Source organism: Odontesthes bonariensis, chromosome 20 (assembly GCF_027942865.1).
Source record: "Odontesthes bonariensis isolate fOdoBon6 chromosome 20, fOdoBon6.hap1, whole genome shotgun sequence".
Taxonomy (NCBI): domain Eukaryota; kingdom Metazoa; phylum Chordata; class Actinopteri; order Atheriniformes; family Atherinopsidae; genus Odontesthes; species Odontesthes bonariensis.
In genome coordinates this window covers 4326445-4470255 of record NC_134525.1, presented here as the reverse complement: position 1 = coordinate 4470255, position 143811 = coordinate 4326445, and the positions used below count along the sequence as shown (strand labels likewise).

General features: G+C 45.2%; 5 protein-coding genes across 5 annotated transcripts; all 5 read right to left on the bottom strand.

The window, feature by feature from the left end:
- Nucleotides 1-40324: 40324 nt before the first annotated feature.
- LOC142370477 (GTPase IMAP family member 7-like) lies at nt 40325-49314 on the bottom strand. Its single transcript, XM_075453053.1, has 2 exons — nt 49182-49314; nt 40325-41022 (listed from the first exon to the last, which is right to left on the bottom strand). The coding sequence occupies exons 1-2, from the start codon at nt 49312-49314 to the stop codon at nt 40325-40327; spliced, it is 831 nt and encodes a 276-aa protein (XP_075309168.1).
- Nucleotides 49315-58161: 8847 nt separating this feature from the next.
- LOC142370476 (GTPase IMAP family member 7-like) lies at nt 58162-69981 on the bottom strand. The gene is made up of 2 exons (XM_075453052.1): nt 69849-69981; nt 58162-58859 (listed from the first exon to the last, which is right to left on the bottom strand). Exons 1-2 carry the CDS (start codon nt 69979-69981, stop codon nt 58162-58164), a joined length of 831 nt encoding a protein of 276 aa, XP_075309167.1.
- An 8847-nt stretch (nt 69982-78828) lies between these two features.
- LOC142370475 (GTPase IMAP family member 7-like) lies at nt 78829-90648 on the bottom strand. Its single transcript, XM_075453051.1, has 2 exons — nt 90516-90648; nt 78829-79526 (listed from the first exon to the last, which is right to left on the bottom strand). Exons 1-2 carry the CDS (start codon nt 90646-90648, stop codon nt 78829-78831), a joined length of 831 nt encoding a protein of 276 aa, XP_075309166.1.
- Nucleotides 90649-99498: 8850 nt separating this feature from the next.
- LOC142370473 (GTPase IMAP family member 7-like) lies at nt 99499-115517 on the bottom strand. Its single transcript, XM_075453050.1, has 2 exons — nt 115385-115517; nt 99499-100196 (listed from the first exon to the last, which is right to left on the bottom strand). The coding sequence occupies exons 1-2, from the start codon at nt 115515-115517 to the stop codon at nt 99499-99501; spliced, it is 831 nt and encodes a 276-aa protein (XP_075309165.1).
- Nucleotides 115518-124376: 8859 nt separating this feature from the next.
- On the bottom strand, nt 124377-138730 carry LOC142370472 (GTPase IMAP family member 7-like). Its single transcript, XM_075453049.1, has 2 exons — nt 138598-138730; nt 124377-125074 (listed from the first exon to the last, which is right to left on the bottom strand). The coding sequence occupies exons 1-2, from the start codon at nt 138728-138730 to the stop codon at nt 124377-124379; spliced, it is 831 nt and encodes a 276-aa protein (XP_075309164.1).
- Nucleotides 138731-143811: the final 5081 nt, after the last annotated feature.

Below are 143811 nucleotides of genomic sequence, written 5' to 3'. Positions count from 1 at the left end.
TCACTAGTTCCATTGGCAGATTTATTTTGCTTATTTCAAGCAAAAACGTCTTTTATTTGCTGTTTTTTAACTTATTTTTGGAGGGGCATTTTTTCCAGTGTATGAGGAGCTTCATTTTCTTTGAGATTCTCAGCAGATTCAAAGGACAGAAAACCTTTGGGATTACGCTTTTCTTGCATCACAATAACAATCAGAAAATTCTCTGCATGATTGAACTCTTGTTGGACTGCTATAGAATCTCTAAATTACAGATACGTATTTAAGAAAGTACAAAGGGAAACCCAGAAGTGGATCTGGTCTGTTTGAAGGATTTGAAGTGATTACGGTTATTATAAACCTCTGCTGAAGCAGTCTTTAGGAACACCAACTCTCAGTACTGCAGGCAGCAAACAATTCAAATGGACATCTGTATACTGAGAGACTTCACACTGATTTCATATAATATTTTAGAGTTTAACATTTTTCTTTAGATTATGACAGGAGTATATAATAAAAGCTTCAATGCTCAGCTCTTTCCATGGGTTTTTTCTTAATAATCCAAATGGTTCTGGACTGAGCTGCCGAGTAGAATAGTTGAAAGTCTGGTGAGATTTAGCCCTGCTTCTGGGGATGTTTATGCTACAACAGAAATATACCTTTGGATGGAGAGTGCATTTTTTCTTAGAAGTCTGTGTGTGTGTGTGTTTGTTACCTTTTGCAGATCAGCAAAGAGCATCAGAGGAAAGCTCTTATTGGTGGGTCATCGGTCTGGTGGCTGCACTGCTGGTTCTACCTCTGGCAGGAATGCTGACCTACCTAAAGCTGAGAGGTAAAAGATGTTGAGAGAAAAGATTTTCAATTGCACAGTTGCAACATACATGTATAAGTCACACTGTTTGTTTCTGGTCCCCCTTGTTTTCTGGCTGATTTCTACTTAAGGCTGGCATTTAATGAAAAGGTTCAATCACAATCTCAATCTCTCTCCATCTGCAGGAAGAACCTCGAAGCCCAGAAACGACCCAGAAGAGGTGACGGAGCTGAACCTGGTCAAAGGTTGGTCATCAAAACTAAACATCACATGCGCTGATAAAAACAGACACTAGATGGAGCCAGAGGTTCACTTCCGCTAGCTCCTGATAAACTGTTTACAAGCCCAACCGTTGAAAACAGAGAAAACAAATAACAGAAAGGCTTTTATCATATGACTGTTGAATTATAGTTTGTTTAAACTGCACTGGAAAAAATGCCCCTCCAAAAATAAGTAAAAAAACCAACAAATACAAGACGTTTTTGCTTGAAATAAGCAAAAAAATCTGCAAATGGAACTAGTGAAAATCGGCTTGTAAAGATTTCTTGAAATAAGATGTGATATTTGGGACTTTTGGGATAAAAAGTGATCTTGAAATTAGCTTAAAAACCTCTTCAAATGTCAAAAAAAGCTTGTTTTATTTATTTTTATTGACATTTTACGCAGCATCCCAATCTTTTTGGAATGGGGTTGTTAAAAGGTCTTATTTCATTCATTTTCCTGTTGAACTTTATGGCCTCTGTGTCTCATCCTCTAATGCTAAACATGTTCGCCGTGTTTCAGATGCAGCAGCAGGACAGTAACCTGCACGAGAGCACATGTTTGACCGTCTGCAGCACCGATGGACGCTCATTCCTCCTCACTGGCACTCGATCACACTGAGCACTATCAGGCACAACAACCTGAAACACCTTAACTAACAAGGCACTAACAAAACACACTTATGAGGAACTGCACGTTTCTGAGAAACAGAAAAGTCTCATTAGGATTTCATTTTTATTTTTTTCGTAAAAGGATCACAGCTTTGCCTTAAAATGACTGATTTCAGAATGGGCATTCTTTGGATTTTGGAGGAAACCCAGAGGAGCGGCTGTATTTCAGACTCGTCACGCTAACACTGGAACGCAAACTCACAAAGTATAAATGGCTCTCAACATCTTCATGAGGGGTTTCTGAACCCCGACAGTGCCTCTGATCATCTGTAGGTATTTCAGAAACTCTGGGGAATATTTCCTTGTAAAGATCCCAGCGGATGAATCTACATTTCACAGGGACGAACCAGCGCTGGAATTCTCCTGCAAAATCAGTTTCTGGCCTTAAAAGGTTGCTGCTCTTCTAAAAAAAAAAAACAGAGATGAACTGCCTGAAATAAATCATGTTCCTGCTCAAAATGTGGTGGATGACTTTAAGGACTGGTAATATAGGACAGTCATAAAGCCAAATTGATCTGCATTTATGTTTAATGCTGTATATTTGAGCCAACAGGAAGTGGTGAGTAACACATCCTTCGAGGTGGATTAGTCAGTACTAGTCTGTCTGTTTTCCCTGATTTTTCTCCTCCCAATGGTGAATCTTTTCAACATGTAAAAACCTCTTTGGCTCGCTCTTAAAATTGTCTGTAGTTTCCAGGGAGAGACGCAACAAGTTGCACCATAAAGCCTATAACAAGGAGTTGGTGTGGTTATTGTTACCAATGCTTGAAAACTGGTTGTTGTTGTTTTTTTCTCTCAATGTCAAGAAGCTTTGCATGGACATCACTACTGTGTGTCCTTGAATACGACACCAAGGATAGTTTAGGTAAGAGTGACTTCCTGTACTGTCCACCATTAACATAAATGAACTTTTCCAGGATTTTCCATGAGGTCAAACGTTGCCTGGGCATTTATTCCTGGATCATAAAGATAATTTGATCAGTAAATCATTGTTTGATGTGGAGAGCTTATTGTTTTATAAGACAAAGCACAGAATTTCTACTCATCTGGGCAGCCTGTTTCATGATGTCAAGTGTCATAATTAAATAAATGCTATTAAAAACGACTAAGAATCCAACTTACTGAGTCTTTTTCTGTGAACTCTCAGTCTGTAGGTGATTGCTCTCTTTAGCTAATGTTTAAACTTCATCAGTCTGTAGGTGATTGCTCTCTTTAGCTAATGTTTAAACTTCACTGTGGGAGCTGTTACAAATATAAGGACTGATATATTAGGACTATTAGAAATGAAGTTTGAATTCATTTAGATCGGCCAGTGTTAGCTGCAACATGCACCAGCACCATAGTAACCCTGAATTTGATCAAGTGTGTGGGCAGATGGACAGATGAGAGAGTTTGTTGTTTATACTGATCACTTTCAAATGTGCAGCGGCAACTTTGCATTATATTACATATATTACAAAATATTACATTATTGTTTATAAAGAATGTTTATGAAATAGTTGTTTGCCGATAGTAAATTGTAAACATCAAAACAATAAACCGTTTGCGACACAAAAATCTTATTAATTCAATTGTACTTCAAGATGATGTCATACCTTTGGCACTTTTAGGTTAAGATTGTTTGTATTTGTTTTATGATAGTTTGCTTGTGTTATTACGATTATTATTATTATTTAATAATAATCAGATTAATAATGGAGATGCTTTTCTAAATAACAAAATCACCTGCTGAGATTTTTTCTGCCTTTTTCATGTCAATGTTTTGTTAGCCAGTAGATGGCAGCAGTGGCTTTGATATTTCAATAATAAGGGTTTTCAAACAGAACAAACAAAAGCCACAGAAAGGTTTGATTCCCAGCTCGGACCTTTCTGTGTGGAGTTTGCATGTTCTCCCCGTGTAAGCGTGGGTTCTCTGGCTTCCTGGGAGTGAGTGTGAGTGTGACCCTGGACTGGCAGCCAGATCTTTTTTTTGAGTGTGTAGATGATATTGTGAAAGACAATGATACATAAAACAATTAAATTTATGAGAGATCTTTTTTAAATAATGCTCTTAAGATTTAATTCAAAATATATTATTAATAAATACCCATAAAGTAAAGCATAACTGTGTTTATGTCAAAGTTCTCTAAACAAAACAGTTAATTGATTCATGATGTTCAACTGATTTCTCTGATGAACAAGTGCAATGATGTGTCTTATTGCAAATAAAGAAAATGAAGTAGGAGAGCTGAATATTCACTCACATTTATTTCGTTTAAAGGTAAAGAACAAGCAGGTAAATCAGACATGACTTTAATAATCACAGAATCATGAGTACAACAAAATAAACATGTTTCTCAGCTAAAACAACCAAATCAGTTTAATCCCACTGTGCTGTGTATATGTGCATGCAAGTGCGTTCATAAAATACTCTCTGTAGTTTATCATGCAATATTTAAAAAAACTTATTTTATCTTATTGATCTTTAAAAGGTCTTTTAAATTGAAGGATTTTCAAATGCAATGCTAAGCACAAATCTTCTCCTCTAAGTTGGTTGGATGAAGCTCAGTAATGTGAGGTGGATAAATCACTATGGAGGAGACACTTCTGGTCGCTTCCTTCCCGGTGAAAGTTTGTGACGTCTGCCACAGCATTCGCTAACTTTTTTAAAAAAGGATCATTATTTAAATTGCTCAGAGCCAACGTATTAAAAAGGCTGCTAGCTTAGACATCACTTGCATCTACATATTACACACGTGTAGTTTTACAGTTACTCTTATTGCTGAATGGATGATAAAATTACAACATATGGGAAAAGAAAGACAGTTAGATCAAATCTAATTGCTTTTGTGACTTTGTCAGTTCAATTTAATAACAAGAAACATTAATAGTAAATACTTTTCTATCACCATCATCATGTATTACTTTGTAAGGAATACATTCTATCAATAAGTCATTTTCTACACCACAAAGCTAAATCCTAACATATTGAATACCACGATTATAAAATACCAGAAACCGCCATGATTATTGGCTTCTTATCAAATTAACATTATATCTACCAGAACTAAACTATGTTTTATTATCAGCATATCACACTCTCAGTATAATAGAAACCACATATTTCCCCCATAACAATCAACAGCTTAAGGTTTCCTCAATTTTGACTAATAAATTATTTGAAGCAATGCTGTACTCCCCCTCTGTCTACACAGTGTGTTCTAACTTTGCCGAACCTCCTCTGTTTGCTTACAAAGGTAGCAAACAAAATCTTTCTAGGTCTTGATTATGAGTCTAGACAATCCACCGTGGTCATTTATTCTCTTGCAAGAATCAAATGAAAAAGTAAGATGCGTTGGATCAGAGCCATCATGAATTCTTCATCCATGTCACCTCGCCCCATTTTCTGAGCTAACTCTACCTCTTTATACATTGCATCTGTGTAATGTGTCCCCCCGTTTGCTGCCACCACGTTGTCGACCATCTCCAGAAGTTGCGTTACCTGTTTTCTGTCCTTGCTCATGTTGTCAAAGACTAGGAACCTTCCGCCACAACGTTGGATAACTCGTTGAAGCCCCGGGTCACCTTCACGTACATATTCCTGTATGGTCATGGTTCCAAGATCACCAGCACGGGTAAACAGCACAATCATGAACTGGTTGGCTTTTGGAGCAAACAGCTCCTGTAGTGCTTCCACAGAGTTCTTCTCTTCTTTGGTGAATCGGCCAACTTGGATCACCAGCAGGAAGACATGTGGACCAGGACAGGAGACTTTGACACATTTCACTATTTCTCTTTTTATGAAATCTGCCGTTTTGGAAGTGTCCGGGATCCCTGGCGTGTCAACCACACTAACTACTCTGTTACCCCAGAGAGCGACTCCTTTTTCACAGGCTTCTGTCACTGAACTTGCAGCGGGACTAGATTTGAATTTCGTTTCTCCAAGAATGGTGTTTCCAACTGCACTTTTGCCCACAGCAGTTTTTCCAATCATCACAATTCTCAAATCAAGAGCTGCAAGACAATGGACAAACTCAGTTTAAATTCTCTTACAGTGTGACTTGGTTGTTGTATAAATACCTGACTGAATGTTAGTTCATTATTTTAAAATGCAAATGACTTGTACAGATGGGGGGAAAATCTTACCTTACTTAATTCAATTGTAAAGAAGAGAAGAAGAGACTACATTTCCCATCATGCCTGTGTGTGGCAGAGGAAAAGCCGAAGGAGGTGAAGCAGCGGCAGCAGCAGCAGCAGCAGCCCCAGCGAGGACTTCCCAGCCAGCCGGGGCAGAGCTGTTGTGTGTGAATGAAAAAGGCAGTTTGAAGCCTTTTCCCGCTCTGCTGGCGCAACCGTGAGTCAGAGGGGCGCGAGCTCAGAGGGACATAAATAGAGCGAGCGGCTGGCGAAGACCCTGCCGCACGCGCGGGGGCGTGTCCCTTCGCGGGATGTAGCGTAATGTGCCTCCACTTCGTCTCGGCAAATCGCTACATCTCGCTCCGAATCTCTTTCTTTCTTCCTCCTCCTCTCCCTCTTTTTTTCTCCTCTTTCTCTTTCTCGCTCTCCCCCTCTTTTTTTTCTCCTCTCCTCCTCCTCTTCTTCCTCCTCTCCTCTCCTCTCCTCTCCTCTCCTTTCTCCCCCTCTCCTTTCTCTCCCCCCCCCCTCTCCTTTCTCTCCCTCTCCCTCTCTTTCTCTCCCTCTCCCTCTCCCTCCAAGCTCAAACAGCTGGTGTTTCTCAACGCTCTTTGAGTGGCTTAACACAGTCAGTTCTTCCTCTCGAGTGGTTGACATGTTTTTTATCCTTCAGAGTTTCATACTTTCATTAATAGCGCCGTATTGGATCACTGTATGGTGCCCCCCCCCCCCCCTCTTTTTTTTGGTGATGAAGCTGCTTTGATACTGTTTCGTGTTGTGGTGGCTGTTGGTATTTCTAACTGTTGAACTGATCTGAAGTTGTTTTTGTGGAAGTGGTGCTATTTTGTGATCATTGAACTGGTTGTAATAAAACTTTGATTTATAAAGCATTGTCATGCAGCATTTTTACTCATCATAAGGGCTTAACAATGTCAATAATGAAACAAAACGTTATAAAATGAGGTTTAAGCTATTAATTAATTGATCATGTAAATATATATGGGACCGGTTAGGGTTAGGGTTAAGGCTGGGGTTAAGGCTGGGGTTAGGGTTAGGGTTAGGGTTAGGGTTAGAGTTAGGGTTAGAGTTAGAGTTAGGGTTAGGGTTAAGGCTGGGGTTAGAGTTAGGGTTAGGGTTAAGGCTGGGGTTAGGGTTAGAGTTAGGGGCCTGCCAGGTGAGTGTTTAAACTTGCAAACTATGCAACAAGCTTTTTATGTATTAACATTATATTTCGATTTACATGACATTATTTGAAATTTGAAATTTCAAATTGAGTTTGAACTTGTTTTGACTGAAGGAATTCCTTTTATAGCAAAAATCCGTATTTCGTCTTAACTCCGCAAAAGAAGGCTATTCCTGTGTTTCTTTCTCCAAAAAGGTCATTTAAAGGGCTTTGTGCGTGGAACCTACTTCGAATGGATACATATGAAGGACAAAGGACTTTGAACTTGTTTTGACTGAAGGAATTCCTTTTATAGCAAAAATCCGTATTTCGTCTTAACTCCGCAAAAGAAGGCTATTCCTGTGTTTCTTTCTCCAAAAAGGTCATTTAAAGGGCTTTATGCGTGGAACCTACTTCGAATGGATACATATGAAGGACAAAGGACTTTGAACTTGTTTTGACTGAAGGAATTCCTTTTATAGCAAAAATCCGTATTTCGTCTTAACTCCGCAAAAGAAGGCTATTCCTATGTTTCTTTCTCCAAAAAGGTCATTTAAAGGGCTTTATGCGTGGAACCTACTTCGAAAGGATACATATGAAGGACAAAGGAGTTTGAACTACAGAAGAGACGTGTCTAAGTGTGCGTTTGTGTGTGTGCACGTGCGTATGCGTGTGTGTGTGTGTGTGTGTGTTTGTGCATGTGCATGTGTAAATGTGCACGTGCACACACATGTGACAGACTCCTCCCCCTGATACAGAGACTCCTCCCCCTGATACAGAGACTCCTCCCCTAAAACAGAGACTCCTCCCCTTGATACATAGACTCCTCCCCCTAAGACAGAGACTCCTCCCCTAAGACAGAGACTCCTCCCCCTTTTACATAGACTCCTCCCCCTGATACAGAGACTCCTCCCCTAAGACAGAGACTCCTCCCCCTGATACAGAGACTCCTCCCCCTGATACAGAGACTCCTCCCCCTGATACATAGACTCCTCCCCCTGATACAGAGACTCCTCCCCTAAGACAAAGACTCCTCCCCCTGATACAGAGACTCCTCCCCTAAAACAGAGACCCCTCCCCCTGATACAGAGACTCCTCCCCCTTATACATAGACTCCTCCCCCTAAGACAGAGACTCCTCCCCTAAGACATAGACTCCTCCCCCTGATACAGAGACTCCTCCCCTAAAACAGAGACTCCTCCCCCTGATACAGAGACTCCTCCCCCTGATACAGAGACTCCTCCCCCTTATACATAGACTCCTCCCCCTAAGACAGAGACTCCTCCCCTAAGACATAGACTCCTCCCCCTGATACAGAGACTCCTCCCCTAAAACAGAGACTCCTCCCCCTGATACAGAGACTCCTCCCCATTTTCAGAGACTCCACCCCTTGATAAAGAGACTCCTGCCCCTGATACAGAGACTCCTCCCCTAAGACAGAGACTCCTCCCCTGATACATACACTCCTCCCCCTTATACAAAGACTCCTCCCCTAAGACAGAGACTCCTCCCCCTTATACAGAGACTCCTCCCCCTTATACAAAGACTCCTCCCCCTGATACATACACTCCTCCCCCTTATACAAAGACTCCTCCCCTAAGACAGAGACTCCTCCCCCTTATACAGAGACTCCTCCCTCCTTAGGCAGAGACTCCTCCCCCTAAGACTCCTCCCCCAAGACAGAGACTCCTCCCCCTAAGACAGAGACTCCTCCCCCTTATACATAGACTCCTCCCCTAAGACAGAGACCCCTCCCCCTAAAACAGAGACTCCTCCCCCTAAGACAGAGACTCCACCCCTTGATACATAGACTCCTCCTCCTAAAACAGAGACTCCTCCCCCTGATACAGAGACCCCTCCCCCTAAAACAGAGACTCCTCCCCTTGATACAGAGACTCCTCCTTCCTTAGGCATAGACTCCTCGTGTATGTGTGAACGTGCTAGTGCATGTGTGTGCACGTGGTAGTGCATGTGTGTGCACGTGCTAGTGCACGTGTGTGTGCACGTGCGTGTGCATGTGTGTGCATGTGTGTGTGTGTGCACGTGCGTGTGCATGTTTGTGTGTGCACTTGCTAGTGCGCGTGTGTTTGTGCACGTGCGTATGTGTGTGCTCGTGCATTTGTGTGTGTGCACGTGCTAGTGCACGTGTGTGTGTGCATGTGTGTGCACGTGGTAGTGCACGTGCGTGTGCATGTGTGTGTGCACATGCTAGTGCATGTGTGTGTGCACATGCTAGTGCACGTCTGTGCATGTGCGTGTGCACGTGTGTGTGCATGTGTTTGTGTGCACGTGCGCGTGTGTGTGCACGTGCTAGTGTACGTGTGTGCACGTGCGTATGTGTATGCGTGTTTATCTATGTGCACGTGCTAGTATACGTGTGTGTGCACGTGCTTGTTTATTTGTGTGTGTGCATTTGTTTGTGTGCACGTGTGTGCACATGTGTGTGCACGTGCGTGTGCATGTGTGTATGTGCACAGGCGCTTGTGTGTGCACGTGCTAGTGTACGTGTGTGTGCACGTGTGTGTGCACGTGCCAGTGCATTTGTGTGTGTGCATGTGCGTGTGCACGTCTGTGTGTGCATGTGCGTGTGCACGTGTGTGTGTGCATGTGTGTGTGCACGTGCGCGTGTGTGTGCACGTGCTAGTGTACGTGTGTGTGCACGTGCTTGTGCATTTGTGTGTGTGCACGTGCGTGTGCACGTGCGTGCAAGTGCGTGTGCATGTGTGTAATCACGTTCGTGTGCACGTGCGTGTGCATGTGTGTGCACGTGCGTGTGCATGTGTGTGGACGTGCTAGTGCACGTGCGTGTTCATGTGTGTGCATGTATGTGTGCACGTGCTAGTGCACATGTGTTTGTGTGCGTGTGCATGTGTGTGTGTGCATGTGCATGTGTGTGCACGTGGTAGTGCACGAGCGTGTGCATGTGTGTGTGCAAATGCTAGTGCACGTCTGTGCTTGTGCGTGTGCATGTGTGTGTGTGCACGTGCGCGTGTGTGTGCACGTGCTAGTGTTTGTGCACGTGCGTGTGCATGTGTGTGTGTGCACGTGCCAGTGCGCGTGTGTTTGTGCACGTGCGTATGTGTGTGCTAGTGCATTTGTGTGTGTGCACGTGCTAGTGCACGTGTGTGTGTGTGCGTGTGCATGTGTGTGTGCACGTGGTAGTGCACGTGCGTGTGCATGTTTGTGCACATGCTAGTGCACGTGCCTGTTCATTTGTGTGCGTGTGCATGTGTGTGTGCACGTGCTAGTGCACGTGTGTTTGTGTGCGTGTGTGCACGTGCTAGTGTACGTGTGTTTGTGTGCGTGTGCATGTTTGTGTGTGCATGTGCATGTGTGTGCACGTGGTAGTGCACGAGCGTGTGCATGTGTGTGTGCAAATGCTAGTGCACGTCTGTGCTTGTACGTGTGCATGTGTGTGTGTGTGCATGTGTGTGTGTGCACGTGCGCGTGTGTGTGCACGTGCTAGTGTACGTGTGTGTGTGCACGTGCGTGTGTGCACGTGTGTGTGCACGTGCGTGTGCACGTGTGCATGTGTGTGTGCACGTGCTAGTGCACGTGTGCATGTGTGTGTGCACGTGCGTGTGCACGTGCGTTTGCATGTGTGTGCACGTGCGTGTGCACGTGCGTTTGCATGTGTGTGCACGTGCGTGTGCATGTGTGTGGACGTGCTAGTGCACGTGCGTGTTCATGTGTGTGCGTGTTCATGTGTGTGTGCACGTGCTAGTGCATTTGTGTGTGTGCACGTGCTAGTGCATGTGTGTTTGTGCACGTGCGTGTGCACGTGCGTGTGCACGTGTGTGTGCACGTGCGTGCAAGTGCGTGTGCATTTGTGTAAGCACGTTCGTGTGCACGTGCTAGTGCATGTGTGTGTGCACGTGCGTGTGCATGTGTGTGCACGTGCGTGTGCATGTGTGTGGATGTGCTAGTGCACATGCGTGTTCATGTGTGTGCGTGTGCATGTGTGTGTGTGCATGTGCATGTGTGTGCACGTGGTAGTGCACGAGCGTGTGCATGTGTGTGTGCACATGCTAGTGCACGTCTGTGCTTGTGCGTGTGCGTGTGTGTGTGCACGTGCGTGTGCACGTGCTAGTGTACGTGTGTGTGCACTTGTGCGCGCGCGTGCGTGTGCATGTGTGTGTGCACATGCGTGTGCATGTGTGTGTGCGTGCGTGTGCATGTGTGTGGACGTGCTAGTGCACGTGCGTGTTCATATGTGTGCGTGTGCATGTGTGTGCACGTGCTGGTGCACGTGTGTTTGTGTGCGTGCGTCTGTGTGTGCACGTGCTAGTGCACGTGTGTTTGTGCACGTGCGTGTGTGTACGTGCTAGTGCATTTGTTTGTGTGCACGTGCTAGTGCATGTGTGTGTGCACGTGCGTGTGCATGTGTGTGCACGTGCGTGTGCATGTGTGTGGACGTGCTAGTGCCCGTGCGTGTTCATGTGTGTGCGTGTGCATGTGTGTGTGCACGTGCTAGTGCACGTGTGTTTGTGTGCGTGTGCATGTGCATGTGTGTGCACGTGGTAGTGCACGAGCGTGTGCATGTGTGTGTGCACATGCTAGTGCACGTCTGTGCTTGTGCGTGTGCGTGTGTGTGCACGTGCGTGTGCACGTGCTAGTGCACGTGTGTTTGTGCACGTGCATGTGTGTGTACGTGCTAGTGCATTTGTGTGTGTGCACGTGCTAGTGCATGTGTGTTTGTGCACGTGCGTGTGCACGTGTGTGTGCACTTGCGTGCAAGTGCGTGTGCATGTGTGTAAGCACGTTCGTGTGCACGTGCTAGTGCACGTGTGTTTGTGCACGTGCATGTGTGTGTACGTGCTAGTGCATTTGTGTGTGTGCACGTGCTAGTGCATGTGTGTTTGTGCACGTGCGTGTGCACGTGTGTGTGCACTTGCGTGCAAGTGCGTGTGCATGTGTGTAAGCACGTTCGTGTGCACGTGCTAGTGCATGTGTGTGTGCACGTGCGTGTGCATGTGTGTGCACGTGCGTGTGCATGTGTGTGCACGTGCTAGTGCACGTGTGTTTGTGTGCGTGCGTCTGTGTGTGCACGTGCTAGTGCACGTGTGTTTGTGCACGTGCGTGTGTGTGTACGTGCTAGTGCATTTGTTTGTGTGCACGTGCGTGTGCACGTGTGTGTGCACGTGCGTGCAAGTGCGTGTGCATGTGTGTTTGTGCACGTGCGTGTGCACGTGTGTGTGCACGTGCGTGCAATTGCGTGTGCATGTGTGTAAGCACGTTCGTGTGCACGTGCTAGTGCATGTTTGTGCACGTGCGTGTGCATGTGTGTGCACGTGTGTGGACGTGCTAGTGCACGTGCGTGTTCATGTGTGTGCGTGTGCATGTGTGTGTGCACGTGCTAGTGCACGTGTGTTTGTGTGCGTGTGCATGTGCATGTGCATGTGTGTGCACGTGGTAGTGCACGAGCGTGTGCATGTGTGTGTGCACATGCTAGTGCACGTCTGTGCGTGTGCACGTGTGTGTGTGTGTGTGCATGTGTGTGTGTGCACGTGCGCGTGTGTGTGCACGTGCTAGTGTACGTGTGTGTGTGTGCACGTGTGTGTGTGCACGTGCGTGTGCACGTGTGTGCGCGCGTGCGTGTGCATGTGTGTGTGCACGTGCGTGTGCATGTGTGTGCACGTGCTAGTTCATGTTTGTGTGCACGTACGTGTGCATGTGTGTTTGAACGTGCACGTGTTTTTGTGCACGTGCTAGTGCATTTGTGTTTGTGCACGTGCATATGTGTGCACGTGTGTGTGCATGTGCGTGTGCACGTGTGTGTGCAAATATCTGTAAATGTGCATAATTATTTTCTAATGCCAAAAAAATGTGACAAAGACAATTATATTACTCGTGAAATGTTTATTTACGAAATATTTATTTTTTAAAAATTGAAACTTGATCAAATTAGGCTTCATCAAAGCAACAACACACTCATATAAACCAGACAGGTTACAAAATCAAATATTATGCAAAGGAAACTCAGAACGCATAAATTCAGCACAGAGAACTGCCAATGCAATGAAGCTGCACTGCCCATGAACTATAAATGATAAAAGTAACATTTCAGTAATCAGCATTGAAACGTGCTATTGTAAATATTTTTGCCTACTTCCAATTAGTGAGATACATGTGCCTGTCGGGGCGCGCAGGTTTCTTTAATCCTCGGTGGCACTGAGGACAGGGCCACTCGCAAGTCCTGTTCAACCGAGAGCCGCGACCTCCTGTTGTTCTTCATGTGAACTAGAGAGGAGAACGCCAACTCACACAGGCAGGTAGTGGGGAAAAGAAGCCGTTGCTCAATGGCGTGGTTGGACAAGCTCCGATGCAGAAGCCAACCAAAACTGATCCAGAGGGAGCTCACTACATTTGAGTTTCAGTGTGGGGTCCACACGGAGCTCTGCGCACTCCTCTCTCTCTCTTTCATAGTGAGCTTTTCTGTTGAGGATTCCTGGTTGAATGGGTCTCGGATCCAGTCATAGTCCTCGATGTCAGCCACACGTGGAAAATAGCGCTCAAACCTGTCTTTTAAGGTCTTAAGGTGTTCGGCACATACAGCGCGCTCCATAGCTGCCTGTGGCGCAGCTGATGCCAGCGGGAACATCTCCATGGAGCCCTGTCCCAAAGAATCATTTTGCCCATAAACCCCTCACAGAATCTTGTCTGTGGATGATAAAATATTTTCATTCCTGCCCTGAAGCTTGACGTTCAACTCGTTCAGACGTCCAAATATGTCCGCAAGGTGAGCCAGCCTGGCGCACCGCCTCTCATCCGCGAGCTTGTCCGTATGTGGGACAGCGTGTTCAGGTGAACATTCAAAAAGCTCTTCCCGAAGCTCATAAAGACGGGATAGGACTTTCCCCCGTGACAGCCAGCGCACCTCTGTGTGGAGGATCAGGCTTTGGTGGCCGGCTCCCATCTCGGCGCACAGCTGGGAGAAGAGGCGAGATTTCAGTGTAATTCACCCGCCTCTGCACAGCCTGATTCAGCACCTCGGTCAACTCCGGGGGCATGGTTTTTGCAACTAATGCCTCTCGGTGCAAAATGCAGTGGTTTGTCACAATATGTGGATTTTGTGCTTTCACCTGAGCAATAAATCCTTTCACTCTCCCCGTCATGCCTGCCGCACCATCTGCGCAAAGACTGACGCACATATTCCAGCTCAGATTGTTCTCTTCTAAATACTTATCGGTAACCCTGAATATTTCTTCTCCCGTTGTATGGCTTTCCATTTCTTTCCAGAAAAAAAAAGTCTCTTTGATAGAGTCACCATCAACATATCTGACGTTTGCCAGAAGTCGGGCTGCGGCCCCACTTATGGCAGCAGATGCGTGCAGTTGTAGGGACAATCTGCCGCTCGCCTGTGGTTTCTCTGTCAAATGTTGCTCAATGTCTCCTGACATGTCGTCGATCCTTCTTTTCATTGTGTTATCAGACGACGGCACTTTGGATAGCTCATCTGGACCCAGCATGACACCTACAATTTTTTTGCAAGCGGGGAGGGTGAGTGTCTCCGCTATTGTGTGAGGTTTCTTCTGCTTTGCAATGAGCTCCGCTAGCATGTAACTAGCCTCCATTGCCTTTTCAGACACTTTCACACAATCCAACAAACGGCCTCTGGTTCAGATCCCGCGCTCTTTTGAAGAAGGCCAAGTTTCTCTCAACGTGGAAGATGTACAAAAGGTTGTCTCTGTGTGTTTCTTTCTGTTAATAATTGCTGCGCATGTGAATTCCCACCCTGCCAAGGTCCTTGAATGCACCACAAAGACGCAGATCGGTTCAGCGCAAAACATCGGCTGAACGATCTCTGTGGTGTGTGCGTCCATTAAGCCGTGAGTTATGTTGATTTACTTATGTGTTACACTATGTTGATGTTTGTGTTTATCCGTGAGTCTACTTTGATGACTTAGCAGTAGTTTTGCCATCGGTTTGTATAATATGGGGAACATTTAGCCACAAATGAGTAACGTGGGGCTAGCCGCTAACTAGCTATAGCCTGAAACGTGTATGTAGCTGTATTGCTCATCTCTTTGGTTTATACATTGCATACTGTATGTTAATTGATCAGTCACAGTGCATGCCCCTCTTTTGTTGCATCTAAGCATAGATTTATTCTCATTCAAGTTTAATTGATTCATGCTGACTTTACATTCCAAACTAATCTTGAGCTGTATTTCAGTTGTTATTTGGTTAGATATATGTAGCTCAGGTGTATTCTTATGTTTAAGTTGTACTTCATTTCCAATCATTCTGTATTATTGTGCTTGTATTGCAGCAACCACACACCCACACCTTGCATAGCATTAGCTAACTTCTCCCGACAGAGGACGCGCTCAGGCTGAGGGCGGTTAGCATCCCCGGCGGTCCAAGTGAAACCATGAGACAGGTAGCTTTCATTATACTGCCTGCTGACAGTTTCCTTCTTTTGTTTTCCTGTGGTGGTGGTGGTGGGCTTTCGGCAGTCTCTGGACTGGTGGCTGGTCGTTTGCTCCGCACAAGAAAGCGCTCCATTTTCTCGCTAGAGTGTTTCTCTGTCTTAATGTTGTTCTTCAGCCTTTGATGTGTCACGCTCCTTTATATTTTTAAAATAATTGTTTTTAGTATAGAATTTCCCTCTGTATTATGAAATGAGTGCATACAAAGTACTGATATAGTAAATTAAAAAAATATTGTTTTTGTGTAGTTGTATATTGCAATAATGATATATGGCTGTCAAAATCCCACGGCACACCGTTTGGGAACCACTGAGCTAGCTAACCTGTAGTGTACTGTCGTTAGCTAGCTAACCTGTACTGTACTGTCGTTAGCTAGCTAACCTGTACTGTACTGTCGTTAGCTAGCTAACCTGTACTGTACTGTCGTTTGCTAGCTAACCTGTACTGTACTGTCGTTAGCTAGCTAACCTGTACTGTACTGTCGTTAGCTAGCTAAGCGTCACTGTTGTTAGCTAGCTACGTGTGTGTGTGTGTGTGTGTGTGTGTGTGTGTGTGCGCGCGCGCACGTGCCAGTGCACGTGGAATGAAGGTTTTGACATGCATCATCTTGCAGTTTTTCATTTTGAGAATGGTAAATCATATCCAGTAACACTAACAAATACGAGAATCTTTCCTAAAACAGGCTTTCCTAATTATCGTCCACTTGTTTGAAAGATTTTTTTTTTTCTGTCTTAATTCTTAACGTCATACTAATGTAAAAATGTTTGTTGTACCAGAATGAATCATATTTATCTAACCTCATTAATTGGTCATGTTTGGCAGCTGGCCATGTAAAATATGTAGAATAAATGTAAAATACATGTAAAATAAACATTTTCTCTCCTCTTTCTTTCCTTATTCATTTTCAGCTGTTGGGAGTTTAATGAGAACCCCATCCCTGACAGACTCATCAACTGGCCCATCATCGTACCTGAAAGAAAACGTCAAATACGAAAAGATTGGTGAATGCACAAATTCTCTTAAATCACTGGTACGGACGATTTAAGAACAAATCTGTGCGTACGAACGCTTCTTGCATGAGGCCCATTCTTTGTCCCCTAGTGGTGTACAGCCCACATGGAAACATCAACAAAAATAAAGTGTGACTTTTTCTAATGACGGGGTCTCTTTAGGAAAAGTCATAAAATTTCAAGGTGGAAAAAGATAGTTGAAGGTATTTTTTCTACAGCTAAACATGGTAGTGGCTCACTTTTGACCCGCGAGACAACGGGAGGGTTATTTGTTTCTGTCTCAGAAATGAAAATGAATGAAAATAAGAAAGAATTTGCATTCACTTTTTCCAATTTTCTGAAGGGTTTGATGAACCTGCATCACTGCAAAAAATATTCAGACTTTTTCGTCCCTGGTTTTGTTTCTTAGGCAGCTTTATTAGGTAGATCCATGCAAATTTGTTATAAAAATGTAATAGTGTAGTTTTATTGCTAATGCAGTCCAGTAAAAGAACTCCTCATTCATATGTGCTGAATATGCTGCTACCTTTGCTCCCTGGCAGAAATAAGAGGAACTCAAGGGAAAGATCTGACCATCCCCTGCAGTGCTCCTACTTACCTGAACAATCCCTCCCTCCAGTGGACCTTCTCCAACGGCGAGGAGTTTTCCCGCATCATCCCCTACGACAGCCGGTCGGGGCGCAGCATCTCCACGCCGCCATGGGACAACCACATGGAGCTGGACAACTTCAGGGTCCCGTTTGGAGACGGCGCCCTACGACTGATGGACCCCAAACACTTGGAGCACACGGGCAGCTACACCTGCGAGTTCTCCGTGCCGTACAGCTCACACACCGAACGCAGTGAAGTGACCATCCACGGTCCTGAAGGTGAGGTCATGAACCCAACAGCGCAAACATGTTGAAGGATTCGCTCTGTTTTTACTGCTGTGGTGTCCAGAGTCCCCTTTTTTCAGCTGTACATGTGAAACTATGATCTGAGTGGCTGCTGCTGATCCCGTAAAGACTTTGAGAGGTCAGGAAAACCCTGTGTTTGAGACTGATCTGAACAAATTTTAACCCCAGCTATCAGTAGAACATCTGAGAACTTTCACAGCGCCCAGATTCAGACTCCGTCCCTCTTCAGTTGTTGCACACTGGAAAAAAATCAAAGTCTTAATATTTGTCTCATTTCTAGTCAAAATATCTCATTACACTTAATATAAGACACAACTGCCTAACAAGTGCTATTTCAGCCAGATATAGGGACTTGTTTGAAGACAATACATCTGGAATATCTTGTTAAATGAAAAAGTCTTGAAAACAAATAGTTTTGAGTCACATATCATATGAAACAAGCTTTTTTTTTTTACATTTGAAGAGGTTTTTAAGCTCATTTCAAGATCACTTTTATCTCAAAAGTCTTAAATTTCACATCTTATTTCAAGAAATCTTCACAAGCCGATTTTCACTAGTTCCATTGGCAGATTTATTTTGCTTATTTCAAGCAAAAACGTCTTTTATTTGCTGTTTTTTAACTTATTTTTGGAGGGGCATTTTTTCCAGTGTATGAGGAGCTTCATTTTCTTTGAGATTCTCAGCAGATTCAAAGGACAGAAAACCTTTGGGATTACGCTTTTCTTGCATCACAATAACAATCAGAAAATTCTCTGCATGATTGAACTCTTGTTGGACTGCTATAGAATCTCTAAATTACAGATACGTATTTAAGAAAGTACAAAGGGAAACCCAGAAGTGGATCTGGTCTGTTTGAAGGATTTGAAGTGATTACGGTTATTATAAACCTCTGCTGAAGCAGTCTTTAGGAACACCAACTCTCAGTACTGCAGGCAGCAAACAATTCAAATGGACATCTGTATACTGAGAGACTTCACACTGATTTCATATAATATTTTAGAGTTTAACATTTTTCTTTAGATTATGACAGGAGTATATAATAAAAGCTTCAATGCTCAGCTCTTTCCATGGGTTTTTTCTTAATAATCCAAATGGTTCTGGACTGAGCTGCCGAGTAGAATAGTTGAAAGTCTGGTGAGATTTAGCCCTGCTTCTGGGGATGTTTATGCTACAACAGAAATATACCTTTGGATGGAGAGTGCATTTTTTCTTAGAAGTCTGTGTGTGTGTGTGTTTGTTACCTTTTGCAGATCAGCAAAGAGCATCAGAGGAAAGCTCTTATTGGTGGGTCATCGGTCTGGTGGCTGCACTGCTGGTTCTACCTCTGGCAGGAATGCTGACCTACCTAAAGCTGAGAGGTAAAAGATGTTGAGAGAAAAGATTTTCAATTGCACAGTTGCAACATACATGTATAAGTCACACTGTTTGTTTCTGGTCCCCCTTGTTTTCTGGCTGATTTCTACTTAAGGCTGGCATTTAATGAAAAGGTTCAATCACAATCTCAATCTCTCTCCATCTGCAGGAAGAACCTCGAAGCCCAGAAACGACCCAGAAGAGGTGACGGAGCTGAACCTGGTCAAAGGTTGGTCATCAAAACTAAACATCACATGCGCTGATAAAAACAGACACTAGATGGAGCCAGAGGTTCACTTCCGCTAGCTCCTGATAAACTGTTTACAAGCCCAACCGTTGAAAACAGAGAAAACAAATAACAGAAAGGCTTTTATCATATGACTGTTGAATTATAGTTTGTTTAAACTGCACTGGAAAAAATGCCCCTCCAAAAATAAGTAAAAAAACCAACAAATACAAGACGTTTTTGCTTGAAATAAGCAAAAAAATCTGCAAATGGAACTAGTGAAAATCGGCTTGTAAAGATTTCTTGAAATAAGATGTGATATTTGGGACTTTTGGGATAAAAAGTGATCTTGAAATTAGCTTAAAAACCTCTTCAAATGTCAAAAAAAGCTTGTTTTATTTATTTTTATTGACATTTTACGCAGCATCCCAATCTTTTTGGAATGGGGTTGTTAAAAGGTCTTATTTCATTCATTTTCCTGTTGAACTTTATGGCCTCTGTGTCTCATCCTCTAATGCTAAACATGTTCGCCGTGTTTCAGATGCAGCAGCAGGACAGTAACCTGCACGAGAGCACATGTTTGACCGTCTGCAGCACCGATGGACGCTCATTCCTCCTCACTGGCACTCGATCACACTGAGCACTATCAGGCACAACAACCTGAAACACCTTAACTAACAAGGCACTAACAAAACACACTTATGAGGAACTGCACGTTTCTGAGAAACAGAAAAGTCTCATTAGGATTTCATTTTTATTTTTTTCGTAAAAGGATCACAGCTTTGCCTTAAAATGACTGATTTCAGAATGGGCATTCTTTGGATTTTGGAGGAAACCCAGAGGAGCGGCTGTATTTCAGACTCGTCACGCTAACACTGGAACGCAAACTCACAAAGTATAAATGGCTCTCAACATCTTCATGAGGGGTTTCTGAACCCCGACAGTGCCTCTGATCATCTGTAGGTATTTCAGAAACTCTGGGGAATATTTCCTTGTAAAGATCCCAGCGGATGAATCTACATTTCACAGGGACGAACCAGCGCTGGAATTCTCCTGCAAAATCAGTTTCTGGCCTTAAAAGGTTGCTGCTCTTCTAAAAAAAAAAAACAGAGATGAACTGCCTGAAATAAATCATGTTCCTGCTCAAAATGTGGTGGATGACTTTAAGGACTGGTAATATAGGACAGTCATAAAGCCAAATTGATCTGCATTTATGTTTAATGCTGTATATTTGAGCCAACAGGAAGTGGTGAGTAACACATCCTTCGAGGTGGATTAGTCAGTACTAGTCTGTCTGTTTTCCCTGATTTTTCTCCTCCCAATGGTGAATCTTTTCAACATGTAAAAACCTCTTTGGCTCGCTCTTAAAATTGTCTGTAGTTTCCAGGGAGAGACGCAACAAGTTGCACCATAAAGCCTATAACAAGGAGTTGGTGTGGTTATTGTTACCAATGCTTGAAAACTGGTTGTTGTTGTTTTTTTCTCTCAATGTCAAGAAGCTTTGCATGGACATCACTACTGTGTGTCCTTGAATACGACACCAAGGATAGTTTAGGTAAGAGTGACTTCCTGTACTGTCCACCATTAACATAAATGAACTTTTCCAGGATTTTCCATGAGGTCAAACGTTGCCTGGGCATTTATTCCTGGATCATAAAGATAATTTGATCAGTAAATCATTGTTTGATGTGGAGAGCTTATTGTTTTATAAGACAAAGCACAGAATTTCTACTCATCTGGGCAGCCTGTTTCATGATGTCAAGTGTCATAATTAAATAAATGCTATTAAAAACGACTAAGAATCCAACTTACTGAGTCTTTTTCTGTGAACTCTCAGTCTGTAGGTGATTGCTCTCTTTAGCTAATGTTTAAACTTCACTGTGGGAGCTGTTACAAATATAAGGACTGATATATTAGGACTATTAGAAATGAAGTTTGAATTCATTTAGATCGGCCAGTGTTAGCTGCAACATGCACCAGCACCATAGTAACCCTGAATTTGATCAAGTGTGTGGGCAGATGGACAGATGAGAGAGTTTGTTGTTTATACTGATCACTTTCAAATGTGCAGCGGCAACTTTGCATTATATTACATATATTACAAAATATTACATTATTGTTTATAAAGAATGTTTATGAAATAGTTGTTTGCCGATAGTAAATTGTAAACATCAAAACAATAAACCGTTTGCGACACAAAAATCTTATTAATTCAATTGTACTTCAAGATGATGTCATACCTTTGGCACTTTTAGGTTAAGATTGTTTGTATTTGTTTTATGATAGTTTGCTTGTGTTATTACGATTATTATTATTATTTAATAATAATCAGATTAATAATGGAGATGCTTTTCTAAATAACAAAATCACCTGCTGAGATTTTTTCTGCCTTTTTCATGTCAATGTTTTGTTAGCCAGTAGATGGCAGCAGTGGCTTTGATATTTCAATAATAAGGGTTTTCAAACAGAACAAACAAAAGCCACAGAAAGGTTTGATTCCCAGCTCGGACCTTTCTGTGTGGAGTTTGCATGTTCTCCCCGTGTAAGCGTGGGTTCTCTGGCTTCCTGGGAGTGAGTGTGAGTGTGACCCTGGACTGGCAGCCAGATCTTTTTTTTGAGTGTGTAGATGATATTGTGAAAGACAATGATACATAAAACAATTAAATTTATGAGAGATCTTTTTTAAATAATGCTCTTAAGATTTAATTCAAAATATATTATTAATAAATACCCATAAAGTAAAGCATAACTGTGTTTATGTCAAAGTTCTCTAAACAAAACAGTTAATTGATTCATGATGTTCAACTGATTTCTCTGATGAACAAGTGCAATGATGTGTCTTATTGCAAATAAAGAAAATGAAGTAGGAGAGCTGAATATTCACTCACATTTATTTCGTTTAAAGGTAAAGAACAAGCAGGTAAATCAGACATGACTTTAATAATCACAGAATCATGAGTACAACAAAATAAACATGTTTCTCAGCTAAAACAACCAAATCAGTTTAATCCCACTGTGCTGTGTATATGTGCATGCAAGTGCGTTCATAAAATACTCTCTGTAGTTTATCATGCAATATTTAAAAAAACTTATTTTATCTTATTGATCTTTAAAAGGTCTTTTAAATTGAAGGATTTTCAAATGCAATGCTAAGCACAAATCTTCTCCTCTAAGTTGGTTGGATGAAGCTCAGTAATGTGAGGTGGATAAATCACTATGGAGGAGACACTTCTGGTCGCTTCCTTCCCGGTGAAAGTTTGTGACGTCTGCCACAGCATTCGCTAACTTTTTTAAAAAAGGATCATTATTTAAATTGCTCAGAGCCAACGTATTAAAAAGGCTGCTAGCTTAGACATCACTTGCATCTACATATTACACACGTGTAGTTTTACAGTTACTCTTATTGCTGAATGGATGATAAAATTACAACATATGGGAAAAGAAAGACAGTTAGATCAAATCTAATTGCTTTTGTGACTTTGTCAGTTCAATTTAATAACAAGAAACATTAATAGTAAATACTTTTCTATCACCATCATCATGTATTACTTTGTAAGGAATACATTCTATCAATAAGTCATTTTCTACACCACAAAGCTAAATCCTAACATATTGAATACCACGATTATAAAATACCAGAAACCGCCATGATTATTGGCTTCTTATCAAATTAACATTATATCTACCAGAACTAAACTATGTTTTATTATCAGCATATCACACTCTCAGTATAATAGAAACCACATATTTCCCCCATAACAATCAACAGCTTAAGGTTTCCTCAATTTTGACTAATAAATTATTTGAAGCAATGCTGTACTCCCCCTCTGTCTACACAGTGTGTTCTAACTTTGCCGAACCTCCTCTGTTTGCTTACAAAGGTAGCAAACAAAATCTTTCTAGGTCTTGATTATGAGTCTAGACAATCCACCGTGGTCATTTATTCTCTTGCAAGAATCAAATGAAAAAGTAAGATGCGTTGGATCAGAGCCATCATGAATTCTTCATCCATGTCACCTCGCCCCATTTTCTGAGCTAACTCTACCTCTTTATACATTGCATCTGTGTAATGTGTCCCCCCGTTTGCTGCCACCACGTTGTCGACCATCTCCAGAAGTTGCGTTACCTGTTTTCTGTCCTTGCTCATGTTGTCAAAGACTAGGAACCTTCCGCCACAACGTTGGATAACTCGTTGAAGCCCCGGGTCACCTTCACGTACATATTCCTGTATGGTCATGGTTCCAAGATCACCAGCACGGGTAAACAGCACAATCATGAACTGGTTGGCTTTTGGAGCAAACAGCTCCTGTAGTGCTTCCACAGAGTTCTTCTCTTCTTTGGTGAATCGGCCAACTTGGATCACCAGCAGGAAGACATGTGGACCAGGACAGGAGACTTTGACACATTTCACTATTTCTCTTTTTATGAAATCTGCCGTTTTGGAAGTGTCCGGGATCCCTGGCGTGTCAACCACACTAACTACTCTGTTACCCCAGAGAGCGACTCCTTTTTCACAGGCTTCTGTCACTGAACTTGCAGCGGGACTAGATTTGAATTTCGTTTCTCCAAGAATGGTGTTTCCAACTGCACTTTTGCCCACAGCAGTTTTTCCAATCATCACAATTCTCAAATCAAGAGCTGCAAGACAATGGACAAACTCAGTTTAAATTCTCTTACAGTGTGACTTGGTTGTTGTATAAATACCTGACTGAATGTTAGTTCATTATTTTAAAATGCAAATGACTTGTACAGATGGGGGGAAAATCTTACCTTACTTAATTCAATTGTAAAGAAGAGAAGAAGAGACTACATTTCCCATCATGCCTGTGTGTGGCAGAGGAAAAGCCGAAGGAGGTGAAGCAGCGGCAGCAGCAGCAGCAGCAGCCCCAGCGAGGACTTCCCAGCCAGCCGGGGCAGAGCTGTTGTGTGTGAATGAAAAAGGCAGTTTGAAGCCTTTTCCCGCTCTGCTGGCGCAACCGTGAGTCAGAGGGGCGCGAGCTCAGAGGGACATAAATAGAGCGAGCGGCTGGCGAAGACCCTGCCGCACGCGCGGGGGCGTGTCCCTTCGCGGGATGTAGCGTAATGTGCCTCCACTTCGTCTCGGCAAATCGCTACATCTCGCTCCGAATCTCTTTCTTTCTTCCTCCTCCTCTCCCTCTTTTTTTCTCCTCTTTCTCTTTCTCGCTCTCCCCCTCTTTTTTTTCTCCTCTCCTCCTCCTCTTCTTCCTCCTCTCCTCTCCTCTCCTCTCCTCTCCTTTCTCCCCCTCTCCTTTCTCTCCCCCCCCCCTCTCCTTTCTCTCCCTCTCCCTCTCTTTCTCTCCCTCTCCCTCTCCCTCCAAGCTCAAACAGCTGGTGTTTCTCAACGCTCTTTGAGTGGCTTAACACAGTCAGTTCTTCCTCTCGAGTGGTTGACATGTTTTTTATCCTTCAGAGTTTCATACTTTCATTAATAGCGCCGTATTGGATCACTGTATGGTGCCCCCCCCCCCCCCTCTTTTTTTTGGTGATGAAGCTGCTTTGATACTGTTTCGTGTTGTGGTGGCTGTTGGTATTTCTAACTGTTGAACTGATCTGAAGTTGTTTTTGTGGAAGTGGTGCTATTTTGTGATCATTGAACTGGTTGTAATAAAACTTTGATTTATAAAGCATTGTCATGCAGCATTTTTACTCATCATAAGGGCTTAACAATGTCAATAATGAAACAAAACGTTATAAAATGAGGTTTAAGCTATTAATTAATTGATCATGTAAATATATATGGGACCGGTTAGGGTTAGGGTTAAGGCTGGGGTTAAGGCTGGGGTTAGGGTTAGGGTTAGGGTTAGGGTTAGAGTTAGGGTTAGAGTTAGAGTTAGGGTTAGGGTTAAGGCTGGGGTTAGAGTTAGGGTTAGGGTTAAGGCTGGGGTTAGGGTTAGAGTTAGGGGCCTGCCAGGTGAGTGTTTAAACTTGCAAACTATGCAACAAGCTTTTTATGTATTAACATTATATTTCGATTTACATGACATTATTTGAAATTTGAAATTTCAAATTGAGTTTGAACTTGTTTTGACTGAAGGAATTCCTTTTATAGCAAAAATCCGTATTTCGTCTTAACTCCGCAAAAGAAGGCTATTCCTGTGTTTCTTTCTCCAAAAAGGTCATTTAAAGGGCTTTGTGCGTGGAACCTACTTCGAATGGATACATATGAAGGACAAAGGACTTTGAACTTGTTTTGACTGAAGGAATTCCTTTTATAGCAAAAATCCGTATTTCGTCTTAACTCCGCAAAAGAAGGCTATTCCTGTGTTTCTTTCTCCAAAAAGGTCATTTAAAGGGCTTTATGCGTGGAACCTACTTCGAATGGATACATATGAAGGACAAAGGACTTTGAACTTGTTTTGACTGAAGGAATTCCTTTTATAGCAAAAATCCGTATTTCGTCTTAACTCCGCAAAAGAAGGCTATTCCTATGTTTCTTTCTCCAAAAAGGTCATTTAAAGGGCTTTATGCGTGGAACCTACTTCGAAAGGATACATATGAAGGACAAAGGAGTTTGAACTACAGAAGAGACGTGTCTAAGTGTGCGTTTGTGTGTGTGCACGTGCGTATGCGTGTGTGTGTGTGTGTGTGTGTTTGTGCATGTGCATGTGTAAATGTGCACGTGCACACACATGTGACAGACTCCTCCCCCTGATACAGAGACTCCTCCCCCTGATACAGAGACTCCTCCCCTAAAACAGAGACTCCTCCCCTTGATACATAGACTCCTCCCCCTAAGACAGAGACTCCTCCCCTAAGACAGAGACTCCTCCCCCTTTTACATAGACTCCTCCCCCTGATACAGAGACTCCTCCCCTAAGACAGAGACTCCTCCCCCTGATACAGAGACTCCTCCCCCTGATACAGAGACTCCTCCCCCTGATACATAGACTCCTCCCCCTGATACAGAGACTCCTCCCCTAAGACAAAGACTCCTCCCCCTGATACAGAGACTCCTCCCCTAAAACAGAGACCCCTCCCCCTGATACAGAGACTCCTCCCCCTTATACATAGACTCCTCCCCCTAAGACAGAGACTCCTCCCCTAAGACATAGACTCCTCCCCCTGATACAGAGACTCCTCCCCTAAAACAGAGACTCCTCCCCCTGATACAGAGACTCCTCCCCCTGATACAGAGACTCCTCCCCCTTATACATAGACTCCTCCCCCTAAGACAGAGACTCCTCCCCTAAGACATAGACTCCTCCCCCTGATACAGAGACTCCTCCCCTAAAACAGAGACTCCTCCCCCTGATACAGAGACTCCTCCCCATTTTCAGAGACTCCACCCCTTGATAAAGAGACTCCTGCCCCTGATACAGAGACTCCTCCCCTAAGACAGAGACTCCTCCCCTGATACATACACTCCTCCCCCTTATACAAAGACTCCTCCCCTAAGACAGAGACTCCTCCCCCTTATACAGAGACTCCTCCCCCTTATACAAAGACTCCTCCCCCTGATACATACACTCCTCCCCCTTATACAAAGACTCCTCCCCTAAGACAGAGACTCCTCCCCCTTATACAGAGACTCCTCCCTCCTTAGGCAGAGACTCCTCCCCCTAAGACTCCTCCCCCAAGACAGAGACTCCTCCCCCTAAGACAGAGACTCCTCCCCCTTATACATAGACTCCTCCCCTAAGACAGAGACCCCTCCCCCTAAAACAGAGACTCCTCCCCCTAAGACAGAGACTCCACCCCTTGATACATAGACTCCTCCTCCTAAAACAGAGACTCCTCCCCCTGATACAGAGACCCCTCCCCCTAAAACAGAGACTCCTCCCCTTGATACAGAGACTCCTCCTTCCTTAGGCATAGACTCCTCGTGTATGTGTGAACGTGCTAGTGCATGTGTGTGCACGTGGTAGTGCATGTGTGTGCACGTGCTAGTGCACGTGTGTGTGCACGTGCGTGTGCATGTGTGTGCATGTGTGTGTGTGTGCACGTGCGTGTGCATGTTTGTGTGTGCACTTGCTAGTGCGCGTGTGTTTGTGCACGTGCGTATGTGTGTGCTCGTGCATTTGTGTGTGTGCACGTGCTAGTGCACGTGTGTGTGTGCATGTGTGTGCACGTGGTAGTGCACGTGCGTGTGCATGTGTGTGTGCACATGCTAGTGCATGTGTGTGTGCACATGCTAGTGCACGTCTGTGCATGTGCGTGTGCACGTGTGTGTGCATGTGTTTGTGTGCACGTGCGCGTGTGTGTGCACGTGCTAGTGTACGTGTGTGCACGTGCGTATGTGTATGCGTGTTTATCTATGTGCACGTGCTAGTATACGTGTGTGTGCACGTGCTTGTTTATTTGTGTGTGTGCATTTGTTTGTGTGCACGTGTGTGCACATGTGTGTGCACGTGCGTGTGCATGTGTGTATGTGCACAGGCGCTTGTGTGTGCACGTGCTAGTGTACGTGTGTGTGCACGTGTGTGTGCACGTGCCAGTGCATTTGTGTGTGTGCATGTGCGTGTGCACGTCTGTGTGTGCATGTGCGTGTGCACGTGTGTGTGTGCATGTGTGTGTGCACGTGCGCGTGTGTGTGCACGTGCTAGTGTACGTGTGTGTGCACGTGCTTGTGCATTTGTGTGTGTGCACGTGCGTGTGCACGTGCGTGCAAGTGCGTGTGCATGTGTGTAATCACGTTCGTGTGCACGTGCGTGTGCATGTGTGTGCACGTGCGTGTGCATGTGTGTGGACGTGCTAGTGCACGTGCGTGTTCATGTGTGTGCATGTATGTGTGCACGTGCTAGTGCACATGTGTTTGTGTGCGTGTGCATGTGTGTGTGTGCATGTGCATGTGTGTGCACGTGGTAGTGCACGAGCGTGTGCATGTGTGTGTGCAAATGCTAGTGCACGTCTGTGCTTGTGCGTGTGCATGTGTGTGTGTGCACGTGCGCGTGTGTGTGCACGTGCTAGTGTTTGTGCACGTGCGTGTGCATGTGTGTGTGTGCACGTGCCAGTGCGCGTGTGTTTGTGCACGTGCGTATGTGTGTGCTAGTGCATTTGTGTGTGTGCACGTGCTAGTGCACGTGTGTGTGTGTGCGTGTGCATGTGTGTGTGCACGTGGTAGTGCACGTGCGTGTGCATGTTTGTGCACATGCTAGTGCACGTGCCTGTTCATTTGTGTGCGTGTGCATGTGTGTGTGCACGTGCTAGTGCACGTGTGTTTGTGTGCGTGTGTGCACGTGCTAGTGTACGTGTGTTTGTGTGCGTGTGCATGTTTGTGTGTGCATGTGCATGTGTGTGCACGTGGTAGTGCACGAGCGTGTGCATGTGTGTGTGCAAATGCTAGTGCACGTCTGTGCTTGTACGTGTGCATGTGTGTGTGTGTGCATGTGTGTGTGTGCACGTGCGTGCAAGTGCGTGTGCATTTGTGTAAGCACGTTCGTGTGCACGTGCTAGTGCATGTGTGTGTGCACGTGCGTGTGCATGTGTGTGCACGTGCGTGTGCATGTGTGTGGATGTGCTAGTGCACATGCGTGTTCATGTGTGTGCGTGTGCATGTGTGTGTGTGCATGTGCATGTGTGTGCACGTGGTAGTGCACGAGCGTGTGCATGTGTGTGTGCACATGCTAGTGCACGTCTGTGCTTGTGCGTGTGCGTGTGTGTGTGCACGTGCGTGTGCACGTGCTAGTGTACGTGTGTGTGCACTTGTGCGCGCGCGTGCGTGTGCATGTGTGTGTGCACATGCGTGTGCATGTGTGTGTGCGTGCGTGTGCATGTGTGTGGACGTGCTAGTGCACGTGCGTGTTCATATGTGTGCGTGTGCATGTGTGTGCACGTGCTGGTGCACGTGTGTTTGTGTGCGTGCGTCTGTGTGTGCACGTGCTAGTGCACGTGTGTTTGTGCACGTGCGTGTGTGTACGTGCTAGTGCATTTGTTTGTGTGCACGTGCTAGTGCATGTGTGTGTGCACGTGCGTGTGCATGTGTGTGCACGTGCGTGTGCATGTGTGTGGACGTGCTAGTGCCCGTGCGTGTTCATGTGTGTGCGTGTGCATGTGTGTGTGCACGTGCTAGTGCACGTGTGTTTGTGTGCGTGTGCATGTGCATGTGTGTGCACGTGGTAGTGCACGAGCGTGTGCATGTGTGTGTGCACATGCTAGTGCACGTCTGTGCTTGTGCGTGTGCGTGTGTGTGCACGTGCGTGTGCACGTGCTAGTGCACGTGTGTTTGTGCACGTGCATGTGTGTGTACGTGCTAGTGCATTTGTGTGTGTGCACGTGCTAGTGCATGTGTGTTTGTGCACGTGCGTGTGCACGTGTGTGTGCACTTGCGTGCAAGTGCGTGTGCATGTGTGTAAGCACGTTCGTGTGCACGTGCTAGTGCACGTGTGTTTGTGCACGTGCATGTGTGTGTACGTGCTAGTGCATTTGTGTGTGTGCACGTGCTAGTGCATGTGTGTTTGTGCACGTGCGTGTGCACGTGTGTGTGCACTTGCGTGCAAGTGCGTGTGCATGTGTGTAAGCACGTTCGTGTGCACGTGCTAGTGCATGTGTGTGTGCACGTGCGTGTGCATGTGTGTGCACGTGCGTGTGCATGTGTGTGCACGTGCTAGTGCACGTGTGTTTGTGTGCGTGCGTCTGTGTGTGCACGTGCTAGTGCACGTGTGTTTGTGCACGTGCGTGTGTGTGTACGTGCTAGTGCATTTGTTTGTGTGCACGTGCGTGTGCACGTGTGTGTGCACGTGCGTGCAAGTGCGTGTGCATGTGTGTTTGTGCACGTGCGTGTGCACGTGTGTGTGCACGTGCGTGCAATTGCGTGTGCATGTGTGTAAGCACGTTCGTGTGCACGTGCTAGTGCATGTTTGTGCACGTGCGTGTGCATGTGTGTGCACGTGTGTGGACGTGCTAGTGCACGTGCGTGTTCATGTGTGTGCGTGTGCATGTGTGTGTGCACGTGCTAGTGCACGTGTGTTTGTGTGCGTGTGCATGTGCATGTGCATGTGTGTGCACGTGGTAGTGCACGAGCGTGTGCATGTGTGTGTGCACATGCTAGTGCACGTCTGTGCGTGTGCACGTGTGTGTGTGTGTGTGCATGTGTGTGTGTGCACGTGCGCGTGTGTGTGCACGTGCTAGTGTACGTGTGTGTGTGTGCACGTGTGTGTGTGCACGTGCGTGTGCACGTGTGTGCGCGCGTGCGTGTGCATGTGTGTGTGCACGTGCGTGTGCATGTGTGTGCACGTGCTAGTTCATGTTTGTGTGCACGTACGTGTGCATGTGTGTTTGAACGTGCACGTGTTTTTGTGCACGTGCTAGTGCATTTGTGTTTGTGCACGTGCATATGTGTGCACGTGTGTGTGCATGTGCGTGTGCACGTGTGTGTGCAAATATCTGTAAATGTGCATAATTATTTTCTAATGCCAAAAAAATGTGACAAAGACAATTATATTACTCGTGAAATGTTTATTTACGAAATATTTATTTTTTAAAAATTGAAACTTGATCAAATTAGGCTTCATCAAAGCAACAACACACTCATATAAACCAGACAGGTTACAAAATCAAATATTATGCAAAGGAAACTCAGAACGCATAAATTCAGCACAGAGAACTGCCAATGCAATGAAGCTGCACTGCCCATGAACTATAAATGATAAAAGTAACATTTCAGTAATCAGCATTGAAACGTGCTATTGTAAATATTTTTGCCTACTTCCAATTAGTGAGATACATGTGCCTGTCGGGGCGCGCAGGTTTCTTTAATCCTCGGTGGCACTGAGGACAGGGCCACTCGCAAGTCCTGTTCAACCGAGAGCCGCGACCTCCTGTTGTTCTTCATGTGAACTAGAGAGGAGAACGCCAACTCACACAGGCAGGTAGTGGGGAAAAGAAGCCGTTGCTCAATGGCGTGGTTGGACAAGCTCCGATGCAGAAGCCAACCAAAACTGATCCAGAGGGAGCTCACTACATTTGAGTTTCAGTGTGGGGTCCACACGGAGCTCTGCGCACTCCTCTCTCTCTCTTTCATAGTGAGCTTTTCTGTTGAGGATTCCTGGTTGAATGGGTCTCGGATCCAGTCATAGTCCTCGATGTCAGCCACACGTGGAAAATAGCGCTCAAACCTGTCTTTTAAGGTCTTAAGGTGTTCGGCACATACAGCGCGCTCCATAGCTGCCTGTGGCGCAGCTGATGCCAGCGGGAACATCTCCATGGAGCCCTGTCCCAAAGAATCATTTTGCCCATAAACCCCTCACAGAATCTTGTCTGTGGATGATAAAATATTTTCATTCCTGCCCTGAAGCTTGACGTTCAACTCGTTCAGACGTCCAAATATGTCCGCAAGGTGAGCCAGCCTGGCGCACCGCCTCTCATCCGCGAGCTTGTCCGTATGTGGGACAGCGTGTTCAGGTGAACATTCAAAAAGCTCTTCCCGAAGCTCATAAAGACGGGATAGGACTTTCCCCCGTGACAGCCAGCGCACCTCTGTGTGGAGGATCAGGCTTTGGTGGCCGGCTCCCATCTCGGCGCACAGCTGGGAGAAGAGGCGAGATTTCAGTGTAATTCACCCGCCTCTGCACAGCCTGATTCAGCACCTCGGTCAACTCCGGGGGCATGGTTTTTGCAACTAATGCCTCTCGGTGCAAAATGCAGTGGTTTGTCACAATATGTGGATTTTGTGCTTTCACCTGAGCAATAAATCCTTTCACTCTCCCCGTCATGCCTGCCGCACCATCTGCGCAAAGACTGACGCACATATTCCAGCTCAGATTGTTCTCTTCTAAATACTTATCGGTAACCCTGAATATTTCTTCTCCCGTTGTATGGCTTTCCATTTCTTTCCAGAAAAAAAAAGTCTCTTTGATAGAGTCACCATCAACATATCTGACGTTTGCCAGAAGTCGGGCTGCGGCCCCACTTATGGCAGCAGATGCGTGCAGTTGTAGGGACAATCTGCCGCTCGCCTGTGGTTTCTCTGTCAAATGTTGCTCAATGTCTCCTGACATGTCGTCGATCCTTCTTTTCATTGTGTTATCAGACGACGGCACTTTGGATAGCTCATCTGGACCCAGCATGACACCTACAATTTTTTTGCAAGCGGGGAGGGTGAGTGTCTCCGCTATTGTGTGAGGTTTCTTCTGCTTTGCAATGAGCTCCGCTAGCATGTAACTAGCCTCCATTGCCTTTTCAGACACTTTCACACAATCCAACAAACGGCCTCTGGTTCAGATCCCGCGCTCTTTTGAAGAAGGCCAAGTTTCTCTCAACGTGGAAGATGTACAAAAGGTTGTCTCTGTGTGTTTCTTTCTGTTAATAATTGCTGCGCATGTGAATTCCCACCCTGCCAAGGTCCTTGAATGCACCACAAAGACGCAGATCGGTTCAGCGCAAAACATCGGCTGAACGATCTCTGTGGTGTGTGCGTCCATTAAGCCGTGAGTTATGTTGATTTACTTATGTGTTACACTATGTTGATGTTTGTGTTTATCCGTGAGTCTACTTTGATGACTTAGCAGTAGTTTTGCCATCGGTTTGTATAATATGGGGAACATTTAGCCACAAATGAGTAACGTGGGGCTAGCCGCTAACTAGCTATAGCCTGAAACGTGTATGTAGCTGTATTGCTCATCTCTTTGGTTTATACATTGCATACTGTATGTTAATTGATCAGTCACAGTGCATGCCCCTCTTTTGTTGCATCTAAGCATAGATTTATTCTCATTCAAGTTTAATTGATTCATGCTGACTTTACATTCCAAACTAATCTTGAGCTGTATTTCAGTTGTTATTTGGTTAGATATATGTAGCTCAGGTGTATTCTTATGTTTAAGTTGTACTTCATTTCCAATCATTCTGTATTATTGTGCTTGTATTGCAGCAACCACACACCCACACCTTGCATAGCATTAGCTAACTTCTCCCGACAGAGGACGCGCTCAGGCTGAGGGCGGTTAGCATCCCCGGCGGTCCAAGTGAAACCATGAGACAGGTAGCTTTCATTATACTGCCTGCTGACAGTTTCCTTCTTTTGTTTTCCTGTGGTGGTGGTGGTGGGCTTTCGGCAGTCTCTGGACTGGTGGCTGGTCGTTTGCTCCGCACAAGAAAGCGCTCCATTTTCTCGCTAGAGTGTTTCTCTGTCTTAATGTTGTTCTTCAGCCTTTGATGTGTCACGCTCCTTTATATTTTTAAAATAATTGTTTTTAGTATAGAATTTCCCTCTGTATTATGAAATGAGTGCATACAAAGTACTGATATAGTAAATTAAAAAAATATTGTTTTTGTGTAGTTGTATATTGCAATAATGATATATGGCTGTCAAAATCCCACGGCACACCGTTTGGGAACCACTGAGCTAGCTAACCTGTAGTGTACTGTCGTTAGCTAGCTAACCTGTACTGTACTGTCGTTAGCTAGCTAACCTGTACTGTACTGTCGTTAGCTAGCTAACCTGTACTGTACTGTCGTTTGCTAGCTAACCTGTACTGTACTGTCGTTAGCTAGCTAACCTGTACTGTACTGTCGTTAGCTAGCTAAGCGTCACTGTTGTTAGCTAGCTACGTGTGTGTGTGTGTGTGTGTGTGTGTGTGTGTGTGCGCGCGCGCACGTGCCAGTGCACGTGGAATGAAGGTTTTGACATGCATCATCTTGCAGTTTTTCATTTTGAGAATGGTAAATCATATCCAGTAACACTAACAAATACGAGAATCTTTCCTAAAACAGGCTTTCCTAATTATCGTCCACTTGTTTGAAAGATTTTTTTTTTTCTGTCTTAATTCTTAACGTCATACTAATGTAAAAATGTTTGTTGTACCAGAATGAATCATATTTATCTAACCTCATTAATTGGTCATGTTTGGCAGCTGGCCATGTAAAATATGTAGAATAAATGTAAAATACATGTAAAATAAACATTTTCTCTCCTCTTTCTTTCCTTATTCATTTTCAGCTGTTGGGAGTTTAATGAGAACCCCATCCCTGACAGACTCATCAACTGGCCCATCATCGTACCTGAAAGAAAACGTCAAATACGAAAAGATTGGTGAATGCACAAATTCTCTTAAATCACTGGTACGGACGATTTAAGAACAAATCTGTGCGTACGAACGCTTCTTGCATGAGGCCCATTCTTTGTCCCCTAGTGGTGTACAGCCCACATGGAAACATCAACAAAAATAAAGTGTGACTTTTTCTAATGACGGGGTCTCTTTAGGAAAAGTCATAAAATTTCAAGGTGGAAAAAGATAGTTGAAGGTATTTTTTCTACAGCTAAACATGGTAGTGGCTCACTTTTGACCCGCGAGACAACGGGAGGGTTATTTGTTTCTGTCTCAGAAATGAAAATGAATGAAAATAAGAAAGAATTTGCATTCACTTTTTCCAATTTTCTGAAGGGTTTGATGAACCTGCATCACTGCAAAAAATATTCAGACTTTTTCGTCCCTGGTTTTGTTTCTTAGGCAGCTTTATTAGGTAGATCCATGCAAATTTGTTATAAAAATGTAATAGTGTAGTTTTATTGCTAATGCAGTCCAGTAAAAGAACTCCTCATTCATATGTGCTGAATATGCTGCTACCTTTGCTCCCTGGCAGAAATAAGAGGAACTCAAGGGAAAGATCTGACCATCCCCTGCAGTGCTCCTACTTACCTGAACAATCCCTCCCTCCAGTGGACCTTCTCCAACGGCGAGGAGTTTTCCCGCATCATCCCCTACGACAGCCGGTCGGGGCGCAGCATCTCCACGCCGCCATGGGACAACCACATGGAGCTGGACAACTTCAGGGTCCCGTTTGGAGACGGCGCCCTACGACTGATGGACCCCAAACACTTGGAGCACACGGGCAGCTACACCTGCGAGTTCTCCGTGCCGTACAGCTCACACACCGAACGCAGTGAAGTGACCATCCACGGTCCTGAAGGTGAGGTCATGAACCCAACAGCGCAAACATGTTGAAGGATTCGCTCTGTTTTTACTGCTGTGGTGTCCAGAGTCCCCTTTTTTCAGCTGTACATGTGAAACTATGATCTGAGTGGCTGCTGCTGATCCCGTAAAGACTTTGAGAGGTCAGGAAAACCCTGTGTTTGAGACTGATCTGAACAAATTTTAACCCCAGCTATCAGTAGAACATCTGAGAACTTTCACAGCGCCCAGATTCAGACTCCGTCCCTCTTCAGTTGTTGCACACTGGAAAAAAATCAAAGTCTTAATATTTGTCTCATTTCTAGTCAAAATATCTCATTACACTTAATATAAGACACAACTGCCTAACAAGTGCTATTTCAGCCAGATATAGGGACTTGTTTGAAGACAATACATCTGGAATATCTTGTTAAATGAAAAAGTCTTGAAAACAAATAGTTTTGAGTCACATATCATATGAAACAAGCTTTTTTTTTTTACATTTGAAGAGGTTTTTAAGCTCATTTCAAGATCACTTTTATCTCAAAAGTCTTAAATTTCACATCTTATTTCAAGAAATCTTCACAAGCCGATTTTCACTAGTTCCATTGGCAGATTTATTTTGCTTATTTCAAGCAAAAACGTCTTTTATTTGCTGTTTTTTAACTTATTTTTGGAGGGGCATTTTTTCCAGTGTATGAGGAGCTTCATTTTCTTTGAGATTCTCAGCAGATTCAAAGGACAGAAAACCTTTGGGATTACGCTTTTCTTGCATCACAATAACAATCAGAAAATTCTCTGCATGATTGAACTCTTGTTGGACTGCTATAGAATCTCTAAATTACAGATACGTATTTAAGAAAGTACAAAGGGAAACCCAGAAGTGGATCTGGTCTGTTTGAAGGATTTGAAGTGATTACGGTTATTATAAACCTCTGCTGAAGCAGTCTTTAGGAACACCAACTCTCAGTACTGCAGGCAGCAAACAATTCAAATGGACATCTGTATACTGAGAGACTTCACACTGATTTCATATAATATTTTAGAGTTTAACATTTTTCTTTAGATTATGACAGGAGTATATAATAAAAGCTTCAATGCTCAGCTCTTTCCATGGGTTTTTTCTTAATAATCCAAATGGTTCTGGACTGAGCTGCCGAGTAGAATAGTTGAAAGTCTGGTGAGATTTAGCCCTGCTTCTGGGGATGTTTATGCTACAACAGAAATATACCTTTGGATGGAGAGTGCATTTTTTCTTAGAAGTCTGTGTGTGTGTGTGTTTGTTACCTTTTGCAGATCAGCAAAGAGCATCAGAGGAAAGCTCTTATTGGTGGGTCATCGGTCTGGTGGCTGCACTGCTGGTTCTACCTCTGGCAGGAATGCTGACCTACCTAAAGCTGAGAGGTAAAAGATGTTGAGAGAAAAGATTTTCAATTGCACAGTTGCAACATACATGTATAAGTCACACTGTTTGTTTCTGGTCCCCCTTGTTTTCTGGCTGATTTCTACTTAAGGCTGGCATTTAATGAAAAGGTTCAATCACAATCTCAATCTCTCTCCATCTGCAGGAAGAACCTCGAAGCCCAGAAACGACCCAGAAGAGGTGACGGAGCTGAACCTGGTCAAAGGTTGGTCATCAAAACTAAACATCACATGCGCTGATAAAAACAGACACTAGATGGAGCCAGAGGTTCACTTCCGCTAGCTCCTGATAAACTGTTTACAAGCCCAACCGTTGAAAACAGAGAAAACAAATAACAGAAAGGCTTTTATCATATGACTGTTGAATTATAGTTTGTTTAAACTGCACTGGAAAAAATGCCCCTCCAAAAATAAGTAAAAAAACCAACAAATACAAGACGTTTTTGCTTGAAATAAGCAAAAAAATCTGCAAATGGAACTAGTGAAAATCGGCTTGTAAAGATTTCTTGAAATAAGATGTGATATTTGGGACTTTTGGGATAAAAAGTGATCTTGAAATTAGCTTAAAAACCTCTTCAAATGTCAAAAAAAGCTTGTTTTATTTATTTTTATTGACATTTTACGCAGCATCCCAATCTTTTTGGAATGGGGTTGTTAAAAGGTCTTATTTCATTCATTTTCCTGTTGAACTTTATGGCCTCTGTGTCTCATCCTCTAATGCTAAACATGTTCGCCGTGTTTCAGATGCAGCAGCAGGACAGTAACCTGCACGAGAGCACATGTTTGACCGTCTGCAGCACCGATGGACGCTCATTCCTCCTCACTGGCACTCGATCACACTGAGCACTATCAGGCACAACAACCTGAAACACCTTAACTAACAAGGCACTAACAAAACACACTTATGAGGAACTGCACGTTTCTGAGAAACAGAAAAGTCTCATTAGGATTTCATTTTTATTTTTTTCGTAAAAGGATCACAGCTTTGCCTTAAAATGACTGATTTCAGAATGGGCATTCTTTGGATTTTGGAGGAAACCCAGAGGAGCGGCTGTATTTCAGACTCGTCACGCTAACACTGGAACGCAAACTCACAAAGTATAAATGGCTCTCAACATCTTCATGAGGGGTTTCTGAACCCCGACAGTGCCTCTGATCATCTGTAGGTATTTCAGAAACTCTGGGGAATATTTCCTTGTAAAGATCCCAGCGGATGAATCTACATTTCACAGGGACGAACCAGCGCTGGAATTCTCCTGCAAAATCAGTTTCTGGCCTTAAAAGGTTGCTGCTCTTCTAAAAAAAAAAAACAGAGATGAACTGCCTGAAATAAATCATGTTCCTGCTCAAAATGTGGTGGATGACTTTAAGGACTGGTAATATAGGACAGTCATAAAGCCAAATTGATCTGCATTTATGTTTAATGCTGTATATTTGAGCCAACAGGAAGTGGTGAGTAACACATCCTTCGAGGTGGATTAGTCAGTACTAGTCTGTCTGTTTTCCCTGATTTTTCTCCTCCCAATGGTGAATCTTTTCAACATGTAAAAACCTCTTTGGCTCGCTCTTAAAATTGTCTGTAGTTTCCAGGGAGAGACGCAACAAGTTGCACCATAAAGCCTATAACAAGGAGTTGGTGTGGTTATTGTTACCAATGCTTGAAAACTGGTTGTTGTTGTTTTTTTCTCTCAATGTCAAGAAGCTTTGCATGGACATCACTACTGTGTGTCCTTGAATACGACACCAAGGATAGTTTAGGTAAGAGTGACTTCCTGTACTGTCCACCATTAACATAAATGAACTTTTCCAGGATTTTCCATGAGGTCAAACGTTGCCTGGGCATTTATTCCTGGATCATAAAGATAATTTGATCAGTAAATCATTGTTTGATGTGGAGAGCTTATTGTTTTATAAGACAAAGCACAGAATTTCTACTCATCTGGGCAGCCTGTTTCATGATGTCAAGTGTCATAATTAAATAAATGCTATTAAAAACGACTAAGAATCCAACTTACTGAGTCTTTTTCTGTGAACTCTCAGTCTGTAGGTGATTGCTCTCTTTAGCTAATGTTTAAACTTCACTGTGGGAGCTGTTACAAATATAAGGACTGATATATTAGGACTATTAGAAATGAAGTTTGAATTCATTTAGATCGGCCAGTGTTAGCTGCAACATGCACCAGCACCATAGTAACCCTGAATTTGATCAAGTGTGTGGGCAGATGGACAGATGAGAGAGTTTGTTGTTTATACTGATCACTTTCAAATGTGCAGCGGCAACTTTGCATTATATTACATATATTACAAAATATTACATTATTGTTTATAAAGAATGTTTATGAAATAGTTGTTTGCCGATAGTAAATTGTAAACATCAAAACAATAAACCGTTTGCGACACAAAAATCTTATTAATTCAATTGTACTTCAAGATGATGTCATACCTTTGGCACTTTTAGGTTAAGATTGTTTGTATTTGTTTTATGATAGTTTGCTTGTGTTATTACGATTATTATTATTATTTAATAATAATCAGATTAATAATGGAGATGCTTTTCTAAATAACAAAATCACCTGCTGAGATTTTTTCTGCCTTTTTCATGTCAATGTTTTGTTAGCCAGTAGATGGCAGCAGTGGCTTTGATATTTCAATAATAAGGGTTTTCAAACAGAACAAACAAAAGCCACAGAAAGGTTTGATTCCCAGCTCGGACCTTTCTGTGTGGAGTTTGCATGTTCTCCCCGTGTAAGCGTGGGTTCTCTGGCTTCCTGGGAGTGAGTGTGAGTGTGACCCTGGACTGGCAGCCAGATCTTTTTTTTGAGTGTGTAGATGATATTGTGAAAGACAATGATACATAAAACAATTAAATTTATGAGAGATCTTTTTTAAATAATGCTCTTAAGATTTAATTCAAAATATATTATTAATAAATACCCATAAAGTAAAGCATAACTGTGTTTATGTCAAAGTTCTCTAAACAAAACAGTTAATTGATTCATGATGTTCAACTGATTTCTCTGATGAACAAGTGCAATGATGTGTCTTATTGCAAATAAAGAAAATGAAGTAGGAGAGCTGAATATTCACTCACATTTATTTCGTTTAAAGGTAAAGAACAAGCAGGTAAATCAGACATGACTTTAATAATCACAGAATCATGAGTACAACAAAATAAACATGTTTCTCAGCTAAAACAACCAAATCAGTTTAATCCCACTGTGCTGTGTATATGTGCATGCAAGTGCGTTCATAAAATACTCTCTGTAGTTTATCATGCAATATTTAAAAAAACTTATTTTATCTTATTGATCTTTAAAAGGTCTTTTAAATTGAAGGATTTTCAAATGCAATGCTAAGCACAAATCTTCTCCTCTAAGTTGGTTGGATGAAGCTCAGTAATGTGAGGTGGATAAATCACTATGGAGGAGACACTTCTGGTCGCTTCCTTCCCGGTGAAAGTTTGTGACGTCTGCCACAGCATTCGCTAACTTTTTTAAAAAAGGATCATTATTTAAATTGCTCAGAGCCAACGTATTAAAAAGGCTGCTAGCTTAGACATCACTTGCATCTACATATTACACACGTGTAGTTTTACAGTTACTCTTATTGCTGAATGGATGATAAAATTACAACATATGGGAAAAGAAAGACAGTTAGATCAAATCTAATTGCTTTTGTGACTTTGTCAGTTCAATTTAATAACAAGAAACATTAATAGTAAATACTTTTCTATCACCATCATCATGTATTACTTTGTAAGGAATACATTCTATCAATAAGTCATTTTCTACACCACAAAGCTAAATCCTAACATATTGAATACCACGATTATAAAATACCAGAAACCGCCATGATTATTGGCTTCTTATCAAATTAACATTATATCTACCAGAACTAAACTATGTTTTATTATCAGCATATCACACTCTCAGTATAATAGAAACCACATATTTCCCCCATAACAATCAACAGCTTAAGGTTTCCTCAATTTTGACTAATAAATTATTTGAAGCAATGCTGTACTCCCCCTCTGTCTACACAGTGTGTTCTAACTTTGCCGAACCTCCTCTGTTTGCTTACAAAGGTAGCAAACAAAATCTTTCTAGGTCTTGATTATGAGTCTAGACAATCCACCGTGGTCATTTATTCTCTTGCAAGAATCAAATGAAAAAGTAAGATGCGTTGGATCAGAGCCATCATGAATTCTTCATCCATGTCACCTCGCCCCATTTTCTGAGCTAACTCTACCTCTTTATACATTGCATCTGTGTAATGTGTCCCCCCGTTTGCTGCCACCACGTTGTCGACCATCTCCAGAAGTTGCGTTACCTGTTTTCTGTCCTTGCTCATGTTGTCAAAGACTAGGAACCTTCCGCCACAACGTTGGATAACTCGTTGAAGCCCCGGGTCACCTTCACGTACATATTCCTGTATGGTCATGGTTCCAAGATCACCAGCACGGGTAAACAGCACAATCATGAACTGGTTGGCTTTTGGAGCAAACAGCTCCTGTAGTGCTTCCACAGAGTTCTTCTCTTCTTTGGTGAATCGGCCAACTTGGATCACCAGCAGGAAGACATGTGGACCAGGACAGGAGACTTTGACACATTTCACTATTTCTCTTTTTATGAAATCTGCCGTTTTGGAAGTGTCCGGGATCCCTGGCGTGTCAACCACACTAACTACTCTGTTACCCCAGAGAGCGACTCCTTTTTCACAGGCTTCTGTCACTGAACTTGCAGCGGGACTAGATTTGAATTTCGTTTCTCCAAGAATGGTGTTTCCAACTGCACTTTTGCCCACAGCAGTTTTTCCAATCATCACAATTCTCAAATCAAGAGCTGCAAGACAATGGACAAACTCAGTTTAAATTCTCTTACAGTGTGACTTGGTTGTTGTATAAATACCTGACTGAATGTTAGTTCATTATTTTAAAATGCAAATGACTTGTACAGATGGGGGGAAAATCTTACCTTACTTAATTCAATTGTAAAGAAGAGAAGAAGAGACTACATTTCCCATCATGCCTGTGTGTGGCAGAGGAAAAGCCGAAGGAGGTGAAGCAGCGGCAGCAGCAGCAGCAGCAGCCCCAGCGAGGACTTCCCAGCCAGCCGGGGCAGAGCTGTTGTGTGTGAATGAAAAAGGCAGTTTGAAGCCTTTTCCCGCTCTGCTGGCGCAACCGTGAGTCAGAGGGGCGCGAGCTCAGAGGGACATAAATAGAGCGAGCGGCTGGCGAAGACCCTGCCGCACGCGCGGGGGCGTGTCCCTTCGCGGGATGTAGCGTAATGTGCCTCCACTTCGTCTCGGCAAATCGCTACATCTCGCTCCGAATCTCTTTCTTTCTTCCTCCTCCTCTCCCTCTTTTTTTCTCCTCTTTCTCTTTCTCGCTCTCCCCCTCTTTTTTTTCTCCTCTCCTCCTCCTCTTCTTCCTCCTCTCCTCTCCTCTCCTCTCCTCTCCTTTCTCCCCCTCTCCTTTCTCTCCCCCCCCCCTCTCCTTTCTCTCCCTCTCCCTCTCTTTCTCTCCCTCTCCCTCTCCCTCCAAGCTCAAACAGCTGGTGTTTCTCAACGCTCTTTGAGTGGCTTAACACAGTCAGTTCTTCCTCTCGAGTGGTTGACATGTTTTTTATCCTTCAGAGTTTCATACTTTCATTAATAGCGCCGTATTGGATCACTGTATGGTGCCCCCCCCCCCCCCTCTTTTTTTTGGTGATGAAGCTGCTTTGATACTGTTTCGTGTTGTGGTGGCTGTTGGTATTTCTAACTGTTGAACTGATCTGAAGTTGTTTTTGTGGAAGTGGTGCTATTTTGTGATCATTGAACTGGTTGTAATAAAACTTTGATTTATAAAGCATTGTCATGCAGCATTTTTACTCATCATAAGGGCTTAACAATGTCAATAATGAAACAAAACGTTATAAAATGAGGTTTAAGCTATTAATTAATTGATCATGTAAATATATATGGGACCGGTTAGGGTTAGGGTTAAGGCTGGGGTTAAGGCTGGGGTTAGGGTTAGGGTTAGGGTTAGGGTTAGAGTTAGGGTTAGAGTTAGAGTTAGGGTTAGGGTTAAGGCTGGGGTTAGAGTTAGGGTTAGGGTTAAGGCTGGGGTTAGGGTTAGAGTTAGGGGCCTGCCAGGTGAGTGTTTAAACTTGCAAACTATGCAACAAGCTTTTTATGTATTAACATTATATTTCGATTTACATGACATTATTTGAAATTTGAAATTTCAAATTGAGTTTGAACTTGTTTTGACTGAAGGAATTCCTTTTATAGCAAAAATCCGTATTTCGTCTTAACTCCGCAAAAGAAGGCTATTCCTGTGTTTCTTTCTCCAAAAAGGTCATTTAAAGGGCTTTGTGCGTGGAACCTACTTCGAATGGATACATATGAAGGACAAAGGACTTTGAACTTGTTTTGACTGAAGGAATTCCTTTTATAGCAAAAATCCGTATTTCGTCTTAACTCCGCAAAAGAAGGCTATTCCTGTGTTTCTTTCTCCAAAAAGGTCATTTAAAGGGCTTTATGCGTGGAACCTACTTCGAATGGATACATATGAAGGACAAAGGACTTTGAACTTGTTTTGACTGAAGGAATTCCTTTTATAGCAAAAATCCGTATTTCGTCTTAACTCCGCAAAAGAAGGCTATTCCTATGTTTCTTTCTCCAAAAAGGTCATTTAAAGGGCTTTATGCGTGGAACCTACTTCGAAAGGATACATATGAAGGACAAAGGAGTTTGAACTACAGAAGAGACGTGTCTAAGTGTGCGTTTGTGTGTGTGCACGTGCGTATGCGTGTGTGTGTGTGTGTGTGTGTTTGTGCATGTGCATGTGTAAATGTGCACGTGCACACACATGTGACAGACTCCTCCCCCTGATACAGAGACTCCTCCCCCTGATACAGAGACTCCTCCCCTAAAACAGAGACTCCTCCCCTTGATACATAGACTCCTCCCCCTAAGACAGAGACTCCTCCCCTAAGACAGAGACTCCTCCCCCTTTTACATAGACTCCTCCCCCTGATACAGAGACTCCTCCCCTAAGACAGAGACTCCTCCCCCTGATACAGAGACTCCTCCCCCTGATACAGAGACTCCTCCCCCTGATACATAGACTCCTCCCCCTGATACAGAGACTCCTCCCCTAAGACAAAGACTCCTCCCCCTGATACAGAGACTCCTCCCCTAAAACAGAGACCCCTCCCCCTGATACAGAGACTCCTCCCCCTTATACATAGACTCCTCCCCCTAAGACAGAGACTCCTCCCCTAAGACATAGACTCCTCCCCCTGATACAGAGACTCCTCCCCTAAAACAGAGACTCCTCCCCCTGATACAGAGACTCCTCCCCCTGATACAGAGACTCCTCCCCCTTATACATAGACTCCTCCCCCTAAGACAGAGACTCCTCCCCTAAGACATAGACTCCTCCCCCTGATACAGAGACTCCTCCCCTAAAACAGAGACTCCTCCCCCTGATACAGAGACTCCTCCCCATTTTCAGAGACTCCACCCCTTGATAAAGAGACTCCTGCCCCTGATACAGAGACTCCTCCCCTAAGACAGAGACTCCTCCCCTGATACATACACTCCTCCCCCTTATACAAAGACTCCTCCCCTAAGACAGAGACTCCTCCCCCTTATACAGAGACTCCTCCCCCTTATACAAAGACTCCTCCCCCTGATACATACACTCCTCCCCCTTATACAAAGACTCCTCCCCTAAGACAGAGACTCCTCCCCCTTATACAGAGACTCCTCCCTCCTTAGGCAGAGACTCCTCCCCCTAAGACTCCTCCCCCAAGACAGAGACTCCTCCCCCTAAGACAGAGACTCCTCCCCCTTATACATAGACTCCTCCCCTAAGACAGAGACCCCTCCCCCTAAAACAGAGACTCCTCCCCCTAAGACAGAGACTCCACCCCTTGATACATAGACTCCTCCTCCTAAAACAGAGACTCCTCCCCCTGATACAGAGACCCCTCCCCCTAAAACAGAGACTCCTCCCCTTGATACAGAGACTCCTCCTTCCTTAGGCATAGACTCCTCGTGTATGTGTGAACGTGCTAGTGCATGTGTGTGCACGTGGTAGTGCATGTGTGTGCACGTGCTAGTGCACGTGTGTGTGCACGTGCGTGTGCATGTGTGTGCATGTGTGTGTGTGTGCACGTGCGTGTGCATGTTTGTGTGTGCACTTGCTAGTGCGCGTGTGTTTGTGCACGTGCGTATGTGTGTGCTCGTGCATTTGTGTGTGTGCACGTGCTAGTGCACGTGTGTGTGTGCATGTGTGTGCACGTGGTAGTGCACGTGCGTGTGCATGTGTGTGTGCACATGCTAGTGCATGTGTGTGTGCACATGCTAGTGCACGTCTGTGCATGTGCGTGTGCACGTGTGTGTGCATGTGTTTGTGTGCACGTGCGCGTGTGTGTGCACGTGCTAGTGTACGTGTGTGCACGTGCGTATGTGTATGCGTGTTTATCTATGTGCACGTGCTAGTATACGTGTGTGTGCACGTGCTTGTTTATTTGTGTGTGTGCATTTGTTTGTGTGCACGTGTGTGCACATGTGTGTGCACGTGCGTGTGCATGTGTGTATGTGCACAGGCGCTTGTGTGTGCACGTGCTAGTGTACGTGTGTGTGCACGTGTGTGTGCACGTGCCAGTGCATTTGTGTGTGTGCATGTGCGTGTGCACGTCTGTGTGTGCATGTGCGTGTGCACGTGTGTGTGTGCATGTGTGTGTGCACGTGCGCGTGTGTGTGCACGTGCTAGTGTACGTGTGTGTGCACGTGCTTGTGCATTTGTGTGTGTGCACGTGCGTGTGCACGTGCGTGCAAGTGCGTGTGCATGTGTGTAATCACGTTCGTGTGCACGTGCGTGTGCATGTGTGTGCACGTGCGTGTGCATGTGTGTGGACGTGCTAGTGCACGTGCGTGTTCATGTGTGTGCATGTATGTGTGCACGTGCTAGTGCACATGTGTTTGTGTGCGTGTGCATGTGTGTGTGTGCATGTGCATGTGTGTGCACGTGGTAGTGCACGAGCGTGTGCATGTGTGTGTGCAAATGCTAGTGCACGTCTGTGCTTGTGCGTGTGCATGTGTGTGTGTGCACGTGCGCGTGTGTGTGCACGTGCTAGTGTTTGTGCACGTGCGTGTGCATGTGTGTGTGTGCACGTGCCAGTGCGCGTGTGTTTGTGCACGTGCGTATGTGTGTGCTAGTGCATTTGTGTGTGTGCACGTGCTAGTGCACGTGTGTGTGTGTGCGTGTGCATGTGTGTGTGCACGTGGTAGTGCACGTGCGTGTGCATGTTTGTGCACATGCTAGTGCACGTGCCTGTTCATTTGTGTGCGTGTGCATGTGTGTGTGCACGTGCTAGTGCACGTGTGTTTGTGTGCGTGTGTGCACGTGCTAGTGTACGTGTGTTTGTGTGCGTGTGCATGTTTGTGTGTGCATGTGCATGTGTGTGCACGTGGTAGTGCACGAGCGTGTGCATGTGTGTGTGCAAATGCTAGTGCACGTCTGTGCTTGTACGTGTGCATGTGTGTGTGTGTGCATGTGTGTGTGTGCACGTGCGCGTGTGTGTGCACGTGCTAGTGTACGTGTGTGTGTGCACGTGCGTGTGTGCACGTGTGTGTGCACGTGCGTGTGCACGTGTGCATGTGTGTGTGCACGTGCTAGTGCACGTGTGCATGTGTGTGTGCACGTGCGTGTGCACGTGCGTTTGCATGTGTGTGCACGTGCGTGTGCACGTGCGTTTGCATGTGTGTGCACGTGCGTGTGCATGTGTGTGGACGTGCTAGTGCACGTGCGTGTTCATGTGTGTGCGTGTTCATGTGTGTGTGCACGTGCTAGTGCATTTGTGTGTGTGCACGTGCTAGTGCATGTGTGTTTGTGCACGTGCGTGTGCACGTGCGTGTGCACGTGTGTGTGCACGTGCGTGCAAGTGCGTGTGCATTTGTGTAAGCACGTTCGTGTGCACGTGCTAGTGCATGTGTGTGTGCACGTGCGTGTGCATGTGTGTGCACGTGCGTGTGCATGTGTGTGGATGTGCTAGTGCACATGCGTGTTCATGTGTGTGCGTGTGCATGTGTGTGTGTGCATGTGCATGTGTGTGCACGTGGTAGTGCACGAGCGTGTGCATGTGTGTGTGCACATGCTAGTGCACGTCTGTGCTTGTGCGTGTGCGTGTGTGTGTGCACGTGCGTGTGCACGTGCTAGTGTACGTGTGTGTGCACTTGTGCGCGCGCGTGCGTGTGCATGTGTGTGTGCACATGCGTGTGCATGTGTGTGTGCGTGCGTGTGCATGTGTGTGGACGTGCTAGTGCACGTGCGTGTTCATATGTGTGCGTGTGCATGTGTGTGCACGTGCTGGTGCACGTGTGTTTGTGTGCGTGCGTCTGTGTGTGCACGTGCTAGTGCACGTGTGTTTGTGCACGTGCGTGTGTGTACGTGCTAGTGCATTTGTTTGTGTGCACGTGCTAGTGCATGTGTGTGTGCACGTGCGTGTGCATGTGTGTGCACGTGCGTGTGCATGTGTGTGGACGTGCTAGTGCCCGTGCGTGTTCATGTGTGTGCGTGTGCATGTGTGTGTGCACGTGCTAGTGCACGTGTGTTTGTGTGCGTGTGCATGTGCATGTGTGTGCACGTGGTAGTGCACGAGCGTGTGCATGTGTGTGTGCACATGCTAGTGCACGTCTGTGCTTGTGCGTGTGCGTGTGTGTGCACGTGCGTGTGCACGTGCTAGTGCACGTGTGTTTGTGCACGTGCATGTGTGTGTACGTGCTAGTGCATTTGTGTGTGTGCACGTGCTAGTGCATGTGTGTTTGTGCACGTGCGTGTGCACGTGTGTGTGCACTTGCGTGCAAGTGCGTGTGCATGTGTGTAAGCACGTTCGTGTGCACGTGCTAGTGCACGTGTGTTTGTGCACGTGCATGTGTGTGTACGTGCTAGTGCATTTGTGTGTGTGCACGTGCTAGTGCATGTGTGTTTGTGCACGTGCGTGTGCACGTGTGTGTGCACTTGCGTGCAAGTGCGTGTGCATGTGTGTAAGCACGTTCGTGTGCACGTGCTAGTGCATGTGTGTGTGCACGTGCGTGTGCATGTGTGTGCACGTGCGTGTGCATGTGTGTGCACGTGCTAGTGCACGTGTGTTTGTGTGCGTGCGTCTGTGTGTGCACGTGCTAGTGCACGTGTGTTTGTGCACGTGCGTGTGTGTGTACGTGCTAGTGCATTTGTTTGTGTGCACGTGCGTGTGCACGTGTGTGTGCACGTGCGTGCAAGTGCGTGTGCATGTGTGTTTGTGCACGTGCGTGTGCACGTGTGTGTGCACGTGCGTGCAATTGCGTGTGCATGTGTGTAAGCACGTTCGTGTGCACGTGCTAGTGCATGTTTGTGCACGTGCGTGTGCATGTGTGTGCACGTGTGTGGACGTGCTAGTGCACGTGCGTGTTCATGTGTGTGCGTGTGCATGTGTGTGTGCACGTGCTAGTGCACGTGTGTTTGTGTGCGTGTGCATGTGCATGTGCATGTGTGTGCACGTGGTAGTGCACGAGCGTGTGCATGTGTGTGTGCACATGCTAGTGCACGTCTGTGCGTGTGCACGTGTGTGTGTGTGTGTGCATGTGTGTGTGTGCACGTGCGCGTGTGTGTGCACGTGCTAGTGTACGTGTGTGTGTGTGCACGTGTGTGTGTGCACGTGCGTGTGCACGTGTGTGCGCGCGTGCGTGTGCATGTGTGTGTGCACGTGCGTGTGCATGTGTGTGCACGTGCTAGTTCATGTTTGTGTGCACGTACGTGTGCATGTGTGTTTGAACGTGCACGTGTTTTTGTGCACGTGCTAGTGCATTTGTGTTTGTGCACGTGCATATGTGTGCACGTGTGTGTGCATGTGCGTGTGCACGTGTGTGTGCAAATATCTGTAAATGTGCATAATTATTTTCTAATGCCAAAAAAATGTGACAAAGACAATTATATTACTCGTGAAATGTTTATTTACGAAATATTTATTTTTTAAAAATTGAAACTTGATCAAATTAGGCTTCATCAAAGCAACAACACACTCATATAAACCAGACAGGTTACAAAATCAAATATTATGCAAAGGAAACTCAGAACGCATAAATTCAGCACAGAGAACTGCCAATGCAATGAAGCTGCACTGCCCATGAACTATAAATGATAAAAGTAACATTTCAGTAATCAGCATTGAAACGTGCTATTGTAAATATTTTTGCCTACTTCCAATTAGTGAGATACATGTGCCTGTCGGGGCGCGCAGGTTTCTTTAATCCTCGGTGGCACTGAGGACAGGGCCACTCGCAAGTCCTGTTCAACCGAGAGCCGCGACCTCCTGTTGTTCTTCATGTGAACTAGAGAGGAGAACGCCAACTCACACAGGCAGGTAGTGGGGAAAAGAAGCCGTTGCTCAATGGCGTGGTTGGACAAGCTCCGATGCAGAAGCCAACCAAAACTGATCCAGAGGGAGCTCACTACATTTGAGTTTCAGTGTGGGGTCCACACGGAGCTCTGCGCACTCCTCTCTCTCTCTTTCATAGTGAGCTTTTCTGTTGAGGATTCCTGGTTGAATGGGTCTCGGATCCAGTCATAGTCCTCGATGTCAGCCACACGTGGAAAATAGCGCTCAAACCTGTCTTTTAAGGTCTTAAGGTGTTCGGCACATACAGCGCGCTCCATAGCTGCCTGTGGCGCAGCTGATGCCAGCGGGAACATCTCCATGGAGCCCTGTCCCAAAGAATCATTTTGCCCATAAACCCCTCACAGAATCTTGTCTGTGGATGATAAAATATTTTCATTCCTGCCCTGAAGCTTGACGTTCAACTCGTTCAGACGTCCAAATATGTCCGCAAGGTGAGCCAGCCTGGCGCACCGCCTCTCATCCGCGAGCTTGTCCGTATGTGGGACAGCGTGTTCAGGTGAACATTCAAAAAGCTCTTCCCGAAGCTCATAAAGACGGGATAGGACTTTCCCCCGTGACAGCCAGCGCACCTCTGTGTGGAGGATCAGGCTTTGGTGGCCGGCTCCCATCTCGGCGCACAGCTGGGAGAAGAGGCGAGATTTCAGTGTAATTCACCCGCCTCTGCACAGCCTGATTCAGCACCTCGGTCAACTCCGGGGGCATGGTTTTTGCAACTAATGCCTCTCGGTGCAAAATGCAGTGGTTTGTCACAATATGTGGATTTTGTGCTTTCACCTGAGCAATAAATCCTTTCACTCTCCCCGTCATGCCTGCCGCACCATCTGCGCAAAGACTGACGCACATATTCCAGCTCAGATTGTTCTCTTCTAAATACTTATCGGTAACCCTGAATATTTCTTCTCCCGTTGTATGGCTTTCCATTTCTTTCCAGAAAAAAAAAGTCTCTTTGATAGAGTCACCATCAACATATCTGACGTTTGCCAGAAGTCGGGCTGCGGCCCCACTTATGGCAGCAGATGCGTGCAGTTGTAGGGACAATCTGCCGCTCGCCTGTGGTTTCTCTGTCAAATGTTGCTCAATGTCTCCTGACATGTCGTCGATCCTTCTTTTCATTGTGTTATCAGACGACGGCACTTTGGATAGCTCATCTGGACCCAGCATGACACCTACAATTTTTTTGCAAGCGGGGAGGGTGAGTGTCTCCGCTATTGTGTGAGGTTTCTTCTGCTTTGCAATGAGCTCCGCTAGCATGTAACTAGCCTCCATTGCCTTTTCAGACACTTTCACACAATCCAACAAACGGCCTCTGGTTCAGATCCCGCGCTCTTTTGAAGAAGGCCAAGTTTCTCTCAACGTGGAAGATGTACAAAAGGTTGTCTCTGTGTGTTTCTTTCTGTTAATAATTGCTGCGCATGTGAATTCCCACCCTGCCAAGGTCCTTGAATGCACCACAAAGACGCAGATCGGTTCAGCGCAAAACATCGGCTGAACGATCTCTGTGGTGTGTGCGTCCATTAAGCCGTGAGTTATGTTGATTTACTTATGTGTTACACTATGTTGATGTTTGTGTTTATCCGTGAGTCTACTTTGATGACTTAGCAGTAGTTTTGCCATCGGTTTGTATAATATGGGGAACATTTAGCCACAAATGAGTAACGTGGGGCTAGCCGCTAACTAGCTATAGCCTGAAACGTGTATGTAGCTGTATTGCTCATCTCTTTGGTTTATACATTGCATACTGTATGTTAATTGATCAGTCACAGTGCATGCCCCTCTTTTGTTGCATCTAAGCATAGATTTATTCTCATTCAAGTTTAATTGATTCATGCTGACTTTACATTCCAAACTAATCTTGAGCTGTATTTCAGTTGTTATTTGGTTAGATATATGTAGCTCAGGTGTATTCTTATGTTTAAGTTGTACTTCATTTCCAATCATTCTGTATTATTGTGCTTGTATTGCAGCAACCACACACCCACACCTTGCATAGCATTAGCTAACTTCTCCCGACAGAGGACGCGCTCAGGCTGAGGGCGGTTAGCATCCCCGGCGGTCCAAGTGAAACCATGAGACAGGTAGCTTTCATTATACTGCCTGCTGACAGTTTCCTTCTTTTGTTTTCCTGTGGTGGTGGTGGTGGGCTTTCGGCAGTCTCTGGACTGGTGGCTGGTCGTTTGCTCCGCACAAGAAAGCGCTCCATTTTCTCGCTAGAGTGTTTCTCTGTCTTAATGTTGTTCTTCAGCCTTTGATGTGTCACGCTCCTTTATATTTTTAAAATAATTGTTTTTAGTATAGAATTTCCCTCTGTATTATGAAATGAGTGCATACAAAGTACTGATATAGTAAATTAAAAAAATATTGTTTTTGTGTAGTTGTATATTGCAATAATGATATATGGCTGTCAAAATCCCACGGCACACCGTTTGGGAACCACTGAGCTAGCTAACCTGTAGTGTACTGTCGTTAGCTAGCTAACCTGTACTGTACTGTCGTTAGCTAGCTAACCTGTACTGTACTGTCGTTAGCTAGCTAACCTGTACTGTACTGTCGTTTGCTAGCTAACCTGTACTGTACTGTCGTTAGCTAGCTAACCTGTACTGTACTGTCGTTAGCTAGCTAAGCGTCACTGTTGTTAGCTAGCTACGTGTGTGTGTGTGTGTGTGTGTGTGTGTGTGTGTGCGCGCGCGCACGTGCCAGTGCACGTGGAATGAAGGTTTTGACATGCATCATCTTGCAGTTTTTCATTTTGAGAATGGTAAATCATATCCAGTAACACTAACAAATACGAGAATCTTTCCTAAAACAGGCTTTCCTAATTATCGTCCACTTGTTTGAAAGATTTTTTTTTTTCTGTCTTAATTCTTAACGTCATACTAATGTAAAAATGTTTGTTGTACCAGAATGAATCATATTTATCTAACCTCATTAATTGGTCATGTTTGGCAGCTGGCCATGTAAAATATGTAGAATAAATGTAAAATACATGTAAAATAAACATTTTCTCTCCTCTTTCTTTCCTTATTCATTTTCAGCTGTTGGGAGTTTAATGAGAACCCCATCCCTGACAGACTCATCAACTGGCCCATCATCGTACCTGAAAGAAAACGTCAAATACGAAAAGATTGGTGAATGCACAAATTCTCTTAAATCACTGGTACGGACGATTTAAGAACAAATCTGTGCGTACGAACGCTTCTTGCATGAGGCCCATTCTTTGTCCCCTAGTGGTGTACAGCCCACATGGAAACATCAACAAAAATAAAGTGTGACTTTTTCTAATGACGGGGTCTCTTTAGGAAAAGTCATAAAATTTCAAGGTGGAAAAAGATAGTTGAAGGTATTTTTTCTACAGCTAAACATGGTAGTGGCTCACTTTTGACCCGCGAGACAACGGGAGGGTTATTTGTTTCTGTCTCAGAAATGAAAATGAATGAAAATAAGAAAGAATTTGCATTCACTTTTTCCAATTTTCTGAAGGGTTTGATGAACCTGCATCACTGCAAAAAATATTCAGACTTTTTCGTCCCTGGTTTTGTTTCTTAGGCAGCTTTATTAGGTAGATCCATGCAAATTTGTTATAAAAATGTAATAGTGTAGTTTTATTGCTAATGCAGTCCAGTAAAAGAACTCCTCATTCATATGTGCTGAATATGCTGCTACCTTTGCTCCCTGGCAGAAATAAGAGGAACTCAAGGGAAAGATCTGACCATCCCCTGCAGTGCTCCTACTTACCTGAACAATCCCTCCCTCCAGTGGACCTTCTCCAACGGCGAGGAGTTTTCCCGCATCATCCCCTACGACAGCCGGTCGGGGCGCAGCATCTCCACGCCGCCATGGGACAACCACATGGAGCTGGACAACTTCAGGGTCCCGTTTGGAGACGGCGCCCTACGACTGATGGACCCCAAACACTTGGAGCACACGGGCAGCTACACCTGCGAGTTCTCCGTGCCGTACAGCTCACACACCGAACGCAGTGAAGTGACCATCCACGGTCCTGAAGGTGAGGTCATGAACCCAACAGCGCAAACATGTTGAAGGATTCGCTCTGTTTTTACTGCTGTGGTGTCCAGAGTCCCCTTTTTTCAGCTGTACATGTGAAACTATGATCTGAGTGGCTGCTGCTGATCCCGTAAAGACTTTGAGAGGTCAGGAAAACCCTGTGTTTGAGACTGATCTGAACAAATTTTAACCCCAGCTATCAGTAGAACATCTGAGAACTTTCACAGCGCCCAGATTCAGACTCCGTCCCTCTTCAGTTGTTGCACACTGGAAAAAAATCAAAGTCTTAATATTTGTCTCATTTCTAGTCAAAATATCTCATTACACTTAATATAAGACACAACTGCCTAACAAGTGCTATTTCAGCCAGATATAGGGACTTGTTTGAAGACAATACATCTGGAATATCTTGTTAAATGAAAAAGTCTTGAAAACAAATAGTTTTGAGTCACATATCATATGAAACAAGCTTTTTTTTTTTACATTTGAAGAGGTTTTTAAGCTCATTTCAAGATCACTTTTATCTCAAAAGTCTTAAATTTCACATCTTATTTCAAGAAATCTTCACAAGCCGATTTTCACTAGTTCCATTGGCAGATTTATTTTGCTTATTTCAAGCAAAAACGTCTTTTATTTGCTGTTTTTTAACTTATTTTTGGAGGGGCATTTTTTCCAGTGTATGAGGAGCTTCATTTTCTTTGAGATTCTCAGCAGATTCAAAGGACAGAAAACCTTTGGGATTACGCTTTTCTTGCATCACAATAACAATCAGAAAATTCTCTGCATGATTGAACTCTTGTTGGACTGCTATAGAATCTCTAAATTACAGATACGTATTTAAGAAAGTACAAAGGGAAACCCAGAAGTGGATCTGGTCTGTTTGAAGGATTTGAAGTGATTACGGTTATTATAAACCTCTGCTGAAGCAGTCTTTAGGAACACCAACTCTCAGTACTGCAGGCAGCAAACAATTCAAATGGACATCTGTATACTGAGAGACTTCACACTGATTTCATATAATATTTTAGAGTTTAACATTTTTCTTTAGATTATGACAGGAGTATATAATAAAAGCTTCAATGCTCAGCTCTTTCCATGGGTTTTTTCTTAATAATCCAAATGGTTCTGGACTGAGCTGCCGAGTAGAATAGTTGAAAGTCTGGTGAGATTTAGCCCTGCTTCTGGGGATGTTTATGCTACAACAGAAATATACCTTTGGATGGAGAGTGCATTTTTTCTTAGAAGTCTGTGTGTGTGTGTGTTTGTTACCTTTTGCAGATCAGCAAAGAGCATCAGAGGAAAGCTCTTATTGGTGGGTCATCGGTCTGGTGGCTGCACTGCTGGTTCTACCTCTGGCAGGAATGCTGACCTACCTAAAGCTGAGAGGTAAAAGATGTTGAGAGAAAAGATTTTCAATTGCACAGTTGCAACATACATGTATAAGTCACACTGTTTGTTTCTGGTCCCCCTTGTTTTCTGGCTGATTTCTACTTAAGGCTGGCATTTAATGAAAAGGTTCAATCACAATCTCAATCTCTCTCCATCTGCAGGAAGAACCTCGAAGCCCAGAAACGACCCAGAAGAGGTGACGGAGCTGAACCTGGTCAAAGGTTGGTCATCAAAACTAAACATCACATGCGCTGATAAAAACAGACACTAGATGGAGCCAGAGGTTCACTTCCGCTAGCTCCTGATAAACTGTTTACAAGCCCAACCGTTGAAAACAGAGAAAACAAATAACAGAAAGGCTTTTATCATATGACTGTTGAATTATAGTTTGTTTAAACTGCACTGGAAAAAATGCCCCTCCAAAAATAAGTAAAAAAACCAACAAATACAAGACGTTTTTGCTTGAAATAAGCAAAAAAATCTGCAAATGGAACTAGTGAAAATCGGCTTGTAAAGATTTCTTGAAATAAGATGTGATATTTGGGACTTTTGGGATAAAAAGTGATCTTGAAATTAGCTTAAAAACCTCTTCAAATGTCAAAAAAAGCTTGTTTTATTTATTTTTATTGACATTTTACGCAGCATCCCAATCTTTTTGGAATGGGGTTGTTAAAAGGTCTTATTTCATTCATTTTCCTGTTGAACTTTATGGCCTCTGTGTCTCATCCTCTAATGCTAAACATGTTCGCCGTGTTTCAGATGCAGCAGCAGGACAGTAACCTGCACGAGAGCACATGTTTGACCGTCTGCAGCACCGATGGACGCTCATTCCTCCTCACTGGCACTCGATCACACTGAGCACTATCAGGCACAACAACCTGAAACACCTTAACTAACAAGGCACTAACAAAACACACTTATGAGGAACTGCACGTTTCTGAGAAACAGAAAAGTCTCATTAGGATTTCATTTTTATTTTTTTCGTAAAAGGATCACAGCTTTGCCTTAAAATGACTGATTTCAGAATGGGCATTCTTTGGATTTTGGAGGAAACCCAGAGGAGCGGCTGTATTTCAGACTCGTCACGCTAACACTGGAACGCAAACTCACAAAGTATAAATGGCTCTCAACATCTTCATGAGGGGTTTCTGAACCCCGACAGTGCCTCTGATCATCTGTAGGTATTTCAGAAACTCTGGGGAATATTTCCTTGTAAAGATCCCAGCGGATGAATCTACATTTCACAGGGACGAACCAGCGCTGGAATTCTCCTGCAAAATCAGTTTCTGGCCTTAAAAGGTTGCTGCTCTTCTAAAAAAAAAAAACAGAGATGAACTGCCTGAAATAAATCATGTTCCTGCTCAAAATGTGGTGGATGACTTTAAGGACTGGTAATATAGGACAGTCATAAAGCCAAATTGATCTGCATTTATGTTTAATGCTGTATATTTGAGCCAACAGGAAGTGGTGAGTAACACATCCTTCGAGGTGGATTAGTCAGTACTAGTCTGTCTGTTTTCCCTGATTTTTCTCCTCCCAATGGTGAATCTTTTCAACATGTAAAAACCTCTTTGGCTCGCTCTTAAAATTGTCTGTAGTTTCCAGGGAGAGACGCAACAAGTTGCACCATAAAGCCTATAACAAGGAGTTGGTGTGGTTATTGTTACCAATGCTTGAAAACTGGTTGTTGTTGTTTTTTTCTCTCAATGTCAAGAAGCTTTGCATGGACATCACTACTGTGTGTCCTTGAATACGACACCAAGGATAGTTTAGGTAAGAGTGACTTCCTGTACTGTCCACCATTAACATAAATGAACTTTTCCAGGATTTTCCATGAGGTCAAACGTTGCCTGGGCATTTATTCCTGGATCATAAAGATAATTTGATCAGTAAATCATTGTTTGATGTGGAGAGCTTATTGTTTTATAAGACAAAGCACAGAATTTCTACTCATCTGGGCAGCCTGTTTCATGATGTCAAGTGTCATAATTAAATAAATGCTATTAAAAACGACTAAGAATCCAACTTACTGAGTCTTTTTCTGTGAACTCTCAGTCTGTAGGTGATTGCTCTCTTTAGCTAATGTTTAAACTTCACTGTGGGAGCTGTTACAAATATAAGGACTGATATATTAGGACTATTAGAAATGAAGTTTGAATTCATTTAGATCGGCCAGTGTTAGCTGCAACATGCACCAGCACCATAGTAACCCTGAATTTGATCAAGTGTGTGGGCAGATGGACAGATGAGAGAGTTTGTTGTTTATACTGATCACTTTCAAATGTGCAGCGGCAACTTTGCATTATATTACATATATTACAAAATATTACATTATTGTTTATAAAGAATGTTTATGAAATAGTTGTTTGCCGATAGTAAATTGTAAACATCAAAACAATAAACCGTTTGCGACACAAAAATCTTATTAATTCAATTGTACTTCAAGATGATGTCATACCTTTGGCACTTTTAGGTTAAGATTGTTTGTATTTGTTTTATGATAGTTTGCTTGTGTTATTACGATTATTATTATTATTTAATAATAATCAGATTAATAATGGAGATGCTTTTCTAAATAACAAAATCACCTGCTGAGATTTTTTCTGCCTTTTTCATGTCAATGTTTTGTTAGCCAGTAGATGGCAGCAGTGGCTTTGATATTTCAATAATAAGGGTTTTCAAACAGAACAAACAAAAGCCACAGAAAGGTTTGATTCCCAGCTCGGACCTTTCTGTGTGGAGTTTGCATGTTCTCCCCGTGTAAGCGTGGGTTCTCTGGCTTCCTGGGAGTGAGTGTGAGTGTGACCCTGGACTGGCAGCCAGATCTTTTTTTTGAGTGTGTAGATGATATTGTGAAAGACAATGATACATAAAACAATTAAATTTATGAGAGATCTTTTTTAAATAATGCTCTTAAGATTTAATTCAAAATATATTATTAATAAATACCCATAAAGTAAAGCATAACTGTGTTTATGTCAAAGTTCTCTAAACAAAACAGTTAATTGATTCATGATGTTCAACTGATTTCTCTGATGAACAAGTGCAATGATGTGTCTTATTGCAAATAAAGAAAATGAAGTAGGAGAGCTGAATATTCACTCACATTTATTTCGTTTAAAGGTAAAGAACAAGCAGGTAAATCAGACATGACTTTAATAATCACAGAATCATGAGTACAACAAAATAAACATGTTTCTCAGCTAAAACAACCAAATCAGTTTAATCCCACTGTGCTGTGTATATGTGCATGCAAGTGCGTTCATAAAATACTCTCTGTAGTTTATCATGCAATATTTAAAAAAACTTATTTTATCTTATTGATCTTTAAAAGGTCTTTTAAATTGAAGGATTTTCAAATGCAATGCTAAGCACAAATCTTCTCCTCTAAGTTGGTTGGATGAAGCTCAGTAATGTGAGGTGGATAAATCACTATGGAGGAGACACTTCTGGTCGCTTCCTTCCCGGTGAAAGTTTGTGACGTCTGCCACAGCATTCGCTAACTTTTTTAAAAAAGGATCATTATTTAAATTGCTCAGAGCCAACGTATTAAAAAGGCTGCTAGCTTAGACATCACTTGCATCTACATATTACACACGTGTAGTTTTACAGTTACTCTTATTGCTGAATGGATGATAAAATTACAACATATGGGAAAAGAAAGACAGTTAGATCAAATCTAATTGCTTTTGTGACTTTGTCAGTTCAATTTAATAACAAGAAACATTAATAGTAAATACTTTTCTATCACCATCATCATGTATTACTTTGTAAGGAATACATTCTATCAATAAGTCATTTTCTACACCACAAAGCTAAATCCTAACATATTGAATACCACGATTATAAAATACCAGAAACCGCCATGATTATTGGCTTCTTATCAAATTAACATTATATCTACCAGAACTAAACTATGTTTTATTATCAGCATATCACACTCTCAGTATAATAGAAACCACATATTTCCCCCATAACAATCAACAGCTTAAGGTTTCCTCAATTTTGACTAATAAATTATTTGAAGCAATGCTGTACTCCCCCTCTGTCTACACAGTGTGTTCTAACTTTGCCGAACCTCCTCTGTTTGCTTACAAAGGTAGCAAACAAAATCTTTCTAGGTCTTGATTATGAGTCTAGACAATCCACCGTGGTCATTTATTCTCTTGCAAGAATCAAATGAAAAAGTAAGATGCGTTGGATCAGAGCCATCATGAATTCTTCATCCATGTCACCTCGCCCCATTTTCTGAGCTAACTCTACCTCTTTATACATTGCATCTGTGTAATGTGTCCCCCCGTTTGCTGCCACCACGTTGTCGACCATCTCCAGAAGTTGCGTTACCTGTTTTCTGTCCTTGCTCATGTTGTCAAAGACTAGGAACCTTCCGCCACAACGTTGGATAACTCGTTGAAGCCCCGGGTCACCTTCACGTACATATTCCTGTATGGTCATGGTTCCAAGATCACCAGCACGGGTAAACAGCACAATCATGAACTGGTTGGCTTTTGGAGCAAACAGCTCCTGTAGTGCTTCCACAGAGTTCTTCTCTTCTTTGGTGAATCGGCCAACTTGGATCACCAGCAGGAAGACATGTGGACCAGGACAGGAGACTTTGACACATTTCACTATTTCTCTTTTTATGAAATCTGCCGTTTTGGAAGTGTCCGGGATCCCTGGCGTGTCAACCACACTAACTACTCTGTTACCCCAGAGAGCGACTCCTTTTTCACAGGCTTCTGTCACTGAACTTGCAGCGGGACTAGATTTGAATTTCGTTTCTCCAAGAATGGTGTTTCCAACTGCACTTTTGCCCACAGCAGTTTTTCCAATCATCACAATTCTCAAATCAAGAGCTGCAAGACAATGGACAAACTCAGTTTAAATTCTCTTACAGTGTGACTTGGTTGTTGTATAAATACCTGACTGAATGTTAGTTCATTATTTTAAAATGCAAATGACTTGTACAGATGGGGGGAAAATCTTACCTTACTTAATTCAATTGTAAAGAAGAGAAGAAGAGACTACATTTCCCATCATGCCTGTGTGTGGCAGAGGAAAAGCCGAAGGAGGTGAAGCAGCGGCAGCAGCAGCAGCAGCAGCCCCAGCGAGGACTTCCCAGCCAGCCGGGGCAGAGCTGTTGTGTGTGAATGAAAAAGGCAGTTTGAAGCCTTTTCCCGCTCTGCTGGCGCAACCGTGAGTCAGAGGGGCGCGAGCTCAGAGGGACATAAATAGAGCGAGCGGCTGGCGAAGACCCTGCCGCACGCGCGGGGGCGTGTCCCTTCGCGGGATGTAGCGTAATGTGCCTCCACTTCGTCTCGGCAAATCGCTACATCTCGCTCCGAATCTCTTTCTTTCTTCCTCCTCCTCTCCCTCTTTTTTTCTCCTCTTTCTCTTTCTCGCTCTCCCCCTCTTTTTTTTCTCCTCTCCTCCTCCTCTTCTTCCTCCTCTCCTCTCCTCTCCTCTCCTCTCCTTTCTCCCCCTCTCCTTTCTCTCCCCCCCCCCTCTCCTTTCTCTCCCTCTCCCTCTCTTTCTCTCCCTCTCCCTCTCCCTCCAAGCTCAAACAGCTGGTGTTTCTCAACGCTCTTTGAGTGGCTTAACACAGTCAGTTCTTCCTCTCGAGTGGTTGACATGTTTTTTATCCTTCAGAGTTTCATACTTTCATTAATAGCGCCGTATTGGATCACTGTATGGTGCCCCCCCCCCCCCCTCTTTTTTTTGGTGATGAAGCTGCTTTGATACTGTTTCGTGTTGTGGTGGCTGTTGGTATTTCTAACTGTTGAACTGATCTGAAGTTGTTTTTGTGGAAGTGGTGCTATTTTGTGATCATTGAACTGGTTGTAATAAAACTTTGATTTATAAAGCATTGTCATGCAGCATTTTTACTCATCATAAGGGCTTAACAATGTCAATAATGAAACAAAACGTTATAAAATGAGGTTTAAGCTATTAATTAATTGATCATGTAAATATATATGGGACCGGTTAGGGTTAGGGTTAAGGCTGGGGTTAAGGCTGGGGTTAGGGTTAGGGTTAGGGTTAGGGTTAGAGTTAGGGTTAGAGTTAGAGTTAGGGTTAGGGTTAAGGCTGGGGTTAGAGTTAGGGTTAGGGTTAAGGCTGGGGTTAGGGTTAGAGTTAGGGGCCTGCCAGGTGAGTGTTTAAACTTGCAAACTATGCAACAAGCTTTTTATGTATTAACATTATATTTCGATTTACATGACATTATTTGAAATTTGAAATTTCAAATTGAGTTTGAACTTGTTTTGACTGAAGGAATTCCTTTTATAGCAAAAATCCGTATTTCGTCTTAACTCCGCAAAAGAAGGCTATTCCTGTGTTTCTTTCTCCAAAAAGGTCATTTAAAGGGCTTTGTGCGTGGAACCTACTTCGAATGGATACATATGAAGGACAAAGGACTTTGAACTTGTTTTGACTGAAGGAATTCCTTTTATAGCAAAAATCCGTATTTCGTCTTAACTCCGCAAAAGAAGGCTATTCCTGTGTTTCTTTCTCCAAAAAGGTCATTTAAAGGGCTTTATGCGTGGAACCTACTTCGAATGGATACATATGAAGGACAAAGGACTTTGAACTTGTTTTGACTGAAGGAATTCCTTTTATAGCAAAAATCCGTATTTCGTCTTAACTCCGCAAAAGAAGGCTATTCCTATGTTTCTTTCTCCAAAAAGGTCATTTAAAGGGCTTTATGCGTGGAACCTACTTCGAAAGGATACATATGAAGGACAAAGGAGTTTGAACTACAGAAGAGACGTGTCTAAGTGTGCGTTTGTGTGTGTGCACGTGCGTATGCGTGTGTGTGTGTGTGTGTGTGTTTGTGCATGTGCATGTGTAAATGTGCACGTGCACACACATGTGACAGACTCCTCCCCCTGATACAGAGACTCCTCCCCCTGATACAGAGACTCCTCCCCTAAAACAGAGACTCCTCCCCTTGATACATAGACTCCTCCCCCTAAGACAGAGACTCCTCCCCTAAGACAGAGACTCCTCCCCCTTTTACATAGACTCCTCCCCCTGATACAGAGACTCCTCCCCTAAGACAGAGACTCCTCCCCCTGATACAGAGACTCCTCCCCCTGATACAGAGACTCCTCCCCCTGATACAGAGACTCCTCCCCCTGATACATAGACTCCTCCCCCTGATACAGAGACTCCTCCCCTAAGACAAAGACTCCTCCCCCTGATACAGAGACTCCTCCCCTAAAACAGAGACCCCTCCCCCTGATACAGAGACTCCTCCCCCTTATACATAGACTCCTCCCCCTAAGACAGAGACTCCTCCCCTAAGACATAGACTCCTCCCCCTGATACAGAGACTCCTCCCCTAAAACAGAGACTCCTCCCCCTGATACAGAGACTCCTCCCCCTGATACAGAGACTCCTCCCCCTTATACATAGACTCCTCCCCCTAAGACAGAGACTCCTCCCCTAAGACATAGACTCCTCCCCCTGATACAGAGACTCCTCCCCTAAAACAGAGACTCCTCCCCCTGATACAGAGACTCCTCCCCATTTTCAGAGACTCCACCCCTTGATAAAGAGACTCCTGCCCCTGATACAGAGACTCCTCCCCTAAGACAGAGACTCCTCCCCTGATACATACACTCCTCCCCCTTATACAAAGACTCCTCCCCTAAGACAGAGACTCCTCCCCCTTATACAGAGACTCCTCCCCCTTATACAAAGACTCCTCCCCCTGATACATACACTCCTCCCCCTTATACAAAGACTCCTCCCCTAAGACAGAGACTCCTCCCCCTTATACAGAGACTCCTCCCTCCTTAGGCAGAGACTCCTCCCCCTAAGACTCCTCCCCCAAGACAGAGACTCCTCCCCCTAAGACAGAGGCTCCACACCTAAAACAGAGACTCCTCCCCATGACAGAGACTCCTCCCCCTGATACAGAGACCCCTCCCCCTAAAACAGAGACTCCTCCCCTAAGACAGAGACTCCACCCCTTGATACATAGACTCCACCCCCTAAGACAGAGACTCCTCCCCCTTATACATAGACTCCTCCCCTAAGACAGAGACTCCTCCCCCTGATACAGAGACCCCTCCCCCTAAAACAGAGACTCCTCCCCTAAGACAGAGACTCCCCCCTTCTGATACATAGACTCCTCCCCCTAAGACAGACTCCTCCCCCGATAAAAAAGACTCCTCCCCTAAAACAGAGACTCCTCCCCCTAAAACAGAGACTCCTCCCCCTGATACATAGACTCCTCCCCTAAGACAGAGACTCCTCCCCCTGATAAAGAGACTCCACCCCATGACAGAGACTCCTCCCCCTGATACAGAGACTCCTCCCCATTTTCAGAGACTCCACCCCTTGATAAAGAGACTCCTCCCCCTGATACAGAGACTCCTCCCCTAAGACAGAGACTCCTCCCCCTGATACAGAGACTCCTCCCCTGATACAGAGACTCCCCCCCTGATACAGAAACTCCTCCCCTAAAACAGAGACTCCACCCCTTGATACATAGACTCCTCCTCCTAAAACAGAGACTCCTCCCCCTGATACATAGACTCCTCCCCCTAAGACAGAGACTCCACCCCTTGATACATAGACTCCTCCCCCTAAGACAGAGACTCCTCCCCCTGATACAGAGACTCCTCCGCCTATGACAGAGACTCCTCCCCCTGATACATAGACTCCTCCCCCTAAGACAGAGACTCCACCCCTAAGACAGAGACTCCTCCCCCTGATACAGAGACTCCTCCCCCTAATACTCCTCCCCCTGATACAGAGACTCCTCCCCCTGATACAGAGACCCCTCCCCCTAAAACAGAGACTCCTCCCCTAAGACAGAGACTCCTCCCCCTGATACATAGACTCCTCCCCCTAAGACAGAGACTCCTCCCCTAAGACAGAGACTCCTCCCCCTTATACATAGACTCCTCCCCCTAAGACAGAGACTCCTCCCCTAAGACATAGACTCCTCCCCCTGATACAGAGACTCCTCCCCTAAAACAGAGACTCCTCCCCCTGATACAGAGACTCCTCCCCCTGATACAGAGACTCCTCCCCCTTATACATAGACTCCTCCCCCTGATACAGAGACTCCTCCCCCTAAGACAGAGACTCCTCCCCTAAGACATAGACTCCTCCCCCTGATACAGAGACTCCTCCCCTAAAACAGACTCCTCCCCCTGATACAGAGACTCCTCCCCATTTTCAGAGACTCCACCCCTTGATAAAGAGACTCCTCCCCCTGATACAGAGACTCCTCCCCTAAGACAGAGACTCCTCCCCTGATACAGAGACTCCCCCCCTGATACAGAGACTCCTCCCCCTAAAACAGAGACTCCTGCCCCTGATACAGAGACTCCCCCCCTGATACAGAGACTCCTCCCCTAAAACAGAGACTCCACCCCTTGATACATAGACTCCTCCTCCTAAAACAGAGACTCCTCCCCCTGATACATAGACTCCTCCCCCTAAGACAGAGACTCCACCCCTTGATACATAGACTCCTCCCCCTAAGACAGAGACTCCTCCCCCTGATACAGAGACTCCTCCCCCTATGACAGAGACTCCTCCCCCTGATACATAGACTCCTCCCCCTAAGACAGAGACTCCACCCCTAAGACAGAGACTCCTCCCCCTGATACAGAGACTCCTCCCCCTAATACTCCTCCCCCTGATACAGAGACTCCTCCCCCTGATACAGAGACCCCTCCCCCTAAAACAGAGACTCCTCCCCTAAGACAGAGACTCCTCCCCCTGATACATAGACTCCTCCCCCTAAGACAGAGACTCCTCCCCTAAGACAGAGACTCCTCCCCCTTATACATAAACTCCTCCCCCGATAAAAAAGACTCCTCCCCCTAAGACAGAGACTCCTCCCCTAAAACAGAGACTCCTCCCCCGATAAAAAGACTCCTCCCCTAAAACAGAGACTCCTCCCCCGATAAAAAGACTCCTCCCCTAAGACAGAGACTCCTCCCCCTGATACAGAGACTCCACCCCATGACAGAGACTCCTCCCCCCTTATACATAGACTCCTCCCCTAAGACAGAGACTCCTCCCCCTGATACAGAGACTCCTCCCCCTGATACATACACTCCTCCCCCTTATACAAAGACTCCTCCCCTAAGACAGAGACTCCTCCCCCTTATACAGAGACTCCTCCCTCCTTAGGCAGAGACTCCTCCCCCTAAGACTCCTCCCCCAAGACAGAGACTCCTCCCCCTAAGACAGAGGCTCCACACCTAAAACAGAGACTCCTCCCCATGACAGAGACTCCTCCCCCTGATACAGAGACCCCTCCCCCTAAAACAGAGACTCCTCCCCTAAGACAGAGACTCCACCCCTTGATACATAGACTCCAACCCCTAAGACAGAGACTCCTCCCCCTTATACATAGACTCCTCCCCTAAGACAGAGACTCCTCCCCCTGATACAGAGACCCCTCCCCCTAAAACAGAGACTCCTCCCCTAAGACAGAGACTCCACCCCTTGATACATAGACTCCACCCCCTAAGACAGAGACTCCTCCCCCTTATACAGAGACTCCTCCCCTAAGACAGAGACTCCTCCCCCTGATACAGAGACCCCTCCCCCTAAAACAGAGACTCCTCCCCTAAAACAGATACTCCTCCCCCTTATACATAGACTCCTCCCCCTGATACATAGACTCCTCCCCCTAAGACAGAGACTCCTCCCCCTTATACATAGACTCCTCCCCTAAGACAGAGACCCCTCCCCCTAAAACAGAGACTCCTCCCCCTAAGACAGAGACTCCACCCCTTGATACATAGACTCCTCCTCCTAAAACAGAGACTCCTCCCCCTGATACAGAGACCCCTCCCCCTAAAACAGAGACTCCTCCCCTTGATACAGAGACTCCTCCTTCCTTAGGCATAGACTCCTCGTGTATGTGTGAACGTGCTAGTGCATGTGTGTGCACGTGGTAGTGCATGTGTGTGCACGTGCTAGTGCACGTGTGTGTGCACGTGCGTGTGCATGTGTGTGCATGTGTGTGTGTGTGCACGTGCGTGTGCATGTTTGTGTGTGCACTTGCTAGTGCGCGTGTGTTTGTGCACGTGCGTATGTGTGTGCTCGTGCATTTGTGTGTGTGCACGTGCTAGTGCACGTGTGTGTGTGCATGTGTGTGCACGTGGTAGTGCACGTGCGTGTGCATGTGTGTGTGCACATGCTAGTGCATGTGTGTGTGCACATGCTAGTGCACGTCTGTGCATGTGCGTGTGCACGTGTGTGTGCATGTGTTTGTGTGCACGTGCGCGTGTGTGTGCACGTGCTAGTGTACGTGTGTGCACGTGCGTATGTGTATGCGTGTTTATCTATGTGCACGTGCTAGTATACGTGTGTGTGCACGTGCTTGTTTATTTGTGTGTGTGCATTTGTTTGTGTGCACGTGTGTGCACATGTGTGTGCACGTGCGTGTGCATGTGTGTATGTGCACAGGCGCTTGTGTGTGCACGTGCTAGTGTACGTGTGTGTGCACGTGTGTGTGCACGTGCCAGTGCATTTGTGTGTGTGCATGTGCGTGTGCACGTCTGTGTGTGCATGTGCGTGTGCACGTGTGTGTGTGCATGTGTGTGTGCACGTGCGCGTGTGTGTGCACGTGCTAGTGTACGTGTGTGTGCACGTGCTTGTGCATTTGTGTGTGTGCACGTGCGTGTGCACGTGCGTGCAAGTGCGTGTGCATGTGTGTAATCACGTTCGTGTGCACGTGCGTGTGCATGTGTGTGCACGTGCGTGTGCATGTGTGTGGACGTGCTAGTGCACGTGCGTGTTCATGTGTGTGCATGTATGTGTGCACGTGCTAGTGCACATGTGTTTGTGTGCGTGTGCATGTGTGTGTGTGCATGTGCATGTGTGTGCACGTGGTAGTGCACGAGCGTGTGCATGTGTGTGTGCAAATGCTAGTGCACGTCTGTGCTTGTGCGTGTGCATGTGTGTGTGTGCACGTGCGCGTGTGTGTGCACGTGCTAGTGTTTGTGCACGTGCGTGTGCATGTGTGTGTGTGCACGTGCCAGTGCGCGTGTGTTTGTGCACGTGCGTATGTGTGTGCTAGTGCATTTGTGTGTGTGCACGTGCTAGTGCACGTGTGTGTGTGTGCGTGTGCATGTGTGTGTGCACGTGGTAGTGCACGTGCGTGTGCATGTTTGTGCACATGCTAGTGCACGTGCCTGTTCATTTGTGTGCGTGTGCATGTGTGTGTGCACGTGCTAGTGCACGTGTGTTTGTGTGCGTGTGTGCACGTGCTAGTGTACGTGTGTTTGTGTGCGTGTGCATGTTTGTGTGTGCATGTGCATGTGTGTGCACGTGGTAGTGCACGAGCGTGTGCATGTGTGTGTGCAAATGCTAGTGCACGTCTGTGCTTGTACGTGTGCATGTGTGTGTGTGTGCATGTGTGTGTGTGCACGTGCGCGTGTGTGTGCACGTGCTAGTGTACGTGTGTGTGTGCACGTGCGTGTGTGCACGTGTGTGTGCACGTGCGTGTGCACGTGTGCATGTGTGTGTGCACGTGCTAGTGCACGTGTGCATGTGTGTGTGCACGTGCGTGTGCACGTGCGTTTGCATGTGTGTGCACGTGCGTGTGCACGTGCGTTTGCATGTGTGTGCACGTGCGTGTGCATGTGTGTGGACGTGCTAGTGCACGTGCGTGTTCATGTGTGTGCGTGTTCATGTGTGTGTGCACGTGCTAGTGCATTTGTGTGTGTGCACGTGCTAGTGCATGTGTGTTTGTGCACGTGCGTGTGCACGTGCGTGTGCACGTGTGTGTGCACGTGCGTGCAAGTGCGTGTGCATTTGTGTAAGCACGTTCGTGTGCACGTGCTAGTGCATGTGTGTGTGCACGTGCGTGTGCATGTGTGTGCACGTGCGTGTGCATGTGTGTGGATGTGCTAGTGCACATGCGTGTTCATGTGTGTGCGTGTGCATGTGTGTGTGTGCATGTGCATGTGTGTGCACGTGGTAGTGCACGAGCGTGTGCATGTGTGTGTGCACATGCTAGTGCACGTCTGTGCTTGTGCGTGTGCGTGTGTGTGTGCACGTGCGTGTGCACGTGCTAGTGTACGTGTGTGTGCACTTGTGCGCGCGCGTGCGTGTGCATGTGTGTGTGCACATGCGTGTGCATGTGTGTGTGCGTGCGTGTGCATGTGTGTGGACGTGCTAGTGCACGTGCGTGTTCATATGTGTGCGTGTGCATGTGTGTGCACGTGCTGGTGCACGTGTGTTTGTGTGCGTGCGTCTGTGTGTGCACGTGCTAGTGCACGTGTGTTTGTGCACGTGCGTGTGTGTACGTGCTAGTGCATTTGTTTGTGTGCACGTGCTAGTGCATGTGTGTGTGCACGTGCGTGTGCATGTGTGTGCACGTGCGTGTGCATGTGTGTGGACGTGCTAGTGCCCGTGCGTGTTCATGTGTGTGCGTGTGCATGTGTGTGTGCACGTGCTAGTGCACGTGTGTTTGTGTGCGTGTGCATGTGCATGTGTGTGCACGTGGTAGTGCACGAGCGTGTGCATGTGTGTGTGCACATGCTAGTGCACGTCTGTGCTTGTGCGTGTGCGTGTGTGTGCACGTGCGTGTGCACGTGCTAGTGCACGTGTGTTTGTGCACGTGCATGTGTGTGTACGTGCTAGTGCATTTGTGTGTGTGCACGTGCTAGTGCATGTGTGTTTGTGCACGTGCGTGTGCACGTGTGTGTGCACTTGCGTGCAAGTGCGTGTGCATGTGTGTAAGCACGTTCGTGTGCACGTGCTAGTGCACGTGTGTTTGTGCACGTGCATGTGTGTGTACGTGCTAGTGCATTTGTGTGTGTGCACGTGCTAGTGCATGTGTGTTTGTGCACGTGCGTGTGCACGTGTGTGTGCACTTGCGTGCAAGTGCGTGTGCATGTGTGTAAGCACGTTCGTGTGCACGTGCTAGTGCATGTGTGTGTGCACGTGCGTGTGCATGTGTGTGCACGTGCGTGTGCATGTGTGTGCACGTGCTAGTGCACGTGTGTTTGTGTGCGTGCGTCTGTGTGTGCACGTGCTAGTGCACGTGTGTTTGTGCACGTGCGTGTGTGTGTACGTGCTAGTGCATTTGTTTGTGTGCACGTGCGTGTGCACGTGTGTGTGCACGTGCGTGCAAGTGCGTGTGCATGTGTGTTTGTGCACGTGCGTGTGCACGTGTGTGTGCACGTGCGTGCAATTGCGTGTGCATGTGTGTAAGCACGTTCGTGTGCACGTGCTAGTGCATGTTTGTGCACGTGCGTGTGCATGTGTGTGCACGTGTGTGGACGTGCTAGTGCACGTGCGTGTTCATGTGTGTGCGTGTGCATGTGTGTGTGCACGTGCTAGTGCACGTGTGTTTGTGTGCGTGTGCATGTGCATGTGCATGTGTGTGCACGTGGTAGTGCACGAGCGTGTGCATGTGTGTGTGCACATGCTAGTGCACGTCTGTGCGTGTGCACGTGTGTGTGTGTGTGTGCATGTGTGTGTGTGCACGTGCGCGTGTGTGTGCACGTGCTAGTGTACGTGTGTGTGTGTGCACGTGTGTGTGTGCACGTGCGTGTGCACGTGTGTGCGCGCGTGCGTGTGCATGTGTGTGTGCACGTGCGTGTGCATGTGTGTGCACGTGCTAGTTCATGTTTGTGTGCACGTACGTGTGCATGTGTGTTTGAACGTGCACGTGTTTTTGTGCACGTGCTAGTGCATTTGTGTTTGTGCACGTGCATATGTGTGCACGTGTGTGTGCATGTGCGTGTGCACGTGTGTGTGCAAATATCTGTAAATGTGCATAATTATTTTCTAATGCCAAAAAAATGTGACAAAGACAATTATATTACTCGTGAAATGTTTATTTACGAAATATTTATTTTTTAAAAATTGAAACTTGATCAAATTAGGCTTCATCAAAGCAACAACACACTCATATAAACCAGACAGGTTACAAAATCAAATATTATGCAAAGGAAACTCAGAACGCATAAATTCAGCACAGAGAACTGCCAATGCAATGAAGCTGCACTGCCCATGAACTATAAATGATAAAAGTAACATTTCAGTAATCAGCATTGAAACGTGCTATTGTAAATATTTTTGCCTACTTCCAATTAGTGAGATACATGTGCCTGTCGGGGCGCGCAGGTTTCTTTAATCCTCGGTGGCACTGAGGACAGGGCCACTCGCAAGTCCTGTTCAACCGAGAGCCGCGACCTCCTGTTGTTCTTCATGTGAACTAGAGAGGAGAACGCCAACTCACACAGGCAGGTAGTGGGGAAAAGAAGCCGTTGCTCAATGGCGTGGTTGGACAAGCTCCGATGCAGAAGCCAACCAAAACTGATCCAGAGGGAGCTCACTACATTTGAGTTTCAGTGTGGGGTCCACACGGAGCTCTGCGCACTCCTCTCTCTCTCTTTCATAGTGAGCTTTTCTGTTGAGGATTCCTGGTTGAATGGGTCTCGGATCCAGTCATAGTCCTCGATGTCAGCCACACGTGGAAAATAGCGCTCAAACCTGTCTTTTAAGGTCTTAAGGTGTTCGGCACATACAGCGCGCTCCATAGCTGCCTGTGGCGCAGCTGATGCCAGCGGGAACATCTCCATGGAGCCCTGTCCCAAAGAATCATTTTGCCCATAAACCCCTCACAGAATCTTGTCTGTGGATGATAAAATATTTTCATTCCTGCCCTGAAGCTTGACGTTCAACTCGTTCAGACGTCCAAATATGTCCGCAAGGTGAGCCAGCCTGGCGCACCGCCTCTCATCCGCGAGCTTGTCCGTATGTGGGACAGCGTGTTCAGGTGAACATTCAAAAAGCTCTTCCCGAAGCTCATAAAGACGGGATAGGACTTTCCCCCGTGACAGCCAGCGCACCTCTGTGTGGAGGATCAGGCTTTGGTGGCCGGCTCCCATCTCGGCGCACAGCTGGGAGAAGAGGCGAGATTTCAGTGTAATTCACCCGCCTCTGCACAGCCTGATTCAGCACCTCGGTCAACTCCGGGGGCATGGTTTTTGCAACTAATGCCTCTCGGTGCAAAATGCAGTGGTTTGTCACAATATGTGGATTTTGTGCTTTCACCTGAGCAATAAATCCTTTCACTCTCCCCGTCATGCCTGCCGCACCATCTGCGCAAAGACTGACGCACATATTCCAGCTCAGATTGTTCTCTTCTAAATACTTATCGGTAACCCTGAATATTTCTTCTCCCGTTGTATGGCTTTCCATTTCTTTCCAGAAAAAAAAAGTCTCTTTGATAGAGTCACCATCAACATATCTGACGTTTGCCAGAAGTCGGGCTGCGGCCCCACTTATGGCAGCAGATGCGTGCAGTTGTAGGGACAATCTGCCGCTCGCCTGTGGTTTCTCTGTCAAATGTTGCTCAATGTCTCCTGACATGTCGTCGATCCTTCTTTTCATTGTGTTATCAGACGACGGCACTTTGGATAGCTCATCTGGACCCAGCATGACACCTACAATTTTTTTGCAAGCGGGGAGGGTGAGTGTCTCCGCTATTGTGTGAGGTTTCTTCTGCTTTGCAATGAGCTCCGCTAGCATGTAACTAGCCTCCATTGCCTTTTCAGACACTTTCACACAATCCAACAAACGGCCTCTGGTTCAGATCCCGCGCTCTTTTGAAGAAGGCCAAGTTTCTCTCAACGTGGAAGATGTACAAAAGGTTGTCTCTGTGTGTTTCTTTCTGTTAATAATTGCTGCGCATGTGAATTCCCACCCTGCCAAGGTCCTTGAATGCACCACAAAGACGCAGATCGGTTCAGCGCAAAACATCGGCTGAACGATCTCTGTGGTGTGTGCGTCCATTAAGCCGTGAGTTATGTTGATTTACTTATGTGTTACACTATGTTGATGTTTGTGTTTATCCGTGAGTCTACTTTGATGACTTAGCAGTAGTTTTGCCATCGGTTTGTATAATATGGGGAACATTTAGCCACAAATGAGTAACGTGGGGCTAGCCGCTAACTAGCTATAGCCTGAAACGTGTATGTAGCTGTATTGCTCATCTCTTTGGTTTATACATTGCATACTGTATGTTAATTGATCAGTCACAGTGCATGCCCCTCTTTTGTTGCATCTAAGCATAGATTTATTCTCATTCAAGTTTAATTGATTCATGCTGACTTTACATTCCAAACTAATCTTGAGCTGTATTTCAGTTGTTATTTGGTTAGATATATGTAGCTCAGGTGTATTCTTATGTTTAAGTTGTACTTCATTTCCAATCATTCTGTATTATTGTGCTTGTATTGCAGCAACCACACACCCACACCTTGCATAGCATTAGCTAACTTCTCCCGACAGAGGACGCGCTCAGGCTGAGGGCGGTTAGCATCCCCGGCGGTCCAAGTGAAACCATGAGACAGGTAGCTTTCATTATACTGCCTGCTGACAGTTTCCTTCTTTTGTTTTCCTGTGGTGGTGGTGGTGGGCTTTCGGCAGTCTCTGGACTGGTGGCTGGTCGTTTGCTCCGCACAAGAAAGCGCTCCATTTTCTCGCTAGAGTGTTTCTCTGTCTTAATGTTGTTCTTCAGCCTTTGATGTGTCACGCTCCTTTATATTTTTAAAATAATTGTTTTTAGTATAGAATTTCCCTCTGTATTATGAAATGAGTGCATACAAAGTACTGATATAGTAAATTAAAAAAATATTGTTTTTGTGTAGTTGTATATTGCAATAATGATATATGGCTGTCAAAATCCCACGGCACACCGTTTGGGAACCACTGAGCTAGCTAACCTGTAGTGTACTGTCGTTAGCTAGCTAACCTGTACTGTACTGTCGTTAGCTAGCTAACCTGTACTGTACTGTCGTTAGCTAGCTAACCTGTACTGTACTGTCGTTTGCTAGCTAACCTGTACTGTACTGTCGTTAGCTAGCTAACCTGTACTGTACTGTCGTTAGCTAGCTAAGCGTCACTGTTGTTAGCTAGCTACGTGTGTGTGTGTGTGTGTGTGTGTGTGTGTGTGTGCGCGCGCGCACGTGCCAGTGCACGTGGAATGAAGGTTTTGACATGCATCATCTTGCAGTTTTTCATTTTGAGAATGGTAAATCATATCCAGTAACACTAACAAATACGAGAATCTTTCCTAAAACAGGCTTTCCTAATTATCGTCCACTTGTTTGAAAGATTTTTTTTTTTCTGTCTTAATTCTTAACGTCATACTAATGTAAAAATGTTTGTTGTACCAGAATGAATCATATTTATCTAACCTCATTAATTGGTCATGTTTGGCAGCTGGCCATGTAAAATATGTAGAATAAATGTAAAATACATGTAAAATAAACATTTTCTCTCCTCTTTCTTTCCTTATTCATTTTCAGCTGTTGGGAGTTTAATGAGAACCCCATCCCTGACAGACTCATCAACTGGCCCATCATCGTACCTGAAAGAAAACGTCAAATACGAAAAGATTGGTGAATGCACAAATTCTCTTAAATCACTGGTACGGACGATTTAAGAACAAATCTGTGCGTACGAACGCTTCTTGCATGAGGCCCATTCTTTGTCCCCTAGTGGTGTACAGCCCACATGGAAACATCAACAAAAATAAAGTGTGACTTTTTCTAATGACGGGGTCTCTTTAGGAAAAGTCATAAAATTTCAAGGTGGAAAAAGATAGTTGAAGGTATTTTTTCTACAGCTAAACATGGTAGTGGCTCACTTTTGACCCGCGAGACAACGGGAGGGTTATTTGTTTCTGTCTCAGAAATGAAAATGAATGAAAATAAGAAAGAATTTGCATTCACTTTTTCCAATTTTCTGAAGGGTTTGATGAACCTGCATCACTGCAAAAAATATTCAGACTTTTTCGTCCCTGGTTTTGTTTCTTAGGCAGCTTTATTAGGTAGATCCATGCAAATTTGTTATAAAAATGTAATAGTGTAGTTTTATTGCTAATGCAGTCCAGTAAAAGAACTCCTCATTCATATGTGCTGAATATGCTGCTACCTTTGCTCCCTGGCAGAAATAAGAGGAACTCAAGGGAAAGATCTGACCATCCCCTGCAGTGCTCCTACTTACCTGAACAATCCCTCCCTCCAGTGGACCTTCTCCAACGGCGAGGAGTTTTCCCGCATCATCCCCTACGACAGCCGGTCGGGGCGCAGCATCTCCACGCCGCCATGGGACAACCACATGGAGCTGGACAACTTCAGGGTCCCGTTTGGAGACGGCGCCCTACGACTGATGGACCCCAAACACTTGGAGCACACGGGCAGCTACACCTGCGAGTTCTCCGTGCCGTACAGCTCACACACCGAACGCAGTGAAGTGACCATCCACGGTCCTGAAGGTGAGGTCATGAACCCAACAGCGCAAACATGTTGAAGGATTCGCTCTGTTTTTACTGCTGTGGTGTCCAGAGTCCCCTTTTTTCAGCTGTACATGTGAAACTATGATCTGAGTGGCTGCTGCTGATCCCGTAAAGACTTTGAGAGGTCAGGAAAACCCTGTGTTTGAGACTGATCTGAACAAATTTTAACCCCAGCTATCAGTAGAACATCTGAGAACTTTCACAGCGCCCAGATTCAGACTCCGTCCCTCTTCAGTTGTTGCACACTGGAAAAAAATCAAAGTCTTAATATTTGTCTCATTTCTAGTCAAAATATCTCATTACACTTAATATAAGACACAACTGCCTAACAAGTGCTATTTCAGCCAGATATAGGGACTTGTTTGAAGACAATACATCTGGAATATCTTGTTAAATGAAAAAGTCTTGAAAACAAATAGTTTTGAGTCACATATCATATGAAACAAGCTTTTTTTTTTTACATTTGAAGAGGTTTTTAAGCTCATTTCAAGATCACTTTTATCTCAAAAGTCTTAAATTTCACATCTTATTTCAAGAAATCTTCACAAGCCGATTTTCACTAGTTCCATTGGCAGATTTATTTTGCTTATTTCAAGCAAAAACGTCTTTTATTTGCTGTTTTTTAACTTATTTTTGGAGGGGCATTTTTTCCAGTGTATGAGGAGCTTCATTTTCTTTGAGATTCTCAGCAGATTCAAAGGACAGAAAACCTTTGGGATTACGCTTTTCTTGCATCACAATAACAATCAGAAAATTCTCTGCATGATTGAACTCTTGTTGGACTGCTATAGAATCTCTAAATTACAGATACGTATTTAAGAAAGTACAAAGGGAAACCCAGAAGTGGATCTGGTCTGTTTGAAGGATTTGAAGTGATTACGGTTATTATAAACCTCTGCTGAAGCAGTCTTTAGGAACACCAACTCTCAGTACTGCAGGCAGCAAACAATTCAAATGGACATCTGTATACTGAGAGACTTCACACTGATTTCATATAATATTTTAGAGTTTAACATTTTTCTTTAGATTATGACAGGAGTATATAATAAAAGCTTCAATGCTCAGCTCTTTCCATGGGTTTTTTCTTAATAATCCAAATGGTTCTGGACTGAGCTGCCGAGTAGAATAGTTGAAAGTCTGGTGAGATTTAGCCCTGCTTCTGGGGATGTTTATGCTACAACAGAAATATACCTTTGGATGGAGAGTGCATTTTTTCTTAGAAGTCTGTGTGTGTGTGTGTTTGTTACCTTTTGCAGATCAGCAAAGAGCATCAGAGGAAAGCTCTTATTGGTGGGTCATCGGTCTGGTGGCTGCACTGCTGGTTCTACCTCTGGCAGGAATGCTGACCTACCTAAAGCTGAGAGGTAAAAGATGTTGAGAGAAAAGATTTTCAATTGCACAGTTGCAACATACATGTATAAGTCACACTGTTTGTTTCTGGTCCCCCTTGTTTTCTGGCTGATTTCTACTTAAGGCTGGCATTTAATGAAAAGGTTCAATCACAATCTCAATCTCTCTCCATCTGCAGGAAGAACCTCGAAGCCCAGAAACGACCCAGAAGAGGTGACGGAGCTGAACCTGGTCAAAGGTTGGTCATCAAAACTAAACATCACATGCGCTGATAAAAACAGACACTAGATGGAGCCAGAGGTTCACTTCCGCTAGCTCCTGATAAACTGTTTACAAGCCCAACCGTTGAAAACAGAGAAAACAAATAACAGAAAGGCTTTTATCATATGACTGTTGAATTATAGTTTGTTTAAACTGCACTGGAAAAAATGCCCCTCCAAAAATAAGTAAAAAAACCAACAAATACAAGACGTTTTTGCTTGAAATAAGCAAAAAAATCTGCAAATGGAACTAGTGAAAATCGGCTTGTAAAGATTTCTTGAAATAAGATGTGATATTTGGGACTTTTGGGATAAAAAGTGATCTTGAAATTAGCTTAAAAACCTCTTCAAATGTCAAAAAAAGCTTGTTTTATTTATTTTTATTGACATTTTACGCAGCATCCCAATCTTTTTGGAATCGGGTTGTTAAAAGGTCTTATTTCATTCATTTTCCTGTTGAACTTTATGGCCTCTGTGTCTCATCCTCTAATGCTAAACATGTTCGCCGTGTTTCAGATGCAGCAGCAGGACAGTAACCTGCACGAGAGCACATGTTTGACCGTCTGCAGCACCGATGGACGCTCATTCCTCCTCACTGGCACTCGATCACACTGAGCACTATCAGGCACAACAACCTGAAACACCTTAACTAACAAGGCACTAACAAAACACACTTATGAGGAACTGCACGTTTCTGAGAAACAGAAAAGTCTCATTAGGATTTCATTTTTATTTTTTTCGTAAAAGGATCACAGCTTTGCCTTAAAATGACTGATTTCAGAATGGGCATTCTTTGGATTTTGGAGGAAACCCAGAGGAGCGGCTGTATTTCAGACTCGTCACGCTAACACTGGAACGCAAACTCACAAAGTATAAATGGCTCTCAACATCTTCATGAGGGGTTTCTGAACCCCGACAGTGCCTCTGATCATCTGTAGGTATTTCAGAAACTCTGGGGAATATTTCCTTGTAAAGATCCCAGCGGATGAATCTACATTTCACAGGGACGAACCAGCGCTGGAATTCTCCTGCAAAATCAGTTTCTGGCCTTAAAAGGTTGCTGCTCTTCTAAAAAAAAAAAACAGAGATGAACTGCCTGAAATAAATCATGTTCCTGCTCAAAATGTGGTGGATGACTTTAAGGACTGGTAATATAGGACAGTCATAAAGCCAAATTGATCTGCATTTATGTTTAATGCTGTATATTTGAGCCAACAGGAAGTGGTGAGTAACACATCCTTCGAGGTGGATTAGTCAGTACTAGTCTGTCTGTTTTCCCTGATTTTTCTCCTCCCAATGGTGAATCTTTTCAACATGTAAAAACCTCTTTGGCTCGCTCTTAAAATTGTCTGTAGTTTCCAGGGAGAGACGCAACAAGTTGCACCATAAAGCCTATAACAAGGAGTTGGTGTGGTTATTGTTACCAATGCTTGAAAACTGGTTGTTGTTGTTTTTTTCTCTCAATGTCAAGAAGCTTTGCATGGACATCACTACTGTGTGTCCTTGAATACGACACCAAGGATAGTTTAGGTAAGAGTGACTTCCTGTACTGTCCACCATTAACATAAATGAACTTTTCCAGGATTTTCCATGAGGTCAAACGTTGCCTGGGCATTTATTCCTGGATCATAAAGATAATTTGATCAGTAAATCATTGTTTGATGTGGAGAGCTTATTGTTTTATAAGACAAAGCACAGAATTTCTACTCATCTGGGCAGCCTGTTTCATGATGTCAAGTGTCATAATTAAATAAATGCTATTAAAAACGACTAAGAATCCAACTTACTGAGTCTTTTTCTGTGAACTCTCAGTCTGTAGGTGATTGCTCTCTTTAGCTAATGTTTAAACTTCACTGTGGGAGCTGTTACAAATATAAGGACTGATATATTAGGACTATTAGAAATGAAGTTTGAATTCATTTAGATCGGCCAGTGTTAGCTGCAACATGCACCAGCACCATAGTAACCCTGAATTTGATCAAGTGTGTGGGCAGATGGACAGATGAGAGAGTTTGTTGTTTATACTGATCACTTTCAAATGTGCAGCGGCAACTTTGCATTATATTACATATATTACAAAATATTACATTATTGTTTATAAAGAATGTTTATGAAATAGTTGTTTGCCGATAGTAAATTGTAAACATCAAAACAATAAACCGTTTGCGACACAAAAATCTTATTAATTCAATTGTACTTCAAGATGATGTCATACCTTTGGCACTTTTAGGTTAAGATTGTTTGTATTTGTTTTATGATAGTTTGCTTGTGTTATTACGATTATTATTATTATTTAATAATAATCAGATTAATAATGGAGATGCTTTTCTAAATAACAAAATCACCTGCTGAGATTTTTTCTGCCTTTTTCATGTCAATGTTTTGTTAGCCAGTAGATGGCAGCAGTGGCTTTGATATTTCAATAATAAGGGTTTTCAAACAGAACAAACAAAAGCCACAGAAAGGTTTGATTCCCAGCTCGGACCTTTCTGTGTGGAGTTTGCATGTTCTCCCCGTGTAAGCGTGGGTTCTCTGGCTTCCTGGGAGTGAGTGTGAGTGTGACCCTGGACTGGCAGCCAGATCTTTTTTTTGAGTGTGTAGATGATATTGTGAAAGACAATGATACATAAAACAATTAAATTTATGAGAGATCTTTTTTAAATAATGCTCTTAAGATTTAATTCAAAATATATTATTAATAAATACCCATAAAGTAAAGCATAACTGTGTTTATGTCAAAGTTCTCTAAACAAAACAGTTAATTGATTCATGATGTTCAACTGATTTCTCTGATGAACAAGTGCAATGATGTGTCTTATTGCAAATAAAGAAAATGAAGTAGGAGAGCTGAATATTCACTCACATTTATTTCGTTTAAAGGTAAAGAACAAGCAGGTAAATCAGACATGACTTTAATAATCACAGAATCATGAGTACAACAAAATAAACATGTTTCTCAGCTAAAACAACCAAATCAGTTTAATCCCACTGTGCTGTGTATATGTGCATGCAAGTGCGTTCATAAAATACTCTCTGTAGTTTATCATGCAATATTTAAAAAAACTTATTTTATCTTATTGATCTTTAAAAGGTCTTTTAAATTGAAGGATTTTCAAATGCAATGCTAAGCACAAATCTTCTCCTCTAAGTTGGTTGGATGAAGCTCAGTAATGTGAGGTGGATAAATCACTATGGAGGAGACACTTCTGGTCGCTTCCTTCCCGGTGAAAGTTTGTGACGTCTGCCACAGCATTCGCTAACTTTTTTAAAAAAGGATCATTATTTAAATTGCTCAGAGCCAACGTATTAAAAAGGCTGCTAGCTTAGACATCACTTGCATCTACATATTACACACGTGTAGTTTTACAGTTACTCTTATTGCTGAATGGATGATAAAATTACAACATATGGGAAAAGAAAGACAGTTAGATCAAATCTAATTGCTTTTGTGACTTTGTCAGTTCAATTTAATAACAAGAAACATTAATAGTAAATACTTTTCTATCACCATCATCATGTATTACTTTGTAAGGAATACATTCTATCAATAAGTCATTTTCTACACCACAAAGCTAAATCCTAACATATTGAATACCACGATTATAAAATACCAGAAACCGCCATGATTATTGGCTTCTTATCAAATTAACATTATATCTACCAGAACTAAACTATGTTTTATTATCAGCATATCACACTCTCAGTATAATAGAAACCACATATTTCCCCCATAACAATCAACAGCTTAAGGTTTCCTCAATTTTGACTAATAAATTATTTGAAGCAATGCTGTACTCCCCCTCTGTCTACACAGTGTGTTCTAACTTTGCCGAACCTCCTCTGTTTGCTTACAAAGGTAGCAAACAAAATCTTTCTAGGTCTTGATTATGAGTCTAGACAATCCACCGTGGTCATTTATTCTCTTGCAAGAATCAAATGAAAAAGTAAGATGCGTTGGATCAGAGCCATCATGAATTCTTCATCCATGTCACCTCGCCCCATTTTCTGAGCTAACTCTACCTCTTTATACATTGCATCTGTGTAATGTGTCCCCCCGTTTGCTGCCACCACGTTGTCGACCATCTCCAGAAGTTGCGTTACCTGTTTTCTGTCCTTGCTCATGTTGTCAAAGACTAGGAACCTTCCGCCACAACGTTGGATAACTCGTTGAAGCCCCGGGTCACCTTCACGTACATATTCCTGTATGGTCATGGTTCCAAGATCACCAGCACGGGTAAACAGCACAATCATGAACTGGTTGGCTTTTGGAGCAAACAGCTCCTGTAGTGCTTCCACAGAGTTCTTCTCTTCTTTGGTGAATCGGCCAACTTGGATCACCAGCAGGAAGACATGTGGACCAGGACAGGAGACTTTGACACATTTCACTATTTCTCTTTTTATGAAATCTGCCGTTTTGGAAGTGTCCGGGATCCCTGGCGTGTCAACCACACTAACTACTCTGTTACCCCAGAGAGCGACTCCTTTTTCACAGGCTTCTGTCACTGAACTTGCAGCGGGACTAGATTTGAATTTCGTTTCTCCAAGAATGGTGTTTCCAACTGCACTTTTGCCCACAGCAGTTTTTCCAATCATCACAATTCTCAAATCAAGAGCTGCAAGACAATGGACAAACTCAGTTTAAATTCTCTTACAGTGTGACTTGGTTGTTGTATAAATACCTGACTGAATGTTAGTTCATTATTTTAAAATGCAAATGACTTGTACAGATGGGGGGAAAATCTTACCTTACTTAATTCAATTGTAAAGAAGAGAAGAAGAGACTACATTTCCCATCATGCCTGTGTGTGGCAGAGGAAAAGCCGAAGGAGGTGAAGCAGCGGCAGCAGCAGCAGCAGCAGCCCCAGCGAGGACTTCCCAGCCAGCCGGGGCAGAGCTGTTGTGTGTGAATGAAAAAGGCAGTTTGAAGCCTTTTCCCGCTCTGCTGGCGCAACCGTGAGTCAGAGGGGCGCGAGCTCAGAGGGACATAAATAGAGCGAGCGGCTGGCGAAGACCCTGCCGCACGCGCGGGGGCGTGTCCCTTCGCGGGATGTAGCGTAATGTGCCTCCACTTCGTCTCGGCAAATCGCTACATCTCGCTCCGAATCTCTTTCTTTCTTCCTCCTCCTCTCCCTCTTTTTTTCTCCTCTTTCTCTTTCTCGCTCTCCCCCTCTTTTTTTTCTCCTCTCCTCCTCCTCTTCTTCCTCCTCTCCTCTCCTCTCCTCTCCTCTCCTTTCTCCCCCTCTCCTTTCTCTCCCCCCCCCCTCTCCTTTCTCTCCCTCTCCCTCTCTTTCTCTCCCTCTCCCTCTCCCTCCAAGCTCAAACAGCTGGTGTTTCTCAACGCTCTTTGAGTGGCTTAACACAGTCAGTTCTTCCTCTCGAGTGGTTGACATGTTTTTTATCCTTCAGAGTTTCATACTTTCATTAATAGCGCCGTATTGGATCACTGTATGGTGCCCCCCCCCCCCCCTCTTTTTTTTGGTGATGAAGCTGCTTTGATACTGTTTCGTGTTGTGGTGGCTGTTGGTATTTCTAACTGTTGAACTGATCTGAAGTTGTTTTTGTGGAAGTGGTGCTATTTTGTGATCATTGAACTGGTTGTAATAAAACTTTGATTTATAAAGCATTGTCATGCAGCATTTTTACTCATCATAAGGGCTTAACAATGTCAATAATGAAACAAAACGTTATAAAATGAGGTTTAAGCTATTAATTAATTGATCATGTAAATATATATGGGACCGGTTAGGGTTAGGGTTAAGGCTGGGGTTAAGGCTGGGGTTAGGGTTAGGGTTAGGGTTAGGGTTAGAGTTAGGGTTAGAGTTAGAGTTAGGGTTAGGGTTAAGGCTGGGGTTAGAGTTAGGGTTAGGGTTAAGGCTGGGGTTAGGGTTAGAGTTAGGGGCCTGCCAGGTGAGTGTTTAAACTTGCAAACTATGCAACAAGCTTTTTATGTATTAACATTATATTTCGATTTACATGACATTATTTGAAATTTGAAATTTCAAATTGAGTTTGAACTTGTTTTGACTGAAGGAATTCCTTTTATAGCAAAAATCCGTATTTCGTCTTAACTCCGCAAAAGAAGGCTATTCCTGTGTTTCTTTCTCCAAAAAGGTCATTTAAAGGGCTTTGTGCGTGGAACCTACTTCGAATGGATACATATGAAGGACAAAGGACTTTGAACTTGTTTTGACTGAAGGAATTCCTTTTATAGCAAAAATCCGTATTTCGTCTTAACTCCGCAAAAGAAGGCTATTCCTGTGTTTCTTTCTCCAAAAAGGTCATTTAAAGGGCTTTATGCGTGGAACCTACTTCGAATGGATACATATGAAGGACAAAGGACTTTGAACTTGTTTTGACTGAAGGAATTCCTTTTATAGCAAAAATCCGTATTTCGTCTTAACTCCGCAAAAGAAGGCTATTCCTATGTTTCTTTCTCCAAAAAGGTCATTTAAAGGGCTTTATGCGTGGAACCTACTTCGAAAGGATACATATGAAGGACAAAGGAGTTTGAACTACAGAAGAGACGTGTCTAAGTGTGCGTTTGTGTGTGTGCACGTGCGTATGCGTGTGTGTGTGTGTGTGTGTGTTTGTGCATGTGCATGTGTAAATGTGCACGTGCACACACATGTGACAGACTCCTCCCCCTGATACAGAGACTCCTCCCCCTGATACAGAGACTCCTCCCCTAAAACAGAGACTCCTCCCCTTGATACATAGACTCCTCCCCCTAAGACAGAGACTCCTCCCCTAAGACAGAGACTCCTCCCCCTTTTACATAGACTCCTCCCCCTGATACAGAGACTCCTCCCCTAAGACAGAGACTCCTCCCCCTGATACAGAGACTCCTCCCCCTGATACAGAGACTCCTCCCCCTGATACAGAGACTCCTCCCCCTGATACATAGACTCCTCCCCCTGATACAGAGACTCCTCCCCTAAGACAAAGACTCCTCCCCCTGATACAGAGACTCCTCCCCTAAAACAGAGACCCCTCCCCCTGATACAGAGACTCCTCCCCCTTATACATAGACTCCTCCCCCTAAGACAGAGACTCCTCCCCTAAGACATAGACTCCTCCCCCTGATACAGAGACTCCTCCCCTAAAACAGAGACTCCTCCCCCTGATACAGAGACTCCTCCCCCTGATACAGAGACTCCTCCCCCTTATACATAGACTCCTCCCCCTAAGACAGAGACTCCTCCCCTAAGACATAGACTCCTCCCCCTGATACAGAGACTCCTCCCCTAAAACAGAGACTCCTCCCCCTGATACAGAGACTCCTCCCCATTTTCAGAGACTCCACCCCTTGATAAAGAGACTCCTGCCCCTGATACAGAGACTCCTCCCCTAAGACAGAGACTCCTCCCCTGATACATACACTCCTCCCCCTTATACAAAGACTCCTCCCCTAAGACAGAGACTCCTCCCCCTTATACAGAGACTCCTCCCCCTTATACAAAGACTCCTCCCCCTGATACATACACTCCTCCCCCTTATACAAAGACTCCTCCCCTAAGACAGAGACTCCTCCCCCTTATACAGAGACTCCTCCCTCCTTAGGCAGAGACTCCTCCCCCTAAGACTCCTCCCCCAAGACAGAGACTCCTCCCCCTAAGACAGAGGCTCCACACCTAAAACAGAGACTCCTCCCCATGACAGAGACTCCTCCCCCTGATACAGAGACCCCTCCCCCTAAAACAGAGACTCCTCCCCTAAGACAGAGACTCCACCCCTTGATACATAGACTCCACCCCCTAAGACAGAGACTCCTCCCCCTTATACATAGACTCCTCCCCTAAGACAGAGACTCCTCCCCCTGATACAGAGACCCCTCCCCCTAAAACAGAGACTCCTCCCCTAAGACAGAGACTCCCCCCTTCTGATACATAGACTCCTCCCCCTAAGACAGACTCCTCCCCCGATAAAAAAGACTCCTCCCCTAAAACAGAGACTCCTCCCCCTAAAACAGAGACTCCTCCCCCTGATACATAGACTCCTCCCCTAAGACAGAGACTCCTCCCCCTGATAAAGAGACTCCACCCCATGACAGAGACTCCTCCCCCTGATACAGAGACTCCTCCCCATTTTCAGAGACTCCACCCCTTGATAAAGAGACTCCTCCCCCTGATACAGAGACTCCTCCCCTAAGACAGAGACTCCTCCCCCTGATACAGAGACTCCTCCCCTGATACAGAGACTCCCCCCCTGATACAGAAACTCCTCCCCTAAAACAGAGACTCCACCCCTTGATACATAGACTCCTCCTCCTAAAACAGAGACTCCTCCCCCTGATACATAGACTCCTCCCCCTAAGACAGAGACTCCACCCCTTGATACATAGACTCCTCCCCCTAAGACAGAGACTCCTCCCCCTGATACAGAGACTCCTCCGCCTATGACAGAGACTCCTCCCCCTGATACATAGACTCCTCCCCCTAAGACAGAGACTCCACCCCTAAGACAGAGACTCCTCCCCCTGATACAGAGACTCCTCCCCCTAATACTCCTCCCCCTGATACAGAGACTCCTCCCCCTGATACAGAGACCCCTCCCCCTAAAACAGAGACTCCTCCCCTAAGACAGAGACTCCTCCCCCTGATACATAGACTCCTCCCCCTAAGACAGAGACTCCTCCCCTAAGACAGAGACTCCTCCCCCTTATACATAGACTCCTCCCCCTAAGACAGAGACTCCTCCCCTAAGACATAGACTCCTCCCCCTGATACAGAGACTCCTCCCCTAAAACAGAGACTCCTCCCCCTGATACAGAGACTCCTCCCCCTGATACAGAGACTCCTCCCCCTTATACATAGACTCCTCCCCCTGATACAGAGACTCCTCCCCCTAAGACAGAGACTCCTCCCCTAAGACATAGACTCCTCCCCCTGATACAGAGACTCCTCCCCTAAAACAGACTCCTCCCCCTGATACAGAGACTCCTCCCCATTTTCAGAGACTCCACCCCTTGATAAAGAGACTCCTCCCCCTGATACAGAGACTCCTCCCCTAAGACAGAGACTCCTCCCCTGATACAGAGACTCCCCCCCTGATACAGAGACTCCTCCCCCTAAAACAGAGACTCCTGCCCCTGATACAGAGACTCCCCCCCTGATACAGAGACTCCTCCCCTAAAACAGAGACTCCACCCCTTGATACATAGACTCCTCCTCCTAAAACAGAGACTCCTCCCCCTGATACATAGACTCCTCCCCCTAAGACAGAGACTCCACCCCTTGATACATAGACTCCTCCCCCTAAGACAGAGACTCCTCCCCCTGATACAGAGACTCCTCCCCCTATGACAGAGACTCCTCCCCCTGATACATAGACTCCTCCCCCTAAGACAGAGACTCCACCCCTAAGACAGAGACTCCTCCCCCTGATACAGAGACTCCTCCCCCTAATACTCCTCCCCCTGATACAGAGACTCCTCCCCCTGATACAGAGACCCCTCCCCCTAAAACAGAGACTCCTCCCCTAAGACAGAGACTCCTCCCCCTGATACATAGACTCCTCCCCCTAAGACAGAGACTCCTCCCCTAAGACAGAGACTCCTCCCCCTTATACATAAACTCCTCCCCCGATAAAAAAGACTCCTCCCCCTAAGACAGAGACTCCTCCCCTAAAACAGAGACTCCTCCCCCGATAAAAAGACTCCTCCCCTAAAACAGAGACTCCTCCCCCGATAAAAAGACTCCTCCCCTAAGACAGAGACTCCTCCCCCTGATACAGAGACTCCACCCCATGACAGAGACTCCTCCCCCCTTATACATAGACTCCTCCCCTAAGACAGAGACTCCTCCCCCTGATACAGAGACTCCTCCCCCTGATACATACACTCCTCCCCCTTATACAAAGACTCCTCCCCTAAGACAGAGACTCCTCCCCCTTATACAGAGACTCCTCCCTCCTTAGGCAGAGACTCCTCCCCCTAAGACTCCTCCCCCAAGACAGAGACTCCTCCCCCTAAGACAGAGGCTCCACACCTAAAACAGAGACTCCTCCCCATGACAGAGACTCCTCCCCCTGATACAGAGACCCCTCCCCCTAAAACAGAGACTCCTCCCCTAAGACAGAGACTCCACCCCTTGATACATAGACTCCAACCCCTAAGACAGAGACTCCTCCCCCTTATACATAGACTCCTCCCCTAAGACAGAGACTCCTCCCCCTGATACAGAGACCCCTCCCCCTAAAACAGAGACTCCTCCCCTAAGACAGAGACTCCACCCCTTGATACATAGACTCCACCCCCTAAGACAGAGACTCCTCCCCCTTATACAGAGACTCCTCCCCTAAGACAGAGACTCCTCCCCCTGATACAGAGACCCCTCCCCCTAAAACAGAGACTCCTCCCCTAAAACAGATACTCCTCCCCCTTATACATAGACTCCTCCCCCTGATACATAGACTCCTCCCCCTAAGACAGAGACTCCTCCCCCTTATACATAGACTCCTCCCCTAAGACAGAGACCCCTCCCCCTAAAACAGAGACTCCTCCCCCTAAGACAGAGACTCCACCCCTTGATACATAGACTCCTCCTCCTAAAACAGAGACTCCTCCCCCTGATACAGAGACCCCTCCCCCTAAAACAGAGACTCCTCCCCTTGATACAGAGACTCCTCCTTCCTTAGGCATAGACTCCTCGTGTATGTGTGAACGTGCTAGTGCATGTGTGTGCACGTGGTAGTGCATGTGTGTGCACGTGCTAGTGCACGTGTGTGTGCACGTGCGTGTGCATGTGTGTGCATGTGTGTGTGTGTGCACGTGCGTGTGCATGTTTGTGTGTGCACTTGCTAGTGCGCGTGTGTTTGTGCACGTGCGTATGTGTGTGCTCGTGCATTTGTGTGTGTGCACGTGCTAGTGCACGTGTGTGTGTGCATGTGTGTGCACGTGGTAGTGCACGTGCGTGTGCATGTGTGTGTGCACATGCTAGTGCATGTGTGTGTGCACATGCTAGTGCACGTCTGTGCATGTGCGTGTGCACGTGTGTGTGCATGTGTTTGTGTGCACGTGCGCGTGTGTGTGCACGTGCTAGTGTACGTGTGTGCACGTGCGTATGTGTATGCGTGTTTATCTATGTGCACGTGCTAGTATACGTGTGTGTGCACGTGCTTGTTTATTTGTGTGTGTGCATTTGTTTGTGTGCACGTGTGTGCACATGTGTGTGCACGTGCGTGTGCATGTGTGTATGTGCACAGGCGCTTGTGTGTGCACGTGCTAGTGTACGTGTGTGTGCACGTGTGTGTGCACGTGCCAGTGCATTTGTGTGTGTGCATGTGCGTGTGCACGTCTGTGTGTGCATGTGCGTGTGCACGTGTGTGTGTGCATGTGTGTGTGCACGTGCGCGTGTGTGTGCACGTGCTAGTGTACGTGTGTGTGCACGTGCTTGTGCATTTGTGTGTGTGCACGTGCGTGTGCACGTGCGTGCAAGTGCGTGTGCATGTGTGTAATCACGTTCGTGTGCACGTGCGTGTGCATGTGTGTGCACGTGCGTGTGCATGTGTGTGGACGTGCTAGTGCACGTGCGTGTTCATGTGTGTGCATGTATGTGTGCACGTGCTAGTGCACATGTGTTTGTGTGCGTGTGCATGTGTGTGTGTGCATGTGCATGTGTGTGCACGTGGTAGTGCACGAGCGTGTGCATGTGTGTGTGCAAATGCTAGTGCACGTCTGTGCTTGTGCGTGTGCATGTGTGTGTGTGCACGTGCGCGTGTGTGTGCACGTGCTAGTGTTTGTGCACGTGCGTGTGCATGTGTGTGTGTGCACGTGCCAGTGCGCGTGTGTTTGTGCACGTGCGTATGTGTGTGCTAGTGCATTTGTGTGTGTGCACGTGCTAGTGCACGTGTGTGTGTGTGCGTGTGCATGTGTGTGTGCACGTGGTAGTGCACGTGCGTGTGCATGTTTGTGCACATGCTAGTGCACGTGCCTGTTCATTTGTGTGCGTGTGCATGTGTGTGTGCACGTGCTAGTGCACGTGTGTTTGTGTGCGTGTGTGCACGTGCTAGTGTACGTGTGTTTGTGTGCGTGTGCATGTTTGTGTGTGCATGTGCATGTGTGTGCACGTGGTAGTGCACGAGCGTGTGCATGTGTGTGTGCAAATGCTAGTGCACGTCTGTGCTTGTACGTGTGCATGTGTGTGTGTGTGCATGTGTGTGTGTGCACGTGCGCGTGTGTGTGCACGTGCTAGTGTACGTGTGTGTGTGCACGTGCGTGTGTGCACGTGTGTGTGCACGTGCGTGTGCACGTGTGCATGTGTGTGTGCACGTGCTAGTGCACGTGTGCATGTGTGTGTGCACGTGCGTGTGCACGTGCGTTTGCATGTGTGTGCACGTGCGTGTGCACGTGCGTTTGCATGTGTGTGCACGTGCGTGTGCATGTGTGTGGACGTGCTAGTGCACGTGCGTGTTCATGTGTGTGCGTGTTCATGTGTGTGTGCACGTGCTAGTGCATTTGTGTGTGTGCACGTGCTAGTGCATGTGTGTTTGTGCACGTGCGTGTGCACGTGCGTGTGCACGTGTGTGTGCACGTGCGTGCAAGTGCGTGTGCATTTGTGTAAGCACGTTCGTGTGCACGTGCTAGTGCATGTGTGTGTGCACGTGCGTGTGCATGTGTGTGCACGTGCGTGTGCATGTGTGTGGATGTGCTAGTGCACATGCGTGTTCATGTGTGTGCGTGTGCATGTGTGTGTGTGCATGTGCATGTGTGTGCACGTGGTAGTGCACGAGCGTGTGCATGTGTGTGTGCACATGCTAGTGCACGTCTGTGCTTGTGCGTGTGCGTGTGTGTGTGCACGTGCGTGTGCACGTGCTAGTGTACGTGTGTGTGCACTTGTGCGCGCGCGTGCGTGTGCATGTGTGTGTGCACATGCGTGTGCATGTGTGTGTGCGTGCGTGTGCATGTGTGTGGACGTGCTAGTGCACGTGCGTGTTCATATGTGTGCGTGTGCATGTGTGTGCACGTGCTGGTGCACGTGTGTTTGTGTGCGTGCGTCTGTGTGTGCACGTGCTAGTGCACGTGTGTTTGTGCACGTGCGTGTGTGTACGTGCTAGTGCATTTGTTTGTGTGCACGTGCTAGTGCATGTGTGTGTGCACGTGCGTGTGCATGTGTGTGCACGTGCGTGTGCATGTGTGTGGACGTGCTAGTGCCCGTGCGTGTTCATGTGTGTGCGTGTGCATGTGTGTGTGCACGTGCTAGTGCACGTGTGTTTGTGTGCGTGTGCATGTGCATGTGTGTGCACGTGGTAGTGCACGAGCGTGTGCATGTGTGTGTGCACATGCTAGTGCACGTCTGTGCTTGTGCGTGTGCGTGTGTGTGCACGTGCGTGTGCACGTGCTAGTGCACGTGTGTTTGTGCACGTGCATGTGTGTGTACGTGCTAGTGCATTTGTGTGTGTGCACGTGCTAGTGCATGTGTGTTTGTGCACGTGCGTGTGCACGTGTGTGTGCACTTGCGTGCAAGTGCGTGTGCATGTGTGTAAGCACGTTCGTGTGCACGTGCTAGTGCACGTGTGTTTGTGCACGTGCATGTGTGTGTACGTGCTAGTGCATTTGTGTGTGTGCACGTGCTAGTGCATGTGTGTTTGTGCACGTGCGTGTGCACGTGTGTGTGCACTTGCGTGCAAGTGCGTGTGCATGTGTGTAAGCACGTTCGTGTGCACGTGCTAGTGCATGTGTGTGTGCACGTGCGTGTGCATGTGTGTGCACGTGCGTGTGCATGTGTGTGCACGTGCTAGTGCACGTGTGTTTGTGTGCGTGCGTCTGTGTGTGCACGTGCTAGTGCACGTGTGTTTGTGCACGTGCGTGTGTGTGTACGTGCTAGTGCATTTGTTTGTGTGCACGTGCGTGTGCACGTGTGTGTGCACGTGCGTGCAAGTGCGTGTGCATGTGTGTTTGTGCACGTGCGTGTGCACGTGTGTGTGCACGTGCGTGCAATTGCGTGTGCATGTGTGTAAGCACGTTCGTGTGCACGTGCTAGTGCATGTTTGTGCACGTGCGTGTGCATGTGTGTGCACGTGTGTGGACGTGCTAGTGCACGTGCGTGTTCATGTGTGTGCGTGTGCATGTGTGTGTGCACGTGCTAGTGCACGTGTGTTTGTGTGCGTGTGCATGTGCATGTGCATGTGTGTGCACGTGGTAGTGCACGAGCGTGTGCATGTGTGTGTGCACATGCTAGTGCACGTCTGTGCGTGTGCACGTGTGTGTGTGTGTGTGCATGTGTGTGTGTGCACGTGCGCGTGTGTGTGCACGTGCTAGTGTACGTGTGTGTGTGTGCACGTGTGTGTGTGCACGTGCGTGTGCACGTGTGTGCGCGCGTGCGTGTGCATGTGTGTGTGCACGTGCGTGTGCATGTGTGTGCACGTGCTAGTTCATGTTTGTGTGCACGTACGTGTGCATGTGTGTTTGAACGTGCACGTGTTTTTGTGCACGTGCTAGTGCATTTGTGTTTGTGCACGTGCATATGTGTGCACGTGTGTGTGCATGTGCGTGTGCACGTGTGTGTGCAAATATCTGTAAATGTGCATAATTATTTTCTAATGCCAAAAAAATGTGACAAAGACAATTATATTACTCGTGAAATGTTTATTTACGAAATATTTATTTTTTAAAAATTGAAACTTGATCAAATTAGGCTTCATCAAAGCAACAACACACTCATATAAACCAGACAGGTTACAAAATCAAATATTATGCAAAGGAAACTCAGAACGCATAAATTCAGCACAGAGAACTGCCAATGCAATGAAGCTGCACTGCCCATGAACTATAAATGATAAAAGTAACATTTCAGTAATCAGCATTGAAACGTGCTATTGTAAATATTTTTGCCTACTTCCAATTAGTGAGATACATGTGCCTGTCGGGGCGCGCAGGTTTCTTTAATCCTCGGTGGCACTGAGGACAGGGCCACTCGCAAGTCCTGTTCAACCGAGAGCCGCGACCTCCTGTTGTTCTTCATGTGAACTAGAGAGGAGAACGCCAACTCACACAGGCAGGTAGTGGGGAAAAGAAGCCGTTGCTCAATGGCGTGGTTGGACAAGCTCCGATGCAGAAGCCAACCAAAACTGATCCAGAGGGAGCTCACTACATTTGAGTTTCAGTGTGGGGTCCACACGGAGCTCTGCGCACTCCTCTCTCTCTCTTTCATAGTGAGCTTTTCTGTTGAGGATTCCTGGTTGAATGGGTCTCGGATCCAGTCATAGTCCTCGATGTCAGCCACACGTGGAAAATAGCGCTCAAACCTGTCTTTTAAGGTCTTAAGGTGTTCGGCACATACAGCGCGCTCCATAGCTGCCTGTGGCGCAGCTGATGCCAGCGGGAACATCTCCATGGAGCCCTGTCCCAAAGAATCATTTTGCCCATAAACCCCTCACAGAATCTTGTCTGTGGATGATAAAATATTTTCATTCCTGCCCTGAAGCTTGACGTTCAACTCGTTCAGACGTCCAAATATGTCCGCAAGGTGAGCCAGCCTGGCGCACCGCCTCTCATCCGCGAGCTTGTCCGTATGTGGGACAGCGTGTTCAGGTGAACATTCAAAAAGCTCTTCCCGAAGCTCATAAAGACGGGATAGGACTTTCCCCCGTGACAGCCAGCGCACCTCTGTGTGGAGGATCAGGCTTTGGTGGCCGGCTCCCATCTCGGCGCACAGCTGGGAGAAGAGGCGAGATTTCAGTGTAATTCACCCGCCTCTGCACAGCCTGATTCAGCACCTCGGTCAACTCCGGGGGCATGGTTTTTGCAACTAATGCCTCTCGGTGCAAAATGCAGTGGTTTGTCACAATATGTGGATTTTGTGCTTTCACCTGAGCAATAAATCCTTTCACTCTCCCCGTCATGCCTGCCGCACCATCTGCGCAAAGACTGACGCACATATTCCAGCTCAGATTGTTCTCTTCTAAATACTTATCGGTAACCCTGAATATTTCTTCTCCCGTTGTATGGCTTTCCATTTCTTTCCAGAAAAAAAAAGTCTCTTTGATAGAGTCACCATCAACATATCTGACGTTTGCCAGAAGTCGGGCTGCGGCCCCACTTATGGCAGCAGATGCGTGCAGTTGTAGGGACAATCTGCCGCTCGCCTGTGGTTTCTCTGTCAAATGTTGCTCAATGTCTCCTGACATGTCGTCGATCCTTCTTTTCATTGTGTTATCAGACGACGGCACTTTGGATAGCTCATCTGGACCCAGCATGACACCTACAATTTTTTTGCAAGCGGGGAGGGTGAGTGTCTCCGCTATTGTGTGAGGTTTCTTCTGCTTTGCAATGAGCTCCGCTAGCATGTAACTAGCCTCCATTGCCTTTTCAGACACTTTCACACAATCCAACAAACGGCCTCTGGTTCAGATCCCGCGCTCTTTTGAAGAAGGCCAAGTTTCTCTCAACGTGGAAGATGTACAAAAGGTTGTCTCTGTGTGTTTCTTTCTGTTAATAATTGCTGCGCATGTGAATTCCCACCCTGCCAAGGTCCTTGAATGCACCACAAAGACGCAGATCGGTTCAGCGCAAAACATCGGCTGAACGATCTCTGTGGTGTGTGCGTCCATTAAGCCGTGAGTTATGTTGATTTACTTATGTGTTACACTATGTTGATGTTTGTGTTTATCCGTGAGTCTACTTTGATGACTTAGCAGTAGTTTTGCCATCGGTTTGTATAATATGGGGAACATTTAGCCACAAATGAGTAACGTGGGGCTAGCCGCTAACTAGCTATAGCCTGAAACGTGTATGTAGCTGTATTGCTCATCTCTTTGGTTTATACATTGCATACTGTATGTTAATTGATCAGTCACAGTGCATGCCCCTCTTTTGTTGCATCTAAGCATAGATTTATTCTCATTCAAGTTTAATTGATTCATGCTGACTTTACATTCCAAACTAATCTTGAGCTGTATTTCAGTTGTTATTTGGTTAGATATATGTAGCTCAGGTGTATTCTTATGTTTAAGTTGTACTTCATTTCCAATCATTCTGTATTATTGTGCTTGTATTGCAGCAACCACACACCCACACCTTGCATAGCATTAGCTAACTTCTCCCGACAGAGGACGCGCTCAGGCTGAGGGCGGTTAGCATCCCCGGCGGTCCAAGTGAAACCATGAGACAGGTAGCTTTCATTATACTGCCTGCTGACAGTTTCCTTCTTTTGTTTTCCTGTGGTGGTGGTGGTGGGCTTTCGGCAGTCTCTGGACTGGTGGCTGGTCGTTTGCTCCGCACAAGAAAGCGCTCCATTTTCTCGCTAGAGTGTTTCTCTGTCTTAATGTTGTTCTTCAGCCTTTGATGTGTCACGCTCCTTTATATTTTTAAAATAATTGTTTTTAGTATAGAATTTCCCTCTGTATTATGAAATGAGTGCATACAAAGTACTGATATAGTAAATTAAAAAAATATTGTTTTTGTGTAGTTGTATATTGCAATAATGATATATGGCTGTCAAAATCCCACGGCACACCGTTTGGGAACCACTGAGCTAGCTAACCTGTAGTGTACTGTCGTTAGCTAGCTAACCTGTACTGTACTGTCGTTAGCTAGCTAACCTGTACTGTACTGTCGTTAGCTAGCTAACCTGTACTGTACTGTCGTTTGCTAGCTAACCTGTACTGTACTGTCGTTAGCTAGCTAACCTGTACTGTACTGTCGTTAGCTAGCTAAGCGTCACTGTTGTTAGCTAGCTACGTGTGTGTGTGTGTGTGTGTGTGTGTGTGTGTGTGCGCGCGCGCACGTGCCAGTGCACGTGGAATGAAGGTTTTGACATGCATCATCTTGCAGTTTTTCATTTTGAGAATGGTAAATCATATCCAGTAACACTAACAAATACGAGAATCTTTCCTAAAACAGGCTTTCCTAATTATCGTCCACTTGTTTGAAAGATTTTTTTTTTTCTGTCTTAATTCTTAACGTCATACTAATGTAAAAATGTTTGTTGTACCAGAATGAATCATATTTATCTAACCTCATTAATTGGTCATGTTTGGCAGCTGGCCATGTAAAATATGTAGAATAAATGTAAAATACATGTAAAATAAACATTTTCTCTCCTCTTTCTTTCCTTATTCATTTTCAGCTGTTGGGAGTTTAATGAGAACCCCATCCCTGACAGACTCATCAACTGGCCCATCATCGTACCTGAAAGAAAACGTCAAATACGAAAAGATTGGTGAATGCACAAATTCTCTTAAATCACTGGTACGGACGATTTAAGAACAAATCTGTGCGTACGAACGCTTCTTGCATGAGGCCCATTCTTTGTCCCCTAGTGGTGTACAGCCCACATGGAAACATCAACAAAAATAAAGTGTGACTTTTTCTAATGACGGGGTCTCTTTAGGAAAAGTCATAAAATTTCAAGGTGGAAAAAGATAGTTGAAGGTATTTTTTCTACAGCTAAACATGGTAGTGGCTCACTTTTGACCCGCGAGACAACGGGAGGGTTATTTGTTTCTGTCTCAGAAATGAAAATGAATGAAAATAAGAAAGAATTTGCATTCACTTTTTCCAATTTTCTGAAGGGTTTGATGAACCTGCATCACTGCAAAAAATATTCAGACTTTTTCGTCCCTGGTTTTGTTTCTTAGGCAGCTTTATTAGGTAGATCCATGCAAATTTGTTATAAAAATGTAATAGTGTAGTTTTATTGCTAATGCAGTCCAGTAAAAGAACTCCTCATTCATATGTGCTGAATATGCTGCTACCTTTGCTCCCTGGCAGAAATAAGAGGAACTCAAGGGAAAGATCTGACCATCCCCTGCAGTGCTCCTACTTACCTGAACAATCCCTCCCTCCAGTGGACCTTCTCCAACGGCGAGGAGTTTTCCCGCATCATCCCCTACGACAGCCGGTCGGGGCGCAGCATCTCCACGCCGCCATGGGACAACCACATGGAGCTGGACAACTTCAGGGTCCCGTTTGGAGACGGCGCCCTACGACTGATGGACCCCAAACACTTGGAGCACACGGGCAGCTACACCTGCGAGTTCTCCGTGCCGTACAGCTCACACACCGAACGCAGTGAAGTGACCATCCACGGTCCTGAAGGTGAGGTCATGAACCCAACAGCGCAAACATGTTGAAGGATTCGCTCTGTTTTTACTGCTGTGGTGTCCAGAGTCCCCTTTTTTCAGCTGTACATGTGAAACTATGATCTGAGTGGCTGCTGCTGATCCCGTAAAGACTTTGAGAGGTCAGGAAAACCCTGTGTTTGAGACTGATCTGAACAAATTTTAACCCCAGCTATCAGTAGAACATCTGAGAACTTTCACAGCGCCCAGATTCAGACTCCGTCCCTCTTCAGTTGTTGCACACTGGAAAAAAATCAAAGTCTTAATATTTGTCTCATTTCTAGTCAAAATATCTCATTACACTTAATATAAGACACAACTGCCTAACAAGTGCTATTTCAGCCAGATATAGGGACTTGTTTGAAGACAATACATCTGGAATATCTTGTTAAATGAAAAAGTCTTGAAAACAAATAGTTTTGAGTCACATATCATATGAAACAAGCTTTTTTTTTTTACATTTGAAGAGGTTTTTAAGCTCATTTCAAGATCACTTTTATCTCAAAAGTCTTAAATTTCACATCTTATTTCAAGAAATCTTCACAAGCCGATTTTCACTAGTTCCATTGGCAGATTTATTTTGCTTATTTCAAGCAAAAACGTCTTTTATTTGCTGTTTTTTAACTTATTTTTGGAGGGGCATTTTTTCCAGTGTATGAGGAGCTTCATTTTCTTTGAGATTCTCAGCAGATTCAAAGGACAGAAAACCTTTGGGATTACGCTTTTCTTGCATCACAATAACAATCAGAAAATTCTCTGCATGATTGAACTCTTGTTGGACTGCTATAGAATCTCTAAATTACAGATACGTATTTAAGAAAGTACAAAGGGAAACCCAGAAGTGGATCTGGTCTGTTTGAAGGATTTGAAGTGATTACGGTTATTATAAACCTCTGCTGAAGCAGTCTTTAGGAACACCAACTCTCAGTACTGCAGGCAGCAAACAATTCAAATGGACATCTGTATACTGAGAGACTTCACACTGATTTCATATAATATTTTAGAGTTTAACATTTTTCTTTAGATTATGACAGGAGTATATAATAAAAGCTTCAATGCTCAGCTCTTTCCATGGGTTTTTTCTTAATAATCCAAATGGTTCTGGACTGAGCTGCCGAGTAGAATAGTTGAAAGTCTGGTGAGATTTAGCCCTGCTTCTGGGGATGTTTATGCTACAACAGAAATATACCTTTGGATGGAGAGTGCATTTTTTCTTAGAAGTCTGTGTGTGTGTGTGTTTGTTACCTTTTGCAGATCAGCAAAGAGCATCAGAGGAAAGCTCTTATTGGTGGGTCATCGGTCTGGTGGCTGCACTGCTGGTTCTACCTCTGGCAGGAATGCTGACCTACCTAAAGCTGAGAGGTAAAAGATGTTGAGAGAAAAGATTTTCAATTGCACAGTTGCAACATACATGTATAAGTCACACTGTTTGTTTCTGGTCCCCCTTGTTTTCTGGCTGATTTCTACTTAAGGCTGGCATTTAATGAAAAGGTTCAATCACAATCTCAATCTCTCTCCATCTGCAGGAAGAACCTCGAAGCCCAGAAACGACCCAGAAGAGGTGACGGAGCTGAACCTGGTCAAAGGTTGGTCATCAAAACTAAACATCACATGCGCTGATAAAAACAGACACTAGATGGAGCCAGAGGTTCACTTCCGCTAGCTCCTGATAAACTGTTTACAAGCCCAACCGTTGAAAACAGAGAAAACAAATAACAGAAAGGCTTTTATCATATGACTGTTGAATTATAGTTTGTTTAAACTGCACTGGAAAAAATGCCCCTCCAAAAATAAGTAAAAAAACCAACAAATACAAGACGTTTTTGCTTGAAATAAGCAAAAAAATCTGCAAATGGAACTAGTGAAAATCGGCTTGTAAAGATTTCTTGAAATAAGATGTGATATTTGGGACTTTTGGGATAAAAAGTGATCTTGAAATTAGCTTAAAAACCTCTTCAAATGTCAAAAAAAGCTTGTTTTATTTATTTTTATTGACATTTTACGCAGCATCCCAATCTTTTTGGAATGGGGTTGTTAAAAGGTCTTATTTCATTCATTTTCCTGTTGAACTTTATGGCCTCTGTGTCTCATCCTCTAATGCTAAACATGTTCGCCGTGTTTCAGATGCAGCAGCAGGACAGTAACCTGCACGAGAGCACATGTTTGACCGTCTGCAGCACCGATGGACGCTCATTCCTCCTCACTGGCACTCGATCACACTGAGCACTATCAGGCACAACAACCTGAAACACCTTAACTAACAAGGCACTAACAAAACACACTTATGAGGAACTGCACGTTTCTGAGAAACAGAAAAGTCTCATTAGGATTTCATTTTTATTTTTTTCGTAAAAGGATCACAGCTTTGCCTTAAAATGACTGATTTCAGAATGGGCATTCTTTGGATTTTGGAGGAAACCCAGAGGAGCGGCTGTATTTCAGACTCGTCACGCTAACACTGGAACGCAAACTCACAAAGTATAAATGGCTCTCAACATCTTCATGAGGGGTTTCTGAACCCCGACAGTGCCTCTGATCATCTGTAGGTATTTCAGAAACTCTGGGGAATATTTCCTTGTAAAGATCCCAGCGGATGAATCTACATTTCACAGGGACGAACCAGCGCTGGAATTCTCCTGCAAAATCAGTTTCTGGCCTTAAAAGGTTGCTGCTCTTCTAAAAAAAAAAAACAGAGATGAACTGCCTGAAATAAATCATGTTCCTGCTCAAAATGTGGTGGATGACTTTAAGGACTGGTAATATAGGACAGTCATAAAGCCAAATTGATCTGCATTTATGTTTAATGCTGTATATTTGAGCCAACAGGAAGTGGTGAGTAACACATCCTTCGAGGTGGATTAGTCAGTACTAGTCTGTCTGTTTTCCCTGATTTTTCTCCTCCCAATGGTGAATCTTTTCAACATGTAAAAACCTCTTTGGCTCGCTCTTAAAATTGTCTGTAGTTTCCAGGGAGAGACGCAACAAGTTGCACCATAAAGCCTATAACAAGGAGTTGGTGTGGTTATTGTTACCAATGCTTGAAAACTGGTTGTTGTTGTTTTTTTCTCTCAATGTCAAGAAGCTTTGCATGGACATCACTACTGTGTGTCCTTGAATACGACACCAAGGATAGTTTAGGTAAGAGTGACTTCCTGTACTGTCCACCATTAACATAAAGTAACTTTTCCAGGATTTTCCATGAGGTCAAACGTTGCCTGGGCATTTATTCCTGGATCATAAAGATAATTTGGTCAGTAAATCATTGTTTGATGTGGAGAGCTTATTGTTTTATAAGACAAAGCACAGAATTTCTACTTATCTGGGCAACATGTTTCATGATGTCAAGTGTCATAATTAAATAAATGCTATTAAAAACGACTAAGAATCCAACTCACTGAGTCTTTTTCTGTGAACTTTCAGTCTGTAGGTGATTGCTCTCTTTAGCTAATGTTTAAACTTCACTGTGGGAGCTGTTACAAATATAAGGACTGATATATTAGGACTATTAGAAATGAAGTTTGAATTCATTTAGATCGGCCAGTGTTAGCTGCAACATGCACCAGCACCATAGTAACCCTGAATTTGATCAAGTGTGTGGGCAGATGGACAGATGAGAGAGTTTGTTGTTTATACTGATCACTTTCAAATGTGCAGCGGCAACTTTGCATTATATTACATATAATATGTGTCATATATTACAAAATATTACATTATTGTTGATAAAGAATGTTTATGAAATAGTTGTTTGCCGATAGTAAATTGTAAATATCAAAACAATAAACCGTTTGCGACACAAAAATCTTATTAGTTCAATTGTACCTCAAGATGATGTCATACCTTTGGCACTTTTAGGTTAAGATTGTTTGTATTTGTTTTATGATAGTTTGCTTGTGTTATTACGATTATTATTATTATTTAATAATAATCAGATTAATAATGGAGATGCTTTTCTAAATAACAAAATCACCTGCTAATCCTTTTTCATGTCAATGTTTTGTTAGCCAGTAGATGGCAGCAGTGGCTTTGATATTTCAATAATAAGGGTTTCCAAACAGAACAAACAAAAGCCACAGAAAGGTTTGATTCCCAGCTTGGACCTTTCTGTGTGGAGTTTGCATGTTCTCCCCGTGTAAGCGTGGGTTCTCTGGCTTCCTGGGAGTGAGTGTGAGTGTGACCCTGGACTGGCAACCAGATCTTTTTTTTGAGTGTGTAGATGATATTGTGAAAGGCAATAATACATAAAACAATTAAATTTATGAGAGATCTTTTTTAAATAATGCTCTTAAGATTTAATTCAAAATATATTATAAATAAATACCCATAAAGCAAAGCATAACTGTGTTTATGTCAAAGTTCTCTAAACAAAACAGTTAATTGATTCATGATGTTCAACTGATTTCTCTGATGAACAAGTGCAATGATGTGTCTTATTGCAAATAAAGATAATGAAGAAGGAGAGCTGAATATTCACTCACATTTATTTCATTTAAAGGTAAAGAACAAGCAGGTAAATCAGACATGACTTTAATAATCACAGAATCATGAGTACAACAAAATAAACATGTTTCTCAGCTAAAACAACCAAATCAGTTTAATCCCATGTGCTGTGTATATGTGCATGCAAGTGCGTTCATAAAATACTCTCTGTAGTTTATCATGCAATTTAAAAAAAATCTTATTTTATCTTATTGATCTTTAAAAGGTCTTTTAAATTGAAGGATTTTCAAATGCAATGCTAAGCACAAATCTTCTCCTTTAAGAAGGTTGGATGAAGCTCAGTAATGTGAGGTGGATAAATCACTATGGAGGAGACACTTCTGGTCGCTTCCTTCCCGGTGAAAGTTTGTGACGTCTGCCACAGCATTCGCTAACTTTTTTAAAAAAGGATCATTGTTTAAATTGCTCAGAGCCAACGTATTAAAAAGGCTGCTAGCTTAGACATCACTTGCATCTACATATTATACACGTGTAGTTTTACAGTTACTCTTATTGCTGAATGGATGATAAAATTACAACATATGGGAAAAGAAAGACAGTTAGATCAAATCTAATTGCTTTTGTGACTTTGTCAGTTCAATTTAATAACAAGAAACATTAATAGTAAATACTTTTCTATCACCATCATCATGTATTACTTTGTAAGGAATACATTCTATCAATAAGTCATTTTCTACACCACAAAGCTAAATCCTAACATATTGAATACCACGATTATAAAATACCAGAAACCGCCATGATTATTGGCTTCTTATCAAATTAACATTATATCTACCAGAACTAAACTATGTTTTATTATCAGCATATCACACTCTCAGTATAATAGATACCACATATTTCCCCCATAACAATCAACAGCTCAAGGTTTCCTCAATTTTGACTAATAAATGATTTAAAGCAATGCTGTACTCCCCCTCTGTCTACACAGTGTGTTATAACTTTGCCGAACCTCCTCTGTTTGCTTACAAAGGTAGCAAACAAAATCTTTCTAGGTCTTGATTATGAGTCTAGACAATCCACCGTGGTCACTTATTCTCTTGCAAGAATCAAATGAAAAAGTAAGATGCGTTGGATCAGAGCCATCATGAATTCTTCATCCATGTCACCTCGCCCCATTTTCTGAGCTAACTCTACCTCTTTATACATTGCATCTGTGTAATGTGTCCCCCCGTTTGCTGCCACCACGTTGTCGACCATCTCCAGAAGTTGCGTTACCTGTTTTCTGTCCTTGCTCATGTTGTCAAAGACTAGGAACCTTCCGCCACAACGTTGGATAACTCGTTGAAGCCCCGGGTCACCTTCACGTACATATTCCTGTATGGTCATGGCTCCAAGATCACCAGCACGGGTAAACAGCACAATCATGAACTGGTTGGCTTTTGGACCAAACAGCTCCTGTAGTGCTTCCACAGAGTTCTTCTCTTCTTTGGTGAATCGGCCAATTTGGATCACCAGCAGGAAGACATGTGGACCAGGACAAGAGACTTTGACACATTTCACTATTTCTCTTTTTATGAAATCTTCCGTTTTGGAAGTGTCCAGGATCCCTGGCGTGTCAACCACACTAACTACTCTGTTACCCCAGAGAGCGACTCCTTTTTCACAGGCTTCTGTCACTGAACTTGCAGCGGGACTAGATCTGAATTTTGTTTCTCCAAGAATGGTGTTTCCAACTGCACTTTTGCCCACAGCAGTTTTTCCAATCATCACAATTCTCAAATCAAGAGCTGCAAGACAATGGACAAACTCAGTTTAAATTCTCTCACAGTGTGACTTGGTTGTTGTATAAATACCTGACTGAATGTTAGTTCATTATTTTAAAATGCAAATGACTTGTACAGATGGGGGGACAATCTTACCTTACTCAATTCAATTGTAAAGAAGAGAAGAAGAGACTACATTTCCCATCATGCCTGTGTGTGGCAGAGGAAAAGCCGAAGGAGGTGAAGCAGCGGCAGCAGCAGCAGGAGCCCCAGCGAGGACTTCCCAGCCAGCCGGGGCAGAGCTGTTGTGTGTGAATGAAAAAGGCAGTTTGAAGCCTTTTCCCGCTCTGCTGGCGCAACCGTGAGTCAGAGGGGCGCGAGCTCAGAGGGACATAAATAGAGCGAGCGGCTGGCGAAGACCCTGCCGCACGCGCGGGGGCGTGTCCCTTCGCGGGATGTAGCGTAATGTGCCGAGACTTCGTCTCGGCAAATCGCTACATCTCGCTCTGAATCTCTTTCTCTTTCTCTCTCTCCCCCTCTTTTTTTTCTCCTCTCCTCTCCTCTTCTTCCTCCTCTCCTCTCTCTCCCCCCCCCCCTCTCCTTTCTCTCCCTCTCCCTCCAAGCTCAAACAGCAGGTGTTTCTCAACGCTCTTTGAGTGGCTTAACACAGTCAGTTCTTCCTCTCGAGTGGTTGACATGTTTTTTATCCTTCAGAGTTTCATACTTTCATTTAATAGCGCCGTATTGGATCACTGTATGGTGGCCCCCCTTTTTTTGGTGATGAAGCTGCTTTGATACTGTTTCGTGTTGTGGTGGCTGTTGGTATTTCTAACTGTTGAACTGATCTGAAGTTGTTTTTGTGGAAGTGGTGCTATTTTGTGATCATTGAACTGGTTGTAATAAAACTTTTATTTATAAAGCATTGTCATGCAGCATTTTTACTCATCATAAGGGCTTAACAATGTCAATAATGAAACAAAACGTTATAAAATTAGGTTTAAGCTATTAATTAATTGATAATGTAAATATATATGGGACCCGTTAGGGTTAGGGTTAGAGTTAGGGTTAGGGTTAGAGTTAGGGTTAGAGTTAGAGTTAGAGTTAGAGTTAGAGTTAGGGTTAGAGTTAGAGTTAGAGTTAGAGTTAGAGTTAGAGTTAGAGTTAGGGTTAGAGTTAGGGTTAGAGTTAGAGTTAGAGTTAGAGTTAGGGTTAGAGTTAGAGTTAGAGTTAGAGTTAGGGTTAGAGTTAGAGTTAGAGTTAGAGTTAGGGTTAGAGTTAGAGTTAGAGTTAGAGTTAGGGTTAGAGTTAGAGTTAGAGTTAGGGTTAGAGTTAGAGTTAGAGTTAGAGTTAGAGTTAGAGTTAGAGTTAGAGTTAGAGTTAGAGTTAGAGTTAGAGTTAGAGTTAGGGTTAGAGTTAGAGTTAGAGTTAGAGTTAGGGTTAGGGTTAGAGTTAGAGTTAGAGTTAGAGTTAGGGTTAGAGTTAGAGTTAGAGTTAGGGTTAGAGTTAGAGTTAGAGTTAGAGTTAGAGTTAGAGTTAGAGTTAGAGTTAGGGTTAGAGTTAGAGTTAGAGTTAGAGTTAGAGTTAGGGTTAGAGTTAGAGTTAGAGTTAGGGTTAGAGTTAGAGTTAGAGTTAGGGTTAGAGTTAGAGTTAGAGTTAGGGTTAGGGGCCTGCCAGGTGAGTGTTTAAACTTGTAGCACCCACAGTTGCAGATATGCAACAAGCTTTTTATGTATTTACATTATATTTCGATTTACATGACATTATTTGAAATTTTAAATGGACATACATTATTTCCATTCATGTGTCATTTTTTTACATTACATTTGATTTCCTGTGTTTCTTTCTCAATAAAAGGTCATTTAAAGGGGTTTGTGCGTGGAACCTACTTCGAATGGATACATATGAAGGACAAAGGAGTTTGAACTTGTTTTGACTGAAGGAATTCCTTTTATAGCAAAAATCCGTATTTCGTCTTAACTCCGCAAAAGAAGGCTATTCCTGTGTTTCTTTCTCCAAAAAGGTCATTTAAAGGGCTTTATGCGTGGAACCTACTTCGAATGGATACATATGAAGGACAAAGGAGTTTGAACTTGTTTTGACTGAAGGAATTCCTTTTATAGCAAAAATCCGTATTTCGTCTTAACTCCGCAAAAGAAGGCTATTCCTGTGTTTCTTTCTCCAAAAAGGTCATTTAAAGGGCTTTATGCGTGGAACCTACTTCGAATGGATACATATGAAGGACAAAGGAGTTTGAACTTGTTTTGACTGAAGGAATTCCTTTTATAGCAAAAATCCGTATTTCGTCTTAACTCCGCAAAAGAAGGCTATTCCTGTGTTTCTTTCTCCAAAAAGGTCATTTAAAGGGCTTTATGCGTGGAACCTACTTCGAATGGATACATATGAAGGACAAAGGAGTTTGAACTTGTTTTGACTGAAGGAATTCCTTTTATAGCAAAAATCCGTATTTCGTCTTAACTCCGCAAAAGAAGGCTATTCCTGTGTTTCTTTCTCCAAAAAGGTCATTTAAAGGGCTTTATGCGTGGAACCTACTTCGAATGGATACATATGAAGGACAAAGGAGTTTGAACTTGTTTTGACTGAAGGAATTCCTTTTATAGCAAAAATCCGTATTTCGTCTTAACTCCGCAAAAGAAGGCTATTCCTGTGTTTCTTTCTCCAAAAAGGTCATTTAAAGGGCTTTATGCGTGGAACCTACTTCGAATGGATACATATGAAGGACAAAGGAGTTTGAACTTGTTTTGACTGAAGGAATTCCTTTTATAGCAAAAATCCGTATTTCGTCTTAACTCCGCAAAAGAAGGCTATTCCTGTGTTTCTTTCTCCAAAAAGGTCATTTAAAGGGCTTTATGCGTGGAACCTACTTCGAATGGATACATATGAAGGACAAAGGAGTTTGAACTTGTTTTGACTGAAGGAATTCCTTTTATAGCAAAAATCCGTATTTCGTCTTAACTCCGCAAAAGAAGGCTATTCCTGTGTTTCTTTCTCCAAAAAGGTCATTTAAAGGGCTTTATGCGTGGAACCTACTTCGAATGGATACATATGAAGGACAAAGGAGTTTGAACTTGTTTTGACTGAAGGAATTCCTTTTATAGCAAAAATCCGTATTTCGTCTTAACTCCGCAAAAGAAGGCTATTCCTGTGTTTCTTTCTCCAAAAAGGTCATTTAAAGGGCTTTATGCGTGGAACCTACTTCGAATGGATACATATGAAGGACAAAGGAGTTTGAACTTGTTTTGACTGAAGGAATTCCTTTTATAGCAAAAATCCGTATTTCGTCTTAACTCCGCAAAAGAAGGCTATTCCTGTGTTTCTTTCTCCAAAAAGGTCATTTAAAGGGCTTTATGCGTGGAACCTACTTCGAATGGATACATATGAAGGACAAAGGAGTTTGAACTTGTTTTGACTGAAGGAATTCCTTTTATAGCAAAAATCCGTATTTCGTCTTAACTCCGCAAAAGAAGGCTATTCCTGTGTTTCTTTCTCCAAAAAGGTCATTTAAAGGGCTTTATGCGTGGAACCTACTTCGAATGGATACATATGAAGGACAAAGGAGTTTGAACTTGTTTTGACTGAAGGAATTCCTTTTATAGCAAAAATCCGTATTTCGTCTTAACTCCGCAAAAGAAGGCTATTCCTGTGTTTCTTTCTCCAAAAAGGTCATTTAAAGGGCTTTATGCGTGGAACCTACTTCGAATGGATACATATGAAGGACAAAGGAGTTTGAACTTGTTTTGACTGAAGGAATTCCTTTTATAGCAAAAATCCGTATTTCGTCTTAACTCCGCAAAAGAAGGCTATTCCTGTGTTTCTTTCTCCAAAAAGGTCATTTAAAGGGCTTTATGCGTGGAACCTACTTCGAATGGATACATATGAAGGACAAAGGAGTTTGAACTTGTTTTGACTGAAGGAATTCCTTTTATAGCAAAAATCCGTATTTCGTCTTAACTCCGCAAAAGAAGGCTATTCCTGTGTTTCTTTCTCCAAAAAGGTCATTTAAAGGGCTTTATGCGTGGAACCTACTTCGAATGGATACATATGAAGGACAAAGGAGTTTGAACTTGTTTTGACTGAAGGAATTCCTTTTATAGCAAAAATCCGTATTTCGTCTTAACTCCGCAAAAGAAGGCTATTCCTGTGTTTCTTTCTCCAAAAAGGTCATTTAAAGGGCTTTATGCGTGGAACCTACTTCGAATGGATACATATGAAGGACAAAGGAGTTTGAACTTGTTTTGACTGAAGGAATTCCTTTTATAGCAAAAATCCGTATTTCGTCTTAACTCCGCAAAAGAAGGCTATTCCTGTGTTTCTTTCTCCAAAAAGGTCATTTAAAGGGCTTTATGCGTGGAACCTACTTCGAATGGATACATATGAAGGACAAAGGAGTTTGAACTTGTTTTGACTGAAGGAATTCCTTTTATAGCAAAAATCCGTATTTCGTCTTAACTCCGCAAAAGAAGGCTATTCCTGTGTTTCTTTCTCCAAAAAGGTCATTTAAAGGGCTTTATGCGTGGAACCTACTTCGAATGGATACATATGAAGGACAAAGGAGTTTGAACTTGTTTTGACTGAAGGAATTCCTTTTATAGCAAAAATCCGTATTTCGTCTTAACTCCGCAAAAGAAGGCTATTCCTGTGTTTCTTTCTCCAAAAAGGTCATTTAAAGGGCTTTATGCGTGGAACCTACTTCGAATGGATACATATGAAGGACAAAGGAGTTTGAACTTGTTTTGACTGAAGGAATTCCTTTTATAGCAAAAATCCGTATTTCGTCTTAACTCCGCAAAAGAAGGCTATTCCTGTGTTTCTTTCTCCAAAAAGGTCATTTAAAGGGCTTTATGCGTGGAACCTACTTCGAATGGATACATATGAAGGACAAAGGAGTTTGAACTTGTTTTGACTGAAGGAATTCCTTTTATAGCAAAAATCCGTATTTCGTCTTAACTCCGCAAAAGAAGGCTATTCCTGTGTTTCTTTCTCCAAAAAGGTCATTTAAAGGGCTTTATGCGTGGAACCTACTTCGAATGGATACATATGAAGGACAAAGGAGTTTGAACTTGTTTTGACTGAAGGAATTCCTTTTATAGCAAAAATCCGTATTTCGTCTTAACTCCGCAAAAGAAGGCTATTCCTGTGTTTCTTTCTCAATAAAAGGTCATTTAAAGGGCTTTATGCGTGGGACCTACTTCGAAAGGATACATATGAAGGACAAAGGAGTTTGAACTACAGAAGAGACGTGTCTAAGTGTGCGTTTGTGTGTGTGCACGTGCGTATGCATGTGTGTGTTTGTGCATGTTTGCGTGTGCATGTGTAGTGGTGTGTGTTTGTGCGTAAACGTACGTGCATGTGCATGTGTACATGTGCACGTGCACACACATGTGACAGACTCCTCCCCCTGAGACAGACTCCTCCCCCTAAGACAGAGACTCCTCCCCTAAAACAGAGACTCCTCCCCTTGATACATAGACTCCTCCCCCTGATACAGAGACTCCACCCCATGACAGAGACTCCTCCCCCTGATACAGAGACTCCTCCCCTAAGACAGAGACTCCTCCCCCTGATACAGAGACTCCTCCCCTAAGACAGAGACTCCTCCCCCTGATACAGAGACTCCACCCCATGACAGACACTCCTCCCCCTAAAACAGAGACTCCTCCCCCTGATACATAGACTCCTCCCCCTTATACATAGACTCCTCCCCTTGATACATAGACCCCTCCCCCTAAGACAGAGACTCCACCCCTTGATACATAGACTCCTCCTCCTAAAACAGAGACTCCTCCCCCTGATACATAGACTCCTCCCCCTAAGACAGAGACTCCACCCCTTGATACAGAGACTCCTCCCCCTTATACATAGACTCCTCCCCCTGATACAGAGACTCCACCCCATGACAGAGACTCCTCCCCCTGATACAGAGACTCCTCCCCTAAGACAGAGACTCCTCCCCCTGATACAGAGACTCCTCCCCTAAGACAGAGACTCCTCCCCCTGATACAGAGACTCCACCCCATGACAGAGACTCCTCCCCCTAAAACAGAGACTCCTCCCCCTGATACATAGACTCCTCCCCCTTATACATAGACTCCTCCCCTTGATACATAGACCCCTCCCCCTAAGACAGAGACTCCACCCCTTGATACATAGACCCCTCCCCCTAAAACGGAGACTCCTCCCCCTAAGACAGAGACTCCACCCCTTGATACATAGACTCCTCCCCCTAAGACAGAGACTCCTCCCCCTTATACATAGACTCCTCCCCTAAGACAGAGACTCCTCCCCCTAAGACAGAGACTCCACCCCTTGATACAGAGACTCCACCCCATGACAGAGACTCCTCCCCCTGATACAGAGACTCCTCCCCTAAGACAGAGACTCCTCCCCCTGATACAGAGACTCCACCCCATGACAGAGACTCCTCCCCCTAAAACAGAGACTCCTCCCCCTGATACATAGACTCCTCCCCCTTATACATAGACTCCTCCCCTTGATACATAGACCCCTCCCCCTAAGACAGAGACTCCACCCCTTGATACATAGACCCCTCCCCCTAAAACGGAGACTCCTCCCCCTAAGACAGAGACTCCACCCCTTGATACATAGACTCCTCCCCCTAAGACAGAGACTCCTCCCCCTTATACATAGACTCCTCCCCTAAGACAGAGACTCCTCCCCCTAAGACAGAGACTCCACCCCTTGATACAGAGACTCCTCCCCTAAGACAGAGACTCCTCCCCCTGATACAGACACTCCTCCCCCAAGACAGAGACTCCTCCCTCCCTAGGAAGAGACTCCTCCCCCTAAGACTCCTCCCCCAAGAAAGAGACTCCACCCCTAAGACAGAGACTCCTCCCCCTAAAACAGAGACTCCTCCCCTAAGACAAAGACTCCTCCCCCTAAAACAGAGACTCCTCCCCCTAAAACAGAGACTCCACCCCTGATACAGAGACTCCTCCCCCTTATACATAGACTCCTCCCCTAAGACAGAGACTCCACCCCTTGATACATAGACTCCACCCCCTAAGACAAAGACTCCTCCCCCTAAAACAGAGACTCCATCCCTGATAGAGAGACTCCACCCCTTGATACTGAGACTCCTCCCCCTTATACATAGACTCCATCCCCCAAAAACAGAGACTCCTCCCCCTAACAAAAAGACTCCTCCCCCTAAAACAGAGACTCCTCCCCCTAAAACAGAGACTCCACCCCATGACAGAGACTCCTCCCCCTGATACATAGACTCCTCCCCCTAAGACAGAGACTCCTCCCCTAAGACAGAGACTCCACCCCTTGATACATAGACTCCACCCCCTAAGACAGAGACTCCACCCCTTGATACATAGACTCCACCCCCTAAGACAAAGACTCCTCCCCCTAAAACATAGACTCCACCCCTGATACAGAGACTCCACCCCTTGATACTGAGACTCCTCCCCCTTATACATAGACTCCTCCCCCTAAAACAGAGACTCCTCCCCTAAGACAGAGACTCCTCCCCCTGATACAGAGACCCCTCCCCCTAAAACAGAGACTCCTCCCCTAAGACAGAGACTCCTCCCCCTGATACAGAGACTCCACCCCATGACAGAGACTCCTCCCCCTGATACATAGACTCCTCCCCCTAAGACAGAGACTCCACCCCTTGATACAGAGACTCCTCCCCCTTATACATAGACTCCTCCCCCTGATACATAGACTCCTCCCCCTTATACATAGACTCCTCCCCTTGATACATAGACCCCTCCCCCTAAGACAGAGACTCCACCCCTTGATACATAGACCCCTCCCCCTAAAACAGAGACTCCTCCCCCTAAAACAGAGACTCCACCCCTTGATACAGAGACTCCTCCCCTAAGACAGAGACTCCTCCCCCTAAGACAGACTCCTCCCCCTGATACATAGACTCCTCCCCCTAAGACAGACTCCTCCCCCTTATACATAGACTCCTCCCCCTGATACAGAGACTCCTCCCCTAAGACAAAGACTCCTCCCCCTAAAACAGAGACTCCTCCCCCTGATACATAGACTCCTCCCCCTAAAACGGAGACTCCTCCCCCTGATACAGAGACTCCTCCCCCTGATACAGAGACCCCTCCCCCTAAAACAGAGACTCCTCCCCCTAAGACAAAGACTCCACCCCTTGATACAGAGACTCCTCCAACTAAGACAGAGACTCCACCCCCCTAAGATAGAAACTCCACCCCTAAGACAGAGACTCCTCCCCCTAAGACAGAGACTCCACCCCTTGATACAGAGACTCCTCCCCCTGATACAGAGACTCCTCCCCTAAGACAAAGACTCCTCCCCCTAAAACAGAGACTCTTCCCCCTGATACATAGACTCCTCCCCCTAAAACAGAGACTCCTCCCCTTGATACAGAGACTCCTCCCCCTTATACAGAGACTCCTCCCCCTAATACAGAGACTCCTCCCCCTAATACAGAGACTCCTCCCCCAAGACAGAGACTCCTCCCTCCCTAGGAAGAGACTCCTCCCCCTAAGACTCCTCCCCCAAGAAAGAGACTCCTCCCCAAAGACTCTTCCCCCTGACAAAGAGACTCCTCCCCTAAGACAGAGACTCCTCCCCCTAATACAGAGACTCCTCCCCTTGATACAGAGACTCCTCCTTCCTTAGGCATAGACTCCTCGTGTATGTGTGAACGTGCTAGTGCATGTGTGTGCACGTGGTAGTGCATGTGTGTTTTTGCACGTGCTTGTGCACGTGTGTGTGCACGTGCTAGTGCACGTGTGTGTGCACGTGCGTGTGCATGTTTGTGCACGTGTGTGTGTGCACGTGCGTGTGCATGTTTGTGTGTGCACGTGCCAGTGCGCGTGTGTTTGTGCACGTGCGTATGTGTGTGCTCGTGCATTTGTGTGTGTGCACGTGCTAGTGCACGTGTGTGTGTGCATGTGTGTGCACGTGGTAGTGCATGTGTGTGCACGTGGTAGTGCACGTGCGTGTGCATGTGTGTGTGCACATGCTAGTGCACGTCTGTGCATGTGCGTGTGCACGTGTGTGTGTGCATGTGTGTGTGTGCACGTGCGCGTGTGTGTGCACGTGCTAGTGTACGTGTGTGCACGTGCGTATGTGTATGCGTGTGCATCTATGTGCACGTGCTAGTATACGTGTGTGTGCACGTGCTTGTGTATTTGTGTGTGTGCACGTGTGTGTGCACGTGTGTGCACATGTGTCTGCACGTGCGTGTGCATGTGTGTGTGTGCACGTGCCAGTGCGCGTGTGTTTGTGCAAGTGCGTATGTGTGTGCTAGTGCATTTGTGTGTGTGCACGTGCTAGTGCACGTGTGTGTGTGTGTGCGTGTGCATGTGTGTGTGCACGTGGTAGTGCACGTGCGTGTGCATGTTTTTGCACATGCTAGTGCACGTCTGTGCATGTGCGTGTGCACGTGTGTGTGTGCATGTGTGTGTGTGCACGTGCGCGTGTGTGTGCACGTGCTAGTGTACGTGTGTGTGTCCACGTGTGTGTGTGCACGTGCGTGTGCACGTGTGTGCACGTGTGCATGTGTGTGTGCACGTGCTAGTGCACGTGCGTGTGCATGTGTGTGGACGTGCTAGTGCACGTGCGTGTTCATGTGTGTGCGTGTGCATGTGTGTGTGCACGTGCTAGTGCACGTGTGTTTGTGTGCGTGTGCATGTGCATGTGCATGTGTGTGCACGTGGTAGTGCACGAGCGTGTGCATGTGTGTGTGCACATGCTAGTGCACGTCTGTGCATGTGCGTGTGCACGTGTGTGTGTGTGTGCATGTGTGTGTGTGCACGTGCGCGTGTGTGTGCACGTGCTAGTGTACGTGTGTGTGTGTGCACGTGGTAGTGCACGAGCGTGTGCATATGTGTGTGCACATGCTAGTGCACGTCTGTGCTTGTGCGTGTGCACGTGTGCGTGTGTGTGCACGTGCTAGTGTACGTGTGTGTGTGCACGTGTGTGTGTGCAAGTGCGTGTGCACGTGTGTGCACATGTGCATGTGTGTGTGCACGTGCTAGTGCACGTGCGTGTGCATGTGTGTGCACGTGCGTGTACATGTGTGTGGACGTGCTAGTGCACGTGCGTGTTCATGTGTGTGCGTGTGCATGTGTGTGTGCACGTGCTAGTGCACGTGTGTTTGTGTGCGTGCGTCTGTGTGTGCACGTGCTAGTGCACGTGTGTTTGTGCACGTGCGTGTGTGTGTACGTGCTAGTGCATTTGTGTGTGTGCACGTGCTAGTGCATGTGTGTTTGTGCACGTGCGTGTGCACGTGTGTGTGCACGTGCGTGCAAGTGCGTGTGCATGTGTGTAAGCACGTGTGTGTGCACGTGCTAGTGCATGTGTGTGTGCACGTGCGTGTGCATGTGTGTGCACGTGCGTGTGCATGTGTGTGGGCGTGCTAGTGCACGTGCGTGTTCATGTGTGTGCGTGTGCATGTGTGTGTGCACTTGCTAGTGCACGTGTGTTTGTGTGCGTGTGCATGTGTGTGTGTGCATGTGCATGTGTTTGCACGTGGTAGTGCACGAGCGTGTGCATGTGTTTGTGCACATGCTAGTGCACGTCTGTGCTTGTGCGTGTGCATGTGTGTGTGTGTGTGCATGTGTGTGTGTGCACGTGCGCGTGTGTGCACGTGCTAGTGTACGTGTGTGTGTGCACGTGCGTGTGCATGTGTGTGCACGTGCTAGTGCACGTGCGTTTTCATGTGTTTGCGTGTGCATGTGTGTGTGCACGTGCTAGTGCACGTGTGTTTGTGTGCGTGTGCATGTGTGTGTGTGCATGTGCATGTGTGTGCACGTGGTAGTGCACGAGCGTGTGCATGTGTGTGTGCACATGCTAGTGCACGTCTGTGCTTGTGCGTGTGCACGTGTGTGTGTGCACGTGCGCGTGTGTGTGCACGTGCTAGTGCATGTGTGTGTGCACGTGCGTGTGCATGTGTGTGCACGTGCGTGTGCATGTGTGTGGGCGTGCTAGTGCACGTGCGTGTTCATGTGTGTGCGTGTGCATGTGTGTGTGCACTTGCTAGTGCACGTGTGTTTGTGTGCGTGTGCATGTGTGTGTGTGCATGTGCATGTGTTTGCACGTGGTAGTGCACGAGCGTGTGCATGTGTTTGTGCACATGCTAGTGCACGTCTGTGCTTGTGCGTGTGCATGTGTGTGTGTGTGTGCATGTGTGTGTGTGCACGTGCGCGTGTGTGCACGTGCTAGTGTACGTGTGTGTGTGCACGTGCGTGTGCATGTGTGTGCACGTGCTAGTGCACGTGCGTTTTCATGTGTTTGCGTGTGCATGTGTGTGTGCACGTGCTAGTGCACGTGTGTTTGTGTGCGTGTGCATGTGTGTGTGTGCATGTGCATGTGTGTGCACGTGGTAGTGCACGAGCGTGTGCATGTGTGTGTGCACATGCTAGTGCACGTCTGTGCTTGTGCGTGTGCACGTGTGTGTGCACGTGCGCGTGTGTGTGCACGTGCTAGTTTACGTGTGTGTGCACGTGTTTGCGCGCGTGCGTGTGCATGTGTGTGTGCGCGTGCGTGTGCATGTGTGTGTGCACGTGTGTGTGCACGTGCGTGCAAGTGCGTGTGCATGTGTGTAAGCACGTTTGTGTGCACGTGCTAGTTCATGTTTGTGTGCACGTGCGTGTGTGTTTAAACGTGCACGTGTTTTTGTGCACGTGTTTGTGCGTGTGCATTTGTGTGCACGTGTGTGTGCACGTGCTAGTGCAATTGTGTTTGTGCACGTGCGTATGTGTGTGTGCATGTGTGTTTGTGCGTGTGCATGTGTGCGTGCACGTGCGTGTGCATGTGTCTGAGCACGTTTGTGTGTGTGCAAGTGCGTGTGCATGTGTGTAAGCACGTTCGTGTGTACGTGCTAGTGCATTTGTGTGTGTGCACGTGCTAGTGCATGTGTGTTTGTGCACGTGCGTGTGCACGTGTGTGTGCACGTGCGTGCAAGTGTGTGTGCATGTGTGTAAGCACGTTCGTGTGCACGTGCTAGTGCATGTGTGTGTGTGCACGTGCGTGTGCATGTGTGTGCACGTGCGTGTGCACGTGCGTGTGCATGTGTGTGTGCACATGCTAGTGCACGTCTGTGCTTGTGCGTGTGCATGTGTGTGTGTGCACGTGCGTGTGCACGTGCTAGTGTACGTGTGTGTGTGCACGTGCTAGTGTACGTGTGTGTGTGCACGTGTGCGCGCGCGCGTGTGCATGTGTGTGTGCACATGCGTGTGCATGTGTGTGCGCGTGCGTGTGCATGTGTGTGCACGTGCGTGTGCAAGTGTGTGGACGTGCTAGTGCACGTGCGTGTTCATATGTGTGCGTGTGCATGTGTGTGCACGTGCTAGTGCACGTGTGTTTGTGTGCGTGCGTCTGTGTGTGCACGTGCTAGTGCACGTGTGTTTGTCTACGTGTGTGTGTGTGTACGTGCTAGTGCATTTGTTTGTGTGCACGTGCGTGTGCACGTGTGTGTGCACGTGCTTGCAAGTGCGTGTGCATGTGTGTTTGTGCACGTGCGTGTGCACGTGTGTGTGCACGTGCGTGCAATTGCGTGTGCATGTGTGTAAGCACGTTCGTGTGCACGTGCTAGTGCATGTGTGTGTGCACGTGCGTGTGCATGTGTGTGCACGTGCTAGTGCACGTGCGTGTTCATGTGTGTGCGTGTGCATGTGTGTGTGCACGTTCTAGTGCACGTTTGTTTGTGTGCGTGTGCATGTGCATGTGCATGTGTGTGCACGTGGTAGTGCACGAGCGTGTGCATGTGTGTGTGCACATGCTAGTGCACGTCTGTGCATGTGCGTGTGCACGTGTGTGTGTGTGCATGTGTGTGTGTGCACGTGCGCGTGTGTGTGCACGTGCTAGTGTACGTGTGTGTGCACGTGTGTGTGTGCACGTGCGTGTGCACGTGTGTGCACGTGTGTGTGCGCGTGCGTGTGCACGTGTGCGCGCGCGTGCGTGTGCATGTGTGTGTGCACGTGCGTGTGCATGTGTGTGCGCGTGCGTGTGCATGTGTGTGCACGTGCGTGTGCAAGTGTGTGGACGTGCTAGTGCACGTGCGTGTTCATATGTGTGCGTGTGCATGTGTGTGCACGTGCTAGTGCACGTGTGTTTGTGTGCGTGCGTCTGTGTGTGCACGTGCTAGTGCACGTGTGTTTGTCTACGTGTGTGTGTGTGTACGTGCTAGTGCATTTGTTTGTGTGCACGTGCGTGTGCACGTGTGTGTGCACGTGCTTGCAAGTGCGTGTGCATGTGTGTTTGTGCACGTGTGTGTGCACGTGCGTGCAATTGCGTGTGCATGTGTGTAAGCACGTTCGTGTGCACGTGCTAGTGCATGTGTGTGTGCACGTGCGTGTGCATGTGTGTGCACGTGCGTGTGCATGTGTGTGGACGTGCTAGTGCACGTGCGTGTTCATGTGTGTGTGTGTGCACGTGTGTGTGTGCACGTGCGTGTGCACGCGTGTGCACGTGTGTGCACGTGCGTGTGCACGTGTGTGTGCACGTGCGTGCAATTGCGTGTGCATGTGTGTAAGCACGTTCGTGTGCACGTGCTAGTGCATGTGTGTGTGCACGTGCGTGTGCATGTGTGTGCACGTGCGTGTGCATGTGTGTGGACGTGCTAGTGCACGTGCGTGTTCATGTGTGTGCGTGTGCATGTGTGTGTGCACGTGCTAGTGCACGTGTGTTTGTGTGCGTGTGCATGTGCATGTGCATGTGTGTGCACGTGGTAGTGCACGAGCGTGTGCATGTGTGTGTGCACATGCTAGTGCACGTCTGTGCATGTGCGTGTGCACGTGTGTGTGTGTGTGCATGTGTGTGTGTGCACGTGCGCGTGTGTGTGCACGTGCTAGTGTACGTGTGTGTGTGCACGTGTGTGTGTGCACGTGCGTGTGCACGTGTGTGCACGTTTATGCGCGCGTGCGTGTGCACGTGTGCGCGCGCGTGCGTGTGCATGTGTGTGTGCACGTGCGTGTGCATGTGTGTGCACGTGCTAGTTCATGTTTGTGTGCACGTACGTGTGCATGTGTGTTTGAACGTGCACGTGTTTTTGTGCACGTGCTAGTGCATTTGTGTTTGTGCACGTGCATATGTGTGCACGTGTGTGTGCATGTGCGTGTGCACGTGTGTGTGCAAATATCTGTAAATGTGCATAATTATTTTCTAATGCCAAAAAAATGTGACAAAGACAATTATATTACTCGTGAAATGTTTATTTACGAAATATTTATTTTTTAAAAATTGAAACTGGATCAAATTAGGCTTCATCAAAGCAACAACACACTCATATAAACCAGACGGGTTACAAAATCAAATATTATGCAAAGGAAACTCAGAACGCATAAATTCAGCACAGAGAACTGCCAATGCAATGAAGCTGCACTGCCCATGAACTATAAATGATAAAAGTAACATTTCAGTAATCAGCATTGAAACGTGCTATTGTAAATATTTTTGCCTACTTCCAATTAGTGAGATACATGTGCCTGTCGGGGCGCGCAGGTTTCTTTAATCCTCGGTGGCACTGAGGACAGGGCCACTCGCAAGTCCTGTTCAACCGAGAGCCGCGACCTCCTGTTGTTCTTCATGTGAACTAGAGAGGAGAACGCCAACTCACACAGGCAGGTAGTGGGGAAAAGAAGCAGTTGCTCAATGGCGTGGTTGGACAAGCTCCGATGCAGAAGCCAACCAAAACTGATCCAGAGGGAGCTCACTACATTTGAGTTTCAGTGTGCGGTCCACACGGAGCTCTGCGCACTCCTCTCTCTCTCTTTCATAGTGAGCTTTTCTGTTGAGGATTCCTGGTTGAATGGGTCTCGGATCCAATCATGGTCCTCGATGTCAGCCACACGTGGAAAATAGCGCTCAAACCTGTCTTTTAAGGTCTTAAGGTGTTCGGCACATCCAGCGCGCTCCATAGCTGCCTGTGGCGCAGCTGATGCCAGCGGGAACATCTCCATGGAGCCCTGTCCCAAAGAATCATTTTGCCCATAACCCCCCCACAGAATCTTGTCTGTGGATGATAAAATATTTTCATTCCTGCCCTGAAGCTTGACGTTCAACTCGTTCAGATGTCCAAATATGTCCGCAAGGTGAGCCAGCCTGGCGCACCGCCTCTCATCCGCGAGCTTGTCCTTATGTGGGACAGCGTGTTCAGGTGAACATTCAAAATGCTCTTCCCGAAGTTCATAAAGACGGAATAGGAGTTTCCCTCGTGACAGCCAGCGCACCTCTGTGTGGAGGATCAGGCTTTGGGGGCCGGCTCCCATCTCGGCGCACAGCTGGGAGAAGAGGCGAGATTTCAGTGTAATTCACCCGCCTCTGCACAGCCTGATTCAGCACCTCGGTCAACTCCGGGGGCATGGCTTTTGCAACTAATGCCTCTCGGTGCAAAATGCAGTGGTTTGTCACAATATGTGGATTTTGTGCTTTCACCTGAGCAATAAATCCTTTCACTCTCCCCGTCATGCCTGCCGCACCATCTGCGCAAAGACTGGCGCACACATTCCAGCTCAGATTGTTCTCTTCTAAATACTTATTGGTAACCCTGAATATTTATTCTCCCGTTGTATGGCTTTCCATTTCTTTGCAGAAAAAAAAAGTCTCTTTGATAGAGTCACCATCAACATATCTGACGTTTGCCAGAAGTCGGGCTGCGGCCCCACTTATGGCAGTAGATGCGTGCAGTTGTAGGGACAATCTGCCGCTCGCCTGTGGTTTCTCTGTCAAATGTTGCTCAATGTCTCCTGACATGTCGTCGATCCTTCTTTTCATTGTGTTATCAGACGACGGCACTTTGGATAGCTCATCTGGACCCAGCATGACACCTACAATTTTTTTGCAAGCGGGGAGGATGAGTGTCTCCGCTATTGTGTGAGGTTTCTTCTGCTTTGCAATGAGCTCCGCTAGCATGTAACTAGCCTCCATTGCCTTTTCAGACACTTTCACACAATCCAACAAACGGCCTTGCTGCCTCTGGTTCAGATCCCGCGCTCTTTTGAAGTAGGCCAAGTTTCTCTCAACGTGGAAGATGTACAAAAGGTTGTCTCTGTGTGTTTCTTTCTGTTAATAATTGCTGCGCATGTGAATTCCCACCCTGCCAAGGTCCTTGAATGCACCACAAAGACGCAGATCGGTTCAGCGCAAAACATCAGCTGAACCGATCTCTGTGGTGTGTGCGTCCATTAAGCCGTGAGTTATGTTGATTTACTTATGTGTTACACTATGTTGATGTTTGTGTTTATCCGTGAGTCTACTTTGATGACTTAGCAGTAGTTTTGCCATCGGTTTGTATAATATGGGGAACATTTAGCCACAAATGAGTAACGTGGGGCTAGCCGCTAACTAGCTATAGCCTGAAACGTGTATGTAGCTGTATTGCTCATCTCTTTGGTTTATACATTGCATACTGTATGTTAATTGATCAGTCACAGTGCATGCCCCTCTTTTGTTGCATCTAAGCATAGATTTATTCTCATTCAAGTTTAATTGATTCATGCTGACTTTACATTCCAAACTAATCTTGAGCTGTATTTCAGTTGTTATTTGGTTAGATATATGTAGCTCAGGTGTATTCTTATGTTTAAGTTGTACTTCATTTCCAATCATTCTGTATTATTGTGCTTGTATTGCAGCAACCACACACCCACACCGTGCATAGCATTAGCTAACTTCTCCCGACAGAGGACGCGCTCAGGCTGAGGGCGGTTAGCATCCCCGGCGGTCCAAGTGAAACCATGAGACAGGTAGCTTTCATTATACTGCCTGCTGACAGTTTCCTTCTTTTGTTTTCCTGTGGTGGTGGTGGTGGGCTTTCGGCAGTCTCTGGACTGGTGGCTGGTCGTTTGCTCCGCACAAGAAAGCGCTCCATTTTCTCGCTAGAGTGTTTCTCTGTCTTAATGTTGTTCTTCAGCCTTTGATGTGTCACGCTCCTTTATATTTTTAAAATAATTGTTTTTAGTATAGAATTTCCCTCTGTATTATGAAATGAGTGCATACAAAGTACTGATATAGTAAATTAAAAAAATATTGTTTTTGTGTAGTTGTATATTGCAATAATGATATATGGCTGTCAAAATCCCACGGCACACCGTTTGGGAACCACTGAGCTAGCTAACCTGTAGTGTACTGTCGTTAGCTAGCTAACCTGTACTGTACTGTCGTTAGCTAGCTAACCTGTACTGTACTGTCGTTAGCTAGCTAACCTGTACTGTACTGTCGTTTGCTAGCTAACCTGTACTGTACTGTCGTTAGCTAGCTAACCTGTACTGTACTGTCGTTAGCTAGCTAAGCGTCACTGTTGTTAGCTAGCTACGTGTGTGTGTGTGTGTGTGTGTGTGTGTGTGTGTGCGCGCGCGCACGTGCCAGTGCACGTGGAATGAAGGTTTTGACATGCATCATCTTGCAGTTTTTCATTTTGAGAATGGTAAATCATATCCAGTAACACTAACAAATACGAGAATCTTTCCTAAAACAGGCTTTCCTAATTATCGTCCACTTGTTTGAAAGATTTTTTTTTTTCTGTCTTAATTCTTAACGTCATACTAATGTAAAAATGTTTGTTGTACCAGAATGAATCATATTTATCTAACCTCATTAATTGGTCATGTTTGGCAGCTGGCCATGTAAAATATGTAGAATAAATGTAAAATACATGTAAAATAAACATTTTCTCTCCTCTTTCTTTCCTTATTCATTTTCAGCTGTTGGGAGTTTAATGAGAACCCCATCCCTGACAGACTCATCAACTGGCCCATCATCGTACCTGAAAGAAAACGTCAAATACGAAAAGATTGGTGAATGCACAAATTCTCTTAAATCACTGGTACGGACGATTTAAGAACAAATCTGTGCGTACGAACGCTTCTTGCATGAGGCCCATTCTTTGTCCCCTAGTGGTGTACAGCCCACATGGAAACATCAACAAAAATAAAGTGTGACTTTTTCTAATGACGGGGTCTCTTTAGGAAAAGTCATAAAATTTCAAGGTGGAAAAAGATAGTTGAAGGTATTTTTTCTACAGCTAAACATGGTAGTGGCTCACTTTTGACCCGCGAGACAACGGGAGGGTTATTTGTTTCTGTCTCAGAAATGAAAATGAATGAAAATAAGAAAGAATTTGCATTCACTTTTTCCAATTTTCTGAAGGGTTTGATGAACCTGCATCACTGCAAAAAATATTCAGACTTTTTCGTCCCTGGTTTTGTTTCTTAGGCAGCTTTATTAGGTAGATCCATGCAAATTTGTTATAAAAATGTAATAGTGTAGTTTTATTGCTAATGCAGTCCAGTAAAAGAACTCCTCATTCATATGTGCTGAATATGCTGCTACCTTTGCTCCCTGGCAGAAATAAGAGGAACTCAAGGGAAAGATCTGACCATCCCCTGCAGTGCTCCTACTTACCTGAACAATCCCTCCCTCCAGTGGACCTTCTCCAACGGCGAGGAGTTTTCCCGCATCATCCCCTACGACAGCCGGTCGGGGCGCAGCATCTCCACGCCGCCATGGGACAACCACATGGAGCTGGACAACTTCAGGGTCCCGTTTGGAGACGGCGCCCTACGACTGATGGACCCCAAACACTTGGAGCACACGGGCAGCTACACCTGCGAGTTCTCCGTGCCGTACAGCTCACACACCGAACGCAGTGAAGTGACCATCCACGGTCCTGAAGGTGAGGTCATGAACCCAACAGCGCAAACATGTTGAAGGATTCGCTCTGTTTTTACTGCTGTGGTGTCCAGAGTCCCCTTTTTTCAGCTGTACATGTGAAACTATGATCTGAGTGGCTGCTGCTGATCCCGTAAAGACTTTGAGAGGTCAGGAAAACCCTGTGTTTGAGACTGATCTGAACAAATTTTAACCCCAGCTATCAGTAGAACATCTGAGAACTTTCACAGCGCCCAGATTCAGACTCCGTCCCTCTTCAGTTGTTGCACACTGGAAAAAAATCAAAGTCTTAATATTTGTCTCATTTCTAGTCAAAATATCTCATTACACTTAATATAAGACACAACTGCCTAACAAGTGCTATTTCAGCCAGATATAGGGACTTGTTTGAAGACAATACATCTGGAATATCTTGTTAAATGAAAAAGTCTTGAAAACAAATAGTTTTGAGTCACATATCATATGAAACAAGCTTTTTTTTTTTACATTTGAAGAGGTTTTTAAGCTCATTTCAAGATCACTTTTATCTCAAAAGTCTTAAATTTCACATCTTATTTCAAGAAATCTTCACAAGCCGATTTTCACTAGTTCCATTGGCAGATTTATTTTGCTTATTTCAAGCAAAAACGTCTTTTATTTGCTGTTTTTTAACTTATTTTTGGAGGGGCATTTTTTCCAGTGTATGAGGAGCTTCATTTTCTTTGAGATTCTCAGCAGATTCAAAGGACAGAAAACCTTTGGGATTACGCTTTTCTTGCATCACAATAACAATCAGAAAATTCTCTGCATGATTGAACTCTTGTTGGACTGCTATAGAATCTCTAAATTACAGATACGTATTTAAGAAAGTACAAAGGGAAACCCAGAAGTGGATCTGGTCTGTTTGAAGGATTTGAAGTGATTACGGTTATTATAAACCTCTGCTGAAGCAGTCTTTAGGAACACCAACTCTCAGTACTGCAGGCAGCAAACAATTCAAATGGACATCTGTATACTGAGAGACTTCACACTGATTTCATATAATATTTTAGAGTTTAACATTTTTCTTTAGATTATGACAGGAGTATATAATAAAAGCTTCAATGCTCAGCTCTTTCCATGGGTTTTTTCTTAATAATCCAAATGGTTCTGGACTGAGCTGCCGAGTAGAATAGTTGAAAGTCTGGTGAGATTTAGCCCTGCTTCTGGGGATGTTTATGCTACAACAGAAATATACCTTTGGATGGAGAGTGCATTTTTTCTTAGAAGTCTGTGTGTGTGTGTGTTTGTTACCTTTTGCAGATCAGCAAAGAGCATCAGAGGAAAGCTCTTATTGGTGGGTCATCGGTCTGGTGGCTGCACTGCTGGTTCTACCTCTGGCAGGAATGCTGACCTACCTAAAGCTGAGAGGTAAAAGATGTTGAGAGAAAAGATTTTCAATTGCACAGTTGCAACATACATGTATAAGTCACACTGTTTGTTTCTGGTCCCCCTTGTTTTCTGGCTGATTTCTACTTAAGGCTGGCATTTAATGAAAAGGTTCAATCACAATCTCAATCTCTCTCCATCTGCAGGAAGAACCTCGAAGCCCAGAAACGACCCAGAAGAGGTGACGGAGCTGAACCTGGTCAAAGGTTGGTCATCAAAACTAAACATCACATGCGCTGATAAAAACAGACACTAGATGGAGCCAGAGGTTCACTTCCGCTAGCTCCTGATAAACTGTTTACAAGCCCAACCGTTGAAAACAGAGAAAACAAATAACAGAAAGGCTTTTATCATATGACTGTTGAATTATAGTTTGTTTAAACTGCACTGGAAAAAATGCCCCTCCAAAAATAAGTAAAAAAACCAACAAATACAAGACGTTTTTGCTTGAAATAAGCAAAAAAATCTGCAAATGGAACTAGTGAAAATCGGCTTGTAAAGATTTCTTGAAATAAGATGTGATATTTGGGACTTTTGGGATAAAAAGTGATCTTGAAATTAGCTTAAAAACCTCTTCAAATGTCAAAAAAAGCTTGTTTTATTTATTTTTATTGACATTTTACGCAGCATCCCAATCTTTTTGGAATGGGGTTGTTAAAAGGTCTTATTTCATTCATTTTCCTGTTGAACTTTATGGCCTCTGTGTCTCATCCTCTAATGCTAAACATGTTCGCCGTGTTTCAGATGCAGCAGCAGGACAGTAACCTGCACGAGAGCACATGTTTGACCGTCTGCAGCACCGATGGACGCTCATTCCTCCTCACTGGCACTCGATCACACTGAGCACTATCAGGCACAACAACCTGAAACACCTTAACTAACAAGGCACTAACAAAACACACTTATGAGGAACTGCACGTTTCTGAGAAACAGAAAAGTCTCATTAGGATTTCATTTTTATTTTTTTCGTAAAAGGATCACAGCTTTGCCTTAAAATGACTGATTTCAGAATGGGCATTCTTTGGATTTTGGAGGAAACCCAGAGGAGCGGCTGTATTTCAGACTCGTCACGCTAACACTGGAACGCAAACTCACAAAGTATAAATGGCTCTCAACATCTTCATGAGGGGTTTCTGAACCCCGACAGTGCCTCTGATCATCTGTAGGTATTTCAGAAACTCTGGGGAATATTTCCTTGTAAAGATCCCAGCGGATGAATCTACATTTCACAGGGACGAACCAGCGCTGGAATTCTCCTGCAAAATCAGTTTCTGGCCTTAAAAGGTTGCTGCTCTTCTAAAAAAAAAAAACAGAGATGAACTGCCTGAAATAAATCATGTTCCTGCTCAAAATGTGGTGGATGACTTTAAGGACTGGTAATATAGGACAGTCATAAAGCCAAATTGATCTGCATTTATGTTTAATGCTGTATATTTGAGCCAACAGGAAGTGGTGAGTAACACATCCTTCGAGGTGGATTAGTCAGTACTAGTCTGTCTGTTTTCCCTGATTTTTCTCCTCCCAATGGTGAATCTTTTCAACATGTAAAAACCTCTTTGGCTCGCTCTTAAAATTGTCTGTAGTTTCCAGGGAGAGACGCAACAAGTTGCACCATAAAGCCTATAACAAGGAGTTGGTGTGGTTATTGTTACCAATGCTTGAAAACTGGTTGTTGTTGTTTTTTTCTCTCAATGTCAAGAAGCTTTGCATGGACATCACTACTGTGTGTCCTTGAATACGACACCAAGGATAGTTTAGGTAAGAGTGACTTCCTGTACTGTCCACCATTAACATAAAGTAACTTTTCCAGGATTTTCCATGAGGTCAAACGTTGCCTGGGCATTTATTCCTGGATCATAAAGATAATTTGGTCAGTAAATCATTGTTTGATGTGGAGAGCTTATTGTTTTATAAGACAAAGCACAGAATTTCTACTTATCTGGGCAACATGTTTCATGATGTCAAGTGTCATAATTAAATAAATGCTATTAAAAACGACTAAGAATCCAACTCACTGAGTCTTTTTCTGTGAACTTTCAGTCTGTAGGTGATTGCTCTCTTTAGCTAATGTTTAAACTTCACTGTGGGAGCTGTTACAAATATAAGGACTGATATATTAGGACTATTAGAAATGAAGTTTGAATTCATTTAGATCGGCCAGTGTTAGCTGCAACATGCACCAGCACCATAGTAACCCTGAATTTGATCAAGTGTGTGGGCAGATGGACAGATGAGAGAGTTTGTTGTTTATACTGATCACTTTCAAATGTGCAGCGGCAACTTTGCATTATATTACATATAATATGTGTCATATATTACAAAATATTACATTATTGTTGATAAAGAATGTTTATGAAATAGTTGTTTGCCGATAGTAAATTGTAAATATCAAAACAATAAACCGTTTGCGACACAAAAATCTTATTAGTTCAATTGTACCTCAAGATGATGTCATACCTTTGGCACTTTTAGGTTAAGATTGTTTGTATTTGTTTTATGATAGTTTGCTTGTGTTATTACGATTATTATTATTATTTAATAATAATCAGATTAATAATGGAGATGCTTTTCTAAATAACAAAATCACCTGCTAATCCTTTTTCATGTCAATGTTTTGTTAGCCAGTAGATGGCAGCAGTGGCTTTGATATTTCAATAATAAGGGTTTCCAAACAGAACAAACAAAAGCCACAGAAAGGTTTGATTCCCAGCTTGGACCTTTCTGTGTGGAGTTTGCATGTTCTCCCCGTGTAAGCGTGGGTTCTCTGGCTTCCTGGGAGTGAGTGTGAGTGTGACCCTGGACTGGCAACCAGATCTTTTTTTTGAGTGTGTAGATGATATTGTGAAAGGCAATAATACATAAAACAATTAAATTTATGAGAGATCTTTTTTAAATAATGCTCTTAAGATTTAATTCAAAATATATTATAAATAAATACCCATAAAGCAAAGCATAACTGTGTTTATGTCAAAGTTCTCTAAACAAAACAGTTAATTGATTCATGATGTTCAACTGATTTCTCTGATGAACAAGTGCAATGATGTGTCTTATTGCAAATAAAGATAATGAAGAAGGAGAGCTGAATATTCACTCACATTTATTTCATTTAAAGGTAAAGAACAAGCAGGTAAATCAGACATGACTTTAATAATCACAGAATCATGAGTACAACAAAATAAACATGTTTCTCAGCTAAAACAACCAAATCAGTTTAATCCCATGTGCTGTGTATATGTGCATGCAAGTGCGTTCATAAAATACTCTCTGTAGTTTATCATGCAATTTAAAAAAAATCTTATTTTATCTTATTGATCTTTAAAAGGTCTTTTAAATTGAAGGATTTTCAAATGCAATGCTAAGCACAAATCTTCTCCTTTAAGAAGGTTGGATGAAGCTCAGTAATGTGAGGTGGATAAATCACTATGGAGGAGACACTTCTGGTCGCTTCCTTCCCGGTGAAAGTTTGTGACGTCTGCCACAGCATTCGCTAACTTTTTTAAAAAAGGATCATTGTTTAAATTGCTCAGAGCCAACGTATTAAAAAGGCTGCTAGCTTAGACATCACTTGCATCTACATATTATACACGTGTAGTTTTACAGTTACTCTTATTGCTGAATGGATGATAAAATTACAACATATGGGAAAAGAAAGACAGTTAGATCAAATCTAATTGCTTTTGTGACTTTGTCAGTTCAATTTAATAACAAGAAACATTAATAGTAAATACTTTTCTATCACCATCATCATGTATTACTTTGTAAGGAATACATTCTATCAATAAGTCATTTTCTACACCACAAAGCTAAATCCTAACATATTGAATACCACGATTATAAAATACCAGAAACCGCCATGATTATTGGCTTCTTATCAAATTAACATTATATCTACCAGAACTAAACTATGTTTTATTATCAGCATATCACACTCTCAGTATAATAGATACCACATATTTCCCCCATAACAATCAACAGCTCAAGGTTTCCTCAATTTTGACTAATAAATGATTTAAAGCAATGCTGTACTCCCCCTCTGTCTACACAGTGTGTTATAACTTTGCCGAACCTCCTCTGTTTGCTTACAAAGGTAGCAAACAAAATCTTTCTAGGTCTTGATTATGAGTCTAGACAATCCACCGTGGTCACTTATTCTCTTGCAAGAATCAAATGAAAAAGTAAGATGCGTTGGATCAGAGCCATCATGAATTCTTCATCCATGTCACCTCGCCCCATTTTCTGAGCTAACTCTACCTCTTTATACATTGCATCTGTGTAATGTGTCCCCCCGTTTGCTGCCACCACGTTGTCGACCATCTCCAGAAGTTGCGTTACCTGTTTTCTGTCCTTGCTCATGTTGTCAAAGACTAGGAACCTTCCGCCACAACGTTGGATAACTCGTTGAAGCCCCGGGTCACCTTCACGTACATATTCCTGTATGGTCATGGCTCCAAGATCACCAGCACGGGTAAACAGCACAATCATGAACTGGTTGGCTTTTGGACCAAACAGCTCCTGTAGTGCTTCCACAGAGTTCTTCTCTTCTTTGGTGAATCGGCCAATTTGGATCACCAGCAGGAAGACATGTGGACCAGGACAAGAGACTTTGACACATTTCACTATTTCTCTTTTTATGAAATCTTCCGTTTTGGAAGTGTCCAGGATCCCTGGCGTGTCAACCACACTAACTACTCTGTTACCCCAGAGAGCGACTCCTTTTTCACAGGCTTCTGTCACTGAACTTGCAGCGGGACTAGATCTGAATTTTGTTTCTCCAAGAATGGTGTTTCCAACTGCACTTTTGCCCACAGCAGTTTTTCCAATCATCACAATTCTCAAATCAAGAGCTGCAAGACAATGGACAAACTCAGTTTAAATTCTCTCACAGTGTGACTTGGTTGTTGTATAAATACCTGACTGAATGTTAGTTCATTATTTTAAAATGCAAATGACTTGTACAGATGGGGGGACAATCTTACCTTACTCAATTCAATTGTAAAGAAGAGAAGAAGAGACTACATTTCCCATCATGCCTGTGTGTGGCAGAGGAAAAGCCGAAGGAGGTGAAGCAGCGGCAGCAGCAGCAGGAGCCCCAGCGAGGACTTCCCAGCCAGCCGGGGCAGAGCTGTTGTGTGTGAATGAAAAAGGCAGTTTGAAGCCTTTTCCCGCTCTGCTGGCGCAACCGTGAGTCAGAGGGGCGCGAGCTCAGAGGGACATAAATAGAGCGAGCGGCTGGCGAAGACCCTGCCGCACGCGCGGGGGCGTGTCCCTTCGCGGGATGTAGCGTAATGTGCCGAGACTTCGTCTCGGCAAATCGCTACATCTCGCTCTGAATCTCTTTCTCTTTCTCTCTCTCCCCCTCTTTTTTTTCTCCTCTCCTCTCCTCTTCTTCCTCCTCTCCTCTCTCTCCCCCCCCCCCTCTCCTTTCTCTCCCTCTCCCTCCAAGCTCAAACAGCAGGTGTTTCTCAACGCTCTTTGAGTGGCTTAACACAGTCAGTTCTTCCTCTCGAGTGGTTGACATGTTTTTTATCCTTCAGAGTTTCATACTTTCATTTAATAGCGCCGTATTGGATCACTGTATGGTGGCCCCCCTTTTTTTGGTGATGAAGCTGCTTTGATACTGTTTCGTGTTGTGGTGGCTGTTGGTATTTCTAACTGTTGAACTGATCTGAAGTTGTTTTTGTGGAAGTGGTGCTATTTTGTGATCATTGAACTGGTTGTAATAAAACTTTTATTTATAAAGCATTGTCATGCAGCATTTTTACTCATCATAAGGGCTTAACAATGTCAATAATGAAACAAAACGTTATAAAATTAGGTTTAAGCTATTAATTAATTGATAATGTAAATATATATGGGACCCGTTAGGGTTAGGGTTAGAGTTAGGGTTAGGGTTAGAGTTAGGGTTAGAGTTAGAGTTAGAGTTAGAGTTAGAGTTAGGGTTAGAGTTAGAGTTAGAGTTAGAGTTAGAGTTAGAGTTAGAGTTAGGGTTAGAGTTAGGGTTAGAGTTAGAGTTAGAGTTAGAGTTAGGGTTAGAGTTAGAGTTAGAGTTAGAGTTAGGGTTAGAGTTAGAGTTAGAGTTAGAGTTAGGGTTAGAGTTAGAGTTAGAGTTAGAGTTAGGGTTAGAGTTAGAGTTAGAGTTAGGGTTAGAGTTAGAGTTAGAGTTAGAGTTAGAGTTAGAGTTAGAGTTAGAGTTAGAGTTAGAGTTAGAGTTAGAGTTAGAGTTAGGGTTAGAGTTAGAGTTAGAGTTAGAGTTAGGGTTAGGGTTAGAGTTAGAGTTAGAGTTAGAGTTAGGGTTAGAGTTAGAGTTAGAGTTAGGGTTAGAGTTAGAGTTAGAGTTAGAGTTAGAGTTAGAGTTAGAGTTAGGGTTAGAGTTAGAGTTAGAGTTAGAGTTAGAGTTAGGGTTAGAGTTAGAGTTAGAGTTAGGGTTAGAGTTAGAGTTAGAGTTAGGGTTAGAGTTAGAGTTAGAGTTAGGGTTAGGGGCCTGCCAGGTGAGTGTTTAAACTTGTAGCACCCACAGTTGCAGATATGCAACAAGCTTTTTATGTATTTACATTATATTTCGATTTACATGACATTATTTGAAATTTTAAATGGACATACATTATTTCCATTCATGTGTCATTTTTTTACATTACATTTGATTTCCTGTGTTTCTTTCTCAATAAAAGGTCATTTAAAGGGGTTTGTGCGTGGAACCTACTTCGAATGGATACATATGAAGGACAAAGGAGTTTGAACTTGTTTTGACTGAAGGAATTCCTTTTATAGCAAAAATCCGTATTTCGTCTTAACTCCGCAAAAGAAGGCTATTCCTGTGTTTCTTTCTCCAAAAAGGTCATTTAAAGGGCTTTATGCGTGGAACCTACTTCGAATGGATACATATGAAGGACAAAGGAGTTTGAACTTGTTTTGACTGAAGGAATTCCTTTTATAGCAAAAATCCGTATTTCGTCTTAACTCCGCAAAAGAAGGCTATTCCTGTGTTTCTTTCTCCAAAAAGGTCATTTAAAGGGCTTTATGCGTGGAACCTACTTCGAATGGATACATATGAAGGACAAAGGAGTTTGAACTTGTTTTGACTGAAGGAATTCCTTTTATAGCAAAAATCCGTATTTCGTCTTAACTCCGCAAAAGAAGGCTATTCCTGTGTTTCTTTCTCCAAAAAGGTCATTTAAAGGGCTTTATGCGTGGAACCTACTTCGAATGGATACATATGAAGGACAAAGGAGTTTGAACTTGTTTTGACTGAAGGAATTCCTTTTATAGCAAAAATCCGTATTTCGTCTTAACTCCGCAAAAGAAGGCTATTCCTGTGTTTCTTTCTCCAAAAAGGTCATTTAAAGGGCTTTATGCGTGGAACCTACTTCGAATGGATACATATGAAGGACAAAGGAGTTTGAACTTGTTTTGACTGAAGGAATTCCTTTTATAGCAAAAATCCGTATTTCGTCTTAACTCCGCAAAAGAAGGCTATTCCTGTGTTTCTTTCTCCAAAAAGGTCATTTAAAGGGCTTTATGCGTGGAACCTACTTCGAATGGATACATATGAAGGACAAAGGAGTTTGAACTTGTTTTGACTGAAGGAATTCCTTTTATAGCAAAAATCCGTATTTCGTCTTAACTCCGCAAAAGAAGGCTATTCCTGTGTTTCTTTCTCCAAAAAGGTCATTTAAAGGGCTTTATGCGTGGAACCTACTTCGAATGGATACATATGAAGGACAAAGGAGTTTGAACTTGTTTTGACTGAAGGAATTCCTTTTATAGCAAAAATCCGTATTTCGTCTTAACTCCGCAAAAGAAGGCTATTCCTGTGTTTCTTTCTCCAAAAAGGTCATTTAAAGGGCTTTATGCGTGGAACCTACTTCGAATGGATACATATGAAGGACAAAGGAGTTTGAACTTGTTTTGACTGAAGGAATTCCTTTTATAGCAAAAATCCGTATTTCGTCTTAACTCCGCAAAAGAAGGCTATTCCTGTGTTTCTTTCTCCAAAAAGGTCATTTAAAGGGCTTTATGCGTGGAACCTACTTCGAATGGATACATATGAAGGACAAAGGAGTTTGAACTTGTTTTGACTGAAGGAATTCCTTTTATAGCAAAAATCCGTATTTCGTCTTAACTCCGCAAAAGAAGGCTATTCCTGTGTTTCTTTCTCAATAAAAGGTCATTTAAAGGGCTTTATGCGTGGAACCTACTTCGAATGGATACATATGAAGGACAAAGGAGTTTGAACTTGTTTTAACTGAAGGAATTCCTTTTATAGCAAAAATCCGTATTTCGTCTTAACTCCGCAAAAGAAGGCTATTCCTGTGTTTCTTTCTCAATAAAAGGTCATTTAAAGGGCTTTATGCGTGGGACCTACTTCGAAAGGATACATATGAAGGACAAAGGAGTTTGAACTACAGAAGAGACGTGTCTAAGTGTGCGTTTGTGTGTGTGCACGTGCGTATGCATGTGTGTGTTTGTGCATGTTTGCGTGTGCATGTGTAGTGGTGTGTGTTTGTGCGTAAACGTACGTGCATGTGCATGTGTACATGTGCACGTGCACACACATGTGACAGACTCCTCCCCCTGAGACAGACTCCTCCCCCTAAGACAGAGACTCCTCCCCTAAAACAGAGACTCCTCCCCTTGATACATAGACTCCTCCCCCTGATACAGAGACTCCACCCCATGACAGAGACTCCTCCCCCTGATACAGAGACTCCTCCCCTAAGACAGAGACTCCTCCCCCTGATACAGAGACTCCTCCCCTAAGACAGAGACTCCTCCCCCTGATACAGAGACTCCACCCCATGACAGACACTCCTCCCCCTAAAACAGAGACTCCTCCCCCTGATACATAGACTCCTCCCCCTTATACATAGACTCCTCCCCTTGATACATAGACCCCTCCCCCTAAGACAGAGACTCCACCCCTTGATACATAGACTCCTCCTCCTAAAACAGAGACTCCTCCCCCTGATACATAGACTCCTCCCCCTAAGACAGAGACTCCACCCCTTGATACAGAGACTCCTCCCCCTTATACATAGACTCCTCCCCCTGATACAGAGACTCCACCCCATGACAGAGACTCCTCCCCCTGATACAGAGACTCCTCCCCTAAGACAGAGACTCCTCCCCCTGATACAGAGACTCCTCCCCTAAGACAGAGACTCCTCCCCCTGATACAGAGACTCCACCCCATGACAGAGACTCCTCCCCCTAAAACAGAGACTCCTCCCCCTGATACATAGACTCCTCCCCCTTATACATAGACTCCTCCCCTTGATACATAGACCCCTCCCCCTAAGACAGAGACTCCACCCCTTGATACATAGACCCCTCCCCCTAAAACGGAGACTCCTCCCCCTAAGACAGAGACTCCACCCCTTGATACATAGACTCCTCCCCCTAAGACAGAGACTCCTCCCCCTTATACATAGACTCCTCCCCTAAGACAGAGACTCCTCCCCCTAAGACAGAGACTCCACCCCTTGATACAGAGACTCCACCCCATGACAGAGACTCCTCCCCCTGATACAGAGACTCCTCCCCTAAGACAGAGACTCCTCCCCCTGATACAGAGACTCCACCCCATGACAGAGACTCCTCCCCCTAAAACAGAGACTCCTCCCCCTGATACATAGACTCCTCCCCCTTATACATAGACTCCTCCCCTTGATACATAGACCCCTCCCCCTAAGACAGAGACTCCACCCCTTGATACATAGACCCCTCCCCCTAAAACGGAGACTCCTCCCCCTAAGACAGAGACTCCACCCCTTGATACATAGACTCCTCCCCCTAAGACAGAGACTCCTCCCCCTTATACATAGACTCCTCCCCTAAGACAGAGACTCCTCCCCCTAAGACAGAGACTCCACCCCTTGATACAGAGACTCCTCCCCTAAGACAGAGACTCCTCCCCCTGATACAGACACTCCTCCCCCAAGACAGAGACTCCTCCCTCCCTAGGAAGAGACTCCTCCCCCTAAGACTCCTCCCCCAAGAAAGAGACTCCACCCCTAAGACAGAGACTCCTCCCCCTAAAACAGAGACTCCTCCCCTAAGACAAAGACTCCTCCCCCTAAAACAGAGACTCCTCCCCCTAAAACAGAGACTCCACCCCTGATACAGAGACTCCTCCCCCTTATACATAGACTCCTCCCCTAAGACAGAGACTCCACCCCTTGATACATAGACTCCACCCCCTAAGACAAAGACTCCTCCCCCTAAAACAGAGACTCCATCCCTGATAGAGAGACTCCACCCCTTGATACTGAGACTCCTCCCCCTTATACATAGACTCCATCCCCCAAAAACAGAGACTCCTCCCCCTAACAAAAAGACTCCTCCCCCTAAAACAGAGACTCCTCCCCCTAAAACAGAGACTCCACCCCATGACAGAGACTCCTCCCCCTGATACATAGACTCCTCCCCCTAAGACAGAGACTCCTCCCCTAAGACAGAGACTCCACCCCTTGATACATAGACTCCACCCCCTAAGACAGAGACTCCACCCCTTGATACATAGACTCCACCCCCTAAGACAAAGACTCCTCCCCCTAAAACATAGACTCCACCCCTGATACAGAGACTCCACCCCTTGATACTGAGACTCCTCCCCCTTATACATAGACTCCTCCCCCTAAAACAGAGACTCCTCCCCTAAGACAGAGACTCCTCCCCCTGATACAGAGACCCCTCCCCCTAAAACAGAGACTCCTCCCCTAAGACAGAGACTCCTCCCCCTGATACAGAGACTCCACCCCATGACAGAGACTCCTCCCCCTGATACATAGACTCCTCCCCCTAAGACAGAGACTCCACCCCTTGATACAGAGACTCCTCCCCCTTATACATAGACTCCTCCCCCTGATACATAGACTCCTCCCCCTTATACATAGACTCCTCCCCTTGATACATAGACCCCTCCCCCTAAGACAGAGACTCCACCCCTTGATACATAGACCCCTCCCCCTAAAACAGAGACTCCTCCCCCTAAAACAGAGACTCCACCCCTTGATACAGAGACTCCTCCCCTAAGACAGAGACTCCTCCCCCTAAGACAGACTCCTCCCCCTGATACATAGACTCCTCCCCCTAAGACAGACTCCTCCCCCTTATACATAGACTCCTCCCCCTGATACAGAGACTCCTCCCCTAAGACAAAGACTCCTCCCCCTAAAACAGAGACTCCTCCCCCTGATACATAGACTCCTCCCCCTAAAACGGAGACTCCTCCCCCTGATACAGAGACTCCTCCCCCTGATACAGAGACCCCTCCCCCTAAAACAGAGACTCCTCCCCCTAAGACAAAGACTCCACCCCTTGATACAGAGACTCCTCCAACTAAGACAGAGACTCCACCCCCCTAAGATAGAAACTCCACCCCTAAGACAGAGACTCCTCCCCCTAAGACAGAGACTCCACCCCTTGATACAGAGACTCCTCCCCCTGATACAGAGACTCCTCCCCTAAGACAAAGACTCCTCCCCCTAAAACAGAGACTCTTCCCCCTGATACATAGACTCCTCCCCCTAAAACAGAGACTCCTCCCCTTGATACAGAGACTCCTCCCCCTTATACAGAGACTCCTCCCCCTAATACAGAGACTCCTCCCCCTAATACAGAGACTCCTCCCCCAAGACAGAGACTCCTCCCTCCCTAGGAAGAGACTCCTCCCCCTAAGACTCCTCCCCCAAGAAAGAGACTCCTCCCCAAAGACTCTTCCCCCTGACAAAGAGACTCCTCCCCTAAGACAGAGACTCCTCCCCCTAATACAGAGACTCCTCCCCTTGATACAGAGACTCCTCCTTCCTTAGGCATAGACTCCTCGTGTATGTGTGAACGTGCTAGTGCATGTGTGTGCACGTGGTAGTGCATGTGTGTTTTTGCACGTGCTTGTGCACGTGTGTGTGCACGTGCTAGTGCACGTGTGTGTGCACGTGCGTGTGCATGTTTGTGCACGTGTGTGTGTGCACGTGCGTGTGCATGTTTGTGTGTGCACGTGCCAGTGCGCGTGTGTTTGTGCACGTGCGTATGTGTGTGCTCGTGCATTTGTGTGTGTGCACGTGCTAGTGCACGTGTGTGTGTGCATGTGTGTGCACGTGGTAGTGCATGTGTGTGCACGTGGTAGTGCACGTGCGTGTGCATGTGTGTGTGCACATGCTAGTGCACGTCTGTGCATGTGCGTGTGCACGTGTGTGTGTGCATGTGTGTGTGTGCACGTGCGCGTGTGTGTGCACGTGCTAGTGTACGTGTGTGCACGTGCGTATGTGTATGCGTGTGCATCTATGTGCACGTGCTAGTATACGTGTGTGTGCACGTGCTTGTGTATTTGTGTGTGTGCACGTGTGTGTGCACGTGTGTGCACATGTGTCTGCACGTGCGTGTGCATGTGTGTGTGTGCACGTGCCAGTGCGCGTGTGTTTGTGCAAGTGCGTATGTGTGTGCTAGTGCATTTGTGTGTGTGCACGTGCTAGTGCACGTGTGTGTGTGTGTGCGTGTGCATGTGTGTGTGCACGTGGTAGTGCACGTGCGTGTGCATGTTTTTGCACATGCTAGTGCACGTCTGTGCATGTGCGTGTGCACGTGTGTGTGTGCATGTGTGTGTGTGCACGTGCGCGTGTGTGTGCACGTGCTAGTGTACGTGTGTGTGTCCACGTGTGTGTGTGCACGTGCGTGTGCACGTGTGTGCACGTGTGCATGTGTGTGTGCACGTGCTAGTGCACGTGCGTGTGCATGTGTGTGGACGTGCTAGTGCACGTGCGTGTTCATGTGTGTGCGTGTGCATGTGTGTGTGCACGTGCTAGTGCACGTGTGTTTGTGTGCGTGTGCATGTGCATGTGCATGTGTGTGCACGTGGTAGTGCACGAGCGTGTGCATGTGTGTGTGCACATGCTAGTGCACGTCTGTGCATGTGCGTGTGCACGTGTGTGTGTGTGTGCATGTGTGTGTGTGCACGTGCGCGTGTGTGTGCACGTGCTAGTGTACGTGTGTGTGTGTGCACGTGGTAGTGCACGAGCGTGTGCATATGTGTGTGCACATGCTAGTGCACGTCTGTGCTTGTGCGTGTGCACGTGTGCGTGTGTGTGCACGTGCTAGTGTACGTGTGTGTGTGCACGTGTGTGTGTGCAAGTGCGTGTGCACGTGTGTGCACATGTGCATGTGTGTGTGCACGTGCTAGTGCACGTGCGTGTGCATGTGTGTGCACGTGCGTGTACATGTGTGTGGACGTGCTAGTGCACGTGCGTGTTCATGTGTGTGCGTGTGCATGTGTGTGTGCACGTGCTAGTGCACGTGTGTTTGTGTGCGTGCGTCTGTGTGTGCACGTGCTAGTGCACGTGTGTTTGTGCACGTGCGTGTGTGTGTACGTGCTAGTGCATTTGTGTGTGTGCACGTGCTAGTGCATGTGTGTTTGTGCACGTGCGTGTGCACGTGTGTGTGCACGTGCGTGCAAGTGCGTGTGCATGTGTGTAAGCACGTGTGTGTGCACGTGCTAGTGCATGTGTGTGTGCACGTGCGTGTGCATGTGTGTGCACGTGCGTGTGCATGTGTGTGGGCGTGCTAGTGCACGTGCGTGTTCATGTGTGTGCGTGTGCATGTGTGTGTGCACTTGCTAGTGCACGTGTGTTTGTGTGCGTGTGCATGTGTGTGTGTGCATGTGCATGTGTTTGCACGTGGTAGTGCACGAGCGTGTGCATGTGTTTGTGCACATGCTAGTGCACGTCTGTGCTTGTGCGTGTGCATGTGTGTGTGTGTGTGCATGTGTGTGTGTGCACGTGCGCGTGTGTGCACGTGCTAGTGTACGTGTGTGTGTGCACGTGCGTGTGCATGTGTGTGCACGTGCTAGTGCACGTGCGTTTTCATGTGTTTGCGTGTGCATGTGTGTGTGCACGTGCTAGTGCACGTGTGTTTGTGTGCGTGTGCATGTGTGTGTGTGCATGTGCATGTGTGTGCACGTGGTAGTGCACGAGCGTGTGCATGTGTGTGTGCACATGCTAGTGCACGTCTGTGCTTGTGCGTGTGCACGTGTGTGTGTGCACGTGCGCGTGTGTGTGCACGTGCTAGTGCATGTGTGTGTGCACGTGCGTGTGCATGTGTGTGCACGTGCGTGTGCATGTGTGTGGGCGTGCTAGTGCACGTGCGTGTTCATGTGTGTGCGTGTGCATGTGTGTGTGCACTTGCTAGTGCACGTGTGTTTGTGTGCGTGTGCATGTGTGTGTGTGCATGTGCATGTGTTTGCACGTGGTAGTGCACGAGCGTGTGCATGTGTTTGTGCACATGCTAGTGCACGTCTGTGCTTGTGCGTGTGCATGTGTGTGTGTGTGTGCATGTGTGTGTGTGCACGTGCGCGTGTGTGCACGTGCTAGTGTACGTGTGTGTGTGCACGTGCGTGTGCATGTGTGTGCACGTGCTAGTGCACGTGCGTTTTCATGTGTTTGCGTGTGCATGTGTGTGTGCACGTGCTAGTGCACGTGTGTTTGTGTGCGTGTGCATGTGTGTGTGTGCATGTGCATGTGTGTGCACGTGGTAGTGCACGAGCGTGTGCATGTGTGTGTGCACATGCTAGTGCACGTCTGTGCTTGTGCGTGTGCACGTGTGTGTGCACGTGCGCGTGTGTGTGCACGTGCTAGTTTACGTGTGTGTGCACGTGTTTGCGCGCGTGCGTGTGCATGTGTGTGTGCGCGTGCGTGTGCATGTGTGTGTGCACGTGTGTGTGCACGTGCGTGCAAGTGCGTGTGCATGTGTGTAAGCACGTTTGTGTGCACGTGCTAGTTCATGTTTGTGTGCACGTGCGTGTGTGTTTAAACGTGCACGTGTTTTTGTGCACGTGTTTGTGCGTGTGCATTTGTGTGCACGTGTGTGTGCACGTGCTAGTGCAATTGTGTTTGTGCACGTGCGTATGTGTGTGTGCATGTGTGTTTGTGCGTGTGCATGTGTGCGTGCACGTGCGTGTGCATGTGTCTGAGCACGTTTGTGTGTGTGCAAGTGCGTGTGCATGTGTGTAAGCACGTTCGTGTGTACGTGCTAGTGCATTTGTGTGTGTGCACGTGCTAGTGCATGTGTGTTTGTGCACGTGCGTGTGCACGTGTGTGTGCACGTGCGTGCAAGTGTGTGTGCATGTGTGTAAGCACGTTCGTGTGCACGTGCTAGTGCATGTGTGTGTGTGCACGTGCGTGTGCATGTGTGTGCACGTGCGTGTGCACGTGCGTGTGCATGTGTGTGTGCACATGCTAGTGCACGTCTGTGCTTGTGCGTGTGCATGTGTGTGTGTGCACGTGCGTGTGCACGTGCTAGTGTACGTGTGTGTGTGCACGTGCTAGTGTACGTGTGTGTGTGCACGTGTGCGCGCGCGCGTGTGCATGTGTGTGTGCACATGCGTGTGCATGTGTGTGCGCGTGCGTGTGCATGTGTGTGCACGTGCGTGTGCAAGTGTGTGGACGTGCTAGTGCACGTGCGTGTTCATATGTGTGCGTGTGCATGTGTGTGCACGTGCTAGTGCACGTGTGTTTGTGTGCGTGCGTCTGTGTGTGCACGTGCTAGTGCACGTGTGTTTGTCTACGTGTGTGTGTGTGTACGTGCTAGTGCATTTGTTTGTGTGCACGTGCGTGTGCACGTGTGTGTGCACGTGCTTGCAAGTGCGTGTGCATGTGTGTTTGTGCACGTGCGTGTGCACGTGTGTGTGCACGTGCGTGCAATTGCGTGTGCATGTGTGTAAGCACGTTCGTGTGCACGTGCTAGTGCATGTGTGTGTGCACGTGCGTGTGCATGTGTGTGCACGTGCTAGTGCACGTGCGTGTTCATGTGTGTGCGTGTGCATGTGTGTGTGCACGTTCTAGTGCACGTGTGTTTGTGTGCGTGTGCATGTGCATGTGCATGTGTGTGCACGTGGTAGTGCACGAGCGTGTGCATGTGTGTGTGCACATGCTAGTGCACGTCTGTGCATGTGCGTGTGCACGTGTGTGTGTGTGCATGTGTGTGTGTGCACGTGCGCGTGTGTGTGCACGTGCTAGTGTACGTGTGTGTGCACGTGTGTGTGTGCACGTGCGTGTGCACGTGTGTGCACGTGTGTGTGCGCGTGCGTGTGCACGTGTGCGCGCGCGTGCGTGTGCATGTGTGTGTGCACGTGCGTGTGCATGTGTGTGCGCGTGCGTGTGCATGTGTGTGCACGTGCGTGTGCAAGTGTGTGGACGTGCTAGTGCACGTGCGTGTTCATATGTGTGCGTGTGCATGTGTGTGCACGTGCTAGTGCACGTGTGTTTGTGTGCGTGCGTCTGTGTGTGCACGTGCTAGTGCACGTGTGTTTGTCTACGTGTGTGTGTGTGTACGTGCTAGTGCATTTGTTTGTGTGCACGTGCGTGTGCACGTGTGTGTGCACGTGCTTGCAAGTGCGTGTGCATGTGTGTTTGTGCACGTGTGTGTGCACGTGCGTGCAATTGCGTGTGCATGTGTGTAAGCACGTTCGTGTGCACGTGCTAGTGCATGTGTGTGTGCACGTGCGTGTGCATGTGTGTGCACGTGCGTGTGCATGTGTGTGGACGTGCTAGTGCACGTGCGTGTTCATGTGTGTGTGTGTGCACGTGTGTGTGTGCACGTGCGTGTGCACGCGTGTGCACGTGTGTGCACGTGCGTGTGCACGTGTGTGTGCACGTGCGTGCAATTGCGTGTGCATGTGTGTAAGCACGTTCGTGTGCACGTGCTAGTGCATGTGTGTGTGCACGTGCGTGTGCATGTGTGTGCACGTGCGTGTGCATGTGTGTGGACGTGCTAGTGCACGTGCGTGTTCATGTGTGTGCGTGTGCATGTGTGTGTGCACGTGCTAGTGCACGTGTGTTTGTGTGCGTGTGCATGTGCATGTGCATGTGTGTGCACGTGGTAGTGCACGAGCGTGTGCATGTGTGTGTGCACATGCTAGTGCACGTCTGTGCATGTGCGTGTGCACGTGTGTGTGTGTGTGCATGTGTGTGTGTGCACGTGCGCGTGTGTGTGCACGTGCTAGTGTACGTGTGTGTGTGCACGTGTGTGTGTGCACGTGCGTGTGCACGTGTGTGCACGTTTATGCGCGCGTGCGTGTGCACGTGTGCGCGCGCGTGCGTGTGCATGTGTGTGTGCACGTGCGTGTGCATGTGTGTGCACGTGCTAGTTCATGTTTGTGTGCACGTACGTGTGCATGTGTGTTTGAACGTGCACGTGTTTTTGTGCACGTGCTAGTGCATTTGTGTTTGTGCACGTGCATATGTGTGCACGTGTGTGTGCATGTGCGTGTGCACGTGTGTGTGCAAATATCTGTAAATGTGCATAATTATTTTCTAATGCCAAAAAAATGTGACAAAGACAATTATATTACTCGTGAAATGTTTATTTACGAAATATTTATTTTTTAAAAATTGAAACTGGATCAAATTAGGCTTCATCAAAGCAACAACACACTCATATAAACCAGACGGGTTACAAAATCAAATATTATGCAAAGGAAACTCAGAACGCATAAATTCAGCACAGAGAACTGCCAATGCAATGAAGCTGCACTGCCCATGAACTATAAATGATAAAAGTAACATTTCAGTAATCAGCATTGAAACGTGCTATTGTAAATATTTTTGCCTACTTCCAATTAGTGAGATACATGTGCCTGTCGGGGCGCGCAGGTTTCTTTAATCCTCGGTGGCACTGAGGACAGGGCCACTCGCAAGTCCTGTTCAACCGAGAGCCGCGACCTCCTGTTGTTCTTCATGTGAACTAGAGAGGAGAACGCCAACTCACACAGGCAGGTAGTGGGGAAAAGAAGCAGTTGCTCAATGGCGTGGTTGGACAAGCTCCGATGCAGAAGCCAACCAAAACTGATCCAGAGGGAGCTCACTACATTTGAGTTTCAGTGTGCGGTCCACACGGAGCTCTGCGCACTCCTCTCTCTCTCTTTCATAGTGAGCTTTTCTGTTGAGGATTCCTGGTTGAATGGGTCTCGGATCCAATCATGGTCCTCGATGTCAGCCACACGTGGAAAATAGCGCTCAAACCTGTCTTTTAAGGTCTTAAGGTGTTCGGCACATCCAGCGCGCTCCATAGCTGCCTGTGGCGCAGCTGATGCCAGCGGGAACATCTCCATGGAGCCCTGTCCCAAAGAATCATTTTGCCCATAACCCCCCCACAGAATCTTGTCTGTGGATGATAAAATATTTTCATTCCTGCCCTGAAGCTTGACGTTCAACTCGTTCAGATGTCCAAATATGTCCGCAAGGTGAGCCAGCCTGGCGCACCGCCTCTCATCCGCGAGCTTGTCCTTATGTGGGACAGCGTGTTCAGGTGAACATTCAAAATGCTCTTCCCGAAGTTCATAAAGACGGAATAGGAGTTTCCCTCGTGACAGCCAGCGCACCTCTGTGTGGAGGATCAGGCTTTGGGGGCCGGCTCCCATCTCGGCGCACAGCTGGGAGAAGAGGCGAGATTTCAGTGTAATTCACCCGCCTCTGCACAGCCTGATTCAGCACCTCGGTCAACTCCGGGGGCATGGCTTTTGCAACTAATGCCTCTCGGTGCAAAATGCAGTGGTTTGTCACAATATGTGGATTTTGTGCTTTCACCTGAGCAATAAATCCTTTCACTCTCCCCGTCATGCCTGCCGCACCATCTGCGCAAAGACTGGCGCACACATTCCAGCTCAGATTGTTCTCTTCTAAATACTTATTGGTAACCCTGAATATTTATTCTCCCGTTGTATGGCTTTCCATTTCTTTGCAGAAAAAAAAAGTCTCTTTGATAGAGTCACCATCAACATATCTGACGTTTGCCAGAAGTCGGGCTGCGGCCCCACTTATGGCAGTAGATGCGTGCAGTTGTAGGGACAATCTGCCGCTCGCCTGTGGTTTCTCTGTCAAATGTTGCTCAATGTCTCCTGACATGTCGTCGATCCTTCTTTTCATTGTGTTATCAGACGACGGCACTTTGGATAGCTCATCTGGACCCAGCATGACACCTACAATTTTTTTGCAAGCGGGGAGGATGAGTGTCTCCGCTATTGTGTGAGGTTTCTTCTGCTTTGCAATGAGCTCCGCTAGCATGTAACTAGCCTCCATTGCCTTTTCAGACACTTTCACACAATCCAACAAACGGCCTTGCTGCCTCTGGTTCAGATCCCGCGCTCTTTTGAAGTAGGCCAAGTTTCTCTCAACGTGGAAGATGTACAAAAGGTTGTCTCTGTGTGTTTCTTTCTGTTAATAATTGCTGCGCATGTGAATTCCCACCCTGCCAAGGTCCTTGAATGCACCACAAAGACGCAGATCGGTTCAGCGCAAAACATCAGCTGAACCGATCTCTGTGGTGTGTGCGTCCATTAAGCCGTGAGTTATGTTGATTTACTTATGTGTTACACTATGTTGATGTTTGTGTTTATCCGTGAGTCTACTTTGATGACTTAGCAGTAGTTTTGCCATCGGTTTGTATAATATGGGGAACATTTAGCCACAAATGAGTAACGTGGGGCTAGCCGCTAACTAGCTATAGCCTGAAACGTGTATGTAGCTGTATTGCTCATCTCTTTGGTTTATACATTGCATACTGTATGTTAATTGATCAGTCACAGTGCATGCCCCTCTTTTGTTGCATCTAAGCATAGATTTATTCTCATTCAAGTTTAATTGATTCATGCTGACTTTACATTCCAAACTAATCTTGAGCTGTATTTCAGTTGTTATTTGGTTAGATATATGTAGCTCAGGTGTATTCTTATGTTTAAGTTGTACTTCATTTCCAATCATTCTGTATTATTGTGCTTGTATTGCAGCAACCACACACCCACACCGTGCATAGCATTAGCTAACTTCTCCCGACAGAGGACGCGCTCAGGCTGAGGGCGGTTAGCATCCCCGGCGGTCCAAGTGAAACCATGAGACAGGTAGCTTTCATTATACTGCCTGCTGACAGTTTCCTTCTTTTGTTTTCCTGTGGTGGTGGTGGTGGTGGTGTGCTTTTGGCAGTCTCTGGACTGGTGGCTGGTCGTTTGCTCCGCACAAGAAAGCGCTCCATTTTCTCGCTAGAGTGTTTCTCTGTCTTAATGTTGTTCTTCAGCCTTTGATGTGTCACGCTCCTTTATATTTTTAAAATAATTGTTTTTAGTATAGAATTTCCCTCTGTATTATGAAATGAGTGCATACAAAGTACTGATATAGTAAATTAAAAAAATATTGTTTTTGTGTAGTTGTATATTGCAATAATGATATATGGCTGTCAAAATCCCACGGCACACCGTTTGGGAACCACTGAGCTAGCTAACATGTGCTGTACTGTTGTTAGCTAGCTAACCTGTACTGTACTGTCGTTAGCTAGCTAACCTGTACTGTACTGTCGTTAGCTAGCTAACCTGTACTGTACTGTCGTTAGCTAGCTAACCTGTACTGTACTGTCGTTAGCTAGCTAACCTGTACTGTACTGTCGTTTGCTAGCTAACCTGTACTGTACTGTCGTTAGCTAGCTAACCTGTACTGTACTGTCGTTTGCTAGCTAACCTGTACTGTACTGTCGTTAGCTAGCTAACCTGTACTGTACTGTCGTTAGCTAGCTAACCTGTACTGTACTGTCGTTTGCTAGCTAACCTGTACTGTACTGTCGTTAGCTAGCTAACCCGTACTGTACTGTCGTTTGCTAGCTAACCTGTACTGTACTGTCGTTAGCTAGCTAAGCGTCACTGTTGTTAGCTAGCTACGTGTGTGTGTGTGTGTGTGTGTGTGTGTGTGTGTGTGTGTGTGTGTGTGTGTGTGCGCGCGCACGTGCTAGTGCACGTGGAATGAAGGTTTTGACATGCATCATCTTGCAGTTTTTCATTTTGAGAATGGTAAATCATATCCAGTAACACTAACAAATACGAGAATCTTTCCTAAAACAGGCTTTCCTAATTATCGTCCATTTGTTTGAAAGATTTTTTTTTTTCTGTCTTAATTCTTAACGTCATACTGATGTAAAAATGTTTGTTGTACCAGAATGAATCATATTTATCTAACCTCATTAATTGGTCATGTTTGGCAGCTGGCCATGTAAAATATGTAGAATAAATGTAAAATACATGTAAAATAAACATTTTCTCTCCTCTTTCTTTCCTTATTCATTTTCAGCTGTTGGGAGTTTAATGAGAACCCCATCCCTGACAGACTCATCAACTGGCCCATCATCGTACCTGAAAGAAAACGTCAAATACGAAAAGATTGGTGAATGCACAAATTCTCTTAAATCACTCGTACGGACGATTTAAGAACAAATCTGTGCGTACGAACGCTTCTTGCATGAGGCCCATTCTTTGTCCCCTAGTGGTGTACAGCCCACATGGAAACATCAACAAAAATAAAGTGTGACTTTTTCTAATGACGGGGTCTCTTTAGGAAAAGTCATCAAATTTCAAGGTGGAAAAAGATAGTTGAAGGTATTTTTTCTACAGCTAAACATGGTAGTGGCTCACTTTTGACCCGCGAGACAACGGGAGGGTTATTTGTTTCTGTCTCAGAAATGAAAATGAATGAAAATAAGAAAGAATTTGCATTCACTTTTTCCAATTTTCTGAAGGGTTTGATGAACCTGCATCACTGCAAAAAATATTCAGACTTTTCGTCCCTGGTTTTGTTTCTTAGGCAGCTTTATTAAATAGATCCACGCAGATTTGTTATAAAAATGTAATAGTGTAGTTTTATTGCTAATGCAGTCCAGTAAAAGAACTCCTCATTCATATGTGCTGAATATGCTGCTACCTTTGCTCCCTGGCAGAAATAAGAGGAACTCAAGGGAAAGATCTGACCATCCCCTGCAGTGCTCCTACTTACCTGAACAATCCCTCCCTCCAGTGGACCTTCTCCAACGGCGAGGAGTTTTCCCGCATCATCCCCTACGACAGCCGGTCGGGGCGCAGCATCTCCACGCCGCCATGGGACAACCACATGGAGCTGGACAACTTCAGGGTCCCGTTTGGAGACGGCGCCCTACGACTGATGGACCCCAAACACTTGGAGCACACGGGCAGCTACACCTGCGAGTTCTCCGTGCCGTACAGCTCACACACCGAACGCAGTGAAGTGACCATCCACGGTCCTGAAGGTGAGGTCATGAACCCAACAACGCAAACATGTTGAAGGATTCGCTCTGTTTTTACTGCTGTGGTGTCCAGAGTCCCCTTTTTTCAGCTGTACATGTGAAACTATGATCTGAGTGGCTGCTGCTGATCCCGTAAAGACTTTGAGAGGTCAGGAAAACCCTGTGTTTGAGACTGATCTGAACAAATTTTAACCCCAGCTATCAGTAGAACATTTGAGAACTTTCACAGCGCCCAGATTCAGACTCCGCCCCTCTTCAGTTGTTGCACACTGGAAAAAAATCAAAGTCTTACCGAGTATATTTGTCTCATTTCTAGTCAAAATATCTCATTACACTTAATATCAGACACAACTGCCTAACAAGCACTATTTCAGCCAGATATAGGGACTTGTTTGAAGACAATACATCTGGAATGTCTTGTTAAATGAAAAAGTCTTGAAAACAAATTGTTTTGAGTCACATATGAAACAAGCTTTTTTTGACATTTGAAGAGGTTTTTAAGCTCATTTCAAGATCACTTTTATCTCTTTAGTCCTAAATTTCACATCTTATTTCAAGAAATCTTCACAAGCCCATTTTCACTAGTTCCATTGGCAGATTTATTTTGCTTATTTCAAGCAAAAACGTCTTTTATTTGCTGTTTTTTAACTTATTTTTGGAGGGGCATTTTTTCCAGTGTATGAGGAGCTTCATTTTCTTTGAGATTCTCAGCAGATTGAAAGGACAGAAAACCTTTGGGATTACACTTTTCTTGCATCACAATAACAATCAGAAAATTCTCTGCATGATTGAACTCTTGTTGGACTGCTATATAATCTCTAAATGACAGATACGTATTTAAGAAAGTACAAAGGGAAACCCAGAAGTGGATCTCGTCTGTTTGAAGGATTTGAAGTGATTACGGTTATTATAAACCTCTGCTGAAGCAGTCTTTAGGAACACCAACTCTCAGTACTGCAGGCAGCAAACAATTCAAATGGACATTTGTAGACTGAGAGACTTTACACTGATTTCATGTAATATTTTAGAGTTTAACATTTTTCTTTAGATTATGACAGGAGTATATAATAAAAGCTTCAATGCTCAGCTCTTTCCATGGGTTTTTTCTTAATAATCCAAATGGTTCTGGACTGAGCTGCCGAGTAGAATAGTTGAAAGTCTGGTGAGATTTAGCCCTGCTTCTGGGGATGTTTATGCTACAACAGAAATATACCTTTGGATGGAGAGTGCATTTTTTCTTAGAAGTCTGTGTGTGTGTGTGTGTTTGTTACCTTTTGCAGATCAGCAAAGAGCATCAGAGGAAAGCTCTTATTGGTGGGTCATCGGTCTGGTGGCTGCACTGCTGGTTCTACCTCTGGCAGGAATGCTGACCTACCTAAAGCTGAGAGGTAAAAGATGTTGAGAGAAAAGATTTTCAATTGCACAGTTGCAACATACATGTATAAGTCACACTGTTTGTTTCTGGTCCCCCTTGTTTTCTGGCTGATTTCTACTTAAGGCTGGCATTTAATGAAAAGGT

Coding starts and splice junctions, on each gene's coding strand:
- LOC142370472 (XM_075453049.1), bottom strand. CDS start 138,730: ATGCCCCCGGAGTTGACCGAGGTGCTGAATCAGGCTGTGCAGAGGCGG. Junction 125,075..138,597: donor GCCTGATCCTCCACACAGAG/GTGCGCTGGCTG, acceptor ATTGTCTTGCAG/CTCTTGATTTGAGAATTGTG.
- LOC142370473 (XM_075453050.1), bottom strand. CDS start 115,517: ATGCCCCCGGAGTTGACCGAGGTGCTGAATCAGGCTGTGCAGAGGCGG. Junction 100,197..115,384: donor GCCTGATCCTCCACACAGAG/GTGCGCTGGCTG, acceptor ATTGTCTTGCAG/CTCTTGATTTGAGAATTGTG.
- LOC142370477 (XM_075453053.1), bottom strand. CDS start 49,314: ATGCCCCCGGAGTTGACCGAGGTGCTGAATCAGGCTGTGCAGAGGCGG. Junction 41,023..49,181: donor GCCTGATCCTCCACACAGAG/GTGCGCTGGCTG, acceptor ATTGTCTTGCAG/CTCTTGATTTGAGAATTGTG.
- LOC142370475 (XM_075453051.1), bottom strand. CDS start 90,648: ATGCCCCCGGAGTTGACCGAGGTGCTGAATCAGGCTGTGCAGAGGCGG. Junction 79,527..90,515: donor GCCTGATCCTCCACACAGAG/GTGCGCTGGCTG, acceptor ATTGTCTTGCAG/CTCTTGATTTGAGAATTGTG.
- LOC142370476 (XM_075453052.1), bottom strand. CDS start 69,981: ATGCCCCCGGAGTTGACCGAGGTGCTGAATCAGGCTGTGCAGAGGCGG. Junction 58,860..69,848: donor GCCTGATCCTCCACACAGAG/GTGCGCTGGCTG, acceptor ATTGTCTTGCAG/CTCTTGATTTGAGAATTGTG.